Source organism: Furipterus horrens, unplaced genomic scaffold, assembly GCF_987537825.1.
Source record: "Furipterus horrens unplaced genomic scaffold, mFurHor1.1.pri manual_scaffold_6, whole genome shotgun sequence".
Taxonomy (NCBI): Eukaryota; Metazoa; Chordata; class Mammalia; order Chiroptera; family Furipteridae; genus Furipterus; species Furipterus horrens.
The window spans coordinates 106,388,857-106,533,035 of record NW_028327176.1 but is presented as its reverse complement, the minus strand read 5'-3'; the positions used below and the strand labels follow the sequence as shown (position 1 = coordinate 106,533,035).

Below are 144,179 nucleotides of genomic sequence, written 5' to 3'. Positions count from 1 at the left end.
ACTCTACCCATCAGGGCGCTCATTCAAAATGGAAGGTGAAATAAGGAGTTTCCCAGAAAAAAGAAGGCTAAAAGAATACATCTCCACCAAACCAGCATTGCAAAAGATGCTAAAGGATCTGCTTTAAGAAACGGAGAGAGACACAGAGGAACACAGATACAAAGGGGAAAAATGACAATGAATAAGTATCTATCAATAATAACCTTAAATGTAAATGGATTAAATGCACCAATCAAAAGACATAGTGTAGCTGAATGGATTAGAAAACATGACTCACATATATGCTGTCTACAAGAGACCCACCTCAAAACAAAAGATCTACAGTAGTCCCTCTCTTTATTATGGTTCACTTATTGCAGCCTCACTGTATCATGGTATTTTTTAAATATTATATTTAATTATTTATCATGGATTTTTTGATATATCGTGGGATTTTGCAGTACTGTATACATATGTTGTTAAAATTACATAGGTTTAAGAGTGTAGAATAAATTTAAGGTTCCTACTTCACGGGTGGGTCTAGAATGTAATACCTACAATAAGTGAGGGAATATTGCACACAGACTGAAAGTGAAGGGATGAAAAAAACATTACAAGCAAATGGACATTAAAAAAAAAAAAGCTGGGGTAGCAATACTTATATCAGATAAAACAGAATTCACAACAAAGACCTTGAAAAAAAATAAAGAAGGACATTTCATAATACTTAAGGGAAGAATCCATCAAGAAGATATAACCCTTGTAAACATATATGAACCAAACATAGGAGCACTCAAATATATAAGGAAAATAGTGGAGGACTTCAAGAAGGATATTGACAGCTACACAGTCATAGTAGGGGAGTTTAAGACCCTATTGTCAACAATGGATATATCTTCCAAACAAAGAGACATCAAGGATATTGTGGTGCTGAACAACACTCTAGTTCAAATGCACTGAACTGCATACAGAATCTTTCACCCCACAGAAGCAAAATACACATTCTTTTCAAGTGCACGTGAAACATTTTCAAGGATAGACCACATGGTAGGACACAAAACAAGCCTCAACAAATTCAAGAAAAATAAATCATACCAAGCATCTTTTTAAATCACAATGGCTTGAAACTAGAAACAAACCTCAGGAAAAAAGACTCAAAAATATTCAAATTCATAGAGACTGAATAACATGCTATTAAATAATGAATAGGTTAACAATGACAGCAAAGAAGAAATCAAAACATTTCTAGAAACAAATGAAAATGAACACACGACAGGCCAAAAAGTATGGGACACAGATAAGGCACTCCTGAGAGGAAAATTCATAGCAATACAGACCTACCTAAAAAAATAGAAGATTTTCAAATAGACCACTTAACAGTATACCTACAAGAACTAGAGGAACAACAACATACATAGCCCAGAGCGAGTACAAGGAAGGAAACGATTAAGATCAGAGGAGAAGTAAATGACATAGAGACTAAAAGAACAGTTCAAAGTATTGATAAAACCAGAAGCTGTTTCTTTGAAAACATAAACAAAATTCACAAGCCTTTAACCAGATTCACAAAGAAAAAAAAAGAAAGACCCAAATTAAAAAAAAAAAAAAAAGAAAGAAAAACTGAAATGGAAGAGGAAAAAATTACAACTGGTACCAAGAAATACAAAGGATTTTAAGAAATTACTATGAACAACTATATGACAAGAAATTTGTCAACCTGGGGGAAATGGACAAATTTCTGAAAACATGTGATCTTCCAAAACTGAATCCTGAAGAAGGTGAAATCCTGAATAAACTGATAACAACTAGTGAAATTGAAGCAGTAATCAAAACACTTCTGGCACACAAAAGCCCTGGACCAGATGACTCCACAGGAAATTTTACAAAACCTAGGGAAGAGCAAATGCTTATCTTTCTCAAACTATTCCAAAAAATCCAAGAGGAGGGAAGACTCCTAAACTTTTTCTATGAGGCCAGTATTAACCCAATTCCAAAACCAGGTCAAGACACAACAAAGAAAGAAAACCACAGGCCAATATCACTGATAAACATAGATACTAAAATCCTCAAAAGATATTGACAAACAAGATCCAGCAGTGCATTAAAAATATCATACACCATGATCAAGTGGGATTCATCCCAGGGATGCAAGGATGGTATAATATTTACAAATCAATTAACACGATACACCACATTAACAAAATAAATGACAAAAATCACATGATCATATCAATAGATGCTAAAAAAGCATTTGATAGGGTTCAGCACCCATTTATGTTAAAAACACTAAAAAAAGTAAGAATAGAGGGAGCATACCTGAATATACTAAAGGCCATATATGAGAAAGATGCCACCAAGATCATATTCAATGGGCAAAAACTAAAAATTTTTCCCCTAAGATCAGGAACAAGACAAGAATACCCAATCCCTCCACTTCTATTCAACATAGTTTTGGAAGTGCTATCCACAGTGATCAGACAAGAGAAAGAAAGAAAGAAAGAAAAGACATCCACATTGGAAAGTAGAAAGTAAAATTGTCATTATTTACAGATGACATGATAGTGTACACAGAAAATTCTATAGATGCTACAAAAAAACTACTTAACCTAATAAGTAGATTTGGCAAAATAGCAGAGTTCAAAGTCAATATTCAGAAATCAAAGGCATTTCTGCACACCAACAATAAAATATCAGATATAGAAACTAGGAGAAAAATCACATTTACTATATTAACAAGAAAAATAAAGTACCTAGGAATAAACTTAACCAAGGAGGTAAAAGACCTGTATTCAGAAAACTACAGAACACTGAAGAAAGAAATTAAGGAAGATATAAATAAATGAAAGCATATACCATGTTCATGGATGAAAAGAATCAGCATCATTCAAATGTTCATACTACCCAAAGCAGTTTATATATTCAACACAATCCTTATTAAAATACCAACAACATATTTCACATACCTAGAACAAATACTTCAAAAATTTATATGGAACAAAAAATGACACTGAATATCCCCAGCAGTCTTGAGAAAGAAGAATAAAGTAGGAGGAATCACAATACCTGATGTCAAACTATTCTACAAGGCCACTGAGGTCAAAAAAGTCTGGTACTGGCATAAGAACAGACATATAGGTCAGTGGAACAGAATAGAGAGTCCAGAAATAAACCCTGGTCTTTATGGTCAATTAATATGTGAGAAAGGGGGAAGGAGCATAAAATTGAGTGAAAATAGCTTCTTCAACAAATGGTGTTGGGAAAACTGGACAGGGACGTGTAAAAAAAAAAAAAGAAAAAAGAAACTAGAACACCTACTTACACCATACACCAGAATAAACTCAAGATGGATCAAAGACTTAAATGTAAGTTGTGACACCATAAAAGTCATAGAGGAAATCATAGGCAGTAAAGTCTCAGATATCCCATGCAACAATATTTTTGCCAATATATATCCCACAACAAGGGAAAAGAAAGAATAAACAAATGAGATTACATCAAACTAAAACGTTTCTGCTCTTCTAAAGAAAAAATCAGCAAGATGAAAAAGGAACCAACTGTATGGAAAAACATATTTGCCAATGACACCTCAGACAAGGGTCTGATCTCCAAAATATATAAATAACTATACAACTCAACACCAAGAAGACAATCCAATTAAAAATTGGCAAAGACCTGAACAGACACTTCTCCAAGGAGGATATACAGAGGGCCCATAGGCATATGAAATAATGCTCAACATCACTTGCCATTAGAGAGATGCAAATTAAAACCACAATGAGGTACCACCTCACACAAGTCAGAATGGACATCATCAACAAATCAACAAACAACAAGTATCGGCAAGGATGTGGAGAAAAGGGAACCCTAGTGTGCTGTTGGTGGCAATGCAGACTGGTGCAGCCACTGTAGAAAACAGTATGAAATTTTCTCAAAAACCTAAAAATGGAAGTGCCTTTCAATCCTGTGATTCCATTGTTAAGATTATACCCAAAGAATCCTGAAACACCAATTCAGAAGAACCTATGCACCCCTATGTTCATAGCAGTGCTGTTTACAATAGCCAAATGCTGGAAACAGCCTAAGTGCCCATCTGTAGGTGAGTAGATCAAAAGACTGTGATATATTTATGTGATGGAATTATATGCAGCAGAAAGAAAGAAAGAACTCCTGCCTTTTGTGATGACATGGATAGAACTGGAGAGTATTATGCTTAGTGAAATAAGCCAGGTGGCAAAAGTAAAATACCATATGATCTCACCTAATGTAGGAACATAATGAATAAACAAATGAGTAAAATAGAACCAGAGACATGGAAACAAGGACCAGACTGACAGTGACCAGAGGGGTGGGGTGAGGGGGATAAGGAGAGAAAGAAGGGGAAGGGTCTATTCAAGGGACTAATGTAAATGACCCATAGACATGGACAACAGGGTGGGGATTGACTGTGGGAGAGAGGGGAAGTGGGGTGGGGCAGGGAAGAGGAGAGCAATGGGAGAAAGGTGGGACAACTGTAATAGAACAATAAAGAAATGGAAAAATGTTTTTGAACAATCCTGTCTGCTTTCCTCTTTTGAACTTACATAGAAAAACCAAAAGAAAAGGCAGCCATTTTTTCACCTTATGGCTGCATGTTGAAGACAACAGTGAACTCACCCCTTTTGTATACTAATACTTCTAGCAACCTTCTCTTCCTGAGCCACTGAGACAGAAATGCTTGCAGGGGGTGAGAGGAGGGAGGAGCAAAACAATGAAACAAGGAGACAGAACTCTGTGGGAAGTAGATTGGAATTGGCATATTGCTTAATGGGAATCACAGTACCTATAACACAAAGTAGACTTGGCAAAATTAAAATTATTCATATGCTTATTTCTTTTATCCTAGTGTAGCATGTTTCCAGGAAATGAGAATAAGTGAAGAACCCACGTTAACCCAATACAGATGCCAAACATTTTTGGACACTGAGAATTGGCTGAGTCTGCAATTTCCCAAGTACATAGGTTATAAATAACTACCATACATATTAAATATTGCTCAAAAAATAATGAAATAAAATGCAAGATTCTGTGCTCAAGTGACTTAAAAGGTTAATTTTTAAAAGCAGTGTTTTTAACTCAAGATTTCTCAATTTTTATTACACTAAGACCTTTTGTAATGAGAGCCTTGGGGTCAGCAAGTTGCATAGCTTCAGCATTTACAAGCAAGTGTACCATGGATGCTACCCCTTCCCACATTTTGCAGGACTAGAATTTTGCAAAAAGAATAAAATTATTAGAAACTACATATGTCAACCTAGCCTTAATCTGTAAATGAGAGAACCTATGCAAATCAGATTATGTAAAAATAAGGATTTGATGAAATTATGAGTTGAGTGTAACAAGCAAGCCTTGGTAAATGAGGCAGACTGGGAATAAATCACTTGTTTTCATCACCAGCAGTATTTCTTTTGGTAATCTATTCTCTTCTCACTAACTGGCCAACTCTTACCCAGCAGACTTGTCAATACCCTCTATTCCCTGGTACAAAATAAGATGAGCCAGTGTATTTTACTTGCTTAATTTATACATGTTGGACAGAGTTCTTAGGGCTTTGCTAGTTCTCTATTCTCTGGGTGGGGTCACCCTTGGCACAAGGGCCTAGCAAATGTCCAGTTAGATTGCAACTTAGCTTATTATATTTTTCTGACCTAGGGGTTATTGGAAAAGAAAACTGAGTAGGACAAAAACCCTAATGGACAATTTCATAGTTTTGGAATGGAATCACAAAATTAAGGGGGGAGAGAGCAAGTATAATTCTGAACACACAGAGAAGCACATCTCTGAATATGACCTTCTCAAAGAAGCCAAGTATAGAAAAACATTGAGCAACTTCAATAGATTCCAGAAGACATTATTAATTGGCAAAAGCAGAAATCCTTAAGAAGCTAAAATGACAAAACAAGGAAAAAGCAGGATGAGTTAAAGAGAGAAAGTGTCAAGGAATGAAAAAATGCAATAGGAAAATTCAAATACACATAACAAAGAATAAAAAGCATAATTAATGTTATAAAATTTAAATATTTGATGTGGAAGTCAAAAGTACAAAATAATGAATACAGAAAAAGATGATATTTATGTAAGAGAGAAAACACTTTTTCAAGCCCAGGCCCTCTCAAATCTTCCCTCTCTGACCTCTGGGATTCATTATCAGTTACCAGAATCTTCTCTATATGTAACACTTACTGAAATTTTTCCTGAGGGCAACACTTAACTTACAACTCTCTCATGTCAAGCCTGCTTCTTTAAAAGAAAACAAAACAAAAGTGTATTACATTTATTGGGGTGACATTGATTAATAAAATTACTATATAGGAATGATGGCTCCAGAGTAGCTAGAAGCTCTGTCCACTTGCTCCCAGACCCGGACTTGTCTTTCAGCCTGACCACAGAGTAGTCAATTCAAAAATCCAGTGGAGAGAGTGAGAGCATGAGTGAATGAGTGTGTACATGGATGAGAGCACAGGGAGTGTGCAGGAATGCGCAAGAGCCTGCCCACCTGCAGGGCACCCAGGAATGGGCAGCCTAAGCTTTCCAAGTGGAGCAACTGTCACCACTGTGGCCCCAAACAGCACTTTTGGTTGTACAGAATCCAGACGGCTGCAGATCAGCACAGGAGCCATAAGCACTGGTGGTAGAAAGAGACAGCCAGAGAGGTACAGGCTCCAGAAACAGCGCAGTGGCAGCAGGACTGATGGCCCGAGGCTGAAAATCTATGGAGGAAACAGGGACAGCACCATGCCACTGCCCTGTGTCATCTTGGAGAGACCCAGAGAGAAACTTTATCTAAAACTGTCAGAGGCTCTGACAGGCAGTAGACAGTTCTGATCATGAGAGGCTCTGATTTTGGGGGATAGAGACTGCAAGGAGAACAGACCTCCCAGGGCTTGGTGCTCAGTGTGGGTGCCACACAGCACTTTTAACGGGGGATCTGAGGCGAACCCAAGGCTCAGCAGGGACCGGGGGCTTGCATGTGCTTGCACATGGACAGAGGGGTGCTGCTAACAGAATTCAGAGGGATAGAGTCACACTGAAGGGACTGTTGGTCCTGCCCAGCATGGCTGGCAAGCAGGGGATTCTTAAGAGGGGAGAACTCAGGCCCATTCCTCTGGCAAGAGAGCAGCAAGCTGGTGTCTGGAAGGCCAGGTGCTGAATGCCTGAGATTTGATGCATCCAGGCAGGTTCCCTCACAGACAAGTGAGCCAGACCCCCCACCTGTGGGATTACAGGCTCTGAAGATCAGTGAGACCAGGCTCAGGAGCATCCTGCTGGGTCCATTTCTGCAAGGGAAAGAAAAAAAGCTCTGAAAGGGCCCTTTACCAGACACTACCAGCTGCACTGTTCCTCGGGCCCTGACCCAGTAAACCAAGTAGAGCAGAGAGAATACAGACATATGCAACAGGGAGTGTTAGGGCCAAACCCAACCTTGGCGTCTAGACAGAGCTGCTGCCTGCACAAAGCAGGAGAGAGCTGCCCCTTTTATAGGTTGTTCCCCTCTGACAGGAAACAGAAAATTCATCCAAAACCATACATTATTGCAAAGCATCTGGGAAAGACCAAGACTTGTGGTGAGGGGATGGGGAAACATTTCCACCATCTTCCCTGAAAATTGAATAGTGTTCCCTGGAGGTTATATAGGGAGTTTTCTTATCCACCCAATCATGACAGAGGTCCCCTCTGGGGGCAAGTGGAAAAGGTATGAGCAGTCCTCTCAGGTAATTAAAGGAACTGCTGCTGGGTCCAGGACTGATGGATACCAGCAGGGCAGAACAGTAGGATCCAGCCAAATCTGAAGGAGATAGCCACAGGCTGTGGATCACCTGCAGCCTCAAAAAGGCTGCCCAGGGCCAGATTGCGACACCATCTGACATTACCAGAGGTGGATCCAGAAAGAGAAAACAGTGATAAAAACCCTGGATTCTACTGAGATGAATTCTACCACCATCTTCTTCATGATTTGTGTTATTTTCTCTCCCACATGGCTTTTTAACATTCATTCTTTTCCTTCAAGTTTGTGCCTATTATGTCACTAGATTTTACATTGTAGTTTACTTCAAATCTCATATTTTGCTTCTCCCTTCTATTACTCCATTTTACCTTCTTCCCTCCTCTTATTTGTGTTTTAAATTTTATTTTCTCTTTTGCTATGAATTGTTTCCATTTCTCACTCTTACTATTTCTCTCCACTCCAGCCTCTCAAAACCATTTTTCTTGTCCTTAGTCATCTCACATTCTTTTCCTCATTAATAAAATACCTTTATTTTCCCTCCAGTTTTACAAAGTTTGCTTGTTTGTTCTGGATAAGGTGGTTATTGTTGCACTTTTTCAATTTTATTTCTAGATCTTCACTATTTTTGTATTTCTAATATCAAATTTTACCATTCCCCTCTCCTATTCCATTTTGCCTTCTTCTTGCCCTTTATTTTTTAAATTTTTTTCCTCTCTTAGCCTGGTGTTAATTCCTCACTCTTTGTATTTCTTCTCCCTGTACCCTCCCAAAATCACTTCTCTTTCTTCTAGGCATCCCTTAAGCTTTTCTTTATTTCTTTTCCCCCCTCTTATTCCTATCCCACCTATATTAATCTTTGCTCATTTGTTGTTAATATTGCTATGGTGGACCTTACCACCAATTTGGTTAATATTTTTTCCACTATATATTTAAAAAAATTTTTAACAACCTAATATAATATGCTTCCCTTCTTTTACTCTATTCTGCCTCATTCACTCCCTTTTTAATATATGATGAAAAATTTTTTTCTTTCTTTATTCACCTTGTTTCTATTCCGTACTCTTATTATTTCTCATTTATCTACTCTCTCGAAATCATTTTTCTTTCAATTAGTTATCTCTTATTTATTTTTATTTTCTTATAATAATCTTAATGTATTTACACCTTTATTAATATTGGTTTGTTTGCTATTAATAGTGTGGTTGTGGGTGGGGTTATTTTTGTGAGTGTGGATTTGTTTCCTGGGTTGTTTGGTTTTGTTCTGACAGCACCTATACAATAGCATACAAGATGTTGTGGGCGGAGTGACTCTCAATCAGCCAACTGGAGCAAAGGACCTGCCAAAGAACAACAAAACAACAACTAAAACCCAATTACAAGAAGACAGCCCATATAAATGGCATAAAGGGCATCCCATGAACATGAAGCTCAGGAGATCAAGGAGACTGTGCCACTGAGTCCTACAGGTCTCCTACTACAAAAGATCACACCACAAGACAGGGCCTCAAAGCAGAACAATCTAACAAGCAGAAACAAACAAGAAGAGTCACCTAAAATGGGGAGACAAAGAAATAGCCCCAATCAAAATGAAAAGAGGAATCCCTCAAAAGAGTACTAAATGAAATTGAGGCAATCAAACTATCAGACATAGAGTTCAAAATAATGGTTATAAGGATGCTCAAGAAGCTCAGTGAGAACTATAAAGAACTCCAGCGGAGGTACAAGGAACTTATTGCAAATGACACCAGCATGAAAAAGGAGATAGAAACTATCAATAAGAATCAGGTGGAAACAAAGAATATAATATCTGAAATTAAGAACACAGTAGAAAGAATTATAGCAGGCTAGTTGAAGCAGAGGATTGAATTAGTGAACTGGGGGGAAAGGTAGAAAAATATTCCCAGACAGAACAAAACAAAACAAAACACTCAGAAAGAATGAGGAACGGTTAAGGGAGCTGTAGGACAACATAAAATGTAATAATATCTCTATCATAGTCATACCAGAGAAAAGAAGAAGAGGAGCAAGGGACAGAAAAGCTGTTTGAAAAATTATGACAGAAAACTTCCCTAACTGGATGAGAGAAAAAGTCAAACAAGACCAAAAGCACAAATGATTCTAATCAAGATGAAGCCAAAGAGGCTCACTCCAAGACACATTATAATTAAAAGGGTAAAATTGAAAGACAAAAAATCTTAAAGGAAGCAAGGGAGAAATAGCTAGTAACATACAAGGGAGCTCTGATAAGGATATCAACTGATTTAACAACAGAAAACTTACAAGCTAGAAGGGAATGTCAGGAAATATTTCAAGCAATGAAGCAAAGGCCTGCTACCAAGTGTACTCTACCCAGCAAGGCTCTCATTTATAATGGAAAGTGAAATATGGATTTTCCCAGACAAAGGGAAAAAAAAAAGCTAAAAAAAATACATTTCCACTAAACCGGCATTGCAAGAGTTGCTAAAGGTAATGCTTTAAGAAGATAAAGAAAAATATATAGAGAGGAATGGAGGCACAAAAAAGGAAAATGGCAAAGAATAAGAACCTATCAATAATAACCCTAATTACAAACAGATTAAATGCTCTAATCAAAATACATAGGGTAGTTGAATGGATAAGAAAACAAGACCCACATATATACAGTATACAGGATACCCACCTCAGAACAAAAGAACTATACAGACTGAAAGTGAAGGGATAGAATAAATATGAATAAAAGCTGGGGTAGCAGTACTTATATCAAACAAGATAGATAAAGCACATGCCATAAAAAGAGACAAGGAAGGATACTTTATACTACTAAAGGAAATAATTTGTCAAAAATGTATAACCCTTGTAAACATAAATGCACCCAACATAGGAGCACCCAAATATATAAAGAAAACCTTGAAGGACTTCAAGAAGAATATCGATAGCAACATACTCATAGTAGGGGACTTTAACAATCCATTGACAACAATGGATAGATCTTCCAAGCAAAGATTCAACAAGGATATTGTGGAAATGAACAACACTCTAGTTCAAATGGACTTAATTGATATCGCCAGAACCTATCATCCCAAAGAAGCAAAATATACATTCTTTTCAAATGCACATGGAACATTTTCAAAGATAGACCACATGGTAGGACACAATACAAGCCTCAACAAATTCAAAAAAATTAAAACCATATCAACGATCCTCTCAGAGCACAATGGCTTGAAAGTAAAAACCAACCTCAAGGAAAAAAATTAAAAATATTCAAATTTATGGAGACTGAATAACATGCTATTAAATAATGAATAACAATGACATCAAGGAAGGAATCAAAAAGTTTCTGGAAACAAGTGATAATGAACACACAACAACCCAAAACCTACGGGACACAGCTAAGGCAGTCTTGAGAGAGAAGATCATTGAAATACAGGTCTATTTTTAAAAGATAGAAAAATATCAAATAAGCAACCTAATTCTACATTTACAAGGACGAGAACAACAACAACAAAGCCCAGAGTGGTAGAAGAAAGAAAATAATCAAGGTCAGAGCAGAATTACATGACATAGAGACTCAAAGAACATTTCAAAGAAGCAATAAACCCAGAAGCTGGTTCTTTGAAGAGATAAACAAAATCAATAAGCCTTTAACCAGACTCATCAAGAAAAAAGAGAAGATACAAATAAATAAAATTAGAAATGAGAGAGGAGAAATTACAACTGATACCACAGATACAAAGAATTTTAAGGAATTACTACAAACAACCATATGCCAAGAAACTTGGAACCTGGATGAAATGGACAAGTTTCTAGAAACATGTAATCTTCAAAAACCAAACCAAGAAGAAGCAGAAAACCTGAATAGACTGATAACAACTAGTGAAATTGAAGCAGTAATCAAATAACTCCAAGGACACAAAACCCCTGGACCCAACAACTTCACAGGTAAATTTTGCCAAACATTTAGGAAAGAGCTAACTTCTATCCTCCTCAAACTATTACAAAAAATTCAAGAAGAGGGAAGACTCCCAAACTCTTTTTATGAGGTCAGTATTATCCTGATTCCAAAACCATGTAAAGACACAACCAAAAAAGAAAACTACAGGCCAATATTGCTGATGAGCATAGATACTAAAATCCTCAACAAAATATTGGCAAACTGGATCCAGCACTACCTTAAAAAGATCATACTCCACGATCAAGTGGGATTTATCCCAGCAATGCAAGGATGGTATAATATTCACAAATCAAAAATGTAATACACTACATAAACAAAATGAAAGAAAATGTCACATAATCATATCAATTGATGCTGAAAAAGCATTTGATAAAGAACAGCATCCATTTATGATAAAAACACTAAGCGAAGTGGAAATAGAGGGAGCATCCATCAACATAATATAGGCCACTTATGAGAAACCTGCAGCCAACATCATACTCAACAGGCAAAAGCTAAAAGCTTTCCCCCAAGATCAGGAACAAGAAAAGGGTCTCTGCTTTCACCATCTTATTCAACATAGTGTTGGAAGTTCTAGTCACAGGGATCAGACCAAAAATAAAAAAGAAAGAAAGAAAGAAAAGTTTTCCAACTTGGAAAGGAGGATGTAACTGTCATTATTTGCAGATGACATGATAGTATACATAGAATACCCTATAGTCTCCACCAAAAAGTTACTCAATCTAATAAGTGAATTTAACAAAATAGTGGGATACAAAGTCAGTATTCAGAAATCAAAGGCATTTTTCTACACCAACAATAAAATATTAGAAACAGAAACTAGGAAATGATCCCATTTAATATAGCAACAAGAAAAATAAACTACCTAAGAATAAACTACACCAAGTAGGTTTAAGACCTGTACTTGGAAAACTACAGATCACTGAAGAAAGAAATTGAGGAAGATATAAATAAATGGAAACATATACTGTGTTCATGGATAGGAAAATTAACATCATTAAAATGCCCATACTACCCAAATCAATCTATATATTCAACACAATCCTTATTAAAATACCAATGACATATTTCATAGATTTAGAACAAATATTTCAAAAATTTATATGGAACCAAAAACAACCCTGAATATCCCCAACAATCTTGAAAAAGAACAAAGTAGGAAGGATCACAATGTCTGATATCAAGTTATATAACAAGACCACTGTAATCAAAACAGTCTTGTACTGGCAAAAGAACAGACACATAGATCAATGGAACAGAATAGAGTCCAGAAGTAAACCTAGGACTCTATGGTTAATTAATATTTGACAAATGGGGCAGGAGGCATGGCACATTTACATTTATATTTGCCTGGGAATATCCAAGCCAGCAAAAGTAGCAACCATCTCAGATTACTTTATAGCTCAGGCATGGTGGTCCCAGGCAAAACACAGGTGAGAGTTGACCTTGGCCTGCACCATCCAGAAACCCTAGAGGCAGCACACCCAGTAGACAGCTATATCTGAGTTCCACCACCCTGCCCCTGAATAGCTGATCCTCCATGGAGGGCAGAGGTTGGTAGACTGTGGTCACAGCCAGTCCATGCATCTGATTGACCTGGTAAATCCCTCCCACTGAACTGCCAACAGCAAGCAGGTCTCAACTATAAGAGGAGGGTGTGCTCAGCCCACACAGAGGGAACACCTCAAGTACCCAGCTTGGGCAATAGTGGAGGCTGTGCTACTGGACCCTACAGGACACCTACTACATTAGGCCACACTACCAAGATGGGGACTCATAGCAGCTCTACCTAATACATAGAAACAAACATATGGAGGTTGACAAAATGAGGAGACAAAGAAATATGGCCCAAATGAAAGAACAGATCAAAACTCCAGAAAAAGAACAAAACAAAGTGGAAATAAGCAATCTATCAGACACAGAGTTTAAAACACTGGTTCTAAGGATGGTCAAGGAACTTAGTGAGGATCTGAGCAGCACACAAAAAAATTTAGTCAGAAATGAAAGATATACTAATTGAAATAAAGAACAATTTACATGGAAACAAAAGTAGAGTGAATGAAGCTGAGAATCAAATCAATGATTTGGAACACAGGGAAGCAAAAAACAACCAATTAGAACATCAAGAATAAAAAAAGAAAAAACAAGAATAGTTTAAGCAGCCTCTGGGACAACCTCAAGAGTTCCAATATTTGTATCATAAGAGTTCCAGGGGAAGATAAAGAGTAAGAAATTGGAAATTTATTTGAAAAAAAAAAATAATGAAAGAAAACTTCCCTAATTTTGATGAAGGAAACAGACATGCAATTCCAGGAAGCAGAGAGAATTCCAAACAAGATGGATGCAAAGAGGCCCACTCCAAGACACATCATAATTAAAATGCCAAAAGTTAAGGATAAATAAAGAATCTTAAAAGCAGCAAGAGAAAAGCAGTTTGTTTCCTACAAAGGAATGTCCCATAATACTGTCAGCTGATACCTCAAAAGAAACTTTGCAGGCTATAAGGGATTGGCAACAAATATTCAAAGTCATGAAAAGCAAGGACCTACAGCCAAGATTGCTCTACCCACCAAAGTTATTATTTAGAATCAAAGGGCAGATAAAGAGCTTCCCAGACAAGAAAAAGCTAAAAGAATTCATCATCATCAAACTATTATTATATAAAATGTTAAAGGGACTTATTTTAAAAAAAGGTTCTCAGATGGGAGAGAGTTGTGGGAAAATGGGTGAAGAGGTGAGGAGATTAAGAACTACAAATAGGTAGTTACATATGGTGGAGGTGCCTCACACACCCTAGGTTCAGTTGGAAGTTGCTCTGTCCAGCAGAGGCTTCGTGACCACAGTGGAACAAACTTTTACCCAGGACATTTCATTTTGTCTTGGGGAAGGAAGGTGACTGCTCTCTCTAGTGGAGAACAGCAATTAGACCTTCTTCCCTCATGCCTTTTATTGAGGAGGATACACATGAGAGATACAGGGTCAAGAGTCATGAATCATCAATAGTTTAGAGGCATTAGGGTTACAGTTGACAGTAACAGATTACACGTACTAGTACAGAGGGTACAGTGACCAGTCTGCATCAGGGTCTATAAAACATCTTGACGCCACACTGGCATCAGGTGCAAGGTTTCATACATTCCTATCTAGAGACTGTTTATGTTATACTACAGATAAAGAAAGCAGAGCAAGTTCTAAAGCATAAAAGCATAATGAGCATTTTTCAAATCTAATTCCCATGGCAACCCTCTGAGTGGTTTTCAGTCATGTTCCACACACAGTCTTATGCTGAGACTTGAAGACAAACATGACCAGGATGCCGGCAGCAGTCATGCTCAGGCTGGGGCTACAATTCCCTAAACCATGAGGAGTGGTACCCTACAGTTACAGAGTGGCCAGGGGGCTATTAAGTACAGTTATAGGAAACAGAGTAGCCAAAGAACCTATATGCCTCTCCCATTGACATGAACAATGGTGTGGGGATTACCTGAGGGAGTAAGGGGGGTGGTGCTATGTGGAGAGAGCAAAGGGGGAAAATTGGGACAACTGTAATAGCATAATCAATAAAATATAATTTTAAAAAATTTTAAAGTCACTTGGATAATTTCTTTTGGCCTTTTATTTCATTGACCATCCAAGCTCCAGTGATATTGTTTTTTAAAAATCCTACATTGGTCAATTACACAGTCATACACTTGATTTTTTAATAGTGGCAAGTGCCCCAAATTCAAATTCACAATAAGGATGCCTTTTGTTGTTGAACACCTCTAATTCTTTCAGTTCACCCTACCTAGAATCTCCATGCCATCAATCCTTCAAGACCCCTGAGAGTTCTGATCCATTAACCCTATTACATGTTCAATATTAATGTTTCTCATCTCATCTCATCACTCCCTTCCAGACTCTGCCCAGATTCCTGAACTCTTGATTTTTTACCCACCCAAACTTTTCCCTCCTCTGGTCTCCACTATCCATCCTTTTGTACAAATGAAGAAACAAGTAACAAATTTTAATTTATTTTTACTTAAACCCCACGGTTAATCCATCAGTAAGTCATGTTAGTTCTATCTCCAAAATATATACCAGATCCATCTACTGATCTCTCTTTCCTACTGTTACCCGATTCAATTTGACATTACTAATCACCTTGCCTACTGGGTAAAATCCCTAACTAGATTTCCTGCTCTTATTCTTGCCTCTTTGTAATCATTTATGACACAGTAACAAAGTTAAATATTTAGGAAATGTAGACTGAATCACACCTTTCCACTTTGTAAAACTCTTCAATGGCTTTCCATGTCAACTCTTCAGTTCCTGTTAGATTCTTTGTGATCTGGACCATCCTACCTCTCAGACTCAGCCCCAACCATATTACACCACCTTCCTTGTGCTCAAGAACATTTGGATTTCTTTCTTTTTTTTTTTTAACAGTCCACCACCCCCCTCATTCTTCCACCCAAATGTTAACTTTTTAAAAAGAATTTTTCTCATGACTTTAAAATTAGCCACCTTCTCCCTCATCTCTCATCAATATTTTCTATCAACTTACCCTGGTTTTTACCTCCTTTATTGCCCATCTCTTCTTGATGGAATGAATGTAGGATCCACAAACACAAGGATTTTTCTACCGCACACTCTGGCATCTCCAACAGCTAGAACAGTATCTTGTACAGAATGACTAATACTCAATAAGAAGCCAGAAAAATTAGAACACCCATATAAAATTTAAAAATTTTTCAGGGCTGAAAAATGATCTGAATGTTCTGATTTAAAGTGTACAAGTATGTAAAAAAAAATCTTGATACATTCAGAACAAATTTTTGAAAATGTTGCCAATAAAAAAGACATGCTTTCCTCAGACCTTTGACTGCAAGAATAGGAAAGAGTCCAAGGACTGTAGGACTATAGAAAGGGATGGCTGTTATTTCAAGTTTATAACCAGCTTAATTTTCTCTCATATGGAATGCTACTAAAAGACACTCTCAGATATGTTATAGCTTAGGAAGGTTAACATCAACTCTCTTTGGGTTAAAATAAGATAATACTATTAAAAAAGGAGTAAATAAAAATCAGGAATAAAAAATAGGCTTTCTATTTTTTTACTTCATAAGCTCAGTTGAACTGCATGTTGTTAGATGCATTTTATGGACTTACAAAATATGCATGGTTCAGGGTGCTTATATTGTATTTTATCTGTTCCTACAACCTCTTTTGCATACCAGGAATTATGTACCTCATTCCACATGGTTTAGATTCCAAATGAAATATCTTGTCTACCATAATAACCAATTAAAACAGTAATTAGCTTCATTTAGTTTCAAATGCTGAAGTATATTATTGCCATTGTGACTGTGCTGGGAGAGTTGTGAAGTCGAATCAATTTCCCCCCCTCCCTCCTCAGAAGAAGGGTTCAGAGAGCTCTATAATGGTAGTTTTCATTACCTGAAATCTTAAGTAATAATTTTTATTATCATTGAATGACCTCAAACACTGGGTTATTTCAATTTTAACTCAGGGAGACTAATAAATGATTCTGTGCCAGATGTTATCTGTCATCAACTAGCATTTCTTTATGTCACTTGAGAAGTATTTAACTATGACTGTTCCTCCATTAACAATACTGAATGGAAAATAATATCAGCTATGTTAAATATATGCAAAGACAAAAAGACTATAAAGAAATTAGCCAAAATATTAGTGTTACCACTGAATAACAAGATTATGCATGATTTTCCTCTTTACATGTGTCTGAATTTTTATATTCTGTGACTAATGCAGTGTCTGATCAGTTGGGAATCCTTATATATGAAGTAATATTACATATACGTATATAATGTAATCATAATTAGGTAGATTGAGAGAAAACAAACCACAGTGTTAACTGTAGTCATGTCTGGTTAATTTTCTTACACTTTTTTTTAAATGAACACATGTTAATTTTATAATTGGAATGAATAAACCTTGATTTTAAAATTCATGTATGTTTCAAGGGGGGAAATTGGGACAAGTGTAATAGAACAACAATTAAAAAAATAAAAAATAAAATTCATGTGTTTCTTAGAAAAGATAACATATCAAGCTGCAATCAACTGTTTTATATTTCAGTGTGAATAAAGAAAGTGAGCATGGAATTACTAAGGGTGGGTGGGGAAGTAAGGAGAGAAAGGGCATTAAGACATAGGAAGTTTCTGTAAAATAGGGGTGGGGATACAGAAGGAACTATAACAAGTATTTCCCAGAGATACTTTTCTTTACACACTTTTAAACAGTTGAGCTATTTACCTACTTTTCAATTGTGCTTAAGACTGACTTAACTTTGAGTAAGGAAAGAAAACAACAACATAGGCCACAACAATGTCAGATTGATGTTTTTGACATTAGAGGAAGATTTTATAACAATCCATTATTTCATTTATCCTTTCTTCCAATTATGTATTTACAGTCTACTACTCAGCACTGGAGTACAATACTGAACAATATAGATGTGGATTTTAAATAATAATGCAAATGTGTGAGGGATAAATAATAAAATGTAAGCACCTAATTAAGATAATTTTAGATGTTGATAAATGTTATGAAAAAATAGAACAGGTTAATATCATAGACAAAAATAGGAGAAATTTAAATTTGAAATGAATCTAGGGGCCATCCACATAATACTTCAATTAAATATTTAATAAATATTGATTTACTGAGAATTTATGTTCAATACATTGTGTTCAGTGAGATGAGAAATGATAAGAAAAATCACTAGTTTTGGGGGACCCACAATTTAGTGGATTTATAGACTATCTATTTTTTAATGCAGTGGTTCCCCAAATGTGGTCCCCAGACCTGCAGCATCAAGATCACCTGGTATTTGGGACAAACAGAATTCCTCAGACCTACTGAGTAAGAAATTTTAGGGGTGGCCAGACATCTGCATTTTAACAGCCCTCCAGGTGATTCTGAGACATGATGAAGTTCAAGAATCACTGTCTACTTCCTATGTAGCTGAATCTGAAAATCAGAAGCAATTTTCTCAGCTAACTAAAACTTACTAACAATTCAAATATGTAGCCTTTTCTCCCTCCTTACCTAGAACTCTCAGAAAGTCATGGATGCTGCATATTGGCTTACGTAGTCTAAAAAAAGCAGTCTCTTTTCTGAATATATAGGGAAGAGCTCTGACTTCCTTTCACAAATAACTCCACAAAGTGCCCGCTACCAGGAGGCAAGAGAAGCCATGCAGGGCTGGGGAGCAGCCCCACATAATCTCAGCACATTGGTTGCTCAAAGGAAAAAAGGGAGATTTTTCTTTTCTGTTAAAGCCCCTAACCAAGAGGAAAGTTAGCTTCTTTCTGTTCCTAAGAAAACGGATGGTTCTTTCAATTATGTAAATTGATCGCAAGGCAAATAGTTCATTCTCATAGTTTGTTAGTTCTTAATGAATAGCTATAGAAAGGAAAAAATAAACAAGGATGTAATTCTTATAAGCACAAGTGACTATACCAGAAAACTCAGTAAAATGTTAGCACAGCAAACTCTAATATTCAATATTTATTTTATCGAATATATATATTCTACTTTCTCTAAAAAGATTTCTATATGTCTTATATTATAAGGGCAGGAAGAGGTGTGAAGTGCTAGTTTATCTCTTCAACTGCAGAAATTCTCTTTACCACACTTTTAGGTCAATAGTGCTACCACCCATTTTCTATATCATAAATGAAGTTTATGTGGTATGTTTTTCTCCCCAGCAATATGTCTTACTATTTTAAGAGCGCATATGAGATCATCTTCTTAGGTACAAGACATAATAAAACTTACCTCAAAGCAAAATAAAATTCAAATTAAATATACTTTTCAGTGGAAAAAAAATAAAGACCAACCTCAAGTTTTTCTTAATCTAGGTTTCTAGTTCCAAAGAAGACATTTAAACTAAAAGTAAAAGAGTAACAAATAATGCAACTCTAGGAAATTCCATTCATCAGGTATAACCACTGTTGCTGAATTTGCAAACCAATCGTTTGTCCTCCAAAATAATGCTTTAAGATTTATTTACAAATTAAACTCAGCATCATGCTATTTTCTTATCCTATTATTTTCAACATCCATATAATTCTGGACTGTTGTGTTTCGTTCCAGTTTTTAATATTATACCCGCTGTGCTTCCAAGCGTTCTGGAAGAGTACACTTAGCCAAAATTACGGTTGTCTGCCCAGCTGATAGGGTTGTCACGGACTTGTTATTACTCTCGGTGAGCTCTGTTCTTTCATGTCTAAAACGTGTTTGTGATGAAGCCAAACTAATTACACGATTGCAATCCCAAATTGTCCCAGGTTTCTGGTAAATTAGAGTGTAGGGAGTGTGCAAGTTTTATTCATTCACTCATGGATGTAGAATGTACTGCTAATACTACATGAAATCCAGTTTAACAAAATACATAGTGATTCAGTCAAAAAGAATATACAGATAATAAAAACACTTTGATCTTTAAAATATATGTAGTATACAAGATATAGCAATCCATTTGGAAAACATATTTGTAAAACATTGCATCAGTATAGAGAGCAATTCAGGGCAAATTAACAATTATTATAATTTCATATTTTATAACATTGAAGTATCTTGATTCTTTGATAAAGCTATCTAAAAATGGAACATAGTAAAAAAAAACTTAAAATTATAAAAGATGGGATTGCTGTAGTAATACGATAAAGTATATATAAAAAACGACAATGAAGTACACATATATAAGGATTCCAAGAAGAAAATATAATTAAAGTTTGGGTGAGGAAATAATTTAAATAGGTATCTTGAGAAGAAAGCAAATAGAAAACTGTTATCTTACAACAAAGAAAGAGGGATATAGAAGGTCATTATAAAATTGAAAAAAAATTTTGAGCTCATGATTTTTAAAAAACATCTCTTTTGCAGCTCAGTCACTAAATTGCAGGTTTCCCCGCAATCTGAAAGTACAGCATTTTTCTGAAACCTTTCATAAACTGAAAGTGTTAAGCAAAGCATGTTCCCCACTTTCATAAACTTCTAGTTAAGCCCCTTCACTTTTACAAAAGACCTACATTAGCACATGTGTTTGCTAACCAAAGAAACCCAAAGAGGATTTTTGCTTTTAGGAAAAAAAGCTGCAGCAGTCCTAATGAAGGTCTTTTGTAACGGCCAAGTGGAGAAAGGCAAACTTTCAGAACGCGGGGGATACAATGTCAAATTGCCCGTGAATGGTATGATTGACAATCTTATTTGCACCCCAAAGACCACTAAAAAGGAGAGAACAAAGGGGGAGGCTGATTCCATGTTGTGCAGAAGGGAAAACTCAAAGTGGACCAGGACTATCTTGAGGAAAAAAGCAAGAATATTTTCAAAGGTCTCAAAGGTATTGCTGAAAGAGAAAAGGACCCACATTATTCTTTCAGATAGTGACCCTCAATGATAAAAAGTAATTATAATTAAATGTAACGAGTGGAATCTGTGAAGAGCCATAAGTTCAAAGGATACCCTAACAGGGGAATAAAAGTCATGTGTTTCAGAAACTGTTCATTATGCAAAAAATGGCAACTTTTATATAATTATATTAATTTTATTTGAGATGCTCCTCCTGATCCCCAAAATCCATTAAAAAGTATGTGCTTACCTATTAATCCCCTAATCCTAACTTCTCATTTCTAAGGATCTTTTATCTCCTGTCTGATATTGGTTAAACTCTTGGATACAGACAATAGAAACCAACTCTGACTAACTTATTCAGTAAAATAATAACACCAGCACAGAGACCCAACAGAAAAGTTAAGAGAAAAAAGGGTTTAGGAAAGTGTCAGACCCAAGGGAGGTTCAGTGAGAACCACAACCCAGGGCCAACGGCAAGGTTAGTTAAGACTCACCCTCTGGTCCTGCTGCCATGACGCTGCAGGACTTTGCAGCCACAGAAGCAGAGACTTAAAACCACCACTTTAGATATTTGATGTCAGTACTGCTACTGTAAGTAATATCTAAACTTATTGACACCTTTCCTCCAGTTCCAAACTCCCTGTCAAGAGTTTTCTCTGGCTGTACCTAGGTCACCTGCTCATGTCCTTGATGTCAGTATGGAAACAGAGACTCTCATTCCCCCTTTGGCTTCCCTAGTGAGGGGAAGACATTGTGTCCCTCCAATTAGTCAACAAATACAGGGTAGGCAAAAGTGGGTTTGTGAAACAGAATTTATTCTTATAATATTTATTAATTATTGTATTATTTTTATGATAACAAATGTAAATCTACTTTTTTCCACCCTGTATTTATTGAGTATATACTTTGTGCCATTTTAGGTATGTGGGTACAATGCTGAACAAAGCTGCAAAACCCTTGCCCTCATAGACATGTTGGGTAAGAGTTTCAGAATGTTTCTTACATGCCTTTGCCTGAAGCTTTTTTTTTTTCAATCTGTTATGAATTAGTTTTGCAAAGATGCAAACTTGAGACAAATGGTTGACTGATTTTATGAAATGTATGTATTCTTAAGAATTTAGGTCAACTGCAAGGTTAGAGAAACCATCTGAAAGGTTTTCAAGTCTGAAAGGCAGCTAAATCTCCATTTAATTTCTCAGATCTGCACTTTCAACAAACTTAGCCCCCTCAACTCCCTGCTCCATGTCTCCCCTGGTCCCATGCTTCTGTTTCACTTGTATAAATACTTATCTGTGTAGGTTCAAATTTAGCCCTTCCATCAAAGAAACTCCCACTGGCAGCCATCTCTCACTCAATCTCCCAGCTGGAAAAAAATATAGTTGGTATATTAATTAATTTAGAACACCCAGTATTCTATACACAGATATGAGGGTTAGCCATAGGGTTTGACATTCCTCAGTTCCTTGCTGTAAAAAAAGAACTTGACTACCAAATACTTAAAGAGGAAATAAGTGTTTCCCAGGTCTAGAGGTCAAAATGACAGCAGAAGCTCAAACTGCGATTCAACCATGTCGCTAAAGAAAATATCAGTCTCCTAGGAAACCTACATGAACCAGAAATTATGGCACTCTTTCACTGCTGAAGATGTTTGCAAATTGTTACCTTGTGATAAAATATTACTTTGAAAGCCCTAAAAATTAAGATAAAATGTAGAGCTAATTCGCTGATTTGTGCAACAAATAATTATAGAGAGCCAACTATAGGCTAGGAATTCTTCTGCTAGCTGAATGTTTAGCACTGGAACACCTGTCCAAGCCTTTGCTTCTCTAGAGCTGACAATCTAATGAGAGGGCAATTAGTAAAGGAGCAATAAAGTAATAGATTGTAATGTCTGAATGGGGGGAGCAGATTTCAAAGATGAAGAGCGTTGTAGGATGAACATGGAAAGCAACTCAGAGGAAATGAAACTAGACAGAGATTCATGCAGTGAAGGAAGAAGTCAGGGAGCAAGCCAAGTAGTTATTTAAGGGGGCAAGAGGTAGGCCGTGTGAAAGCTACATGCCATAGCATGACCCACATGCCATGTGGGAGTGATGTTGGTAGGTGTTGCAAGCCAGCTGATGTAGCTTTAGCAGAGTGAGAGAGTGAGTGGAAAGGAGGTAGAAGCTTCAGCTGGAGAAATAACAAGGCCAGTAAGGACTTGGATTTTTGTTCTAAGTGAGATGGGAAATGAGTTAGGGGAGTTTCTGTTGAGTAAACAATTTGCCTCTATTTTTAAAAGAACCACACTGATGCCTCTGTTCAGGGATGTGAAAGATCCTTTAGGATGTAAGAACATAACAAATACTGTATGATAATCACTTACATGTGGTATAAAAGCCAAATTCATAGAAACGGAGTAGAATGTAGTTACCAGGGGCTGCTGGTCGTGGTGGTAGTGTCACTGGGGAGATCTAAGTTGAAGGGTACAAAATGGAAGTTTGAAGATGACTAAGTTCTTGAGATCTGATGCACAGTGTGGTGATTATATTCCACAGTACTGTATAATATGCTTTAAAGTTGCTAAGAGATGAGATCCTAAATGTTCTCATCAAAAAAAAAGGGGGGGGGGTAGATAATGATATGATGTGATGGAAGTGTATCTAATGCTATGGTAGTAATCGTATTGAAATACATAAGTATATCAAATCAATACAATATACACCTTAAATGAACACAATGTTATATGTAAATTATATCTCAATAAAAGATGTAAGAATATGCCCATAGGACAATGTCATTTTTTGCAAATGAGTGAATTACCACTTCTGATTATTTAATTTTATTGATCTTCCCTTATATATATTTTTGGCATGAGGGATCCTAAAGCTTATATGATATTCTATTGATGCCAATAATAAAGTGTTTCTTTAAACTGCCATCGATGGGATTATTTTCTATACTCCCCAAATTCTTGCATTTAAACTCTAGCCCTTATCAGATTTTAGTAAGCATTGCAGAAAAAAAAATAACCAAAATTTTCTGTTCTGTGAAAACTTTATCTCTCAATATTCTATACCTCATAAATCTTGATGGCAACAAGAACATTTTTTTTCTTCCATTAAAAAAAAAGGCAACGGGAATATTGATGACTTGTGGTATGAAAGGGTAAAAATTAAGAATCAATAAGAGACGATCTATTATCTAAAATCATCAGCCATCCTCTGATTAGCATACATGGGAGGGGCACATCTATTTTTTGTGTGAGATTCATTCTTCATGAATCAGTTCATCAAGTGTTCTGAATGGGACTCTTCCTAGCTCAGTCCTTGCCATGGACTCATTCTGTGGCCCACAGTGGCCATAATGATTGGTTCAGATGTGGGTAGGTTACCCTAGTCAAACAGTCAGAGCAGATCTCAGGGATTATGGGAAGCTAAGAGAAAGGATGCTCCCTCTTTCCACTAGATGAGAAAGTATGCATTTGTGTGATTAGACTTGTTGCAATAAGCAGAGCCTTTTTGAGAAAGGAACCAACTTAGAAGAAATGGAACTGAAAGTGAGAAACTAGACTTTGATGTTACCACTTGAAACTTTACCTTAAACTACGCCAAAAGCCAGTCTCAATTTGTTCCTCTATGTGAGCCATAAAACTGATTTTCTTTAAGTTAGATTGGGCTGGGTTTTTGGTCACTTAAAACATACATACATATATATATATATATATATATATATATATATATATATAGAGAGAGAGAGAGAGAGAGAGAGAGAGAGAGAGAGAGAGAGAGAAAGAGAGTTCAAATAATCTTGAAATGAATACAAATACTAAATCCAATAATATGACACTAGATATTAGACTATTGTTCTCCTAAATAGTAGACAACACATCTTCTCTCTTCATGAATGGATATTTGTATATTTACATATATGAAATAAAATTAGCTAGCTCTATCCAAACACAGAGAGAAATAGGAACTTAGAGACCTACAGAATATACTTAGGGTGGAGTGCTGAGACCTGAGCTGGACACAGAGGTGGAACGGGCTTGATACGGGCTTCGGGGCACAGAACCAAGGAGGAACCTGAATGTCAAAGCCAAGCACTGTACAGAGTTCATCAGAAGCCTCGTCACAGAGGTGAGTTAGTAAGTCAGAATACAAGCGAGATACAAAAGAATATAAATATCCCCATACCAGTGAAAATTTAAAACTGGTATTAAAGAGGCCAGGATTAAAGGGATGCCTCATGACCTAGGGATTAGCTGCAGTGCTTTTCATAGGTCACCTTTGTAGTCAGCACAGGTGGAATGGGAATTACCAAAGGCACTGAATATAGATGAATACACTTGACAAAATAAAATATTCAGTTATGCATCCAGGTCAAGTAAAATATACAAAACTCAGTAGACCTTCACAAGGCAACATTACTTTGAAAGGAAGAATATCTTCATGTAGAAAAACACTCCCTAATGATGAAATGGTAATTCTCTATGACTTGCAACTGAATCACTGAAAGCAAAGTGCAGGATGCTGGTTGTATTTCTCTGCTTCTTGTCCACCTACCCACTCCCCTCTAACATAGAATGTGTTCGGCATTGATGCTTCACAGTAAAAAAATAAAGACATGACCTATGCTTAATGTAAATGTATGTGAGATGAAGGAAAGAGGCGAATACTTTCAAGGTATAGCTACATTGAGAGAACCTGGAGGGTCCAGCTGCCCCACTGCTACATGTTAAGGCTAGACTCAGATAACAAATACTGGAGAAAAAAAGTTCTTACCTAAATAGTTATCGAAGCACCCCCCAGACCAGCAGCATCAGCGTTGCTTGGGAACTGCTTAGGCTGACCTACTGGATCAGAAACTCCTGGGAATGGGCTCAGCAGGCTGTAGTTTAGTAAACACCCAGGTGATTCTGGTTTACACTCAAGTTTATGACCCTCTGCCTCCTCTCGGCTGGAGTCATCAAAGCGTTCCCTCTGACAAGTCGACCATAACTATTTCTCACCACATATTGATCACAAAAGAGAAGATAGAGACAAAATCTTCTGGCTATTATGGCAAATGTCCTCAAGCACTTACAAATGAAAAAATTATATATATTAGCAGATATAAAAAAAGGGGGAAAAGAAAAAGATGGATGACTCTTACCAAGGGAAGAAAAAAGTTGTTTTTTTTTCTTTGTTTTTTTTTTTCTTTATGAAAAACAAATGTTACTGATAGCCAAACACAAAAACTTTTGTCAATGTGGTTGTTACAGTTTATCTGCCTACACTGTGTAAAACTACAGACATGCATTTAGTAATATTTTTTATTTCTTTTTAATTTTTTGCAAAAGTATATTAAAAACATGCATTGGTGATTGAACTAGAAAGTAAATACTAACTGCACTGAAACACACTATACTGACTATACATTTTTCATATCAGGAAGCATATTAATGCTTGTGAACTCCAGCCTCTTGGCCAATGCAGAAACCTCTTCTCTAGCATCCATAGTAAGTAATCCTCAAGCCTCTGGTTGAATATTTATAGGGAGAAGAGATGAATTGACTGAGACTAATAATCAGAAAAATTATTTTGTTTTTGTTTTTTAACTTTAGCTGATAAAGCCTCCATGATTTATCAGTTTGTCAGCAGTAAGCCCCATTTTATGCACCTCTCAAAGCCAGGTCACAAGTGGAATTTCCTAAAAGATAATATTTAGACAAAGTTCCTATCTACACAGCCCACATTGCTATGATTCACTCAACTTTCATGTAATTTATCCACAGATGCTCACTTGGGTGTGTATGTGGATGCTTGAGAGCTGCTGTTATTTTGAAAGCTCTAATAAATCTCATGACACTACCATTCTTCTTCTTGAAACCATATTTTAGTACAATAGTCATCTGATATCATTAAATATGGGACATTAGTCATATATCAAGTTTCCAGATAAATAAAAAAATTTCCCTATTAGTAATAACACTAAAAAAGGTGTAGTGCAAAGTTACATCCTGAAATGAGCAGGCCTCTTTTAAAAAGCCATTGGCGTGCAGAGCTGATCTTTGCAAAAGAGATAGATTAGGACTTCCAGCCAAGACGGAGGCTTAGACGGACACGCTAGGTCTCCCTCTACAACTAGAGAGGAATACAACTACTTCAAAACAAAGGATAACTAGAAATTCCAGAAAATAAAACTACACGGAAGCCCAACATATGAAGTTATAAACCAGCGGTGCCATTTGGGCAGGTAAGAGTTAAAGAGGGCAGCGCTGTTTGCGGTCAGCGGCGGGGCGGCGAAAAATCCCAGCGGCAGTCAAGCCCCTGGCAGTGCGCGACCCCAGCGCTGGGGAGAGCGGCCACAGCATCGCCTTGAACAGTGAGGCCCAGGGGGGCGGGAGGACGGATCCCGGTCTTCTAGCTGAATAACTGTGTGAATCCATCTTGGACCCCCGCCCCCAAAGAAAGAAAGCACCACAGGGCTGCGAAATAGGTCGCAGACAGGCGCCGGTCGCTGACTTGTGACGCCAAACGGCGCCGGTCACTGGGTCATTACGAGTACACAGGCACTGCCCCCAACAGCCGGCCCAAGAAAACAAAACGCATCTGTCAAAATGAGGCAGACAACTATAGAAATCCCGGTGACACAGCTCACCAGGCATCAGATAGAGAACCTGACAGATGAACAGATAAGAAACCTGTCAGAGGCTCAGTTCTGGGCCATTGTTATCAGGTGGCTTACAGAATTCACAAAAGAGCAGGAAAAAGATAAGAAAGAAGCGAAAAACATTCATAACGAAAGGAACAAAACCGCATACGAGACAGATGGTGAGGGAAAAAAATCCAGAGTTCATTTCAACAAACTGGAATATGGAGAAGGAACAAGCAGTCAACCAATGCAGAGAGAGGAAATGGGAAGCAACAATCAGAGGATCAGAAACCTCTGGGACAGCTATAAAAGGCCCAACATAAGAATCATTGGTTTGCCAGAGAGCGAGGAAGATGAACCAGAACTTGAAAAATTGAGTGAAAATATAATAAAGGAGAACTTCCCAGACTTGGGGAAGGGAATAGACTTGCAGGTCCAGGAAGCAAGGAGAGTTCCCAAGAGACTGGACCCAGGGAGAACCACTCCAAGACACATTATAATCAAAATGTCAAAAATTAAAGATAAAGAGAGAATCTTAAAAGCAGCAAGAGAGAAGAAAAGAATTATGTACAAAGGGGTCCCAATTAGACTATCAGCTGACTTCTCAAGGGAAACCCTACAGGCAAGAAGGGACTGGCAAGAAATATTCAAAGTAATGAAAATCCAAAACCTACAACCACGAATACTCTATCCAGCGAAATTGTCATTCAGAATAGAAGGACAGAGAAAGTGTTTCCAGGACAAAATAAAACTGAAAGAGTTCATTAGATCCAAACCACTGTTATATGAGATGTTAAAGGGACTGGTTTAAAAAACAGAAGCTAGGGAGATGAAACAAAGGCAAACTAAACAGGCAACGAGAGTGGAAAAGGAACTGTGGGTACAGGAAGCATATTGGGGGGAGGTCAACAGGGAGGGGGAGTGGGGAGAGGGAGGGAGATGATATAGGAATTGGGGATCATGGTAGGAGGGAATGGAATAGATGGAGAGAGGTTGGGAGGAACAGTATGCACAACTAATGGACATAATCTAAAAGGGGGGGACAACTGGAGGGAGGGGGGCCACCGGGTGGAGGGGAGCAGAGGGAAGGGAAATTGGCACAAATGTAATATTTTAAGCAATAAAACACATTAAATCTGAAAAAAAAAAGAGATAGATTAATTTGTTTCTGGCATTTTCAAAGATAAAAGTCTGAGAATTTGAGGTATTCTTCATAAGAATCAATATCAATGACAGCTAACTGAGAGAATTTATTCATGCATTCATTTATTCACCCTTCCTTCCATCTACTAAGGATCAAGCACATCTCTAGGTGCTAGGGATATGGAACTAAACAATGTTCCTGGCTGCTCCTGGCCATGTCTACTGGCAGAGAAGGACTCCAAGAATGTACTTGAAGAGCAGAACATCTGCTCTCCCAGGGCCAAAATGCACAGGATGAGAGATGATATTAACACACCAGCCTCCCTAACATTGAGACTGTGATTTATGGAGTAATAACCAAACATGGGAGTAGGAATAATTTTGGTATTCATTGTGGAACATCACTATAATGCTGTGATGGCCCTAGTCCAGCAGGAATATTTCTGCTGCAATGGAGAATTACCATCACACATATTATGGCATCCATCAGCTTCCATGCTGCTTGAAAGGAAGGAATGGATGGCAACAATGAATCGATTATTTTGTTTTCTGCTTAGTAGCTGAAAATAGTACTAACCACTAACCTTCTTTTGAATGGAATAAGCTCCTGAATTTTTTGAACAATGGGAGTTGGTAGGCAGATATTTCAAGAGAGAGAAATAATGGATTTATAGCTAATGAAAAAGCAAATGTTTGAATGGCTAATTGAAAAAAATTAAAGTGTTTGTATACTTATAAAAGCAGGAGAATTGGTAAGGTTGATCATGGAGGGCATTGTTTTTTTGTTTTTGTTTTTATGTTTTATTGATTATTCTGTTACAAATGTCCCAATTTTTTTCCCTTTGCTCCCCTTCACCCAGCACCCCCCTCCATCCAGCAATCCCCCTCTCTTAAGTCCATGTCCATGGGTAGTGCATATAAGTTCTTCTCAACATCCCCTGTCTATCCTCCTGTCTATTCTATACCTTCCTACTATGCTTCTTAATTCCTGCACAATTTCCCTTCCAGATGACCTCCCTCCACATGCTCCCCATACCTATAATTCTGTTCCCACTGTGGTTGTCTGTTTAGTTTGCCTTTGTTTCCATTCCCTAGCTTCTGATATTGATAGTTGTGACACTGTTGTCATTTTAATGTTCATAGTTTTTATCTTTTTTTTCTTAAATCAGTCCCTTTAACATTTTGTATAATAATGGCTTGGTGATGATGAACTCCTTCAGCTTTACCTTGTCTGGGAAGCACTTTCTCTGCCCTTCCATTCTGAACAACAGCTTTGCTGGATAGAGTAATCTTGGTTGTAGATCCTTGCTTTTCATCACTTTGAATATTTCCAGTCAGTCCCTTCTCACCCGCAAAGTTTCTTTTGAGAAATCAGCTGACAGTCTTATAAGTACACCTTTGTAGGTAATTCTTCTCATTTCTCTTGCTGCTTTTAAGATTCTCTCTTTATCCTTAACCTTTGGCATTTTGATTATAATGTGTCTTGGTGTGGTTGTCTCTGGGTCTGGTTTGTTTGGAACTCTCTGTGCTTCCTACACCTATATGTCCATTTTGTTCCCCAAATTAAGGAAGTTTTCCTTCATTACTTTTTCACATAATTTTTCAATTTCTTGCTTTCCCTCTTCACCTTCTGGCAATCTTATGATTCAGTTGTTGAAACATTTAAAGCTCTCCCAGAGGTTTCTAAGCCTCTCCTCATTTGTTAAAATTCTCATTTCCTCCTTCTGTACTGGTTGACCGTTTATTTCTTCCCTATGTTCCATTTTTTTCATTTGGAACCTGGTTTCCTTTTCTTCACCACTACTTTCATATGAATTTTCATTCATTTCACTTAGGATAGTTTTAATTTTTATCCCCATCCTGTTTAACCTTTACTGTCAAGTCTGTGAGCACCTTTGTCACCAATGCCTTAAACTGTGCATCTGTTAGGTTCACTAGCCCTGGCTGGTTTAGCTGACTGGATTGAGCGTCGGCCTGCAAGCTAAGTGTCGCTGGTTCGATCTTCCAGTCAGGGCACATCAGAGAAGGAAAACTCTGATTCCAAAAAACCTCCGCTGCCTTGCGGCATACCTCTTCAGGGGAAAGGCTAAGGGAGTAAACCCCGACAGAAAATCCGGAGCCGGAGTCCCTAAGGCGGTTTGATGTTGTAGTCAACACCGGCAACTCCTGCAGCGCACCTGAAGCCAAGCTGTACCGACTCCATCTTTCCCTTGGAGCCTTCAGCTGCGAAGAGAGGGGGGATCTGCTGCATGGGCAACAGCAGACCCTCCATATTACCCTGCCCAGGCTCTGTAGCTTCAGCGTCATCGCAAGATGTCGATTCAACACGGGAGGAGACAGATACCGTGTCACTCCCGAGTCGGACTGCACAGCCATTCTCGGCGGTGCAGATAGACTCTTAAGAAGCTACACCATCGTCTCTCGAGACGGACGGCTGCCGACGACGACGACGACGACGACGACGATGTTAGGTTCACTACCTACTCATCTGTTAGGTGAGTTATCGCCTCATCACTTAGTTCTGTCCCTGGAAACTTGATCTGCCCTCCCTTTTGGGCCATACTTCTGTGTCTCCTCATCTTGACAGCTTTCTATACTTGCCTCTGTGATTTAGATGGGGCTGTAGCACCTGTTATGTTATAGGGGGCAGAACCTTAGGTATTCACTAGTGCTGGCGGCCTGTTTCACCACATTTTGGTGCTGTATGTGGGGGAGGAGTCTGAGAGGGAACAGTGCTGGTTGCCTCTGCTTTTCCAGGCACTTATCCCTGATCCTATACTAAGCAAGCTGTCTCCTTTTCAAGACTGGTAGGTTCTTCCTCTGCCCTAACCCGCACTGGCTTTCACAGTCAGAAGCAATGTGGCTCTATTTTCCCTGGCGCTGGAACCGCAAGCTACATGATCTGGCCTGGGGCTGCGATCCTTCTGGTTTTGGGCTGGGATCACTTCTCAGTTTTAAACCATGTGACTGTGTTTTTTGCCATGGCTACAGTCGGTGTACTGCTAGCCACACCCACCAGCCACACTCCTGCCAGCTGTGCCACCTTAAGCTGTGCTGTCTGCAAAGCACTGCCCCTGCAGCTGCTGCTCCACTCCTCTTTCTCTTTGTCCTGGCTCTGCCCCTCCTACCTTTCTTACTGATTATTTCTTCTTTATTTCTTTGCTGAACTTCCCTGTAGTTTCAATTTTCTGGATTTTTCTGTGTGTTTTTTGTTGTTGTTGTTTGTTTGTTTTTAGTTTTGAAGTGGTTGTAAATTTCTTCTTAGTTGTGAGGAGATGCAGCACGTGTATTTATGCCTCCATCTTGGCCAGAAGTCTCTGATCATGTAGGTTATTACTACAACAATAATGCCTGCCATTTACACCATTGTACTATGAGCTACATATGAGGTCTGTCCAGAAAGAAGTCCAACCATTGTTAATTCAATGCGAATGGTTTGCATGACATCGATATAACCTGGCAGTCAAGGAGAGTGGATCGGGATGTGCATGTGTGAACAATGCTGACTTTACCATACCAGTCAATGGGGGCAGTAGACCTTGTTGAGAGGATGTGTACTATGTGGGTGTCACATTCAAAATGACTGAGCAAGTAGAGCAATGAATCTGCATCAAATTTTGCATTAAGTTTAAATATTCCTCCACAAAAACTATTTGTATGACTCAGAAGGCCACAGCTATAGGCAACTGGTGATTGGAAACTTCATCATGACAACGCACCTACTCATGCATCATATTTTGAGCAAAGTTTTTGTGGTGAAACATCTAATTACCCAGGTGACTCATCCCTCCTATGTACCAGGTTTGATGCCCCGAGACTTCTGTCTTTTCCCAAAGCTAAAATCACCTTTGAAAGGGAAGAGATTTTATACTATTGATGAGACTCAGAAAAATATGATTGGACACCTGTGTGAGGTCTCAAGGTGCCTACTTTGAAGGAGTTGAAGCATCATTGCCCTATGTACAATGTGTCTTGTATCTTGCATCTTCTTCAATAAATGTCTCTATTTTTCATATTATGTGGCTGGATACTTTCTGGACAGAGCTCATATATAGCCAACCCTCCCAACAATTCTGCATGATAAATAATACTTTATTTAATATCTTCCACAATATGGCATAGCTTTCTCATAGAAACTAAATAATACTGTAAACCGCTGTTTGTACATCTTAAGAGTTCAAGGCCTTCTCTTGTTAAACAAAGAGGTTTATAATTCACATAGTGTAGCCATATTATACAGGAATTACGCCCCCCCCCAAAAAAAAATTAAAGCTTTTTTCAACAATTAGAGTCTTCACTGGGAAAACAATTAATATTATAGAAACATAATATTACCATATGGAGCTCAAACACTCAAAAAGATTTGAAATTATTTATGTTGATGAAAAGAAAATTTAACCCTCTGCACCACCCCAAAATTTCCTTTATTTATGTGTCTTAATTAGGAATCTACAGGAAGCTAAGCGGACCAGGGTGACCCACCATTTGCATAAGGCCTTTCTTGGTTTCCCCACATTCTGCATTTCCACTAATCTACAATGTTTACTGATCTTTGGGTAAGAAATTCAGTTTTTCCCTAATATATTTTTAGAGGGTCCCACAGAGCCACCACCACCTTTTCCCCCCTTTTCCCTCCTTGAACGGAGACTAAGCAATAATGGTCTGCCATGCACCACCCTGTCTAGTACCGGGGTTACTACGATAAATGAAACAGAACTCCTACCTTTTGTGCATAAAATAAACCAATAAACTGATAATTCCAATCCTATACGACAAGGGAATGGATTAGCTTACTGGAACCGCCATAACAAGTTACCACAGGCTTGGATTAAAATAACAGAAATTTATTCTCTGACAGTTCTGGAGGCTAGAAGCGCCAAACCAAGGTGTCATCAGGACTGTGTTCTTTCTGAAGGCTCTTGAGGAGGGTTCTTCCTTGCTTTTCCAACTCCTGGTGTTGCTAGCAATCCTTGGCATTCCTTGGTTTGTAGACACATCACTTCAATCTCTGCCTCTGTTATCACTTAACACTTCTCTCTGAGTGGGTCTGTGTCTACTCTCTTTTTCTTATTAAGATTTATTGGATTTAGAGTTCACCTTACTCCAGATGACCTTATTTAAATTGATTACATCTACAAAGACCCTATTTCCCAGTAAGACCACAGTCACAGGTACCAGAGTTTAGGACTTGGATGTATCTTTTTGGGGTGCGGCGGAAGTGGGAAGAGGGCACTATTCAATTCACCACAGTGCTTGATGTTCTATACAGGTCACAGATTTTACCTTTTTCCCAAGTATTTCAGATGAATGGCTTCTGAGCTTCGAGAAAACACACATGAAATTAAAATATGAAATAGGGAAAGCTTGGAATATTAGACTACCTTCATAATCCACATGACTCCCTGGTACTCTGTAGTCCTGAAAAGTTAGAAAGGAGGCAGGACACCCAAAGATAACATTAGAAGCTTCCCCTATGGCTTTGGGTCCCAGTGATATATTTTGGGACGTGATTATTTATGGTAATGGTAAATAACACAGAAAATTGTTTTATATAGAAAGGGGATCATGTATAAAATTATTTGTGAAAGATTATTTCCTCAAATTCATCTTGAAAAAGAGTAAAGCCTATACTTATGGTAAAGTTGGCCATCATCACAATAACAAGCTCCAAGGGTTAGGACTTGAACATATCTTTGGGGGGTTTGAGGGGAATACAATTTAATCTACCACAGTATAAGTAAAGGACTGCTTGATCTTCTAGTTCACAGAAGGCTTCACCTAAATTTTATTAAAAATTATTTAACAAGTATAATTTAAAATAGAACATTTATGTGCAATGGCACTATATGTATTGGTGGGACAAATATTTAATTCATTCCCTAAGTATTTATTGAAAACCGAGTGTATATCAGACATTGTCTGTTGTTCTGAGGATATAGAATGAATAGGAAAGACAATGTTCTTGATCTCTAGAAATGTACATTCTGGTGGAAAAAAAATATTTAAAAAAACAATTAGTTTTAAAATGTTAGATTGTGATTAGGTGCATGAAGGAAATAAAAATAGATAACAGTATAGACAGGAACTAGACCTGGAGTTAAGAGCCTGTATGAATAAAGTTATCAGGGAAAGCCTCTCTGAGAAAGTATACTGTAGCTCAGCCTTGACTAAATTAAACTTTAAATATTAAACTAGTGTTTTGTGTGAAGAAAGAACATTTTGGTAAAGGAAAGTTCTAGAAAAAACAAAGTATACAAAAGAAAGTTGTAAAACTCAAAGAAAATAAATGTAATTTAAAAGACACATTTGTGCTGTGTAATAGTAAAAATTCAGGGTTTGTTTTTCACAGCAGACTTCATTGTATTGATATATGGTCACTGGATGTGATTGAAACCTCTGGTAAGTTGTTAAAGGAAGATAAGCGCCATGCACATTTAAATGATGGAAAGAAGATAAAAAGCAGAAGTCTTATTAAAAATACCTATCTATATTTTTCGCCAGGATGACAGACATTTTCTGTTCAGATTGCCTCCGTGCAGGAAAAAAGGATTTGTCATGCAGGATTAGAGCACTTGTCTATTACGTGTGCAATGCTGACTCCAGCAATAGTCAAATAGTTCTTGAATCCAAAAGGCAAAAACGTCCAAAACAGGCTGTCATACTCGCTGTGCTTTCAACAGCAGACAATGTCATCTGGAGCTACACTTCACTGGACTCCAATTTTAGATAGAAGTTATTTTATCCAAAAATTTTAATAACACTAAATTGTATATTTGAAAGTTACTAAGAAGATAGGTCTTAAAGGTTCTCATCACAAGAAAAAAAATGTAATTATATATGTATGGTAACAGGTGTTAACTAGATTTATTATGGTGGTCATTTCACGATGTATACAAATATCAAATTATTATATTATATACCTGAAACTAATACTCAACTTAAATAAATAGACAAATCCTTTGGATGATACAAATTTTTAAAACTGACATTGAAATTAATAGAACTTCAGAATATCCCCATGTCACTGAAGAAATTGTACGTTAATTGAAATTTCCTCCAAAGAGAAAACTGCAAGTCCAGATGGCCTCCTTCACTATTAATTCTATTAAAAATCTAATAAAGTTATAACAATCAAAAAAAACTCTGAAAATAGAAAATGAAGAAATATTTGCAAATCTATTTTACAAGTCCAGCATTACCCTAATATTAAAACCAGGCAAAGTCTTTACAAAACAAAATAATCACGAATCAATATAGCCAGTAAGAGGCTGGGTTGAGAGGCTAGAGCTCAGGCAGTCCATATTTTTAATTACAAAACTCTTAGTCCTATAATTAGTTGCCTACATCGTTTAACACAACGTATAATTTCTAATCCCTATGAGATTTCAAAACTAACGTCCTGTGAGAGTACTGTTTCTACAAATATCTGGCCCCCTGATAAACTTTTCTGAATAACTATTTGTTATAGGTGTATCTCCAGGCACCCTGGACTACCAGAAAGACAAACAAGTGGGTCTCAGTGCAGATTAAGCCTGAAACATCACTGGAGGCAAAAACGTCAAAACAGAAACTGTCCTACTTTGGGCATGTCATGAGAAGGCAAGGTTCTGTGGAAAAGACAATAATTCTGAGAAAAATAGAAGGCAGCAGGAAAAGAGGAAGAGCAAATATGAGATGGACTGATTCTACAAAAGAACCATAGGCATAAATCTACAGGAGCTGAGCAGGGCCGTTGAGGCCAAGATATTGTGCACATCACTCATTCATAGGATTGCTAGGAGTGGAAGCTGGCAGAACAGTACTTAACACACACATACAGGAGTGCCTAGGGTTCCCTAAAAGAAGTCTTACTATAAACATATATTTAATTGCATCTATAAATACTAGCATCCCTTATTTTGGTTATTAATTTAAAGGAATTGAAAGATCACAAAGCTTTGCATGAAAAAACATGTATTTTAACAGTACTTGGCAAGAGTAATAAAAACCAGAGTTGGAGAAAAATAGAGAGCTATTATTTTACCCACTCTATTTGATAATACATACAGGCAGTTCTGCCTTAATATTTACAGTAGATACTTTTGTTTCATCACTGTTGATCCTGAAATTTTAATAAAAAATCTCAGTTGCAATAAAAAATTGAAGGTTGTCTGAACTGCTGGATTTATTCCATGTCAACATATGTCTTACCACCTAATTTACACACATAAAAAATGAAAAGAAGAAAATATTATATTTGTAAAACAAATACAATTTAGAACATTTTCTATACCTATTATGTCATTTGATACTCTCTGTAAATTTTCCAGAGTGGTCACAGTTGCTCTATTTTACAGAAAAATAAACAGAGTCTGAGCAACATTAAATAGCTTGCTTGTCCAGGATCACATAACTAAAAGGGAGCAAAAAATATGACAGAAGTCAGTAATTTTAATGTTAAGTTTTTTATTCTGCAATATATGCTTATTGTCTCTTAAATTGATGTAAATATTTCTCAAGTTTTTCCTGTCAAATAATATAATTCAATCTGGGCATGTTTGCAGAGGGCTTACAGTTTATGTTTTAAATTCTGAACATGAAGTAAGACATCAATAGAAGATCACCAAGAAACTGACACTTTTTCCTCAAAATCCATAATGGAATTATAACTATGGCAAATATTTAAGCATCCTGGTATAATGCCTGCTACAGAATGCACTTTTGAATTTTAAGTCTATGTAATGAGCCAGATTTTGAGTTTGAGTTATGAGGAGTATTTTGTATTCTAATTGCCATGACATTAAAGGAACAAATGTATAATTCTGCTGTGCTTGTAAAGACATCAACATAGACTAAGAGCACACGTGGTAACAGAGAATTAACTTTCTCTATGGACAAAGGACTATGAAATGGAAATATGTCTGCTATATCTACATACATTAGGAAGATATTATTAATATATTCTACTTTAATTAATAACTTCTACAAAACTTTCTGCATAGATATAACATAGTCTTTTTAAAAATAATTTAACAAAAGCTGGCTAGCTGAATTCAGTTATGTTGAGACCCAATATGGTGATTTTTTAAATATATTCCTGGAAGTAATCTGGGAGAACCTATCTGGTTGCAGGTGAATTTGTGAGCATACTATCTCAGATATAGCCAGGCAGTTAAAAGAATCTTTCTTTGCAAATCCAACCTATTCAGGACACATGAAGCATTGGCCATTGTTGTAGGTTTCAAATAGCAGTTTAAAAATTATAAAAGTTAATTTAATAACTTGTTTTAACTATTCATTATTTAATTATTGAAAGAAAAATAATCCATTCATTTATGTACTAAGTATTTTTTGAGAACAATTATATAGGAGGCCCTATAAAAGAATCAAAGGTGTATAGGACACTTATCCTGGTCTCAAGAGAGTTTACAAAAAAATAAGAAAAAGTTTAATAGACATCAGTTATTATAACATAAGCTGATACCATTAGAGGTGATGTGTGACAGAGGGAGGGTTCAGTTATCAATAGTGAGTAGGAAGGACTTACTGTGGAAGTGACAGTTATACTGGGTCTCATAGGATAAGCAGGTTCACTGTGCAAAAATAGAAGGGAATCCAGGGAAGGGCATTAAAAAAAAATGGCCTAAAGAAGATGGGAGAGCATAAGGGAGTTTTGAAGAATAGTCAGTATAATATTATCTGAACCATTCTTCATGAAGTAATAAATATACTATATTACATAATACTATTATGCAATAATTTATTAAATGTATGATTTACCTTAAAATATAATGATATTTTTGGCAGGTTTTACTAACTTAAACTGATATCTTGACACAACATTGTTATCAGTGGGGCAATTACATCTGTACAAAAAAAATAAAATTATAATTTTAATTAAAAGTTTTACTAAAATATTATATGGATCACTATTGATGCTGTGTATATAAGCAATCAATGTGTCAGATCACTGTCTTTCTACTACTTCTGCATTCCTGACAAAGAATTTTCAAACTCTGAAAGCTCCAATTTTCATATAAATGAGCTCAAACTAGAAGTATTACAAAGAAAGTACCAATTGTATGAAGGATAAATTAATATGAATCAAGATGCATTCTATCTTCAATATCCACAAAACAAATATTTATCTTGGTTACAAAGGATCAAACTGTTCAGCCATTTTTGTGGTGAAAATACTCATATTACACCTTGACATTATAAGAAAAGATAAAAACATCAGGAACCATTTCTAGGCATACAAGTGAACATAAGCTAGTTTAGGTCTAAAACCTTGTGCCATTCCATTGGTGCCTCCTGACTCTGAAGGGTGCGGGAGGATGCAGCTCTGGATCTCACCCAAGCCCTCTCTCACTCTAGGTCTCTCCTTTACCTCAAGTTCATGAAGCTGGACTCCCTACCTCAGGACTCAACGTTCCCCCATTCCATCCTTTTCCACTTTCTCTATAAAAAGAAAATGGTAATGAGGACTATCATACAGTCTTCACTCCAGAATTACTCAGTCTAAATAAAAATGCCTTTGACCTCAAATTCAACTTTTTATGCAATATTCCCCTTACGCATTCTGATGAAGTCCATGAACTCCTTCCCAGAAAAATGTTTATATATGCACAAAATGGAATTCAGAGTATTACATGGATGCTAGTTATACAGAAATTCTTTTATTAAAATTAAAATATGAGGCCAAGATAGAGCCATAGACAGACATGCTGCATCTCCCTCCACAACTAAGAAGGAATACAACTACCTCAAAATTAGAGACAACCAGAAGTTCCAGAAAATTGAGCTTCATGGAAGTCTAGCAAACAACGATATTAAGAAGAAATACTCATCCAGACAGGTAGAAGGGGCAGAGCCAGGGCTGAGAGGATATGGTGTGGCAGCAGCAAAGGTAGTGGCAGGCCAGCGGAAAGCACAGTTACATGTTTTAAAGTCAGGAGGGTCACCTGGTGTTACGTTCCCAGTTCCTCACCAGACTGAACAGCTCATGGTCCCAGCACCAGGGAAAATCAAGCCTCATTGCTTCTGACTGTGCAAACCAGTGGGAGTTGTGGCAGAAGCAGAAACTTCTGGTCTCTCATCAGAGTTCACTTGTTTGGGGGACCCCTATGGTCTTAGAGCCTCCGCTGACCCACCTACTCTGGGGGCGATGGCCGGGGCAGCAGGTGGAGGGGCGCTGGTTCCATACAGAGGTGAAAGAAGTGCCTGGATGTGGGGGCAAGTGCTGGGCAGGGGGCATTGTTCCCTCTCAGACCCCTCCCCCACATACAGCACCACAACGTGGTGAAACACGTCACCCTGTACTGATGAATCCCTAAGGCTCCGCCCCTTACAATATAACAGGAGCGACAACTCTACCTAAGATGCAGAGCGAAACAAACACAGAAGCCTGTCAAGATGAGGAGACAATTTCCAGCCAAGATGGAGGCTTAGGCTGACATGCTCCATCTCCCTCCAGAACTAAGAAGGAACACAACTACGGCAAAACCAGAAATAACCAGAAGTTCCAGAAAATAAAGCTATATGGAAGTCCATCATATGAAGTTATAAAGCAGTGATGCTCGTCTGCACAGGTAGGAAGGATGAGGCCAGGGCAGAGAGGTCAAACTGTGCTGGCAGTGGCAACTATGGCGACAACTGCGGTGACAGCAGTGGGACAGTGGTAAGCACAGACACTTGTATTTAAGGGGAAGTGAGAAATGCCTGGGGAGCACGCCCGGCTGCAGACCAAACCCATCAGCTCATGATTCCAATGCCAGGGAAGGCAGACCCCCATTGCCTTGGACTGTGAGGGTCAAAGGGCATGGGAATGGAGGAGAAGGATCCCTGTCTCTCAGCAGAGAATGAACAGCAGGAATCCATCTTGGACACCCGACCCCACGCAAAATGCCACAGTGTGGTGAAAAGGGTTGCCTGGTTGTGATGAGTACACAGGGCTCCGCCCCCTATAGTGTAGGAGGTGTGACAGCCCCGCCCAGAAAGCAAAGTTAAACACAAAATGGTCAGGATGGCACAGATCATGATAGAGATCCCAGTGACACAGCTGACCAGACAGCAAATATCTAATCCAATGAAGCAACAGATAGGAAATCTTTCTGAGGCACAGTTCAGAGCTTTGGTTATAAGAATACTTACAGACCTAACAGCAGACCTTAAACAAGACAGGGAAGGAAGGAAGGCCAGTCCTGCTAAAATGAATGAAAACACATACAAAACTAGTGGTGAGGGAAAGAAAACCAGGGATGAAATCAACAAATTGGAACATAGGGAAGGAACAAATAGTCAACCAGTGCAGAAAGAGGAAACAAAAAGTGAGGAAAATGAGGAGAGACTCAGAAACCTATAGGACAGCTCTAAGTGGGCCAATATCTGAATTATAGGGTTGCCAGAAGGTGAAGAAGAACTAGAAACTGAAAAATTATGTGAAAAAAGAATGAAGCACAATTTCCCTAACTTGGGGAAGGAACTAGACTTACAGGTCCAGGAAGCACGGGGAATTTAAAAAAACTGGACCCAGGGAGAACCACACCAAGACACATTATAATCAAAATACCAAAAATTAAGGATAAAGAGAGAATCTTAAAAGCAGCAAAGAGAAGAAGAGAATTACATACAAAAGGGTTTCAATAAGACTATCAGCTGATTTCTCAAAAGAAACTCTGCAGGCAAGAAGGGAATGGCAAGAAATATTCAAAGTAAGGAAAATCAAAAACCTACAACCACGATTACTCTATCCAGTGAAGCTATCATTCAGAATAGAAGGGCAGAGAAAGTGTTTCCAGGACAAAGTAAAACTGAAGGAGTTCATCAGATCCAAACCACTGTTATATGAGATGTTAAAGGGACTTGTTTAGGAGAAAGTGGATCAAAACTATGAACATTAAAATGAAAACTGTATCACAACAACCAATAAAAGAAGCTAGAGAATTGAAACAAAGGCAAACTAAGTAGATAACAATAGTGGAAAAAGAATTATAGGTATGGGGAACATTATGGGGGGAAGAGAGGAAGAGAGGTAGATGGTTCAGGAATTAAGAAGCATAATAGGAAGATGTTGAGAAGAACTATATGCACAACCAATGGGCATGGACTAAGGGTGGGGGGGACAACTGGTGGGAGAAGGGTCACTGGATTGAGGGGAACAAAGAGCAAAGAAATTGGGACAACTGTAACAGCATAATCAATAAAGTATATTAAAAATAAAATAAAATTTCCATAAAAAATTAAAATATCGTATAATAAATTTTCCTTATTAACCTATTTAAAAAATCTAGTGAGGTGTCTTAATAATGCCATATTCTCAAAATAGGGATGAGTATAAATGATATTCTTGTAATACTGCAATAACTTTACCATGCTATTAAAATACCTACACTTCTACTGGTGATAAAGTCATAGGTATGGCTAACTCGACTGTGATTTGTTGTCTATATTCAAAACTAATGAAACTGGTAAATTTGAGTAATATGCTAGTAAAAGTTAAGATGTGTTTTTTTGTTTGTTTGTTTTTTCATGCAAAGCTTAATTGATTATTTAATTAATTATTTGGTAATTTTTTAAAAGTATATTTTACTGATTATTTTGTTACAGTCGTTTCAATTTTTCCCCTTTGCTCCCCTCTGCCCAGTACCTCCCTTCCCTCCAGCAATCCCACCGCCCTTAGTTCATGTCCATGGGTCATGCATATAAGTTCTTTGGCTTCACCCTTTCCTATATTTTTCTTAACTTCCCCCTGTCTATTTTGTACCAACAAATTATTCTTCTAAATCCTTGCACCATATCCTCATTTCTCCTCCACCCTCCCAGCTGATAACCCTGCAAATGATCCCCATACCTATGATTCTGTTTTTATTCTGGTTTGCTTAGTTGGATTTTGTTTTTAATTTTTAGATTCAGTTGTTGATAGTTGTGAGTTTGTTGTCATTTTAATGTTCATAGTGTTGATCTTCTTTTTAAGTAAGTTCCTTTGACATTTCATATAATAATAGCTTGGTGATGATGAACTCCTTTAGCTTCACCTTGTCTGGGAAGCCCTCCATCTGCCCTTCCATTCCAAATGATAGCTTTGCTGGATAGAGTAATCCTGGTTGTAGGTTGCTTTTCATCACATTGAATACTGCTTGCCAGTCCCTTCCTGCCTGCAAAGTGTGGTCTGAGAAATCAGCTGATAGTCCTATAGGCAGCCTCCTGTAGGCAACTTTCTGCCTCTCTCTTGCTGCCCCCGGGACTCTCTCTTTATCTTTCACCTTTGGCATCTCAGTCATGATGTGTCCTGTTGTGGTCCCCTCTGGATCCAGCTTACCCAGGACCTTCCATTCTTTCAGGACCTGTATGTCCATCTCCTTCAGAAAATTTGGGAAGTTTTCCTCATTTTTTTCATTTCTTGCTTCCTCATTCTGCACTGGTTGATTGTTTTTTATTCTTCCTTATGATCCAAATCATTGATCTGAACCCCGGTTTCCTCCCCTTCACCATTGGTATTGAGTGGATTTTCCTTCGTTTCACTTAGCATAGCCTTCACTTATGCGTTTGCCATACTCAAGCATATCTGTCAAGCCTGTGAGCATCTTTATCACCAGTGTTTTGAATTCTTCATCTGTTAGGTTGGCTATCTCCTCTTCGCTTAGTTCTCCCACTGGAACCTTGATCCATTTCCACTTTTGGGCCATACTTTCCTGTCTCCTCATTCTGACAGGCTCCTGTGTTTTTCTGCCTCTACATCCCAGGTAGAGCTGTTGCTTCTGTTATGTTGTAAGGGGCGGAGCCTTAGAGATTTGTCAGTACATGGTGACCTGTTTCACCACGCTGTGGCACTGTATGTGGGGGTGGATTCTGAGAGGGAATAATACCTCCAGCCGAGCACTTGCCCCTTTTCCAGGCACCTCTCCCACTTACACACCGGACTGGTGCCCCTCTATCTGCTTCCCTGGCCATTGTTCCCAGAGCGGGTGGGTCTGTGGACATTCTAGGGCTGTGGGGGCCCTTTAAATAAGCGGACTCTGCTGAGAGACTGGTAGTTTCTGCCTCTGCCCCCAAACCCACTGGTTTGCACAGTCAGAAGCAATGGGGCTTGATTTTCCCCAGTGCTAGCACCGTGAGCTGTGAAATCTGGTAAGGAGCTGGGAAAACTCCCCAGGTGTCCCTCCTGACTTTTTAAAATGTGTGACTGCGCTTTTTGGCTGGCCTGCCACTGCCGCTGCTGTTGGTGCCCCCACATCACATCCTCTCTGCCCCAGCTCCACCCCTCCTACCTGTCTGGATGAGTATTTCTTCTTTATATCTTTCTTTGATGGACTTCAATGCAGTCTGATTTTCTGGAACTTCTGGTTGTCTCTAGTTTTGAGATAGTTGTATTCCTTCTTAGTTGTGGAGGGAGATGCAGCATGTCTGTCTACACCTCCATCTTGACTGGAACTCCAAGATGTGTTTCTTTTAATTCATCTAAATTTCTAAATTCTCAATCCTCCCTATGCACCAGACTAGGTTAACCCCTGCTTTAATGATGTAAAATTAGGACTTAATGTACAATGGCAGCTGAGAAGCAGCAAAGTATCTTATGAAGAACATGAGTTTCACTATTAGTGAGACCCAAATTTCAATCCAGGTTATGCCACTTACTTTGTCCCAAACTCTGAACAAGTTACTTAAATTCCCAGCCCACTTTTCTGTGCAGTGCAAGAAATAATAACTACCCTGTAGTGCTGTTGGGTCAAGGCTGGTCACCTAGTGGTTTTCTATTCATTTCTGGTAAAGCCAACTCCTACACATAAACAAGGTGTCTACCAGGATTTCTCAAACCTCATTACATAGACTGATGTAGATTACAACACAACAAATTTTAGAACTATCCCAGATAAGTCAAAAAACACTACATTTTTTTGTCGTTTTTCTTTCATATGGTACCTTATTTACATTTATTCTTTGATACTTGCCACCTATGACTTGTGTATGTATTTAGAGGTCAACCTGCTCTTTAAAATGTAAATAAAGCTCATATGTTTATCATCCCACATTCAGTGTATGAGCTAATACCCACCATAAAAACTTCTGTGTATTTTCCTAGAACATGTTCTCTCACAGTTATTTCTGCCCAGTTGCTGTTTTTGGTGAACTCTTAGTCCCATGTGCATCTCATCCTCTTTCTCCACTCTCAGTGCTAACCCTAATGGAGAATGAATCACTTTTTCCTAAATGTGTGTGTGTGTGTGTGTGTGTGTGTGTGTGTACTGTGCCCAGGACATATTGTAACCCATTTTGTAAGCAGTCTTGACTGATGTTTTAGGGCAATGGGGGACTCCATACCTGCATGTTGCTTAGCTCCCTCTCCCCGTTCTCCTCACAGCTCTGTTTCTCCAGATCTCAGCACCCTTGGGCTCTGCTACCAAACTTATTCCCTTTCTGTTATTGGGCTGAGTAATTTAGCTCCTCACCACTTAATGTGTGCAGAGCTTACTTTGGAGATCCAAAGACATTAACATCTCCTCTAGCAAAGGAGCCATCTCTTCCTTTAACTGCAGAGAATTGGCAGAGGCATTTCTGTTCTCCTTCTACCAGTCTCTGAATAGGAAAGACAGCAACCGCTGAATTTATTTTCTCCCTGATACAAATTTCTTATAAGTCAGAAAAATGAAGAGTAAGTTCTAGTTTTAAATAATAGATTCCCCTGTTATAATATTGGCTATACTGTACTATTTGCTTTTCTCACTGCAGTCCTAGCTCCTTGAGAAGAGAGTTAGGGGCTTTGCAATATGTAAGTTCTTCACTGTGTAGCAAGATGCTTTTCACACAGTATTTCTTAGGAGGAATTGAATGAATGGGCGAATGGAGAGAGGATTTTGCACCATTATGTAATCTCTGCATGTACTTAAAGTGTTTAATAGTCTGTGTGAGCAGTAGATTGCTGTGTGTGGGGGGGGGGCAGTACAAGTGATTCCTATGCCAGCAATATGGTCTGTATGAGCTCCTCAGTAACATCACCTCTTAAATTATTTAAATGGTAAATACATATACAAAGCTATTAGAAGAAATAATGTAGATATAGAATCATACTACATCCTCATAATACAAAGGATCTAAATAGAGTTGCCTGCTTCCTGATGTAATATAACAAAGTGATTAAGTACATGGGATTTAGAATAAAGCAAGCCCAGGTAAAAATCCTGGACTGTCACTTCCAACCCATGTAATATTGAGAAATTACTTAGCTTCATTTTTCTCACCAGTAAGGTACTTATTAAAAAAGAAGTATTGTGATAATTTTAAAAGAGATAGTATATACAAAGCTCCTGGTTTACTTAACATACTGTTTGCTATATAATCAGGAAATATATAGTAAGATGCTTACAATAATGCCATGTCTGTTACTATTAAAAAGAAGCAACAATACCTAAACCACTTGATGTCAAGGAGTGTACTGGGCACTAATCTAATATTTTATTCAGCTTCAACATACAATATTTGTTAATTCTTCTGGTAATCTTTGAAGTCAAATGAAATTTTGTAATTACCCCCTATTCCAATTATTTTTAGCAGTACAAACTAAGCCATATGAGACATCTGTAATTCGATGAGATTAAAAAGAAAAAAAAAAAAAGCATTCCAGTATGTTATTAGCAAAAAGAAGTTGTCAGAGCAGTCCTAATGTCCTAATGTAACCCAATACATGGCACACTTTTACATATTTTATACTAAATTGCGAGGGGTTGTACATGCAATTCATGATAGCTTTTACTGCCTACCATCAAGAAAATTCAGTATAGACAAGTTATTTCAATCATTCATTCAACTACTTTAAAACTGTATCCAAAAAAACATGAAAACTCTCAAGATTATTCTATTAAAGGGACTGAATTCAGTGAGTGTGAGTGGACTGTGCTTTGATAATGTGCTGTCCAAAAACTATCCCTGCCTTTCAACACTGCTGTGTCACTTTTAAGCGGGAACAGCCATCTTTTCTATTTCAGTGTTTGTGAATGCCAAAGCCATGGTGATTAGTTTTTGTGGGCCTGTATGTGGCTTCTCTGGTCTACAGGTTGCCAGCTGCCTCCACTTTTTCCCTTTGTACTGAAGCCCTTATCAACAACTGTGTGGACATTTTAGCTCCGCATAAACACTGAGTCCTTTGAGAAAGAGAATTTAGTCAAAGGGCAAACAGAATCCCATGCTGTTCTCTTCCCTCACATTTATGGGTAATCAATGTCCATTTAGTTGTGTTCTCTAATGCGTGGTGTTTGCCCTATTAAATAAAATAAAAAATATTCTGTATGCATGTTAATAGCATTTATTGAGCTGTTTCTGGTTTCTAAATGCTAGAAAGACAATTTTTTTAAAAAGTAACTTTTGTGACTGGTTTATTGCCAGAGGTGATGAGCCAAAAGGGCCTAATGCATAAGATGTTGCTTCTTAGCCACCCAAGACATTCTCACTCTTGGGTTCCTTCCTTCTAACACAGGGCACTTACCTGTCTCTGCCCCTTTAGGGCATCCTGCTGCAAAGCCCCATGTTGAGCTCTCTTTCCTTCACCTGGGTACCACTCCTGAGCAGAAGTGACAAACAGAAAGAGAAGATGTCGTCGTCGGCAGCCGTCCATCTCGAGAGACGATGGTGTAGCTTCTTAAGAGTCTATCTGCACCGCCGAGAATGGCTGTGCAGTCCGACTCGGGAGTGACACGGTATCTGTCTCCTCCCGTGTTGAATCGACATCTTGCGATGACGCTGGAGTGTCCTCTCCAGTGAAGCTACAGAGCCTGGGCAGGGTGATATGGAGGGTCTGCTGTTGCCCATGCAGCAGACCCCCACCCTCTTCACAGCTGAAGGGTCCAAGGGAAAGACGGAGTCAATACAGCTTGGGTTCAGGTGCGCCGCAGGAGTTGCCGGTGTTGACTACAACGTCAAACCGCCTTAGGGATTCCGGCTCCAGATTTTCTGTTGGGGTTTACTCCCTTAGCCTTTCCCCTGAAGAGGTATGCCGCAAGGCAGCGGAGGTTTTTTGGAGTCAGAGTTTTCCTTCTCTGATGTGCCCTGACTGGAAGATCGAACCAGCGACACTTAGCTCACAGGCCGACGCTCAATCCACTGAGCCAAACCAGCCAGGGGTAAAGAGAAGATGTATATAATTGCTAATATTATACATATAATTTCTTTCATGTCAGGAACATATAAAAAGCCTATATTCCTAAATACATGCAGTCTTAAGGGTATCAGGTCTCCAGGTTGAGGTGCAGAGGAGAAAAAAGACAGGAAAAGCTCTGCATTTGGAAGGGAGATGAAAACCCCTCTGGTTAGTCAGCTGCTCCTTGTTAACAGTATATCTCTGGGGAGGGACTGCTGTTTTTTTCCTTTATAGGAACCACATTGAATTTGATTCTTTTCTAGCCCAATAGATGTTCCCACATTCAATTCAGAAGTAGAGAGATCCAGAACATGATTTGAGAAATAGACTACAGGGAATGTGCTAAGAAATTAGACCAACTGAAATTAGAATAAATTTATTTTCTGTTGTGGTAGGTGCACAGATGAGAAATAAAAGGGTAAAAAGTAATGTGAGTTCACATATTCCTTCACAGACTCCTCCATTAAGTATTCATGTTTTCATATAAACAAACAAGAGATGACAAGTGGAAAATAGGTGAAGCTGTATGATCACACATTAAAATAGGTATCTCAGTTACCAACAGATTATGTATACACACACACACACACATATACGAAGAAACATATCACATTACCATGGTTTCTCAACAGTTATAGATATTTTCATAAGAACAGCCCAGATCAATTTCACTTGGGGTATAAATACTTGCTAAAATTAAATCTCCTTTGGTTATTGATAGAGTTCCTATCCACCCCATCCACACACTGCTTCTCTAAAAATGATATATTTAAATGAGGTCCTTAGGGGCTAGGAAGTGAGGAGAATTGATGCACTTGGGGAATAGAGTCAGATTTGTTTGAAAGAGGATCAGTTTCAAACATTAATTTTATAGTCACCCCATGAACTTCAGCTGAGTTGGCAAAAAATATAGTCAGTTGAATGAGGCAGAGACACAGAAATAAGCAGAGGTGGGAGTGGGTCGAGGCAAGAATAGGCACATAATTTACCTGTTGTTTCAACTTTTCTCTGTGCCACATTATTTATTTGCCAGTCCTGCTCTATCCTTTTCTAAGTCTAAGGGCACTTACCTGTCTTTTTTTTAATTCCTTTTTTAAATCAATGCTCAGTTCGTATGTTTTCTCCATTATGAATCTGTCCTGAAAAACTGCATCCCACCCTAAAGGAAAATGATTTCTTTTTCTACGAGCATAGAGAATTTTGTTCATGTTTTAAACACTTAATATTTAGATGCAATTATTTGTTTTTATGTACATCTTCACCTTCACTGGGTCCTTGCGTACCTGGTACTTAGCATAGAGTAGTCACTCAATATTTATTACACATAATTAATTAAAAGCAGAAGGACTTGCATCTGAGCGATACTGCTTTCACCCACTCACTATGGTCCTTCTCCATTCCACTCCCACTCAGACCCCTTTTCTTCACTTTTAGTCCTTTCTTCCTCTCCTTCCTTTCTTCTGGTATCTTTCTTTATTTGTTCCTTATCTCTTGTCTTTTATTTCTTTCTCTTTTTTTTTCTGTTTTTCATTACAGTTGTTCATTTCTTATGAGACCTAAAAAAACTGAGTTTTAAATTTACTATTAAAAATGTTTTGCATTAGAAAAATTTTTAATATTTATTTATGTAGGTTCTTTTGAATTAGTGTTTGAGGGTTCTTAGGGTATAATCCCAGCAGTGGTATCACTGGATCAAAAGGCAGTTCAATTTTTAGTTTTTTGAAAAAATTCCATACTGTTTTCCACAGTGGCTGCACCAGTCTGTATTCCCACCAACAGTGCACTAGGGTTCCCTTTTCACCACATCCTCACCAATACTTGTTATTTGTTGATTTATTGATGATAGCCATATACTTTGAAACCCACTTCTCATAACAATGTTTCAATGTGATAGGGAAAAATTGGTTATTTTCCTTATTTTATAGAAGAGACCACTAAATCCAAGGAGGTTTTGTGACTTAACCAAGGATGTAGCAGGGAATGGAATATAGAACTTCATATTTCTTGAACAAGTATTTTATAAAATCTCATTCTCTTTTTATTCTAAAGGCAATATTAAACTTATAGCATTATAATTCAGTTTATTCTCCTCCCAGCATAGTTCTTTTTAATCCATACCTATGATAAACATCAAACAATATCATTTTATACCAGTTCAACAGAAAAAGGCAAAAGATATATGTAATATACATCTTCTTACTAAACAGAAGGTAAGTTCCTTTTATTAGAATGAACTGGAAAACATATGAATCACCTTGACATTCCTGTTGGTATTCATCTTGTCATATCAATACAATGAATTGAAATATATGCCTTTTTTAGAGTACTGGAAAAAGTAAAAATAAATGATTATATTACAATACAGTTAAACATACAACCATCTTTCAGAAAGCTTCTTTGTATGGTTCAGAGTTCTTAGTTTCTGTCAACAGAACCCTCCTTAGCTCATTTAAACAAGAAGGAATTTATGGAGAAACATTGGAAGCTCAAAGAATTAATAGGCTTTGAATTCTATTGCCAGGAACATCTCCTACAACAGAACTGGCCTGAGAAATTTGCTTCAGACACTAATGACACCAGAACAACTTTGTCTCTGCCAAAATTGAGTTTCTTAATTTGATATGTTATCATATATCCACTGCCAGCCCCAGAAACACCATCCTAAACTGGTTTGATTTGGAGTTTGTCACTACTGTTAAATTCAGAATCGAGAGTCTCCAATTCTGCCTAAGCCAGCAAGGTGTATTTTTCACAATGAGCCTGTATCTTCATCTAATTCAATTGCAAAACAAAGTTCAGAAAGGTTTTGTCTCATTGAAGAAACCTAAATCATCTATTTGACTCTAATTGAAAGGGAAGCCGAGGAATACAATTTTATGCATTCTATTTTGGGAAGGCAGTGTTCAATAAAAATATTAAAAGGTAGAAACAGTGTTCAAAATATTTTGGACATCTCTGAATGACAGGGTCATTTACACCTGTGTAAAAATATTACTCTAATTTGCAGAGATATATAGAACAATAAGAAAAAAAAACCCTTACTGTCCAATTTCTTTTTTTTTTTTTCATTCAGATTACCATTGTTCATTGGTTCTAAGGTATGTTTCCTTTGGTATAAGTTCTGAAGTAAGCTTAACGTTAAAATTGTAAAGTTAAACGTGTTCACATATTTCAGTGTGGTTGCTTGAAAAAGTAATTAAAGTAGACTTCTAAAATTATATTCTTCAAAGACAAAGCTTCCCAGGTTAAGAAAAAAAAAAGAAAGACAGAAAGAAAGAAAGAAAAAATACTAAAGGAATATACCTCCACCAAATGAGCATTGCAAGAGATGCTAAAGGCACTGCTTTAAGAATAAGAATTAAAAAGGATCATAGGTAAAAGGGGGGAAATGGCAATGAACAAATACCTATCAATTAAAACCTTAAATATAACTGGACTAAATGCTCCAATCAGAAGACATAGGGTAGCTGAATGGGTAAGAAAACATAGCTGCATATATGCAAACTACAAGAGACCTACCGCAGAACACAAGATTTACACAGGCTGAAAGTGAAGGGATGGAAAAATATATTCCATGCAAATGGACATTTAAAAAAAGCTGGTGTAGCAATACTTGTATTAGATAAAATAGACTTCAAAACAAAATCCATAACAAGAAACAAAGAAGGTCACTACATAATACTTAAGGGTGTAGTCCAACAAGAGGATATAACCCTAGTAAACATATATGTACCTAATATAGGAGCACCTAAATATATAAAGAAAATCTTGGAGGACTTTAAGAAAGAAATTGACAGCAAAATAGTCACTGTAAGAAATTTTAACACCTCACTGTCAAAAATGGGTAGATCTTTCAGACAAAAAAGCTAACAAGGATATAGCAGCATTAAGTGACACTCTAGATCAAATGGACTTAATTGATATTTGCAGAACATTTCACCTCAAAGAAGCAGAATATACATTCTTCTCAAATGCACACAGATCATTTTCAAAGATCACCATATGGTAAGACATAAAACAAGCCTTAACAAATTCAAATGAATTGAAATTATATCAAGCATCTTCTCAGATCATAATGGCTTGAAACTAGAAACCAACCTCATGAAAAAAACTCAAAAATATTCAAATACATGGAGGCTGAATAACACATTATTAAAAAAAATGAATGGGTTAACAATGAGATCAAGGAAAAAATCAAAACATATCTGGAAACAAATGAAAATTAACAAAACCTTTGGGACACAGTGAAAGGAGTTCTGAGAGGGAAGTTCATAGCAATACAGGCATATTTTAAAAAGATAGAAAAACCTCAAATAAAAAAAAAACCTAACCTTATATCTAAATAACTAGAGAAACAACAACAACAAACAATGCCTAGAGTGAACAGAAGGAAGGAAATAATCAAGAGCAGAGCAGAATTAAATAGAGACTAAAAGATCAGTGAATCCAGGAGCTGGTTCTTTGCAAAGATAAAATTGACAAACCTTTAACTAGACTCATCAAGAAAAAAAGACAGAGGACCCAATAAACAAAATCACAAATTAAAGAGAAGAAGTAACAACTGATACCACAGAAATATTAAGGATTGTAAGAAATTACTATCAACAACTATATGCCAAGAAATTAGACAACCTGGGAAAAAATGAATAAATCTCTAGAAACATACAATCTTTCAAAACTGAGTCAGGAAAAAGCATAAAATCCCAAATAGACCAATAACAACTAGCAAACTTGAAGCAGTAATAAAAAAAAAAAAAAACTCCCAGCGCACAAAAGCTCTAGACCAGATGACTTCACAGGTGAATTTTACCAAATATCCAAAAAAAGAACTAACACCTATGCTTCTCAAACTTTTCCAAAAAATCCAAGTAGAGGGAAGCCAGTATTATCCTAATCCAAAAACCAAGTAAAGACACAACAAAGGAAGAAAATCTGGCCAATATTTCTGATAAACATAGTTGCTAAAATCCTCAAAAAAATACTAGCAAACCAGAACAAAAAATACATTAAAAAGATCATCCACCATGATCATTTATTCCAGGGATGCATGGATTGTGCCATATTGGCAAATCAATAAATGTGATATGTTACATAAAGAAAATGAAAGACAATAATTACATGATCATATCAATAGATGCCAAAAAAATCATTTGATAAAATCCAGCACTCATTTATGATAAAAACACTCAGCAAAAATGGGAATAGAGGGAGCATACCTCAACAGAATAAAGGCCATATATGAAAAACCTACTGCCAACATCATACTCCCTGAGCAAAAAATAAAAGTAGTTTCCTTAAGATCAGGAGCAAGACCAGGGTTTTCATTATATTTTTCTACTTTCCTGCCTATAGTCATTCATCTAAGAATTTGAGATAATTAAAGCCAAAACAATGAGTCCCTTCCTGAGATTCATTTTTGCTCTTCTCCAGGGTAATGATTCTCTCAAACTTGAGCATACTCCAGAACCACTGGAAGGATATGTGAAGACACAGGTTGAGGATGGGAAGCCCATGTCCAGAGTTACTGAGTCAGTAGATCTGAGATATGACCCTGGCCTTTTCATCTCCAGCAAGTTTCCAGATGTTGCTGATGCTGCTGTTCCAGGAAAACCACTCTGAGAGCCATGTTTCTGGGGTCACTAAGTTACGATGATGCAAGCCTAGAACCACTAGTGACCAACTTTCACACTTGGTGGATAAAGTCTGCTTGTTTTTTTAATTTTATGTGATGCGACCAAAGTTCAAAGAGGTGGGGATAAAGAAAGCAATGACGATTTAGAGAGGGTGGCATGGGCATCATTGAACTATGGATCCAGTTAGCCCTATTCCTGTCTCCAGCTCTAATTTTCCCAGTTATATTGATCAATAAATGTCTTATCCAGCTTATTCTAATTTGAGATGGTTTTCCATTTTTTAAAAACAAGAAAATGTGTCCACTGAGTTTCAAAAATAAGGAAGCTTTAATAGCATCATTTAGAGATCTAAGCTTTATTTAAGAAAGGTCCCTGAAAGACATATTGTACTGTGGCCATGTTTGATTCAGTAGGAAGAAGATGTTCAGGCATCTTTATATATAACAATATTTAGTACCAAAGCTTTACAAAAAGTTTGACAATTTTTGTGTCATACTTTGGAATATATTAGGAAGTACAGAGGATTGGTGCATTGGTAATTGGTTTCTTAATATATGGATTTACATAACTATTTTAAATTACCATTAAAGATGATATTTAATTTCAGCACAGCTTTTACTCTGCTCATCATTGTCAGTTGGGTTTTGAAATAGTTTATCAACAGAATTTAAATTATACTACTATGGAGGCAACATAATATTATGCTTACTTACAGACATATTTTCAATTGTCTAGCTTGGGAAAAACCCGCAATGAGGGGGCAGTTTGTCATTTTTTACACATTTGCACTCTGTGTTTTACTAATTCTTGAGTGACGCCAACCATAGAAATCTATTCAGAAGTTTAAATTTGTTTCCAAAAATAAAAGTAGAAGGACTTAAGAGAGGGGTGAAGGAAAGGTACAGGAGAAGAATTTTGATGACCCTATTAGGTAATTAACACAATAAGTAATGCTTTCTTTGCATGAGTTGTCTATTCCCTCATAGAGCCAAAATCAAAGTCTTTTCATATTTTTATCTCACTCTCTTTTCCAAGGGTTTTTTAATACTTGCCTAAAAGTCATTCATTTCTAATTAATGCTTTAAGTACAAAGCTAGTTCTGGTGATGATATAATTTTTCCAAGTCCAAAGTGGGTTTCACACAGATAATTACAAAGTCAAAAGGCAGAACTCATGCTGTTGTGCTATTCTACTTAGTGTTTTTATGAAAAAAGAAGCATGGAGTTTCAGAAGTCTGTTTTTTCTTTTCTTTTTTAAATCAAATTTTGTAGTTGACTTAGTATTTGTTAGAACAAAAACAGCAGAAGTGGTCAGTTTTGATTATCCTTATCATTAGAGTTTCTATACTTAACCCAATTTCAAAAAGGTGCATAAGAGTTTCATTCAACAGAGAATCTTTGTATGTGTAGCCAAGGAAAAAGCCATATAAATCTGAGTAAAAGTTTTCTATATATTTGCATCATATGTGGCTCTGTCAAACTTCCTGGTGTGATTAAAACCAATTTCTTGTTTTCTTGATATTTTGATTATCTGAATTATCTCATTCTATAGACATTACTGCTACTAAACTTGGCCAAACACCGAAATGCTCAACAAAATTTTAAAGCAGTTCATTTATATTGTCTGTGTTTTAAAATGCTGGCTTTTCATTAGCAAGCACATATTAAATATTTGTTTGAAACCAACATTATATTAAGCACAACTAAGGATACAAACATTTCCTCTCAAAAATTTTTAATCAGCTGGGAAGATAATATACCGAAATACATGCACTATATTTACATATAGTATTTTTGAGTATTTTTACCATATTCTTTTATACCTATTTTAATTGCTCATCTAATATTATGAGTTAAATAATCTAATATTAGTCAATTCTTGGTAAACATAATCATTTCCATTTCAAAAATAGTTGAATGGGAATTTATCTCTTCCCTGATTGCTTTCTGGGAGGTAGCTAATATCTGGGATATATTTAGCCTTAATTGGAGCATTCTGTGGTTGGAGAGAGAGGAGAAGGGGTATTTGGACCTCATCATTTGCATCTGTTCATATTGGCATATGCTGACATGATGCTCATCCTCCTATCTGGCCTTGGGCGAGATCATCCCTCTGTCTACTGAGATGTCCATCTCAATGTCACTCTCCAGTTCTTTCCCACTTTGTATTATTTATTCACACTCAGAGGCCACTCTTGCTATTTTGCTATTCCTATTACTTTAGGGCCGTGGAAGACTTAGGGTCACATAAACTTAACATGTGAACCCTTGTTTTTATCTCATTATCGGCTTTTCCTTCCACATCTCAGTGAATGACCCATGGTCAACCCAGTTGGTCAAGAGAGAAACCTAAACATCTTCCCTAACTATAGACCTATGTCCTCTTTTGTCCTACTTCTCCTTATCTCCCAGTCCTCAGTTACTGCCCTGATCTGAGCTTCTACTACCTCTCACCTGAATTACTACAATAACTTGCTTAATGGTTCCCTTTCCTAATCTTCAATTTTCTCCAAACCACTTTCCATACAGCATGTAAGGGACAATAGTCACTCAGTGGCTTTCCATTGCATCAAAAATAAAATTCAATCTTCTTACTGTGGCCTGCACATGAATCTGTGCTCTGCTACTTCTCCAAAAATACCTTGGTCCATCCCACCCCAGCCCACCCCACATTGCTCTGGACAGTTTATTCTTCTTTCAGCTACTTTATCAAGAATATTCCTGCCTCCCTATTACATAGGATACTTCCTTTTCCTAAAATTGTCTTCCTTCTTTTATTCACTTGGCTGACTTCTTAATAATTTTAATGTAACTTTCCCCAAAAACGTCTTCTATTTATGCCCACACTACCTGGGTGGATCACCCTTCCTCCATTTCCATTACGTTTTTTAAAAAAATTCTAAACTGTTTTCTTTACAGTCCTAAATTGTTGAATATATTTGTTTATTTGTTTATCTTTTCAGTAGGCTTACAATAGAAATTATGTCCATTTTCTCCCTTATATGACTAAAAGTTTTCTAAATACTCTGCAGTAGACTAAGCACTCAAGGGTATCTCTTGAATTAAATACCAAGTAACTAGTGCTGAAAAATTACACCCAGAAAGTTGATGTTCTCCCTCAAAGCAGTATTTCAAATATAAATCCATGATATTCTGGAGATTTACTCTGAAAATTATAGAGCTCTGTTTTTAGTTACCCAAAAGCCTGAAGTCATTCTGGAATCCCCTCTCTCGCTCACTCATCACCTTTAGTCCTAAACCAAGTCCTAATAATCTTACAATCTAAACATTTTACAAACTTGGACATTTCTCTTCTCTAGTTCTCTAGTCCAAACCACTGCCATCTCTCACCTCAAGCTTTCCAACAGAATTCTAACAAGTATTCTTGTCTCCAGTCTTGCCCACCTCAAATTTACTCTCCAACTGGCAACCAGGGTGGCTTTTCTCATCCTTTATTAGCTCCCATTGCTTTGAGGATAAAGGCAAACTTCCTTAACAGTTTGCATAGTCATTTATTCTCTGTTGCCTCTATTTCTTCATCTCAATCCCTCCCACTTACAAAAGAACATCTACCTGACTTCTTTGAGATAATGTCTCCTTCTAGGCCTCCACAAAGCATTATTATTGGCCACCTAGGCCTTCATTTCTCTGGCCTACTCCTACTTTTCCTTCAGGTATCAATCTAAAAATCCCTCGTGAAGAGGTTTCACCAATACTCTAAATTATACCAATTCCTCCTGCTACAACTTTTACTCATGTAAAAATTTACATCAATATATCCCTCATAATTTATTGTAATTATTTGTCTATTTATCATGACAGACTAAAAATTATATGAAAGTAGGGCCTAAATCTGACCTTTTGCCCCAAATATCTTTGGTACCTAGCAGTGTCTGACACAAAGCAAGCATACCAAATAAATTTCTATTTAAATAACCTCCTAAGTGAGACACATGAGACTCCTACCTCCACAGTTCCAAAAAGACTGCATGTACACCTGTGTATATGTGTCTGCACAAGTGTGTGTATGCATGTGTGTTCTCACCACATAAGCCATCAGATTATTAAAACCACTGCAACAAATGAATGGTGAGGGCCTGCTCCCCACGGCAACAAGCTCTGAGAATCCTGAAAGAAGGAGACTTCAATTTCCACCTCCTAAAATGAAATTTTAAATAATTACTTTCAGATTTTATCTGCCAGTTGAGATCTCTCCTTTTTCTCCTTCTGCCCCTTGCAGTCCTTAGAGAAGAAATTGAAAACCAGAAAACTGATTTAATTAGAGACCTTTATGCACACTGTACCCATGGGAACCTAGAGAAGTCATAATATTGAATAGAAAGTCTCACTACCCCCTTAAATATACTTGCAGAATTCCAGCCAGGCAGCCTGAAGGTTGGCTCAGAAAATATGGATACTAGTCTGACAGAGAAGTACTCTGAGAGGAAGCTGCTTACTCTGAGCCACTTGTAGAACTGGATCATTGGGAGAGAGAACAGCTAAGACTTGTTTCAAGATCTGTTTTCTGTTCCTTCTGCCTTCACTACGCCTGGCACCACATCAGGATGGGGAGAAAGGTAGTCTGTCATTAAAGTAGCTATATTGCTATCCCCTTAAATTATACTCATACCTTCTTCAGCTGCATGTACTAGTTCATTCATTAAGAGCCTGCATAAACAGGACGTATTATATCACTCCATACTTAGCAAAAGCTCATTAAATGTTAGTATGATTAATATGTTAATTTAGTTGAATATGAACAAATAAAACCATAGAGGTTTAGTATCTTCCCATAGGTATTGAAGCCACTTTACCTCATAATTTAATATTCATAAAAAGGACTGAGACCTAGTTTTACTGTATTTCATAGGTTTCCTTCAACACTATACCTGTATTAAAATAGGAAAAATGAAATTATTATTTCAACTATGTCATCATCTTAATCATTCTGTAATCCTTTTAAGCCCCGTTCATATGCATGCTAATATGTAAAATATTCTCGCCTAATCAAAATGGGTTTTTTTTTCCATTATGGAGTAGTTTTGATTTTAAATTCATATTTATTTCTAAGGAAAGATAATCATGCCATATTAATCATGAATCAAAAGCATACATTAGTCAGAGCTGATTAAATACTACAGAGATTGTAAATGGCAATTACTAATGGTAACCGTAATGATAAGAATAAAATGTACTGCCTTTGAACAAATCTCTTTTCTTTACTGGGAATGTAGCTAGAATTCAACATACCAAATACTAAAATACCTTAAAGAGAAATATATAGCAAACTACAAAATCTGAAAGATTTTTAAATGCCAAAATCATTTATATCTTGGTTGAAATTTTTGTTATTTTATTTTCTTTGTCTCTGTAGAAAATTAGAGGGCTAAAACAGGAATAACCTATACCTTGCAGTTCTTGAAAAAGAGACTGTTATTACCTGAATTTAAGAACTAACACTTAACTGCCTGGCCACAAAGAGCAGCTCTCCCTGGAAACATAACTTTCATGAGTAAATGCATCTGTGAACTAGCCTATTATGAATTTTCCAATTTCAAATAAGAACTAGAGACCTAAGTGACTAAAACATGTTTCCTGCATCAGCACAGCTAGTTAACAAATTCTATAGTTGGCATATTATGCTACTCTATTATTTCTACACTGTACTTATAAACTTACTGAATAGATGTGATCTAAAAAAGTATGGTAAGCACCACTCCCCCCTCGATTTCAGTTACTCAGTCAATCACAATCTGAAAATAGTATATGGAAAATTCCTGAAATAAACAATTCATGGGTTTTAAATTCCACACCACTCTGAGCAGCATGATAAATCTCATGCCATCCTGCTCCATCCTGCCAAAGACATAAATTGTCCCTTCGTATAGAGCTTCACACTACATGTGCTACTCCCCTGTTAGTCATTTAGTAGCCATCCCAGTTATTAGATCAACTGTCTTGGTATCACCGGGCTCGTGACCAAGTAACTCTTATATTACTTAGTAATGACCCAAAGGTAAGAGTAGTGATGGTGGCAATTTGGATATTTCAATAGCTTGATAACATGTGAAATGAGCAAATGTGTTGTATTGATATATATACATGCTACAAATCTTTTCTCCTATTTGCCCTATCAATTCATTTTTCTTATTGTGTCTTTTCATGAGCAATATTCTAAATTTCATGTAGTAAAACTTAGTAAACATTTGTTTCATGGATAATGCTTTCTGTGTCTTTGTATTTCTTCTTGGGTCACTTTATGTATATAATTTGTATATAATTACATATATTTATGTATCATGTAATTAATATAATTATACAATATATATCATATTATATAAATAACATATTTACATATTATATACTATGAATATATTAATGTGAATGTAAATATGAAAATATAGTATATACAATACATAAAGATACAATAAGAAAAGTGAACAAAACCAATAATTCAATAAACTGTGTTCATAAGCTACTAAATTCCAATAATTTCAAAGAACTTCTCTCTTTTTAATGACTTAAGCAAACCATTTGTGTATATTAAAAGAAAGCTATGTACTTCCTAATGAGAAAAGTTTCAATGTATTTTTTAATTTTTAAAAAACCTGCCTCAAAATTTGTCCGTAGAAATTTTTTATTCCAGACATTGTGCTGGAACTCATCATTTCTTGCCCATGTTCTCGGCCCTGCAAGAGATAGCACTGTAGTGGGGGAAATAGGGCAGGCAGGAAGTGGTAATGACGGTGTGGGATGAGAAGTTAAAGCAGTTTTGTTCTGAAATGATGTATTCAATATACATCTATTTGATAATTATTTACCAAATATTTATTCTGCATAAACTGTGTTTGCTACTGGGGGTAGAAATACTAAGGAACAAGACATAGTCTTCACCTTAGAACAGCTTATGGTTTACTATATACATTTTGCCAAGCCCTAATGATTCTCAACAGGAAATATAAAATTAAAACTGAAAGATTTAACATTTGTGGTTTTGTAGGTCAATGACTTGTCCCATTTTAATATCTCTGATGCTGGGATTTAAATACTACAGACTATGAGCCTGCTGTGAGAGTAACTATCACTTATATATTAAAGGAAAGCCACTGATTGATGCTGACCTACAAAATGGGTGATTGAGAGGGGGATCTAGCTTTGTGAGGTATAATTGCCTTAAAGAAAAAGTGAACAGTCTAGAAAGATGACAGATCTTAGCCATTAATCAAAAGTTGTCTATAACTTCCCCAGCCAAGGACTAGAATTATCGGTAGCTTAGATGCATGACAAGAATTTTTCCAACATAATGATCATGAAAACAATAATGATACTGGTGATGATAATAGCTGTCATCTATTTATAGTTTACTCTTACTAATAATCATGTAGAAATGTTGCATACTCTTTCTCAATTACTACTCATGCAAGTAAGAGTTATAAGTATTTATAACTCTAGTTTACAGATTCAGAAACTGAATCTCAATTATTATAATTCGTTGACATGAAACTTCTAGTAGCCATCTTCTTGGCACAAACAGAAAATGTACCTGGAAAGAGGCCACATGGAGTCAAAAAGAGCTGAGACCTTGAAAAAAAAAAAAGCATTGAACTGATGGGATCATTTAAACCCTTGAGCCAGCTCTGCTTATAGCTAAATCCCCTTCTTGATCACTCTGATTTTATAAGTCAATGTCATTTCTTTCTGGCTTAAGCTAATTTGTGTTGGGGTTCTGTACTATATTATGAATTGTTGGACACTCACAAAATTCTTGGAATGTATCCCTCACAGATGATAATACTTGTCTTTCACAGAATAAGTTTAGAATGTCTTTGAAATAAGGATCACTGAAAACTTGAGCTCTCCTTAAAACACACTTCCCTGGAGCACGGTTCCTTCACATACTTTAAGGGCACTCATATATAGCAGTCTCTGACTTTGTACCCCAGGGCACTATCAAAGGCATTTCAGACTAAATCCAGAGACACCCAGCCCATGACTGCATTCTGAGAGTGACACCGAAGTTGATGTGGAGATAAAAATAAATGCTCCTTACAATATCAAAAGTCAGAGGTAAGGTTATGGCAACTTCTCCCTAAGAGCTCATTACAGGACTTATTTTTCAAAACTATATCTAGGCCAGTATCTGCCAAAGTGTGTTCTACAAAAGAATAATTTTTGAGATAAGACAAGGCAGGCGCTGTCTCTCCTCTGGGTTCCTTGCTATTTATCTAGTACCTAGCACAGGAGTTAAGTGCACATGGGAAGCAAGTAACAAATATTGAATAGATAATATGTGATTTAATGGCAATTTTTAGGAGAAAAGGGTCTTTGCCCATATGTGGAACCACTGTACATAATTGTACCTGTTGATCACTGCAGAATAGTATCTGCTCAAGATGAGTGAGGACTGAAATCCAGGAAGTGCTTTGCCAAACTTTATTGCAGGACTTCTCAGCAGCCTGTGAATTATGAATATTTAAAATGGTAGATGTAATACCAGATATATCTTGAATTCTGTATAACTAGATATATAAAATTCCCTTATAATCTCAGAAGAAAACAGAATTAAGCAGCTTGTCTCACAGTGGGTAGAGATGACAGTCCTTTGCCAATTCTTTTTCTAATTAATGAGGTTCTTACTGATGGTGTCTCTGGGGAGAAATCCCACTTTATTGAATATACCTGTCAATAATTTTTTAAGCATTCCTATCAGATATGGTAGCAAAATGATGTACAGTAGTGTTAGTGACTGAAGATGGAACAGCTTATTCTCTTCATTCAATCACTCCATTCTTGATAGTATTAGACTTTTCTCTCCTATATTGACTTCTCTGAAGGAATAGCTGTGAATTCTTTGGAAGAGTCCTTTCAGACACAATATTATCTGAAGAATTGATGCTTTTTCTCTCTTAAAGCATTTCATAAAACAGTTGTTTGTAACATACTACTCTCTTTTTCATCCTTTTTTCTTTCCAAAATGGAATCAACTTTTCCCAAAGAAAAATAGAAGTCTTGAGATCAGATCATCACAATCCTTTTGATAGACAATGGCGGTAAACACCAGTCTCTAGAAACTACTGTGAAACTACTTTTCATTATAGAGTATAATACATTCTCTAGAGGTCAAAAGATTTTAACCTGGCCACACACACACACACACACACACACACACACACACACACACACACACAAAAGAAAAGAAAAGAAAGAAAGAAAGAAAGAAAGAAAGAAAGAAAGAAAGAAAGAAAGAAAGAAAGAAAGAAAGAAAAAGAAAAACATGTAATAGCAAACATTGCAGTCCTTAAGACATATGCATTAATCAGGGACTGAGCTCATGAGCTAATCAATCATTGAGAAACTATTCATTTACATAAGCTTAATTTTCAATATCCATATGGGATGAATTAAAATTTTATTTTCTATGTTTACCCTCTTATTTATTCCTTGTCCTTATCCTATTCTCCTTTGTAGCAGATAAAAGTGAAGGCTGACTCCGACAGCTCAATTTCATAACCTTCCGAAACAGTCACTTTTCAGCAGATCAGCCAATGAGAGGCATTGATGAGAGCTAGCAAGGCATAAGAAAAGGGGAAGCCTCAATGTATCTTCTCCTTCCTCTCTGACTCAGTTGGCAAATTTGGTGGCACCATGTCTTTTTATGACTCTGTCTTCTACCTGACAGGCCAGTCATGCTTCCAGGAACAACAGGAAAATACCAGCTTCTATATTCCAATAGCCTGCCTTTTCACCTCATCCCTTCAGATGATGGCAGCTTCCTGTGACTGACCATCCCTAAAAGGATTCACCACCCTCTTTGGCCTTCTCTGTTCCTCCACCACCTAAGTAACCACTTCTTTTCACTACAGTCCTTCTGTTGGAAACACTTAAGATGTCTTCTTTTTTCTGACTGAATACCAACTGACTTCATTCTATTGTATGCACTTTTAAGAGAATTTGTGAATATGCATTGTAAAAATACAGGAAGGCTTTTCATTGTTTAGAATATAAAGAGAAAAGACAAACATTGTGAAGTAGAAAGGGCATGAGCCCCATCTTTAAGTTCTTTTCTACTTCTTCCTTATGCATATTCCCTAATGACAACTGAAGAAAGAAGCATTATTCAACTGAAGGGAGTGTCAAGTTTTGCTTCAATGGGCTATATTGGACTATTATCTCTTTCCCCGGAAAAATTACATACAATAACCAGTTTAAACTGGAACTCATCAAAAGCACATAAATGGCACAAATTTATGATTGAAACAGAAGAAAATAAGATCTTAGTGTTTACAGTATTATCTGATTTGAGACACATTGTCCTGGCTGAGTTAAATGATTTTTGCAGACAATTTTTTTCTTATATATTTTTAACACAAACTATAAAACCCCACACATGCAAACAGAGAGATAGGAACTCTAAAGACATATACACCATATGTCTGGTCCTTTCCATTGCTCAGTCTCTCTGACGTGAGTAGGGAACATCACAAGCAGGAAAGGCCACAACAGGAAGAGACCATCTAGTCATCAGTCAAATCAGTTCTACAAATATTTACTCGGTCCCTAGAGTGGGCAAAAAAATGTCAATTAGTGTTTTCTAAAGGTTGATAACTCAGGGGCTTTGGATAATAAATAGAACCAAATATGCTCTTAAAGCTATAAAAATAAAAAGCAACATTATTTAAAGGAAGACATTGCCTCAACAAGCCAAAAGCCTAATAATATTTTTCTTATTCTTTTATAGTTCTCTGCCAGCTAGTCTGTGTCTCTCCTTTAGCTCTGCGTGTATTTGCTGAACTGACATATCTTGTGCCTTCCCATGGCACTTACTATTGTTATATTCTATTTTTTTTTTCCTTCAAATTGTTGGGATCGGTTTCCTCGCCAGTTGGTATGGTTAGAAGAGTAGGAAATTTTAAAACAGTGGAATTTTGGCCTATAATCTAGAACCACACACCACAATGAAAAAATTAATTCCACAATTTTTGTCCATTTATTGAAATATATAACAAGGATAGGTTGGATCAAACTAATCCCATTAACTGTTTTTAAAAGCAATGTTAGCCACCTTACATTTTAGCACCTTATTATTTATTATTTCATCAGTCTTCAGCACCTACGTGATGTTCTGAAAGTATTTTAATACCTTTAGCAGAGACACTGTTGGTGCTCTGCCTGTACCCCCTCATCTGCATCATTTCAGTGGACATCAACCTGACATCTGACATCCAACCACCAAAACTTGCATTTCTTTGCCTGTGTATCTTTTTCTTGACACTGGAGCCAGCTTTTCCCACACTTATGCCAGATCAGAACAGCCAGAGAATTCATGGACCCCAGGAGCAGCTCTCAACCAATGAACTTTTTTCTTGGGGGTGGGCGGGCACATGTCTGAGGATTTATCAACAGTCCCCAGTGGGATAAGAACCAGTCCCCTGTGGTGCTGCTTTGCTTGTTAGTGCGTCTTCACTGTCCACCTTCAATACCTTGTGTCACTGCCCCCCCTCCTCAATGTTCCCTTCACCCCATTTGCATTCAAAAATTTATCTCTGGGGCTGCATCTAAAGAAACCCAAACTGAAACCAAACCAAATCATTTCTCGACTCTCTGGGGAAACACTAGCCAGTTTCAACAAAGTGATTCTGACTCATGTATATTTTCCAAGGAGAAACCATATGAATAAAGCTGCAGTGAAAAATGGAGAAAACAGTAGTTGCACTTCACCTTTCTGTGCTCTGCTTCCTCCCATGTTCAGCATGTCTGGCTTATTTAATCAGGGCACCTTTGGGCACAATGACATAGAAAAGCTCCACACTGAGAATTAAGATGAAAAAGTGCCCAGAAACAAAGGCCATGGATATTCCACCATTGTAGTTACAATTGGCGATGCTCACTTACTGATCAGCTTTGCTTCTTCATTTATTAGTTTACCTATTAAAGTGCCAGTGAATTGTGAAAAAAATTATATTCTTTTCCAGACCATTATGATGATGGATTTTTATTTTTCTGACCATAGAAAACTAAAAATTAGATTCAAATTAGTACCAGTTTAGCTGACTTTCTAGTGGATTTGTTCATCTGGCTCAGGGCATACTGCTGTTTGGGGGTAAATATGTTATCTTTCCATATACATTTTTGCAGCTGATTTTAATAGACTTTATGCAAAGTGTACTGGCTTCCAAAAGTAAGGTGTCTATGTGCCAAGACTATACTTCTATTGTTAGCCTCTAAGCTGTTCAACACTTAGCATCTTCTCCACTTTACCTGCCATTCCATTCCACAGTACCATTAAGAGTAGTTATTTGCTGTGGAGAGTTACTTTCCTTTTGTGTTCGATTGTAAATTCAAATGAAAAGAAACAAAACATAGCTTATTGAAAGAAACAATTAACAATCTATTTTCATTGCTTTTGGGAAAATATAAACAAGTTCTGAATTAAGGAGGCATTATTTGGTTGAAAAAAGTCATAAAGAATGTAAATTGGTGCTTCCATTGTTTTTGTAGTTGAAAGCCCTCATTGGTCAAAGGGAGAAACCAAATCATTTACAAATGAATGCTATGGATCTTTAAGACAAGTGCCATCACTGTCTGTGAACTATCAAAGTCAAAAGCACATTGTCATGAGAGAAAAGACAAGAGGGAACCTTAAAGGCATGTATCTAGCCACTCTGCTGTTCTCTCTCAGTGTTTTCATATACTCAGTAACGTACAGAAAGTAAGAGCATAAAACCTGGGATAAAACAAGAAAACAAGCAGATTTATAATAACAAGGTGAAGAAGCAAATAATTCACAGTCACAGAGAACCTCACATTGCTTAATTCCAATTTAAGAAGTTACTTAAATGCATGGTTTAGGAAATCTGATGATGTGTTATGGCTCATCTGAACTTAGATGGCCCCAAGCTGCGATAATCAATTTTTCAATGTCAGACTCATTTACTCCTCGAAGAATCCTGAAATAGCCATTCTCTCCCCATGACTTTCCCCAGGAATTGGCAGCAATCTGCAAAAAAAAAAAAAAAAAAAAATGTTGAATATTATACTTTGATATTTTAAAATTCTGCCTGTAAAAACAAGGTGGACTCATATGTAGCTTTAAATACCTGTAGGCTTATTATAAATTATATATTTTCTAAATAAGAATAAAAGTTATATTATTCATCAGTTAGATTAATATACATGTGCATTTATGTTGGCAATAGCCAGGATTGGTGTAACACCTCTGAGCACCTCAGAGACAACAGTAGCACATGCATGAGAGCTTGAAATGAAACATCAGAAGACACACAAGGTCCTGCTATAGTGTCTACTATGTGAGTGGCCCAGTGCTAGGCACTCGAGAAACAAAGATAAATAATATACAGTAGTCCCTCTCTATATCACTGTTCACTTATCGTGGCCTCACTGTATCGCGGGATTTTTAAGAATATTATATTTATTTATCGCGGATTTTTTGCTATATTGCAGGATTTTGTGGTACTGTATATGTATGTTGTTAAAGTTACATAGGTTTAAGAGTGTAGAATAAATATAAGGTTCCTACTTCATGGTGGCGGGGGGGGTCTGGAACATAATACCCGTGATACGTGAGGGAATACTGTATTATCCTCTGTTCAGGGAGCTTATACTCTAATGAAATGCAACCAGCATAAGGCAAGTGCTAAGGCAGAAATATGCAGAGGGTGCTCTTAACATCAGCAGAGGGCCATCTCCCTTATTTGGATGGTTCAGGAAACTCATCAAGGGGAAAAATGCCACATGAGATGCTTGTTAACCAGATTTTAAAAAGGAGCAGGGAAGATTTGGGTAAAAGGAAAAACAGCATAAACACCAAAGCATGAAGCAGAATGAAGCAGGGAAATGAAGCAATGATATTGTTATAAAATTAGATCATAAAATACAAGCAGGAAATAGGTTATGAGGCTGGAATGTGAGGTAAGGAAATCCATATTGAAAAAATAACAATGAAAATAATATCAAGTTTTAGAGTTGCTTTTCATATGAGAGCAAGTTAGACCAAAAAAAAAAAAGTTATTTGATTGCATTATTTTGTATAAAATGAGATGGATGGATTTAATAATTTCAACACAAGAGGAAGCAAAACTAGCCATAATGAAGTTGGAAGGCTTAACAGGGTCAGAGAAAACAGGGAGAGTAATACGCATGTTGAGTAAGTAAAATCAATGGGAATTAGAAATTTTCTTTCATTTTTTATTTTTACTTTTTAAATATGAGGGTGTTTAGCAAGAAAGTTGGGATAGGTCCAGAATGTCTCCTAGGTTTAGAGCTTGAGGGACTAACTGTACAGGAAAGCAAAAGCATCAAAGTAGTATATAAAAAAAACATGAAAGCCAAAAGGGCACACAGAAGGGAGTGTGCTTTTTCTGACCACAACTAAATTCATCAGAAAAGCCCAATAAGATAATAACAAATTATTCACAGGATTTGGTAAATTAGGGACTTCACAACAACAACTTCTATGCTGGCCTCACACTCATCCTACTCTGGGCCCAAGATGGAACATTTTCTTGGATGTGGTCTACACTGATATTCTCAAGGCATATAATGTTGCAGTGAGCTTTCAGTGTTTTCTACCACATAAGAGAAGGCAGATTCATTCGGCAACAAAAATGTCAGCTTTAATAAAAAACTGGCCCTTGCTGGTGTGGCTCAGTTGGGTGGAGCATTGTCTCATACACTAAAAGGTTGCGGGTTCGATTCCTGGTCAGGATGCATACCTAGGTTGTGGGTTTGGTCTGAGTAGGGGCATGTATGGGAGGCAACCAATCGATGTTTCTCTCTCAGTCCCCACCCCCTCTCTAAAAGCAATTAAAAAATATCCTCGAATAAGAATAAAAAGGAAAAAGCATGTTCTCATTTCTTTTAAGATTTGACTTTTTTTCCTTTTTTCCCCTAGTTTTACTGAGATACTATTAAAACATAAAACATGTAAGTTTAAAGTATACGCTATGACTAGATACACAGATCTATTGCAAAATGATTACCACAATAATGTTAGTAAACAGCTCTGTTTTTTTCATGTATGTGATTTTTGTGTATATGTGGTGGTAACACTTAAGATCTACTCTCTGAGCAACTTCCAAATATATGAAGGGGGAACCCCCCCCCCAAAAATGAAATATCTTCTGGAGGGAAGGCCTCTTGTAGTACAGAATTCCTCCGCTAGGGGAGCATTCTAGGAACCCATCTATATCAATGTACCTGCTGGCGCCCTTGTGAGAGACTGTGTTTGGCTTCAGTGAATTCTTTTTGAAGATGACACATTTGCTCATTTCATGATGGGTATTTACAAGCACACCTGCTCATGCCATGCTGGGTGTCCAGCAGTTTTTGACCAAAAAATGGCATGTCCCCTATGCCCCACCTTCCCTATTCACCTGATCTCATCCTGAGAGACATTTTGTTTCCCCTATGAAAAAAGTCCTCAAAGGGAAATGTTTTGCTGATGTGGAAGAGGTGAAACAAAAAACAGCAGAAGCACTAAAAGGCATCAAATTCAATGAGTTCAAAAACCGTTTTGAGCAGTGGAAAAAAATGTCTTGATAGGTGTACTGCTTGATATGGAGAGTACTTTAGAGGTGACTGAAGCTTAAACATGTAAGAATAAATACACAATTGTTTATAAATAAATTCCACTTATTGGGAGTCCCCCCTTGTACAATAAAGTATTGATGATTATAGTTGCCATGTTGTACATTAGATCCTGAGATCTTATTTACCTGGTAGTTGGGAGTTTGTACCTTTTGACCAGCATCTCCCCATCTCCCCTAACCCCAAAACCCTGGCAATATTCTCTTCTCTGTTTCTATGAGTTCAGTTTTTAAAAATTCTGTATGTGAGAAAATACAATATTTTTCTCATCTGTCTGACATTTTACTTAGTATAATGTCCTCAAGGCTCGTCCAAGTTGTCACAAAAGGCAGAATTTTCTTCTTTAAGGCTAAATACTATTTTATTGTGTAATGCACAGGGTGGGGCAAAAGTAGGTTAACAGTTGTTTTTGTATGAAAAATAATACAAAATAAATAAGTAATAATATAAGAATAAACTCTGTGTTTCACATACTCACACTATAAACCTACTTTTGCCCACCTTGTATATACCACATCTTCTTAATTCACTTACCTGAGGATGGACAGTGAGGGTGTTTCCATGTCTTGGCTATTGCAAATAATGCTGTAATGAGCAGGGGAGTACAGATATGTCTTCAATATTCTTTTTTCATTTTCTTTGAATATATACTAATAAGTGAGATTTTGCATCACCATATGGTAGTTTTATTTTTAATTTATTGAGGAGCCTCCATACTGTTTTTCATGGTGGCTACACCAATTTACTATGCACAAGGGTTCCCCTTTCCCACATCCTCATTAGTGCATGTTTCTTGTCTTTTTGATAGTAGCTATCCTGACAGATGTGAGGCTAGGTATCTCAGTATGATTTTGCGTTCCATTTCCCTGACTGTTAGTGAAGCTGAGCACCTTTTCACATATCTGTTGACCATTTTTATATCTTCTTTGGAAAAATGTCTTCAAATCCTTTGCTGATTTCTTAATCAGATTGTTTGGCTTTTTGTAATCGAGTTGTATGAGTTCCTTGAAGATTTTGAATATTATCCTTTAACAGATATACAGTTTGCAAATATTTTTTCCCTTTCGATAGGCTGCCTTTTTATTTTGCTGATTGTTTAGTTGTGCAGAAGCTTTTTAGTTTGATGTTGAATTTTGCATTTGTTGCTTGTGCTTTTGGTATCTTATACAAAATATCTTTGCCAAGACCAATGGCAAGGAGATTTTTGTTCCCTATGTTTTCTTCTAAAAGTCTTAGAGTTCTGGGCTTACAATTAAGTCTTTAACCCATTTCAAGTTAATGTTTGTGAGTAGTATAAGAGAGAGGTCCGAATTTATTCTTCTGCATGTGGTTATCCAGTTTTCCCAAAACCACTTACTGAGGAGATTGTATTTTCCCCATATATCTTCTAGGCTTTCTCGTCAAATATTTCTTGGTCACATGTCAGTGGGTTTACTTCTGGGTTTTCATTCTCTGTCACTGGTCTATGCATATATTTTTATGCTCGCATCACTCTGTTTTCATTACTACAGCTTTATAATCAGAAAGTATGCTGCCTGAAGCTCAGGTTCCCTTTCTCAGGATTGCTTTGGCTATTCAGGGTCTTTTGTGGTTTTTTAATGAATTTTAGGATTGTTTTATCTACTTCTGTGGAAGCTGTCATTGAAATTCTGACAGGGATGCATTGAATCTATACATGGATTTGGGTTATATGAACATTTTAACAGTATGAATTCTTCCAATTCATAAACATGGGGTAGCCTTTCATGTATTTGCTGCTTCTTTAATTTCTTATAATTTTTAGTATAACTCCTTGGTTAAATTTCATCCTGAATATCTATTTATACTATTGTAAGTAGGATTTTTTTTATTATTTATTTTTTAGATAGCTTGTTGTTAATATGTAGAAATGTAACTGAGTTTTGCATGTTTATTTTGTATCCTGCAACTTTACTGAACTCATTTATTAGTTCTAATAGTTTTTGATGAAATTTTCAAGGTTTTTCTATATATGAGAATATATCATTTTCAAACAGAGACAGCTTCGCTTCTTCCTTTCCAATTTGGATGTTTTTCATTTCTTTTTGTTGCCTGATTGCTCCAGTTAGTACTTCAAGTCTACATTGATTAAGAGAAGTAAGAGTAGGCATACTTGTTTTGGTCTTGATCTTGGCAGAAAAGCTTTCAACCTTTCATTATTGAGTATAATGTTTACTGTGGATTTGCCACATATGGCATTTATTATGTTAAGGAATGTTTTCTCTATACTCAATTTTCTGAGTATTTATATCATAAAATCATGTTGAATTTTGTCAAATGCTTTTTTTATCAATTGAAGTGATTATATAAATTTTATCTTTAATTTTATTAGTATGGTGTATCACATATTTATTTGCATATATTGAACTATCTTTGCATCCCAGAGATAAATCTAACTTGGTCATGGTATATGACCTTTCAATGTATTGTTGAAGTCAGTGTGCTAGTATTTTGTTGATAATTTTTGCATGTATGTTCATCAGGGATATTTGGTCTATAGTTTCTATTTTTTCATTGTCCTTATCTGGCCTTGTATCTGGTTAATTCTGATCTCATAAAATAAGTTTGGGAGTACACCTTCTCTTCAATTTTTTTGGATTAGTTTGAGAAGAATTGGCATTAATTCTTTGTTTAATGTTTAGTAGAGTACACCAGTGAAACCACCTTGTCCTGTTTCTTTATTAGGAAGTTTTTGAATGCTGATTTAATCTTCTTACTCACTGTTCTATTAATATGTTCTATTTCTTCATGATTTAGTCTTGGTATATTTCGTGTTTTTAGGACCTTATCTATTTAATCTAGGTTATCTATTTTGTTGGGTTAATGTTAGTCAAAGGATACAAACTTCTAGTTACAAGATGAGTAAGTTATGAGGAGTTAATATACAGCATGGGGATTATAGTTAACAATAATGTATTGCAATCTTGAAAGATAGTAAGAGAATATATCTTAAATGTTCTCACCATACACACCAAAAATGATAACTATATGAGGTAATGGATGTGTTAACAGACCTTATTTTGGTAAGCACTTTGCAATACTTAATGTATATAAAGTCACCACTTTATACACATTAAACTTAAACTTCCTTCAAACTTAGTCTCCTAACACAAAAATTCTGTATATAAAATAAAAATGGGGAATGTTTTCTTTCATTTCTCCCAGAAACACTTTATCTTCACACACTGTGAGAATTATATCTGTAGCCATTTGTATAGTTAATTGATCTGATCCCAAAAGATGATGAAATTCTTTTTGTCTTCCTATACATAAATAATTGACACAAATATTACAAAAGCATCATCTATAGCATAAATACTGTAAGAACACAAAACTAATTGACATATATGCAAGAAGTCTAACAATTACTTTAAGTTTAATATAGATGACAATAGAAAAATATTGTTTTTTTTTACAATTTGAAATTAGAATAGTTGAGAAAAACTATTAATATACATTAGTATATATTAATGATTACAATGAGTTTTTGGTTGCAGAATATGCCAATGTTACAAACAACAGTACAGTGAGTTAGGATGTGACTAGATAATACAAAGCAGGAAGCAGAGACACAGACGATTCTGAAACATTCACTTTACAGTAGAAATTCAAGTAGGGTTACATACCCAAAATTTTTCTTTCCGCCCCCGGGCTCCTCTCAATGTGCCCCATCTATAAATAATAATAATAATAATAATAAATATTGGTATGATTAAAAATGACTTGCATCTAGATAAAATGGATAAAGAAAACATGGTACATATATACAATGAAATGTTATTCAACTGTAAAAAAGAATAAAAACTTGCCATTTTTGAGAACATGGTTATACCTAGACAGTATTATGCTAAAGAAATAAGTAATAGAGAGAGAGGCAAATGCTTTATGACTTCACAGAGGTTTTAAAGTACTTAAATTCCTCTTTTATTTATATCTAGCCCTCTGAAACTCTACATAATGGTATAAATTACAAGTCACCAAGACTAATGATAATAAAAAACAATATCAATATAGATCATTGTTGTAGATAAGAGAATTTTTGTTATAATGGTCATATGTATATATTATTTTATAAAATGGCTATGCACCTAATGTGGAGTTTCTATATACATGTGTATATATGGAAATAAAATTCTATATTCCCAGTACTGGCTCATTTTCAGTGTAGCATGTAACAGTTCATAAATAACTCAAACCTACAATATCTCATTTTTTTCTCCTAACTAAACCCAGTGAGGTAGGTGTTACTAACACATTCTATTTACTAATGAAATAACATAGAGTGGGAAATATTGAACCAGGACTCCAAATCCCACACTCTTTTTAATATGTTCTATTACTTCTCTTACAAGTAATAGAGTTCCCAATGACACTGTGTTCTGAACAGTATCACTTTTATGTTGAAAAAGCATATTGAAGACCACGTTCAGGGGATTTAATGGATTGTGAGGACATAGTTCTGCCCAGATGTCACCCTATCAATCCACCCCTAATTTTCCAAATCCCAACATCAGAGTTCACATCAAGTTATGATGTGCCATAGCATAACAAACATTCCTGGAAGAGACACAGCTTTGTTGTTCAAATATTTTTAACAAGTCAGTTTATAGAAGGTTATTTTCTTTTGGGTACAGAATAGGATAATGGTACCACATGGCATGGAGGTCTTGCCTAAAGATGACGGTTTTATGGTAGAGATCTTGAGGCATTCATAAAAATATATTAATATATTTGGATCATTTGGCATGAGAGTGAGGCATAAAAGGTGATTTGGGTGTGGGAAAACACTAAATAACAATTTTTATTTTCTCTTGTTCCTGCTAGAGGCTAGAAGTGGTTATTACACTGATTGCCATGTCTCTTTTAGTTCGCTGCTACATACAGGGCAGACAAGAACATGTTAAGTTTTCAAATATCTGGGTAGTATAATGGGTAAGTTTAAATTGATTCAATTTCCAAAACCATTTTTGTAGTTTTGTAATTGCATTTACATCTTTTTAACTTTCCTGAAAATCCATCACCACTGAAAAAATCTTACCAGTCATATATGTGCCTACAAATCTTTAAAAACCATAATATACTTCAAGTAGATCATATCTGAAACCTCAAGTCACTCATTTCTTCTCACTTATCATGGCTATCAATACAATTTTAAAAGCATTTAACACTCAATCAAGCTTTCTTTCGATGGCCTGGCTACTGGTTACTTAACATAAAATACAAAACTAAATCAGAAAAATCTAAGCAAATAGTTAACTCCAAAATTATACAGACAACTAAGGAACCCCATATCTGAGATCCTACCAGATTTGGAAAGAAGTTGGGGGCAGACTTGGTTAAGGCACTAAGGAGCCTCCAGAAAAGATACTCCAATCAAGAAATAGATATTCAGCCCTGGCTTGTGTGGCTCAGTGGATTGAGCACTGGCCTGCAAACCAAAGGGTTGCTGATTCGATTCCCAATCAGGGTACATGCCTGGGTTGCAGGCCAGGTCCCCAGCTGGGGACACACAAGAGGCAAACACATATTGATATTTCTCTTCTTCCCTTCCCCTCTCTCTAAAAATAAATAAATAAAATCTTAAAAATAAAAAAGAAGTTTGTATCAGCCATGGCAAGCTTGATCCAATAATTAAGCCTTAATCAAAAGAGAGAAGAGGCAACTGAGAGTATCATTTGTTCCCTGTTACTCTGGACTCAGGAAAGTTCAGAGTTGGGGAAGGTGGAAATCAGACTTGTTAATAAAACCCAAAAGAACTACTTTGTAAAAAACTTTGTATATTCTATTAAACTTTAATAACACTCAAATAGAAGGCAGCACTAAAAGTATATAGAAGTTTCTTTGTAAGATCTTTCAACCTTCTTGGGCTCCAATGCATTGAGGATGGTGCATGCAGAATAAAACATTCAACGGGGGGCGGGGGGGGGGGGACAGAAAAGACATACAAGGAAAAAACACCATGAAACAAATATTGCATTTATTAATAAGACCATTTTAGATACCCCTAGTGACTCTCATAAATATTGAGACACTTTTGGGGAACATGAAGATCTAAAATGGCACATGAAGTTAAGATTTAGCAAAATAATTACTATATATCATTCTATTACCAACAGATTTGAGACTAACTAATTCGAAGAAAACAGAACATTTCCTCACAAAGGAAAAGAGACACTTTAGTATTGTTGTAGAGTCTTTCTAATATCAGCAAATAATTATAAATAAAATAAACTACCTTACTTTGGAGACATCTAAGTAATGTAAAATATCATTTTTACTTTTTTTGTTCAATTGCTTGTATTTTTCTTATATTACTGTAAATTTTGTTGTGATTATCTAAATAAAATTTTGAATGATGTAATAGACAGCAATGATTCTAATGTTGCAAATCTATCAACTCTTTGGAGTGCTGTAGTTTTTTCTTTTAAGAAGCATCACTCTCTAATACACCAAAAATGAGCTCTCAGGAACAAAAGACTAAGAAAACAATCTAATTTATCATTGTGACAAAAAAATAAGGTATCTAGGAGAAAAGCTAACCAAGGAGGTAAAAGACCTGTACTCAGAAAATGATAGACATTCATGAAAGAAATAGAGGAACAACAAACAACTGGAAGAATATACCGTGTTATTAAATTGGAAGAATTAACATAATTAAAATGTCCAAACTACTCAAAGTAATCTATAGATTCACTGCAATTCCTATTAAAATACCAGTGGCATATTTCACAGATCTAGAACACTTATTCCAAAAACTTATATGGAACCAAAAAAGACCCTGAATGTCTTAGCAATCTTGAGAAAGAAGAACAAAGCTGGAAGGATCACAATACTAAATGTCAAACTATACTACAAGGCCATTATAATCAAAACAGCCTGGCACAGGCATCAGAATGGGCATATAAGTCAATGGAGTAGAACAGAGCTCAGAAATCAACCCATGTCTTTATGGTCAATCAATATTTGACAAAGGAGCAAGAGCATACAATGCAATAAAAACAGTCTCTTCAATAAATGGTGTTGGAAGAATTGTACTGGTACATGCGAAAAAAAGAAAAAAGAAAGTAGACCATCTTCTTACACCACACACAATAAACTAAAAATGAATTAAAGACTTAAATGTAAGTTGCAAAACCATAGAATTCCTAGAAGAAAATACATGCAGTGAAATCTCAGACATTTTGTGTAGAAATATTTTTGCTAATATATCTCGTAGGGCAAGGGAAACAAAAGAAAAGGAAAAAAATGGGACTACATCAAACTAAAATGCTCCTGCAAGGCAAAAGAAACCATCAACAAAGTGAGAAGGGAACCCACTGTATGGGAGAACATATTCACCAATGATACATCTGATAAAAGGTTAATATCTAAAATATATAAAGAACTTATACAATTCAACACCAATAAAATAAACAATCCAATTTAAAAATGGGCAGAAGACCTGAGTAGACAGGTCTCCAAAGAGGATATACAAATAGAGAATAGACATGAAAAAATACTTAGCATCACTAATCATCAGTAAGATGCCAATTAAAACTCCAATGAGGTGTCACCCCAAACATGCCAGAATCGCTACCATCAATAGATAAAAAAACAAAAAGTGCTGGCAAGGATGTTGAAAAAAGGGAGCCCCAGTGCACTGTTGGTGGAAATGCAGACTGGTGCAGCCACTGTGGAAAACTGTATGGTGTTTCATCAAAATATTAAAAACTGAATTGCCATTTGACTCAGTGATCCCACTTCTGGGAATATATCCTAAGAATCCCATAACACAAATCAGAAAGAATATATGCACCCCTACATTCATAGCAGTGTCATTTACAATAGCCAAGATCTGGAAATAGCCCAAGTACCCATCAATAGATGAGTAGATAAAAAAAAGTTGTGGTACATTTACACAATGGAATACTACATGGCTGTATAAAAGAAGGAATGCTAACCCTTCATGACAACAGACAGACCTGGAGATTAATATGCTAAGCAAAAGAAGCCCATCAGAGAAAGACAAATACCATATGACCTTGCTCATATGTGGAATCTAATGAGCAAAACAAACTGATGAACAAAATAGGACCAGAGGCATGGATACATGGAACAGACTGACAGATCTCAGAGGAGAGGGATGTTGGGGGAACTGGAAGAGATTAGCCAAATAACATATATGCAGGGCCCATTGAACACAGACAACATGGTGAAAGTTGGGAGTGGAGGGCAAGGGGTGGGAAAATGAGGAACATCTGTAATAGTGTCAACAATAAAAAAAAAGATTGCCGTTTATTATAATTTTAAGATGCATTATTTAAAATGCCAGTTATTTTTTAACCCAGAGAGAATACCAGCATTCACATTATTATAAAACATCTCAAAATGGAGATAAAAATAAATTAAGTCTTCAAATAAGGTGAGAGAGAAAAAGTAAAGAAAGGTTGCTGAATTTGATATCGTTTCAGAGATTAGGATGCTTGTGAAAGAAAATTATAAACAAAGGATGTTAACTTTTATGCAAAATTCAGATGGAAAGAAAATATCACACCTCACCATAGAAGCTATTATGCACTTCCCCTATGTTACACCATCTGTGTCAAATGACAAGCGAGGTGCCAGGATCTAACCTGGCACTATGAACTTCAGTTAACTTTTCTCTCCACTCTCTTCTCTAGAAAGTTCCTAAGATAATAATAATATATACCATAAAGTCGCAATGGGGTGTTGTAAAACAGACCTGTGAGTTATTTTCTCAGTACCCCATGCTCTGAAAGACTAAGAAAAATCACTTTGCCCTAGGTAATTTTCCATTGGTATCATAGCAAATTCATGTAATAAAAACTTTGTAAGGGTCTAGAATGAGTCACTCCAAAATATGCCTCTGTGGCATATAGATTCTTTTGAGTTGAAGGCAACTTTACCCACATGCTCAAGAGAAACTTCTGCCTCCCATGCTAACTACCTAGAAGAATTTGAATTAAAGACCTTGCCCGTAAGAGATTACCAGAGATAACTCCCTTTGATCTGTCTATCGTCGTCGTCGTCGGCAGCTGTCCGTCTCGAGAGACGATGGTGTAGCTTCTTAAGAGTCTATCTGCACCGCCGAGAATGGCTGTGCAGTCCGACTCGGGAGTGACACGGTATCTGTCTCCTCCCGTGTTGAATCGACATCTTGCGATGACGCTGGAGTGTCCTCTCCAGTGAAGCTGAAGCTACAGAGCCTGGGCAGGGTGATATGGAGGGTCTGCTGTTGCCCATGCAGCAGACCCCCCTCTCTTCGCAGCTGAAGGGTCCAAGGGAAAGACGGAGTCAATACAGCTTGGCTTCAGGTGCGCCGCAGGAGTTGCCGGTGTTGACTACAACGTCAAACCGCCTTAGGGACTCCGGCTCCGGATTTTCTGTCGGGGTTTACTCCCTTAGCCTTTCCCCTGAAGAGGTATGCCGCAAGGCAGCGGAGGTTTTTTGGAGTCAGAGTTTTCCTTCTCTGATGTGCCCTGACTGGAAGATCGAACCAGCGACACTTAGCTCGCAGGCCGACGCTCAATCCACTGAGCCAAACCAGCCAGGGGTGATCTGTCTATAGAGCAGGGCAAACTTCTATGTACTAAAGCTCTGCTCTTTTTAACATTCTGCAATGACCTTTTGAAGCCTCCAAGGCACCTTTCCTCATCCCTAGCTCAGGATATCTTATACATTCATGTTCACTTTCTGTCTCTGAATCTCTCCTGCATATGGGGTCTCTGATGCCCTCATGTATGTGGAATTCCTGTACATATGTATGTATTAAATTTGGTTATTTTCTCTTATTAAACTATCTCATGTCTTTTTGATTATTAGACCAGCCAGAAGAACCTCTAGGGCAGAAGAAAGTTTGTTCCTCTTCCACAACTTTATGCAAACAGAAATGAAAATTATCTAATATAGCAATACAATGTAAAACTACTTATATTAGTCATTTATAGGAGAAGGCCTCCCTTATTGACCTCTGAAAGTCATAATTTCCTAAATATACTTATGTTCCAGAATTGTGGCATTGAACTTTTCTTGCCATTATAACAATAGGCTAAAATTTCTATAAATATGTATATATTTTCATAAATGTCCTCTTTCAAGTCAATAGCTCTTTTTGAGAACATGGGAATCTTCATTACATTCGTATTTGCTCTAAATATAGGAATTTACATTCTTCTTTCCTTCACTTATATCTCTTCATTATAAGAACTATTCACAAGCATTTTAGACTAACCAGAACTTAACCTTACTCTAGATTGTTTCCTTAAACATGCTACTCTAAAACAAGTTGCACAATAGGTTCACAAGCCTGAGAGGTCTTAATAGTGGCTTTTTTTTTTTTTTGCCTCAAGGGACAGTATTTAATATAAAGTTTATATTGTCATTTTCAATTTTTTTCTACCTCATTAAATTAAATTCTCAATTATTTGCAAAGATATATTGAGGTACATTTTCTCTCAAAATTTAACAACATCTGGGGAAATGTTGATATTTAAAAAAAAATCTGGACAAGTCTTAGCCCAGGTGCCACATTCCCCTTGGGGTGGCTGAGAAATGGTGGTGCCCAACATTGAGTTTACTCTAACCTCAAGCACATGATCATTTCCTCTCTTCCTTCTGGATTCATCTTATCTGCTCACTTTTAGATAGTTCTGGAAACACTATTTTTTTTTTTTTTTTTTTTGGAATCATGTTTAAAGTCTTAGTGGAGAAACCATAAATTCTGTAAAGCATGAAAACCCATTAAAGAATAATGTAACACTTAGTATTGCTAAGATTATGAATATCTTTTTATGGTTAATGACATTGGTTAATAAAGTTAAATAGGTTTCAGGTAAAATTCTATAATATATTGTCTGTAGATCGTGTTGTGTGCTCACCACCCCAAGTCTCCTTCCATCACCATTTATCGCTCCTTTACCCTCTTCTACCTCCTGCTCTGATAATTACCAAACAGGTTCTGAATATCTTTATGCATGCTGCCTTTAAAAAGAATCTTGTTCTTTCAGATAACAATGCTAAACAATACCAGATTTCTTAAAACCCTGCTTTAATCTTTGTCCAGATAGTCAAATTATTGGAACCAAATAACTACTTTTTATAAGATTTTAAGTGATAACATTTTTTCTCCCTGTGTTTCGGTTTTGCCATTGAGGTATATATATATATATCCAGTGATTATCATACTTGATATGGTAACGAGAGTCTTAAAGTAAAACTTTCTTTAAGTAATATTTATATTCCCATGAATATCCTTTTTTAAGGGAAAGCATGGAATCTCTTGTGTACTCCGTGTATTTCTGCTTTTATTCAGCAAACTACTATTTAGTACAAAGATATATCTCGCCTTCTTCAAGAGGCTGGCAGTCTAACAGGAGTGATGCTGTGAAATGAAAAACAAAATATAAAATAATTTGAATTCTTTACTTGCTACTTTTATAAAAGCATGTTTTAATTTTTTCCTGTGGGTTACAGATGAAGAAATTAACGGTGGGAGGCAAAGACCACTCCCTTCACAGAACTGAGTTGAAATCCTTCAGGCAGAAATAAAAGTATAAAGTTTTAGACACAATAAATAAGTGTAAAGTCACAAAGAGCCATGAAAAGCTTATCCCTGCCTAGTCTAAGATCAGTCCCTCGTTCCACGTGACCAGGGAAAAGCACTGGGAGACAGGAAATGAAGTAGGAGAAACAGATTTGGCTCAGGCTCTCAAGAGTACTCATGATTACCAAACTTGGCATTTACAAAGCTTGTGATAGTAATCTGAATACAGGATGTGACGTAATCCTGATGGTCTTTCAGAGGGACAACTATGGTGTTAGTGTGAAGGACAAATTCCAGGGGGAGGAGGCAGAAATCATGAGATGAATGCTATAGTTAAAGCAACAAATAATGAAATCCTGAATAAGAATGTAAAAGTCATAAAGCAAATATCATTTATTCTTTTAACAGCTGTATCTCCAAAATCTAAAATAGAGTCTACTATATAGTCAACCCTAATGAGATATTTGTTGAGCAAGTGCATTGAAGACCAATGTCAATGTGAATGAACAAGAGGGCACAGATCTGAGATCTACTTTGTAGATAAAAGTGATGGGATTTCTGGGCCAATTTAATTGACAGAAAGGGAGAAGAAAGAGTGAAGGTTAACTCCAGTATTTCAATATTGAATGAGTAGGTACATCAAACGTGGCATTACTTGAGGTACACTTCACATTACCCAGAGATGTGTTCCTGATGATCAGGTTAATTCATCATTGTTGAAGACTGTAATTACAGAGTGGCTTTATCTTCTTTGCGTTCTCTCTACTGATAGTGAGTCTGCATATTAACTTTTAAATTCATGACTTTTCAGGGTTTTTGACAGTTAAAACATCGTAAAAACCAAGGAAAGTTGATTATTAAAAGTAATTGTTGAAGAGTCTTTCTGCACAGTGAGGAATTTTTCTGTTATGAGAATAATTATTTCCTAGTTAACATGTCAAGATTACATTTGGTTAAGAATCAAATTCTTTAAAGCAGGTCTCACATCCATTTAAGAATCTGGAGTTAGAAGAACAAAAAATTTTTAGTTTTCATTGATAGTAGGTTCATTACACTGGAGCAAAACCAGCTAGCCTAAAATGTTGCAGTGCTTCTGATGATTTGCTGCCTCTGGGGTCCCAGCATGTGCCCAGTAGATTTGACCATAGGAATTCAAACTCCTGTTTTCTGGGCAGACCAATTCTCTATTAGTGCATATAGATTTAGACAGATAAAAACAAGTTCTTAAACAGTAGACACATAAAAAAAAAAAAAAAAAACCTATGTAGTACAGCTTACTAGAACAGGAAATTTTGGAGGAAAACAAAGAACAAATACATAAGAAAGTCTGATACAGAACTCCAAACTTTTTTATTAAGGAAATGAAATTCAGATAAAATACACATATAAAGAAATAACCAGATAAGCCTCCAGTCAATAACAATGATATAACTACTCTGGATATAGGATTTTGTTTTTAAAGGTGAGACTGCTGATAGAGTCTTAGCTCTCTTTACACAAAGATTTGGAAAATAACTGCATTAACAGTGAGGCAAAGACATGTGGGCTTTTGTTGCCTTTTGAATGCTCTACCAAAGACACCAGCCAGGGCCCTTAATGTAATTACTAATGTAGTTACTTAGAATTTTGCCCTGGCTGGTTTAGCTCAGTGGATCGAGCGTCGGCCTGCGAGCTAAGTGTCGCTGGTTCGATCTTCCAGTCAGGGCACATCAGAGAAGGAAAACTCTGACTCCAAAAAACCTCCGCTGCCTTGCGGCATACCTCTTCAGGGGAAAGGCTAAGGGAGTAAACCCCGACAGAAAAATCCGGAGCCGGAGTCCCTAAGGCGGTTCGACGTTGTGGTCAACACCGGCAACTCCTGCAGCGCACCTGAACCCAAGCTGTATCGACTCCGTCTTTCCCTTGGACCCTTCAGCTGCGAAGAGAGGGGGGGTCTGCTGCGTGGGCAACAGCAGACCCTCCGTATCACCCTGCCCAGGCTCTGTAGCTTCAGCTTCACGGGAGAGGACACTCCAGCGTCATCGCAAGATGTCGATTCAACACGGGAGGAGACAGATACCGTGTCACTCCCGAGTCGGACTGCACAGCCATTCTCGGCGGTGCAGATAGACTCTTAAGAAGCTACACCATCGTCTCTCGAGACGGACGGCTGCCGACGACGACGACGATGAATTACATTAAATATTAAATAGTGAAGCTCTGGCTGATGTGTTTCAGCAGATTGAGCATGGGACTGCAAACCAAAAGGATGTCAGCTGGATTACCCTTCAGGGCACATACCCTGAAAGAGGGAGAGAAACATCAATGTGTGAGAGAAACATTGGTTGCCTCTCACATGCCCCCAAGTGGGGACCCGGCCCACAACTGAGGTATGTGCCCTGAAGGGGAATCCAATCAATGGCAATTAATGAGGTAATATCTTACAAAGATATTATTCTTTGAGGAAAAACTTCAGCCCTTTGATGTTAGGAATAGAAAGGGCTTTGCCCTAGCCACTGTGGCTCAGTTGTGGAGTGGCATCCTGTAGATTGAAGGTCACAGGTTCGATTTATGTTCAGGGCACATGCCTAGGTTTTGGGTTTGGTCCCCAGGTGGGGGCGCATATGAAAGGCAACTGATCTATGTTTTTCTCCTTCTCTCTCTCCTTCACTTCCCCTCTCTAAGCATAACCTCAGGTGAGGATAAAAAAAAAATAGCGATGGCTTTTTTATTGTCACATACAATCTTAGCACTGGAAAGAGAGACTCAGAGATTGTAGTATACTCCAGAGGTTGGCCAACTATAACTCACAGGCTAAATCTGGCCCACTGACAGATTTACATATTACCTATGTCTGCTAATAGCAGAGCTGAGTAGTCAAGACCATATCGCCCCCTAAATTAATCTAACTGTAATCAATTTCTTTTCTTCATAAATAAGAAAACTGAGGCCCAAGGAGGTTAAGTAATATTTCAAATTTATATGGTAAGTAGCTAAATTGTCACTAGTGTCTAAGGATCAATTAATAACAAAAACGATAAAAAGTAGGACTAGGAGAAGGCAGAAATGGGTGCAATCATTTGCAACAATGGTGAGAGAAAGCATGACAAGCCTTGAATGATTTGCAGAAGATGGCAAGAGGAAATGAGGACATACCTGAGAGAACAGCATGAAATAATGCCAGGAGCTACATTGTGTACATTCACAGAGAAATCATGAACAGTTTGGAAGGAGGATTATAGGCAGCCATAGAAGAATAAATCAGGTAATGACTAACAAGATCAACTAAAATGGAAAAGGGTGGGATTGAAGTCAGGAAGAACAGTTTGGTCATTTTAACAATATTTTAATCAGAGTTGAATTCATCACATTCAACCATCTCATTTGTATGTAAATGAACATAATTATTACAAAGATAGAATTAACAAGAATAATATTTAGTGCATTTATTTTTGAGGATCAAACTAAATCAAAGCTGCCACTTAATATCACAACCAGCACTCATTCATCATTTGCAAAATTCATTTTTCTGCAACCTTTCCCTTTTTATTGTAACATAGACTTGATCTGACCTTTTCTGTGGTCTTATTAAAGTCATCAGTAATATTCTACATGTTTCTGCTTAGAGATGATATTATAAATTGCCATAGCAACATACACTTTTTAACAAAATCTCCCTGTTCATTCATTGATCAGAATTGTCATATATATCATATTTTTAGAGTATAGGATAAAACCTTGATATTAGATTATGAAATGGTAAGCTTGCATTTTATGCTTTTTAAAAATGCACAGTGATTATCCTGAAGTATGCTCACTTCTAAGGGACAGCTAATCCACAGCTTGACAGAATAAAGTCAGAAGCCAATTTGATTCCTACTCCCAATATCCCCTCTCCCAAGCTCATATCCCTGGGAATTCACATACATACACTTTACCCAATCTCCTTGTCAATTCAATCATATTTGTAATTTTAAGGACAACACCAGCCACAGAAGGTATTAGATTATAAAGCAAAACCTCCAAATTTATTAAACTAATTTAAATGGTTGCACTGTACCAGGAGATAATAAAATTTCATCACCCAGGCCCTCCAAATCTAAAGTATCTACAGACATTGAAATGTATCTCAGCAAGAGGTAAAGTATATTTTCCCAATAATTGAAAGCAATTCTCAGTCTTAGTGTAAACCATTACTCTCTGTTATCTATAAATCTAAGGGATTTGCCTGCATTCATCTTCCTTAATTGGACCATTTGTTCATGTACTACATCTTTCCTTGATATTTACCAACTAGGAAATTATTTCCAACACAAATGATTTAACACAATCCAGTCGAGTAGAAGTGTATGTGGGGGAATAAGTAAGGGAAGGGTTTAGTCAAAGAACCTGTATAAAAGACTCACGGACATGGACAACGGGGAGGGATATGATTGCGGGAGAGGGGGTGGGCTGGGTGGGGGAGAGAAATTAGGGGAAAAGGGGACAACTGTAATTGAAAAAACAAACAAACAAAAAAAAAGTGTATGTGACCAAACTGCTACTACTTATGTAGCTTTCTTGTTACAAATAGAATCATATTATCTAAGGTCATGAAAATTTTTATCACATTTACCAAAGAAATTAATCATTTCTTACTACAGTCATATTTCTCCTTTCCTTCTCATCCTTATTCATCTACTTGTATTCTCAGAATAAAACAGATGAAAAAATTTTTTAAATAATAAATCAAAATAAGTAAAGTACTCATTAAGGCCATAATTAAAATCAGCTTCAAATTATACTGTTTTGAAAATAATTCAGAAAGCAGGTTCAGAGTAATAAAGTTAAAAGTGTGAATATTCAGGACTTCCAGCCATGATGGAGGCTTAGGCAGAAACACTACTTCTCCCTCCACAACTAAAAAGGAATACAACTACCTCAAAACTAAAGACAACCAGGAGTTCCAGAAAATCAAGCTGCATGGAAGTTCAACAAAGACATAAAGAAGAAATACTCATCTAGACAAGTAGGAGGGGCAGAACCAGGGTGGAAAAGATGTGGTGTGGTGGTGGCAGGAGCGGTGGAGGTGCCAGGATGGCAGAAAGTGCAGTCACATGTTTTAAAAAGTCGGGAGGGACACCTGGGGAGTATTCTCAGCACCAGACCAGACCACGCAGCTCATGGTCCTAGCGCCAGGAAAAATGAAGCCTCATTGCTTCTGACTGTGCAATCCAGTGGAAGATGGGGTAGAGGAAGAAACTGCCAGTCTCTCAGTACAGTCCACTTGTTTAAAGGACCCCCACAGTCCTAGCATGTCCTCAGACCCACCCACTCTGGGAACGATGGCCAAGGCAACAGCTAGAGAGGTGCCAGTCCCATATGGAAGTGGAAGAAGTGCCTAGAAAAGGGGCAACTGCTGAGTAAGTGGCACTATTCCCTCTCAGACCCCTCCCCCCCACACAACGTGGTGAAGGGGGTTGCCCTCTACTGACAAATACCTAAGGCTCTGCCCCTTATAACATAACAGGTGCTACAGCTCTACCTAAGACACAGAGGCAAACAAACACAGGAGCCTGTCAAGATGAGGAGACAGACAAGTATGACCCAAAAGAGGGAATGGATCAAGGTTCCAGTGGGAGAACAAAGCAACAAGGAGATAGCCAACCTAACAGACATAGAGATCAAAACACTGGTGATAAAGATGCTCACAGTCTTTACAGATATGTTTAAGGGAAGAAGCAAAGGCTATGCTAAATAAAATGAAGGAAAACCTACACAAAACCAAAGGTAAAGAGAAGGAAACTGGGGTTCAAATCAATGATAAAGAAGAAATAAACAGTCAACCAGTACAGAATGAGGAAACAAGAATTTATAAAAATTAGGAGAGGCTCAGGAACTTCTGGGACAATTTTAAATATGCCAACATCTGAATCATAGGGGTGCCAGAAGGAGAAGAAGAGGAGTAAGAAATCAAAAGCTTATGTGAAAAAATAATCAAGGAAAACTGGCCAAATTTGGTCCAGGAAGCACAGAGAGTCCCAAACAAACTAGATCCAAAAAGGACCCCACCAAGACACATCATAATTAAAATGCCAAAGGTTAAACATAAAGAGAGAATCTTAAAAGCAGCAAGAGAAAAGCAGAGTTACTTACAAAGGGGAGCCTATAAGGCTATCAGCTGATTTCTCAAAAGAAACTTTGCAGACAAGAAGGGGCTGACAAGAAATACTGAAGGTGATGAAAAGCAAGGACTTACAACTAAGATTACTCTATCCAGCAAAGCTATCATTTAGAACAGAAGGGCAGATGAAGGGCTTCCCAGACAAGGTAAAGCTAAAGGAGCTCATCATCACCAAGCTATTATTACATGAGATATCAAAAGGACTTACTTAAGAAAAAGAAGATCAAAACTATGAACATTAAAATGACAACAAAGGCACAACTATCAAAAACTGAATCTAAAAATTAAAAACAAAATCCAACTAAGAAAACCAGAATAGGAACAGAATCATAGGTATGGAGATCATTTGGAGGGTTATCAGCTGGGAGGGGGAAGGCAGAGAAATAGGGAAATGGTGCAGGGATTAAGAAATATAATTGGTTGGTACAAAATAGACAGGAGGAAGTTAAGAATAATATAGGAAAGAGTGAAGCCAAAGAATTTATATGCACAACCCATGTACATGAACTAAGGGGGGTGGGATTGCTGGAGGAAAGGGGAGTACTGGGTGGAGGGGAGCAAAGCAAAACAAATTGGGACTACTGTAACAATATAATCAATAAAGTATACTTAAGAAATAAAATAAAAAATAAAAAGACATAACTTGAAAAAAATGTGTAAATTTTTTAAAAATTAAAGGAAGTCTAAAGCAAGTAGCCTACTAGGTGGCAGATACAGTGTCTCTTTTAATCGTCACAACAAGAGAGTTAGGAAACTATTTATTACCCCGATGTAATAGATGAGAACACTGAGATATAGAGAAAGCAGTCTTTCTGAGATCACCCAGGGAGAAAGACAGAACTAGCATTTGAAACTAAGGTTGACTCTAAAACCCGTGTTCTGTATGTTCCATAGCAGTATATCTACAATCAAGATGAGCCCTGCACTGTCCTGAAGCAAAATCATCGTAGCCCTTTGTGAGTGTACCCATATGTATATGTGTTATATATGTTATTTGCATGTTTATAAGCCACATTTTTATGAATGTTTAGAAAGCTTGCTAAGAATTATTTTAAAACTACACTCCTACCATGTCTTTACCTAAAGAAAAATAAAGCTTTTCCCTTTTGCTACCGTTGTTTTGTTTAGTAAAAGGCCAGTTTGTAGTAACAGCAATTAGAGTAGAATGGACTTGGTCAGTGTTTGAGATGACAGATCAATGAAAAACCAATGTCAAACAAGAGAAAACAAATGGATCACAAACTGTTCTGTCAATGTGATTCAGTACTGACAGAGAAGGCAACACAATTCAACCAGCACTGAAAATACAAGAAAAATAAAACCCATTTATCAGTTTCACTGTTCTTAAGTCCCTCCCCACCTCCACTCTTCTGTCAACAAGTTCAGCTCAAAGGATCCCAAAAGTCTGAGGAACATCCCTGGGGCTTCTCTTTCCATAGCTGTATCAAACCAGTGGGTCTTATTTTATTTTATTTATAAAGGCTCTCCATGTTATTTATCTTAGTATCTCTAGCACCTAGAAAGGTGCCTAGTACCTGATCATTCCTTAATAAATTTATTGAAAGTTTGAGTTGAGAATAAATTTGGGGAATATTTATATCAACTAAATAACAACATTTTTCACTTTCTACTTAAGGTTCAAATATTTTTAGAAGTCATTCACTATAATAGCCAAAGGAATCTCTTAAACTTTGTATAAACTTAACTAGTTTTTAAATATGTTTCAACAAGTTTAATACACAAAATATGAAAATATATGAATGCCAAGTAAACTCACATAAGAGAAATAAAATTTGGCAGGATTTAAGATGGAGACAAAAGAATATTCTAATGTAATTTGCATCTACAATTATAACAACAGATATAAATACAAAGATTTAGCAAGAAGAAACAACTGCCATTTATTGTTTGTTTGTTTGTTTTTTCTACAGTCTTTGAAATCTGTTTTATGTGACCTCTAAGCAACGTTTCACACTGATCATTTCTGCCTTCTGGGAGCCGTCTATTTTCCAGGGTTGTGTAAAACCAAACCTGATTCTCCCTCTCTCACCACTGTTTCTGTTTCCTTTAGTATCCCCTCCTCTATATTTGACCTGTAAATGTTAGAGTTCTTCAGGTTTTGGTCCATAATCCTCCATTCCACCCCCATGGTTTTAGCTACCACCTAAGTGCTGATCATTTTCAATGGTTTCTCTTTGGACTTATAAAAGTCTATCATTTCACTCATATATATAATCACACACACACATACACACACACACACACACACACTATAAAAATCTATCATTTCACTCATATATATATTTTATATATATATACATATAATCATACACACACATACACACACACACACACACAGATGCTTATTTGATGTTTCCATAGGGATGTGTCCTGAAATCTCAGATTCAATCTATCTAAATTAAACTCTTGATTCTCTTTCTATCTCCATTGACAATTATTCCATTGTTTTCCACCCGTACAACATGTTGCTCAGAAAAGATTCTCACAATCCACCCTTGACAACTTCCTCTCCAATTACTATCCCTTCCAACAAGTTAACCAAGTGCTGTTAATTCTACCAAAAACCTCACATTTATTCCTATTCAAAACTGCCTAACTAGTTGCAGATTCTATTATTTCTTGATCAGGGTTTCACACATTACTGTCCTAATTGTTCTCATTGCACCTTAAACCCCAAAATTTCATTTTTTAAGGATCACATAAAGTGATCATTTTAAATATGCAAAACAGATCATTTTTCTGCTGAAATTCCTTGAAAACAACTTCTCTATAGTTTGGGATGAGGTTCAAAATACTAACTGTAACTAACAAGTCAGGGCAAGCTTTGTCCTATGCCTACTACATTTCTTGGTTTTAAACTACATCACCCACACTTCTATTTTTCGTAATACCTTTCTAATACTCCCAGAAAACACCAAAACAGTACTTAAAAGCAAATAGTGAAGCATAATATTTGGGCAACATAATCGTTATAAGTGTAATAATTGACTGTGAAACGGGAATATTAGTCCAGTAGTGACAAATGCTGACTGGCACTTAGCATCACGACCCATCACAGTGCAACAGAGCTTGAGTAGAACAGTCAATATATTACCGCAATATAGCTAGGAGCTGTATGCATCAACATGAACTTGAATTCAGAATGTAGACTGGGGACTGTAACTGAGACCAAAGAGATAGTGAGTGAGGCTTAGAGCAATCTACAATGCTGTTTTTTGGCAGCCACAGAGTATAGACAGATTTCTTTTTGTTCATGAAGGAGGTAAAAAAGGGAACCACTTTTTAATTTGGTTTGTGGTTTCTCTAGTAAGCCACTAATAGTTGATTTTCCTTTTTAATCTATTATGAAACACTTTATCATTTTAAGAGAGCTTCTGGAAAATAAGAATATTTATGTATCAGAAAACCAATAGATCTGTTATTCCAATGATAGTGAATATGCCAACTATTTTAATATTATCTAATTTAATATTATCAGTCAAAGAAGTAACACAAAAAATACTAGTATTTTCCAATATAAAAATGAGCAATTTTACATATTGTGTTTTTATCCCCTCTGCACTCCTACACACAATTTTGTAAAAAATAGCACACACATACATATAGTAATCTCCATATGTACAGTATACGATTAAATATGAATGTAAAATAGATACATGCAATCCATGGTTTTTGAGCTAAAACATCAGAATCCTATTATTAAAATGCTTTTTAAAATCTATGCAATTTTAAAGACTTTTTAATTGTGTCAGGAATATGAATATGGTGTTGAGATCATGTACATGAAGCCCTTAAAATAGGGCCAAGTAATTTAAATATCATACAGAGGAGTTAACAACAACTGCTACTACTTCTATCATCATCACATTATTATCACAATGAACTCATCAGCTTTGATGAGTTCATTTTCTGGAAAAATATCAACTTAAGTGTGGTTGAAAGCCAATGTAAATGAATACAAAGTAAGCAAGTAAAGATAAAATAATTATTATTCCTAAGTAGCTTTAGGGTCAGATAGTTAAGTGGGAGGGGTTTTTTGTTTGTTTTTTTTTGTTTGTTTGTTTTTTAAGAAAAAAAGTACCTTATAAGAAGCTTCAGAAGTTAAAAATTACCAAAAATTATAGAATTTTTAATAAAATTATCAATCTATTAGCAAAATCTGAAAAGGAAATAATATCAAAATAACTTTATACTAATTTCTTCTATAAGTAAAGTTGTTAAACTTTAAAATGCTAGCAAATCATATGCATCAGTGTATAGAGTCTTCAAAATACAATAGAGTTAACTATAGAAATACAATGTTTATTGTTAGCAAATCCACTGATACATATATAACACTAGTAAATTTATTTAAAAAGCATTCACTCATTTCAACATATATTAAAAACTTCATATAAAATTTTAAAACTCAAGAGAGTGATGCTTTTTATTTTTTCTTCTTATCTGATTTCTGCAGCCAGGACTTCTACTACTCTGTTGAATAAGAGAGGTGAAAGCAGACATTCCTGTCTTGTTTTCAATCTTTAGGGAAACACTTTTAGTTTTTGTTTATTGAATATGATGTAGGCTGTGGGTTTGTCATATATGGCCTTTGTTATGTTAAGGTATGTTCCCTCTAGTCCCACTTTGTTGAGAGCTTTTACCATAACTGGATACTGGATTTTATATAATGCTTTTCCTGCATCTATTGATATGATCATGCTATTTTTATCCTTCATTTTGTTTATGTGGTGCATCACATTTATTAATTTGTGTGTATTGTACCAATTTTGCATACCAAGAGTAAATCCCACTTAAATAGTTTTAACTTTGAAAGTTGCAGTATAGAAATATATAAAGATCTTATGGTATATAAAGGGAAAAAAATTATTACAGAAACAAAATTTTTGAAAAATAAATGCAAGTACTAAATTATAGTTTTAAAATGGTAAAAAATAGTTATTTTATCTTTTTTATAAATAAAAAATACATGTTACAATTTAAGTTTTTCTGACCTTTTTTTCCTATTATCATTAGGAAAATAAATTTAAAATAAGTAGATAAATATTGAAAAAAATGAGAACAATGAAGCAATGCAAACACCATCTGGTATTAAAATAAAGTGGTGGAAATTGAATAATAGATAGTATTTTGAACAGGACACCCCAGAATCAAACCATATTAAATTTTTATAAAAATTTGATAAGCAACAAAAAAATGCATTATAAAGAGTAAGGAAGGGGTGGATAATTCATAATGTGACTCTGTTGCTTTTAAGCTTAGAATTTGGAAGAAAAATTAGATTTTCACACATTAGTCACCTAAATCTCTTTCAGGTTAATTGTTGACTTAACTATTTTAAAAATAGAATATTAAAAATCTCAATTAAAAATTAAAGTGCTGTCCAGGTCAAATCATTAAAAATAAATGTATAAAAGCCAACAATACACTGGGATTTAGTCAATGTTATAAAAGCATTAATGCTTCCAGTGCCTTATGAGCTCATACACATCAAAAGTTTTTAAATCTAATACTATCAGAAAAATGAATAAAGAAAGAGACTGAAGAGTTCACAGTAGAGAAAATGCAAAGAAATAATTAATATAGTCACCTTTATTCTAGGGTCATTTTCTACTCTACTCCTCCTTTGTACCATCTCTAATGCACCTGTACACTCTTAGGTGAGGTTCCCCTCATCTCTGTTTCCATACAGTTTCACCCCATCCATTTAAAAATCAGTGATTTACATTATATTTTTATGAGACTGTCTCTACTACTAGATTTTAACCATTTCAAGTTCAGGCAAGTGTTTGTATGCATTTCCCAGAGCTCAGATCTGTCAGTGTGTCAGAAAAGAAAGATTCTTTTTCCATTTTGAAAATAATTTAGTTTCTGCTACTTGTAGCAGAAACTGAATTTCGGTTTATTGAAATTCCATTTATTTTCTTTGGTGACAGTTTCTGATCTCAGATATGTCTCATCTAAAAGTAGAATGATTTAGAACTAGAATGCTGAACTGAACTGCTTGCAAATGTGAAAGGTTTGATTTATTCTCTTTATTGGGAACATCACTTCACAGGATAAGGGATAGGGGAGTGTCACATGGACACTTCCTGGAACTCTCACTGTAAAGTAAATAATGTTGTGGCAAAGACATATAAGTTAATATAGAGATAATAGAGTGATGTGAATCTACCTGAGACAAGAAGGAGTCAGAGTCAGGCTAGGCTCCAGGATAAGTAACATCATTTAATAGAATGCCTCTCTGTCTTGGCCACTTCTTGGTCTCATTTTTCACTAGTTCCCTTCTTGCTCTACACTCAACCCATGTTAAGTTCCTTCCAATCCCTTAAGTTTGTCATACTGTCTCTCACTATGAGATTTTGCATTTGCTGCACCTTTTTCTGGGAACATACCTTGTCTTTCCATAGACCTTGTGTAATTTCTATTTGCTTGATTAAACACCACAGCAGGAGCCACCTCTTCCCAACGTCTTCTCTAGCCCCAGAATTGGGATTATGTGTCTTCCTATATGATGTACATCCTCGTTACTCAGTATAAATTCCTATCCCATTTCCATCTTCGCACTTGACATTGTGCATTAGCATTAATTAGATTATTCCTTTCTTTCTCTCACCCCTCTCCTTGTTTGAGGGCAGTAGTATCTTATTCGTGTTTGCATCCTTAATTCCTAGTAAAATACTTGATACATATTATATACTTAAAGTTTCTTTTTGAAAAATTAAACAAAAGTCTTTAAGTACATATTAAAGATGTGTGGTCAAAGCAACTGAGAATACCACTTTAGTTACGGTAAAAGAATATATTTATTTTTATACTAAGGAAATTTTTTTTAAAGAGAAAATACAGCAATTGCTTCAGAAGACCTGTGTAGTAAACAGACATAGGGTGGATCTTTAATCTGAACCTTCTTTGTTCACATATATGTAAATCTAGTATTGGGAGAATATTAATTGTGAAGTCAGAAGGACATAAAAAGTTTGCTAAAACACTCTCAGTTTCTTATTTTTGGTAAAATGAAATAATAATTTCCAGTTTCTAAGAATTTTAAATATAAGGATTGTGTGATATGTTATCTCAGTGACTACCGATGTAGCTATTACTAAATGCATTTAATCTTAAACAGGAGTGATTTTCAAAATTTCTCTAAAAGCAGAACACATAATCACCAAAAACCTAAGAGGTGTCGAGGAAGACAGCTCTCTACAACCTCAAAATTTGAGTCTCTGGTTTTTCTTTCCTTTAAAATATATGTAAATTTGAAATTATACCCCAATATTTAGCTCTGGCTGTCTTGATATTAAAATATTTGTGTCAAACCCTGGTTGGGTGGCTCAGTTGGTTGGAGCATCATCCTGTACACCAAAAGGTTGTGGGTTCAATTCCTGATCAAGGCACATACTTAGGTTGTGGGTTTGATCCCCTGTCAGGATGCATTCAGGAGGCAACTGATCGATGTTACTCTCTCACATCAATGTTTCTCTCTCTCCCTCTCTCTCTAAAATCAATAAAAAATATCCTCAGGTGAGGATTTAAAATATAATAAATAAAATGTTCCTGCCAAATCTTTTACATTTCCCTGCCACCTTTTCAACTGGGCCAGAGCCATGTGAATGAGTTCTAGCCAAAAAAGAGAAAAGAAAAAACGTGAATGTAGTGATAAGAGCCATTTTGGAGTCAAGACTTTAAAAGAAGTGAATGTAAGAAATCCTCCTCAGGCTCTTTTTCATTTTTGATAGGCTGAATAAGATCTCAACATGTAATCCTAAGAGGTGGCAGAGCAACAAAGTAGAAAGAACTTGTCATCCCTGGACCCATATGAAGAACTACACCAGACCTAGAATCACCTACCTTGAACCATTATATGAGTTACAAATAAACTTCTTTACTATAGTTGAAATAGTAATTATTTTGAATCTATCTGTTACAACAGCTACTGTTATTCAAACCAGGGAACACCCCTATACCCCCAAATAGAAAGCTAAGCATTTTGCCATTGAAACGTACCCTAACACTCAAATTAAATATTTTTGTATTGTCTATAATAATTATCACAAATTTATTTTTATTTTATAAATAAATGTAATTGAAATGTTTATTCAACTGTCTTAGAACTTGCCATGCATTCAAACCTCTAATTAAAACATCTGCTCAGAATTTATCAATTTGTCAGGGGTTAAACATAACACAGCACGAAAATTCAGGCTTAACATTCAGTGGTTACCCAGAAAGAAAGAGGGAAAAAGAATGAATGGGGAAATAAAAGTGCTGGCCCCCATAATGCTATGTGAAATAATTTGTAATGGTACTAAATAATGATTTATGCTCCTGGAATCCTTGCTATTTATGGTACGTATGGAAAATATAGAAAAAATTTATTAGAAAGTTAACTCTGAAGCATTATTTTTATATTCTAGAGAGGAAGTTATTGTAACTAGATAATTATAGATTATAGGTAGATGATAGAGATCAAAGGTTTATGACTATAAAGTAGAAAATCAGTTTTCAACATAAGTATGCCTTAATATAGAAACTTATGGCTTTTAGTCACTCTGTAACATCTTATTCATAATCTTAAAATGTTGTTTCATCATTACACGATCACTTTTTCTCATAATGATAAAAAACAGAATCATAAAATTACTAAGATTAGAATTATCAGTTTCTAGCCCAATGATTATTTTCTCCAAATCCATCAATCCGTCCTTTTCACCAGTTTTATTAAGCTTTCTGCCATTGAGCAACACTTAGATTAATATTCATATTCTAAACTTTTTGTTTTTCTCATTCTTCACTGCACACATCTGGAAAACTCAATTGGATAAATTCAACTAACCATTGCTCTTTGTGTACACTCAAGCAGCTGACTACATCAGCAAAAAGCACACACAAGAGGACAGAATGGTACCATTAGCGATGTATGACAATCTCGAGGTTCCTCTGGGCAGCTCTCTCTTCTAAACATCGGGAGAACCATTGAAAAATCATCTCTATTCTCCTCAAAGTTCTGATAATACATCCCTCCTACCACATTTTCCCTCTCCTTCTACTTTCTGGAGATACAATATAAAATGAAGGTATCTGATAGAACTTTTCCTTACCTCGCGAGTACCTTTAATGTTAAAACAGTTTCATCAAAACCTTGTCCTCTCTGCTTTCTATCCCATTATAATAGTTATCACTCAGTCTCTAAGACCGATCTCTTCACATACTCTGAATGCCAATCCTTCCAGCTTCTAGCTTTCAACTTTCTCAAAAATCTTACAATAGCAACTTTTTCATAAAACCTTCCTGGCCTCTCCTTTTCTTTCTTTTTTTTTTTTTTCTTTTTTTGAAGATTCCTCATTTTCTAACCAAAGATTAATTACTGGATTTTTTTTTTTTTCATGGCTTAGTCTCAATCAATCTTTCCTTTTTTCTTACTCTGTTCAGTCCTATCTATCTTCAACACATATTGCCCATGACCTTGAGATCAGTGTATCTGTCTTCTCTGACAACTATCTGCATTTTTATGTCCCAAAGACACCTTAAAATCATCATACACAATATTAAACTCCTCCATTTCACTGCCCATGCTCTGTTCCAAATCCACATCATATCTGCCAGCTTTTCTCCTTAAATACTTTGATCTATTCATGTCTTCCCAACTCTTCCACCAACCTTCCAGGTCAAGACTGTTATCTTTTACTTAGATTACTATAATTTGCCTTTTTATATCACATTTTCATAGTAAAACAATCTTTTAAAATAATACAAAGAAAGATCATTCTACCATCCTATTTAAAAAACTTCATGACTTCCCTTTGTTCTTAAGATCCTTAACCAAATGCTTAACACACTTGACGAAGTTCTGTAAAATGGCCTAAGAATCCTTGCTGTCTGAGATTCAGCAATCATAGCACTGTGTTCATACAATGTTTTGTAACCTCCTGACCTTAGATCCTTTATACAAGCTGTTCTCTTTGCCCGTTACTAAACACCCCATAAATCTCAGCTCAGACTTTGTTCCTCAGGGACATTTCTCAGATACCAAGGTCTAGATCAAGTATAATAGGCCCTCTTACCACTTTTATAAAGCATCATAACTTTACATTTTTATGTGTTTTTGTTTAATATCTAGTTGCACTGTAAGGTCAAGGACTATTGTTTCATTTTTCTCATTCTGTCTATTATCACAGTACCAGAAACACCATGGGTTCCCTTTAATATTTGTTGATTATACAGAAAAAAATTTATAAGTCGTTCTATTTGTGCCCAATTTTAAGTCATGTCATTGATTTATATCAAAGTTTAGATAAATCTCTGACTTGATTTTTAGATGATTCATTCAAACCAGATGTCTTCACAGTCACTTATTGGAAATATGTTTAATTTCTATCACTTTGCAGCATTTTAAAATGTATTTGGGGGTGTTCAACTTAATTTTAAGATTGGCAAGTAACATTCATAATCTACTTGAAAAAACATTTTGTTATTATTTAACTGGTTCTTCTTGGACTATTTTCATGATTGCTTTCCTTTCAACTTCTGTTTCACAATGGTTTTTTCTCTTCTCTGAGTCACTACACAATATTTATATGTAAAAAACCTGATATTGTTGACATCAGACACACACACAAAGTTTAGCACTCAAACTCTGCTCCTTATAAAACACAGTTTGAGTTATCCAACAGCTATGCATCAGTTAGTAGAATATAAGTTTGATGAGCATCAGGATCTGTATCTATTTTGTTCAGTGATGTATCTCTAGCACCTAAAACAGCACCTGGCATGTATATGTACTCAATAAAAACTTGTTAAATAAACTTTCACATAAAAATATGATCAAACAATGGCAAAAATTTGTTCTAAAATTATTTTATTATTCTCATTTTTGTAATATATAGACTATATCCTCAATAAAATTTTGTTTCACAAGGACGGCTAACAATATTAAGGAAATTCAATATTTATCCTGATTATTTCTCTTAATTTTCTAAAATGTATAATTGATTGATTTTTAAAATTCACATTCTAGTGATGATTCCTGAAAAGTAAATGGTATTAATGCACTACATTATCAACTTCTGAATTGAGGATAAAAAAAAATCTCAGAATCTTTTCTGGACAGGGACACTGACGAACTGTGATACATATGGAGAGATATCAATGGAACAGAACCATGGTGGAAAGAACACTGGCCAGGATAAATATCTCAAATACCATATTGTATTTTATTATAAGTCGTACTTTTTTTCTGCCTATTTTAATATCTATAACATTGAGAATCATCTAAAAATCAATGGAGTTTCTTAGTTTAATTGGTAATATTTTCTTATTATTGGTATATAAAATAATGCCAGTCTCAAAATATGACATTTTTTATTCAATCAAATGCTTTTATAACTATAGTATCCATAATGGAGATAAACAGAGGTTTTGAAAAGAGAAGAGAGAGGAGTAAACTAAGATTATTAGGAGCAAAGAAAAACATTATACGTTTTTATCTACCAACCACAATATATTTTATTACCTTATGTTGGAGTCAGTTTGAAGGTGTCTGCCTCATTCCCTAAACTCCTTAAGAGCAGGATTATGTAGTAATCCGCCTTCTATTCCCCAGTGCTGCACACTTGATAGAAGTTTAAATTCATTTATTCAAGTAAGTTAAATCTAATAGCTTTGTCTTGTCCAGAAAAGGCAGCAAACAGAATGTATTGCAATAAATTTACAAGAATATTAATCTCCCTGATAAGGAACATTAACTTACTTGGATTATTTGATTACTCTCCAATTCACTGATAGGTTAATTTTGTGCATGCAGTAATTACCAAATCAGGAATTGCTAATGGAAAATCTACTGCTCCAGGGCACCTAACAATGCTCAAGTGACCTAAAATATTTCTGAAAAATAAAAATATGCTCCTAAAGTATATTTGTCAGAAATAGCCAAGTTAATTGTCACACGTGATATAAATTTATAAAGGTCTCGATTTTCTAGGAGTTTATAAAAGTGAACACACTTCTGCAACTGACACACTGAATATGGAAAATAAGCCAACAGTGTCAGGGTGATCAAGTATAAATACATTCATATCTTGTACAACCCCAGCATGAACAAATTTAGGAGCAGACTGAAGATAACAACCAGTGTGGCTGAATAAGTGATAGAGATGACAAATGATCAGTTCTAATAAATCAAGGAAGAGTCCACATCAATGTTGGCATTTTTAGTGTTCTCTGAATGATAGCAAAAACTATTTCAATCTCCAAGAATATAGCAGGAAGTTTTCCATTCAAAGATTTTATCAGAAAAAACAAAAATTGAAAATGAAACATGCATAAGAAGGAAAGGTTTAGAAGGAATTAGACTTTTAAACTGAAGGAAAATGAAATAGAGCTGAATCTCCAGTTACAGTGACAGTATAAAGGCATTTTTGTTCCATTTATCTTCCTGAAAAGTCATTAAACAAGAATTTAAAAAATAAAAATAAAACAAATTTTAAAACCTCAATACTTTCTATCTTTAGTGAACCAAGCAAATAACTATAATTCTAAATAATTTGGAGGGATAACAGGAAATCACATTTTGTCTCCACCAAAGCAGGAGTTGATGCTGAAAAACAACACTCACTTCAGCCCTCCACCTCCACCTTCTACTTGAATAGGAAAATTGTGCCCATAAAAGTATGTAAGACAGTCCAGAAATATCCTTTCAAGATCTCTATAATGAGGGCCATGAACAGGCCATGTTAATTGGACTCTGTCCATCTGTTTCCAGACCACCCATGGGGGGCTCTCCTGAAGAAGAAATCACACTGGAAGCCCATCGGGCTGCCAAAGTCCTGGCCAGCCCTACAGGACCAATGGTTAAAGGATAAAGCATGCTGAAGCAGAGAAAAAAACACAAAGAAAAGCATATAACAGCAAAGATAGCCGCAAGGGATGTACAGTGAATCCCACCAAATGCTCCAGGCTATGCCCTCAGGGCAGAGTTGATTGAGTGAGAAGGAGTCCTCGAATTACATACTTCAGTCAAATCTGAGGAGAGCCTCATCTCTCTCATTCAACTTCTCCTTACTTTACTTTTCAACAGAAAGCTGGCTCATTTAAAGATGAGTACCAAATGAGAACTAGCATAGACTATATATATATATGTTTAAAAACATCATTATTTCACTAAAAGGAAGCATTTAATATTTTATAGATAAGCATTGTATTAAGCAGTTTGGCTACATCAGTGAATAATACAAACACCTGTTCTCAGGGAGCTTCATTCTAGTGGGGGGGGGGGGTACAGAAAATATACAATGAATATACAAAACTGATTAAGTTAAACAAATGTTAGAAAGTGATAGTTGTCATAAAAATTAATAGATCTTATAAGAGGGATCAGAAACACTGGAGGAGAAGGCAGGTAGCAGTATTAAATAAGACAGTCAGGGAAGCTACACTGAACAGATGAGACCTGAGCAAATATTCAGTGAAGGCACAGAAACTAAGAAATCAGATGACTGATAAAAAGAGCATTTTAGGCAGAGAGAAAGACCCAGAGGTGTGGATTCCTGAAACATCAAAGGACTACTAGAGCAGGAAAAACACAGCACAGATGAGCAGAAACTGAGCTCAGAAAGTTGATGAGGGTGCAGACCAATGGGGGTGGGGGTCCTCCAATCATGCAGGACTTTGTGGGCCATTGTAAGAACCTTGTGTTTTACCCCCAGGGAAATGGGAAAGCTGGGTAAGATTCTGAACAAAGGAGTAACAGAATCTGATTAGTGTTATAGAAGGAACACCCTTGTTTCTCTGTAGAGAATAGACTTTTGAGGGCAGACATAAATGTAGGAGAAAACCTGTTAGAAGCTACTTAAGTAACCCATGTACAAAATATTGGGTAATAGTGGTGATTCAAGCAAAAGTGGTAGTGGTTCTGGTAGTAAAGAGTGGTTAGACTTTGGATACAAGTTGAAACAGCAGTTTCTGACACACTGAAAGTGGGTTGCAGGGAAAGAAATTTCAAGAATAATTTCAAGGTTTCCAGCCAGAACACATGGAATGTGGTCATCAGCTAAGATCGATAAAGTTGATGTTGTTCAACAGGTATAAATATAGAAATCAAGAGTTCGGTTTGAAAGTGCTCAATGAGCCATCTGTTAGGTATTCAAGTGGGGGTGTCAAGTAGGTCATGGAATGTATGAGTCTGAGTTCAGGAGAGACATCTGGGCTGGAGTTATAAATTCAGTTGGTGCCTGGTTAGATGGTTCTCAAAGCCAGGATGAGGTCAGACACTGATGAGTTCATCAGAGAATAGGTGAGAATAGAAGGGAGAGAAGGACCAAGAACTGAGTCTGACGCATGCCAACATTAAGAAGTATAGAAGTACAGGAAAATAAAAATAAAATAAAAACTTGCAAAGAACACTGAAACGTCATAGCCAGAAAAGAAAAACCAGCTGAGAAAGATGGGTAGGTCTGCATTCTGAATGATTAATATAGCAACATGGAAGTCATTAATAACCTTGAAATGAATATTTTTACAAAGAGGACCAAGGAAATAAAAATGATTAGAGAGGTTTAAGAAAAAATAGGTAGAGAAGCATTGAAGAAAGTAAGGACAGAGAGACAAATCCTGTAAGGAGTTTACTGCGAGAAAAGATCATGAATAGAATATGGAGGAAGTGGAGGCAAGTGAAAGTTTTTCTTTTTACAATGACTGAGAAATAATGGCATGCCTGTATGTTGGTAGAAATAAGTTTGACTACAAAGACAAAAACAAAAATCGCTTCTGCCTGTTCTTAGATAGTGGAGAGGATTGGTGTCTACACTACAGCAAGAAAGATTTAGGTAGGAGCATGGATGCTTTATTTATGTAAGAAATGGAAAGAAGTAGGAGAGGACATATGCTGAGAGACGGCATGTGTGATACTGGGAGTTATTTCTGATCACTTTAATGTTTGTGTGTGTGTGTGCATGTGTGTGTGTGGTAAAACAGAACTCAAGGTTATCAACTAATTGCATTAGGGTAGAGGTAGTGGGAATTTGAGGCAAAAATGAAAGGTTTTGAGATAATCACCAGGAATGGAACAGTAAGCAGAATAAAAATCCAGAATACAATTGCCTGGTAGTATTAAATAATTTGTGGTTATAATAAAAATTGAAACCAGTAAAGTTATGAAGTTTTTCCGGCTTTTTTCAGATGCACAACTGTAGGTACAAAATAGGGTGATTTGCATTTAACCCACTTAAGATTTTGCTAAGCCAGTATGATGAACCAAGAAAGGGCAGAGGAGTCCATGTGTGTGTGTGATTATAATGAATCACCATGGAATTTTATTAAATAACAAAGGGAGTATGGGAATCAAGGAGAAGAGGTACAGTTATATGGGGCTCAGATTGAATGGAATAATTCACTGAAAGTATGTATGGAGCTGAGGGACAGCTGGGGCCGGGGTAGTAGAGGGAATAAACTGGAAAGAGGAAGTGATCGAGGATGAAATGCATAGATTAGAGATTAAATTGTTTAAAAAGTCAGGCAAAAGACACATGAAGGCTATACAGCATAAAAGGAACTATTCAGGAAAACTGAGGAAGTCAGACATAGATGCAAATAAATTATAGACATGAAGTCTCTAAATACAGGTCAAAAAAGATCTTAAAAGGGAACCAAAATAAAGGGAAGAGAAAAAATTACAAAACATTTCAGAGGCAAACATGCTTTGGAGAATGAACAGCAAATACTCCAATAAATATTCAGGGATAGATGGGACAGAGTGAAGAAAATCACATACAATAAAATAATAAAGAATTATAATAAAATATTGTAAAAATATAAAAGGAGATATAGAAGATCCAGCTATGTATAATATACACTTTTAAAGTGTATATAGCTAATTCAAGGATAAAAGAAAGATTAATCCGAGTATTTGAGTAGAAAAGGCCACATCCCTTATAAGGAGTCGAAAACATCTGGCTGGCCAGAGATTCTTCAGCAGAAAAACTCAGTGCCAGAAACCCTGGAGCACTATCTACAAAGTTTTAAAGGTTCTATAGTCCTAGGATGTTATACTTATTAAAGTTATTCCTGAATAGAAAGGAAACAAATACTGTCTCAAATTTGTAAGAAATTAGAGACCACAAGCACTAAGAAAGAGCCCCTCTTGATTTAAAAATAAAATTCACCCAATAAAATAATTAATAACAATTAAACTCAAGGACAAAAATGCAAGTTTCAGAAGATATTTGCTTATCATTGGCTCCAATAATATATAAGAAATTATAAACTATACATAGTGATTTCAGAGAAGAATGCAAGTTTCATAATTTCTTAATGTATAAAAATAATATTACTAATATATATAAGATATGAGAGAAAGTAATGTGGGAAGAAGTATTAGAATGATGAATTTCCTCACTTCCGACCAAGATGGAGGCTTAGACGGACACGCTAGGTCTCCCTCTACAACTAGAGAGGAATACAACTACTTCAAAACAAAGGATAACTAGAAATTCCAGAAAATAAAACTACACGGAAGCCCAACATATGAAGTTATAAACCAGCGGTGCCATTTGGGCAGGTAAGAGTTAAAGAGGGCAGCGCTGTTTGCGGTCGCACCTGGGACAGCGGCGGGCGGCGAGGAATCCCGGCTGCAGTCAAGCCCCTGGCAGTGCGGGACCCCAGCGCTGGGGAGAGCAGCCACCGCATCGCCTTGAACAGTGAGGCCCAGGGGGGCGGGAGGACGGATCCCGGTCTCCTAGCTGAATAACTGTGTGAATCCATCTTGGACCCCCGCCCCCAAAGAAAGCACCACAGGGCTGCGAAATAGGTCGCGGACAGGCACCGGTCGCTGAATTGTGACGCGTACACAGGCACTGCCCCTTACAGCCGGCCCAAGAAAACAAAACGCATCTGTCAAAATGAGGCAGACAACTATAGAAATCCCGGTGACACAGCTCACCAGGCAACAGATAGAGAACCTGACAGATGAACAGATAAGAAACCTGTCAGAGGCTCAGTTCTGGGCCATTGTTATCAGGTGGCTTACAGAATTCACAAAAGAGCAGGAAAAAGATAAGAAAGAAGCGAAAAACATTCATAACGAAAGGAACAAAACCGCATACGAGATAGATGGTGAGAAAAAAAAATCCAGAGTTCATTTCAACAAACTGGAATATGGAGAAGGAACAAGCAGTCAACCAATGCAGCGAGAGGAAATGGGAAGCAACAATGAGAGGATCAGAAACCTCTGGGACAGCTATAAAAGGCCCAACATAAGAATCATTGGTTTGCCAGAGAGTGAGGAAGATGAACTAGAACTTGAAAAATTGAGTGAAAATATAATAAAGGAGAACTTCCCAGACTTGGGGAAGGGAATAGACTTGCAGGTCCAGGAAGCAAGGAGAGTTCCCAAGAGACTGGACCCAGGGAGAACCACTCCAAGACACATTATAATCAAAATGTCAAAAATTAAAGATAAAGAGAGAATCTTAAAAGCAGCAAGAGAGAAGAAAAGAATTATGTACAAAGGGGTCCCAATTAGACTATCAGCTGACTTCTCAAGGGAGACCCTGCAGGCAAGAAGGGACTGGCAAGAAATATTCAAAGTAATGAAAATCCAAAACCTACAACCACGAATACTCTATCCAGCGAAATTGTCATTCAGAATAGAAGGACAGAGAAAGTGTTTCCAGGACAAAATAAAACTGAAAGAGTTCATTAGATCCAAACCACTGTTATATGAGATGTTAAAGGGACTGGTTTAAAAAACAGAAGCTAGGGAGATGAAACAAAGGCAAACTAAACAGGCAATGAGAGTGGAAAAGGAACTGTGGGTACGGGAAGCATATTGGGGGGAGGTCAACAGAGAGGGGGAGTGGGGAGAGGGAGGGAGATGATATAGGAATTGGGGATCATGGTAGGAGGGAATGGAATAGACGGAGAGAGGTTGGGAGGAACTGTATGCACAACTAATGGACATAATCTAAAAGGGGGGGGACAACTGGAGGGAGGGGGGCCACCGGGTGGAGGGGAGCAGAGGGAAGGGAAATTGGCACAAATGTAATATTTTAATCAATAAAACACATTAAATCTGAAAAAAAAAAAGAATGATGAATTTCCTCATCTTGTCTGTTAACAAAACAATATAATCTGAAATTGAAATATGAAGCTAAAAATGAATTATTACCCCAGTCACTAATTCTTTTAACATATTTTTATTAAGTATAAAGCATTCTTTTAGAAATTAGTATCTCTTATGTTGAAGACTCAAAAATATCCTATTTCACATAATTTCACTATATTTCATTGAATTCAAGTAAAAGTAACCTGAATGATAGCATTTTAAAATGTCATTATCCTATATTATCTTTATATTTTTATCTCTAACTTTTCATCAACAGAGAGACTTATATGACATGCTTTTCACCAAATGTTAATAATGATTTTGGAAATTCAGTATAACTAAATGAAAAGTAAACACCCAGTGGTTAAAGGAGTATTGAAAAATTGGCATTCTTACACACTGCTAAAAAAAATATTCGCAAAATTTTTCTTGTCATAAAATTTTAAGCACTTTAGTACCAATTTTTCTATAAAATATATCTAGTTATCTAGCCATCTTTCTCTATATATATTTAGGAGATATATAAACTATTCCAAACTCTCAAAGAGGTTATCACGAATAGTGAAATTATCTCTGCTTTTTCCCCCTCATCTGTAGTTGTTTTAATATCCTACATTAACTTGAAATATATTTCAATTCTAAGATGCACATATTTTCACATCTTTGAAATCAAGAAAAGACAAAAAATCAGTAGCATCCTAGATTCAATAAAATGGGAGTTAAATGGAAATATGAGAGTATTTCACGTAAAGGACGTATGATGATTAAGGAGACATTCAGATGATAACTGGTCTATGTCCCTTAGAAGTGACTCAGAGCCCTGGCTGGTGTGGTTCAGTGGATTGAGTGCCGAGCTGTGATCTGAAAGATCACTGGTTCGATTCCCAGTCAGAGCACATGCCTGGGTTGCAAGCCAGGTCCTGAGTTGGGGGTGCATGAGAGGCAACCACACATTGATGGTTCTTTCCCTCTCTCCCTCCCTTCCCCTATCTCTAAAAATAAAATAAATAAAATCTTTAAAAAAAAGAATTGACTCAGTTTCAAAGATTAGTAAGCAGAAGCTAACAATTTGGTTGTAGTAGAGGTTGCTTTTTTGCAGGTTCAATCAAATTTAAACAGGAAGGACATATTCAACAGGAATGCAGGTATTTACCATAATAAGCAAGATGAGAAAAGTGAGGGTTTGGAATGAAAACAAGACAAAAAAAAACAAGACAAAAAAAAAAAAAAATCCCAAAAATCTTTCCTGTAACATTTCATTTGAATTGTAGTGTGCCATTAGGAGAAAAAACTTGCACACTGGACAGTCAGAATGACCCTGAGAAGGCACTAGAGAAAGTGGTCTCAGCTGGCCACAGCCTTTCTGAGTGGGGCCTATTTATGAAATTACTTATTATGGAAATGTAGCCACATTTTGAACCTGATTCTTGTCCTTGCAGGGCTGAGTGTATTTTACTTACAAATTTGATAAATGTTAATTTCACATTCTCACATAAATATAAAAAATAATCTTATATTGACTTAAAGGTGACCCTACCCCCTCTTCCTGCTTAATCTTTACCATTTGTGATTTTATTCAAACCTTTTCACCAAATTTTAACACATTTTGGATTTTTACTCTTGCCTCATTTATGCATATGTAAAATATATTATTAAGATAATATATTTCCCTTGCCCTTGGAACAGATTCTTAGAAAACATTTGCAATAAGTGAGAGACAGGAAATGGTCATTTCCCCAAAAATTTTAAGGTACCCTTTCACTGAACTGAACTTTAAAATAATGACTAAGGATTGTTAAGGCTTAGATAATTTTAAATTTGTATCAGACTCTCTCAATATAAAGGGGAATTTTTGTACCTAAATGCACTTCCTACACTCTTTTTACTTTCATTTTCCAAAAGCATTACATGAAGATTTTTTAAGAATTGCCTTACCCAGTGAGTTTGACTGCATGTGTCCGAAGCTTTCGATATTTTTCTGATTCTTCAGTTGTGCTGGTGACATGTCTATATATCCCTGACTTATAATGGAAGAAATCCTCATGGACTTGCATTAGGGCTAAAACAAAACCCAAGGTAAAATGATATGGTTAAAAACATTGTATTTTAAAAATCTCTAGAAATTCCCATGAAAGAATAAGTGGGAAAATTGCCAGGAGTAGAATTTAAGAAAGAATTTTATGATACAGCATAATTTTGATTTCTGCTTAATTTAATTTGCTACAATATTTTCTTTTTTAATTGAATTTATTGTAGTGACACTGGTTAATTATTCCAGGTGTACAATCCTACAATACATCATCTGTATATTGTACTGTGTGTTCACCAACCCAAGTCAAGTCTCCTTTTGTCATCACGTATCCCCCATTTACTCCCTTCTACCTCCCCCACCTCCCCTTTCCCTCTGGTAATCACCACACTGTTGTCTGTGTCCATGAGTTTCAGGGTTTTGCTTATCCTTTTGCCCTTTTCACCCAGCACCCCGAACCCTTCTCCCCTGACAGCTGTCAATCTGTTCTCTGCATCTATGAGTCTGTTTCTATCTTGTTTGTTAGTTTATTTGGAGAGTATTATACCAAGTGAAATAAGCCAGTCAGAGAAAACAAGTACCCTGTGATATCACTTATATGCGGCTGCAAATTTTCTTACTCTCTTATGAGAAAAATTTTAGTTGTTTGAGTAGTACTTAAGTATACATTATCCCTTTGAAACACCATATATTCTTAATTTATAAAGGCATAATTACCAGGAACTGAGTCTCTTACAGTGAGGAACCACTATACTTGGCTAGTGCTTTGCGATTTCTCCATTAACCTTGCTTCACCACAAGCTTCTTAAAACTTCAATTAAGCTAGCAGTGAAGGGTAAGAGGTAAGAATGGCAAACTGGGCTTAAAGTAATTGTCCTTAATCCTTAGAAATAAATACAAATCTTTTCTTGGTGAGATAATTATAAAAAGCAAACCCTTGGCAAAAGAATTTCATCCTCCCAGCTCTGGAGAGCTAAGCCAATGTTGTATTCTTTAGAAAGTAAAAGCTTATACTTTATAAAGCTCTTCTTCATCCCCTCACCTAAATTACTTCTTTTCTGCATTGTGTGCTTTGTTGAGGGGCTTGGGCAATTCAGGGTGAAGACTTTAAACTTCTCTTCTAGATGTGAATGGCAAGATAAATATACCTTCATAACTATGTACAATGCTTGCCCACCTCATTACTGTGTAAAATGCTTGACTGTCTTAGTTTGACATGCATTTTAAATAAAATAGGAACGAAAGTCACTGGCTAAAATGAAGCTTCTGTTTCAAAGTCAAATGTAACTTTTTAATGTTCTATGCCTTTTCTGATGCTGTTCAAATATTCTCAAAAGAGATTTAATTTTTTATCAACTTTAAAACACATTCCCATAGGTTTTAAGAATTTATATAACTGTGCTCTATGTAGATCTTTGCTTTTGTTCTCTTTCTGTAACCTAAACTTATTTTTAATTCTACATATTTTAGAAGAATGCCAGTGTTATTTATTCAGCATTCTGTTGCCTTTTACATTCTTTTGTATTTAGACTGGGGAAATATGCAATATTAGCCAGGCAACAATGGGCAAACAATCACATTGCATCTACAGGAGGATGAGTCAATCAGTATTTACAAAAATGGAAAAATTTCCTCTTCTACAGAACCACAGGCTTCTTTAGCTTTTCCCAACTCTCTCTTAACCACCATGAATACACTCTTCATCGCTGAAAAACACTGCCAACTAAAGAAAAATGGGTGAGAAGCGATCGCAATAAACTTGAAGGCAGCTTCTTCCTTCAGTTTCTGACACCAAAACAGACTTAATGAACCCACAAACATCTTACTATATCAAGTACTGCAGCGCAATTTTATTTTTGGAAAACTGCAGCAAACTTATACAGAATTAGCATGGAAGGATGAAGCCTGCCTCATTGCCGCTGTCTTTTGCTCCCGGCTCAGGCTGGTGGGAGATAGGTTCTCAACAAATATTTGTTTAATGAATGTTGAATACTTTGCATTTCAACTTTATTGTTTTGAAATTGTATCTATTTATTCCTTTACTCGTTAGGTAAAATTAGCAAACATTTAAGTATATCACCATAAAAAAAACCTAAAGTGTTTTCAGTTTTATATGATAATGATCCAAATATCTTTTGCCTGAAGGGAGAGACAGAGAGAGAGAGAGAAAGAGAGAATGTATAAAAGTAATATAATGATCTGAAGATTCAAAGAGGTAAATAACTTGCCTGAAGTCATTTAAGTAGCAAATATCAAAGTTGGATTTTTGAATTCATCCTTACTACACTAACTGAAGTATATATTTAAATTACACGTGAATTGCCCTTCTCTTATGACAGCCAACAAAAACGACATCAATGTAAGGAGGAAAAAATATTTCTATTTATTTGTTCCAGGTTCTGTGTAATGGCCCAGATTTTTTAAAAATTTAACATGTTTCAGGATAAGTTTAGTGTAAGCTTCAGTTTTTCAATAAATGTTAAGTAATGGTAACAATAAATGCTAATTATTCCAACACAAAAATCCATTTTTCCTGCTAGATGTTGAATCAATACTAATTAAGTCAGCATTCAGCATTTCAAAAAACAAACCTGACCAATAATTGCTTAGATATACATAAAATATTTTAAGTTTATGTTTTGGTTTACTTAAAGTTTTTGCTTAATTTAAATGTTTTTGGTTTATCCTACTACATCTATAAACTATTTTGGGCCTTTCAATGTTCACAACCTGAATTTCCATTTTATGCCTTCTAGATTTATTTTTCCATGCTTTTCAAGGCAATGTTTGGTACAGAGAATATATGGTGTTAGTGTATCTTTAGCTATGCCATGTGCAAAGTATAATTAAGTAATTAAGCAGAGGAACTACTTATCAGGGGTGATATATTAAAAATCAGTCAATGTACAGTAAGTAGATTATTTTTTTATTTACTGTTTGTTTACTATCCATCACACGTTTTACAAAATTGATCAAAATACAATTTTATAAAACACAAAATCTTTTTTAAAAACTAATTTATTTATTTATTTGTTTGTTTGTCTATTTATTTTAAGAGAGAGGGATAAGGAGAAAGAGAGGGAGAGAAACATCACTGTGTGGTTGCCTCTCACTTGCGCCCCCAACTGGGGACCTGACATGCAACCTAGTCATGTGCCCTGACTGGGAATCGAACCAGCGACCCTTGGCTCGCAGGCTGATGCTCAATCCACTGAGCCACAGCAGCCAGGGTCACAAAATCTTTTTATAGAAAAAGAAAAGTACTTTATTTCTACAATAAAAACCTTGATTTTTTCAATCCATTACCTGATCCATTTGAACTAAAGGTGAGAAAATTTCTAATATTATGTATGATTTTTAAATAAGACTGAACAATCAAATGGGCTCCATTGCTTAGTATTTTATGTTTGACTGTCTGCTTGGTTCATGATCACTTTGGAAAGATTTAGCAGACTTTCATCAAATGTTTCATTAATATTTAAGAATTCAATTTATGGATGAATCTATTTTCTTAAAATAAAATGACACCTACTGAAGTTATTAGGTTAGCGTATTTCCCATGATTACACTGACCTTAGTACTTTTGAACCCTTATGAATACTCTAAAAGGAAAAAATTTTCTTTCATATATTAAGTTCCTTTTACATGACCTAAAATGTAATGTTGTTTATTAAAGGAACAAATAACACACAACCATTTTTCATACAAGCTTACCTTGAACTGGTCCATTATGCATGATTTCTTTCATTATTTCAGTTTCCTAGAAGGAAGAATATAATTGAGCATGATTATTATCAGAGAATACTAAATCCACTGTCTGGTGTATGTTAGATGTTGTACAATAAATTTAGGAGTTACACAACCGAATGTGCCTGGACCACTTGCCTTTAATCATGCTTTGAAATACTCACATGTGAAATGCCCCATTGATGAAGTTGCTAAAAACAAGATCCACCCATTTATTTCATTGACTTTAACACTGATAACAATTTTGGAATGAAGAGAAAATATAATCACTTTTTTGGTCACAAAAAATAATGACGTTAAAACCATATTTAATCATTGGTGATTAGTGACATCTCCATTCTTTTGATTACAGGAGCAATTCCAGATACATGTTTAGTGAAATTCCTCAGTGCAGATTTAGCTTACAAATGCTGATACCCAATATGTAATGCAGCCTTTAGTAAAGAACCAGGTTATTAATTAATTCATTCATCTATGCACATGTATCAGAGAGTATGTATCACCAGAAACCCGGACAGAAACAAATATTGACCCTGAACCTATCCTCAATGTACTTACATTTTGGTGAAATAGAGAGTAACACAACTAATTGCATTACAAAATTCTAAGTTCTTTTACTGAGACACACTCAAAGTGCCATAGATGCAAAAAAGAAAGGGAATTTAATCTTACCTAAGAATCAAGAAAACCTCACAGAGAAGATCAAGTTTTGACCTGGACCTTGACATATATGTGGGATTTCACCAAATGGAAATAGGTGAGATAATCATTGGATAAGAAGAATCATCACTTGGTTAAGTAGAGAAGCGTGAAGGAACATGGTATGTCTAGGAAGCTGACAGTAGTCCTTAAATTAGATGCATTATGGGTAGGTGGAGGGGTAGATACTGGCTGGATCAAAGTGTCTATGAGCAATAGGTCAGGACCAAATTATAAAAGCCTGTATGTCATGGGGAGAATACTGGACGTATCCTACAGGTAACTACAGGTAACTGGAAGACAGTGAAGGTTCAGATATTCTGAAAGTGAGAAGCTATGGGTAAGATTGATATGATGGAGTAAAATTTGCCACTGCTCTTAACATGACAAAATGGAATCCAAGGGTATCATCTTCTTACAGCTATGGCTACTTTAATCATTTTGCGGAGTAAGGCAAAAAATGATAAAAGCTACTACAACAAATAAAATGTCAATAAAAAAGGATTTGATTTAGCTTCTACTTGTCAAGTATATTAATTAATTAAAACATAATTTTAAGAACTTTATTTCCATGGATTTTTTCAATGTAAGGCAATCATTTATACTTCTAATACTACAAAGATCAGAAATCATACACAAATTGGAAGTCTTCAATGAGCACTTTGTCAAAAATTACATCTCAAAACAGAGCATTGTCTTAGAATGTAATAATTTTAAATAGTTCTTAAGTAGTTTTAATAATAGCAGAGCTATATATTTTGATCAAGTTAACCACTGCTAATTCTTTCCATTTAGACTTACATTAGAAGAGACTCTGTATGGAGGAGAACATTGGTAGATCCGATTAGATTTCTCAATGTTGTTGGGACATGGCTTTGTGGCATGCCGTTTTCCCCGCCCATCAGACCTACTTGCCATGGCACAGACATTACTGGTAGCATTCTGGTCCTTGAAAAGTGGGTAGCATGCATGGGATACCAGTCTATGAGGAATAAGTAAAAAAGTAAAAGTAATGCTTAGGAAAATGCCATAATATCCTATCTATCTGCAATTTTACTGAGTTAAACATTCTGTTTCCTTACATTTGTAATTTTCAAAATGTTGACTGATTCTAAAAAAGCAGTTCACTGATGTTATAGTCTCCTCTGCCCCCTCTTATTTCTTCATTATAATTTTTAAAATCTTTCTTTAATCCACTTTAATAAGTAATTCTATCTCCATTATAGAATTTCATGGAGATGAAAAGTGACTGCCAATAAAATCTGTGGTAATATTAATAGAGGAAGTACTTCTTCATTATGCATCTATAATTACAATGTAGAAGAGTCAAGTTAAATGTAAAAAAGATAATAAATTTTATTATATTTAGATGGGGTATTTGATAAATTATATGTTTCAGAATTAAGGGTATTGTTTACCTTTTTATTAAGTTATATATACCCTCTCCTAAGACTTCAACTATGTCTGTAGTTCATAATATTTTGGAGAAATAGAACGTGTTAATATAATATTTAAAGTTAATAAAGCAGAAAATTTTCAGATATTACAGAAAATATAAAGAAAATAATTTTAATCTCAAATAGAAGAGTACAAATTATTTGGCTCATTGAACAGAGAAGCAGAAGGTAAAAAAAATAAAACTGGTTTTATGGATATTCAATGTTGAATTGGTGACAGAAGTATAAAATAGGATTGGGTCAAGAAAATTCAGAAGTGTTCAAGAAAGTGAGAAAATCTGGGCAAAGACCATAATTAAAGCAAAGCCATTTTGAAACACACTGCTTCAAAAAACATCTTGCCTTAAATGGGATAATGAGTGCTGTCCATTAAATTGTGTCACCCCAAATTCACATGGTAAAGCCCAAACCCCCAGTGTGATGGTATCTGAAGATGGGCTCTTTAGGAGATGATGAGCTTTAAATGAGGTAATGAGGTTGACACTCATAATGGGACTACTGTCCTTATATGAACAGGAGAACTCTTTCTGCCTACTGTGAAAACTTAGTGAGAAGGTAAGCCAGAAAGAGGGCTCTCATCAGGAACGAAATTGGCCACACCTTGATCTTGGGCTTCTCAGGGTCCAGAACTGTGAGATGCTAATGCCTATTGTTTAAGACATCCAGCCTATGTTATTTTATGTTAACCTAAGCAAACTAATACAATGAGATTTAGTTGGGTCTCAATGACCATTTTTAATTTTAACCTACTACAGGGCTTTAGTTTTTATTGTAGTACAAAACAGGAGCTAAACAAGCAGTAGTACACCAGGAAGGTATAACCCAAGTTGTCTATTCTAAGCAAAACATCTGAGAGGAAAAAATTCTTTTAACTTTGTTGCCACTCACCATCTGACCCAACTGTTCAATAGCATATATCTGTTCTATAGCAGGTCCAGAGCAGTCAGTGCATGAGGAAATATAAGGTGAGCCGTACATATGTATACTACTAGTTATCACCTGCAGTTTACTTAGCCAAATAACTCAGCTCTTAAGTACATGAGCTCTCAAAGTAGACAGGAGGTTGTTCTGAGGATTATCAGAGTGTATGAGAGTAAAGAAATGCAACCTCATCAAATGGGATGGGGTCAATTAATGATATTGATAAACTGAGGCAACTGTAAATTCCTTTTTACTTTATTCATCTGATTCTTAATCTAATTTATCTGATATTATCTACTCCTATACCTGGGTAACTGAAAGGTTCAACAGAAGTATCAGTGGTATCAATTACTGTATTCACTCCTTTTGTTGCTCAGAGCAACAAAAGAGCAATGCTTACTTGAATCTTTCTATTAATTTAGCTAGGAAGTAGACATTCTTTAAATAATCATTTTCCAAGAGCTTATAAACTCAGTAGGTACAAAATATAGCATATATTTATATAGATTTAGCACATATATATATATATTTGGACATTTTTTGTAAAAATTTAGAATGTACATATATATATATATATATATTTTTTTTTTTCCCCTTATTCTAACCCTAAGCAACCCTCCTAAGAATCCTAGAAATACATGTTGGGCAGCTATTTACCCACGTTTTCTCAGGTACCACCAAGCCCTATCGACGCTTCCACTGTTGCATCCATGGCGGTTCTTGGCACAACAAGAAATCAAATTCTGAGGAGACAGATTGGCTGTGTATCGCCCCTTAGACTGAATTGCTATTCGGTCAGCAGCCACACCTATTTCAAATAAAATATTGATTAACATTCAAATGGTACATGATATTTCTAATAATTTGCACACTCCTTTCTATTTGAACCCTAAACTAGTCTTCTAAATTTCATGTAATTTAAAATTAAGGCAAAATATGATTAATATATTTATATATTCCAGTAATTTAACTGTACTATAATTTGTCATAATTTCTGTCTGATTTTGATATTGTTCCATTTTCTTATCAACTTCAAAGACTTTTCTACTTCCTTATTTCTTTCATGTTCTATATACTTCTGAATTCTTCATTAAGAAATCAGTCAAGTGAAACTCCTTTAGGATCAGGGCCATATGCTACTTATATTTGCCTCTCATACACCTAGAATAGTATCTTAAATACAGTCATGAGTAAATTTTTTAAAATAATTTATTTATTTATTTGTTTATTTATTTTTTGTAGAGAGAGGGGAAAGGAGAAAGACAGGGAGAGAAACATCACTGTGTGGTTGCCTCTCGCTCGCGCCCCCAATTGGGGATCTGACTGGGAATCGAACCAGCGACACTTGGCTCGCAGGCCGAAGCTCAATCCACTGAGCCACAGCAGCCAGGGCCTAGTAAATATTTTTTAATGAATGTAACTAAACTAAGGAAATAAGAAAAACTGATTGTAGAAATAGTATTTGAAAATTAATCTATGTTAATCTGATATATTAGAATAAATTGAATTTTTGGTATTTAAACTGATATGTAGTTTAACTGCCCAAGAGATCATTCTTAAGTTATCCAGATAGTAAGAATCTGCATTATACAATATCTGAAAGCTACATAGCATACATATATATGCTTTTTATGATTGAACTTTATATTCTCTGTTTAAATACTTTCCTAGCATGGTTGTTGTTAATCAATTCAGCTATTTCATCAACACATATTTATTAACCACCTACTAGATGATAGCTGTGCTAAGCACTAGAAATTATAATGATGAATAAGAAACAAGATAGTTATAATTAATCAATAGCAGAAAACTACATATGTTTTCATTTTGATCATGATGCCATGATTAATATGAGTAATGAGATCATGAAAAAAAATTGGGTAGGTGCCTTTTTGGTATAGATTGTTTGTTGTCATCTGGTATAGTCTCAGTCTTGATGTTTAATCTCTTACTTTTAATTAAAGGCAACAAAGTCAGCATTTCTTCTATGCAACCAATTTTCTTATAAAAAGTTTTTTGTTTTGTTTTTTTGTGCATCAGAATTGTTTGGGTACTAAAATCCCTCAAAGTACTTATTTAAAATCATTGTAAAATAATTTATTTTACAGTTATTTATTTACATATATATTTCTGCATATACATGGTTTTTATGTAACTATAGCATATGCACAATTTCATAGTACAAATGCTGGCACATTTCAGATGTTCAATATATTTTGACTCTATAACCTCCTCCTTCCTTCTCAATTCCCAACTATTATTGTTCTAGGACATACCTTATTTCATAGGAGCAAATGACATCATACCTCTGCTATTCTCAATAAAACAATTCCCTTCTTCATGAAAGAAAACTGAAATCATTTGATGCTTTGACTTTCAATACAAAAGTTCAGAATCAAATATAAATTTTTGTAATGTTCTTATAACTATCCTTTGGCTCAGAATATACTTTACAATGTAGGGAAAACAATATTCAAGAAATCAGAAACCTAGCTTCCAGGATCATTTCTGATACTGCTCAGTTTTTGGCTCTGGGTAGGTCACTTTACCTATATGTGCCTCTTTTACAAAACCAGACTTGAAAAAGATGACCTGGAAGATCCCTCCCAGTGCCATGAATCTGGAGGTTTCGACTAAAGGATAAATATTTTAAATTCTGATTTGTACAGACATTTCTGAACCTCATTGAAGGTTTAACCCAAATTCACTAGAAATACTTAGAAACGGTCAGAAGATTATAGAATGACTCAGCTTAGCAAACTTTTTCACTCTCTTTGTGAAAACTTTTATTGGGCTTCACCTCTGAGACACACTCTATTATTTTCTCTGCTTATTTCACTCTATCTCTACATTTACTCCATGGCTCGTATCACTCCCACCATTTCCAACTTCTTCGCCTCTTCAGCTTCTCACATCTTGCTTGAATTTTATGTGAGTGAATAACTGTTCGTTTATCAATGTATATGTTTTAATGTCTTATTCTATTTTATAGCTTTTAGCTTCTTTAAAAGGCAATTGTTGTTATTTTAACTACTACTTTCTGATAAAATTTTCTAGATCTTTACAATAACCTAGTTTCTTCTTTTCTTTGCTTAATACTTTCAAAAAAATAATACATCAGCCTTATTTTCCATGCTGGATACACAGGATATAAAAATGTGTCCTCAGAAGCCACAAATGTGTTGAAACCCCTCTCTGTTGTTTTGGTGAATTAGGTATGGGGATAAGTGCAGACTTAGCCCTGTGCTGAGGCCTACTGTGGGTTTGTGAATCCAAAACACACTGTCCAACTCAGCCTACAAGTTCACTCTCAGCATTTCACAACCACCACCTTTGCTAAGACATCTTCAGAAATACTGGTCTAACCTAAAGGTAAAGCAAAATTCTTACATATCACCTAAGAGGTGTAATACAGTAACTACATGAATATAGAGTGACAAAAAAAATCTGATTAAATCTCTCCCCACCCATCTGGATCAGGGCTCCAAGAGGTCCCCCGCTAACACAGTGAGGACAAACATCAGATAGTCAGGGAGTGTTCATCCCGGGGGAGTGGGCAGTAGCATAGACTTAACAGAGGGAGCTACTCCAGAGGTGACCTTGGCTAATGGCATGATTTCTAGAACAAGCCAGCTGATATTATGAAGCAATAATATTTACACAAAGATAGCAGCACTTTTCTGTCCCAAGGAATGCCACTCTTCAGAGCTGGCTCTTCTAAGAGCATATGTACTCATTTCACAATGCTTTCGGTGCTGAGACTGTTTTTGGAGTGCCCTTTTGGAATTACCTTTAAAGCTTAGAGCATAGCTTTATGAAGATCTTTGATAGCAGCCAATAAATATTATGTTAGTGTCAATTTAATTGCTGAAATGCATATTCCTTTGAGGATAATTTGGAAACCAAATCTTGGCATTAACTTGAGTACTGATTTACTGGACTTGTGAGCTTATGCAATAATAGCTATAAGAGATATACTGTTACACTTGTGAATGGTCAGCAACATTAATTTAAAAGTTACTCATTAAAAAAAAAACAATTATATTACTTTAGACTCAGAACCTATATATTTGATTTTACCTAAAGTGAGATTAAACCCATTTAATCCTTTATCAGTTAATTCTGGTCTTACTTTAAATCAAATTAATTTACCAATTTAATATATTTTTGAAAATATTTTTAAAAGAAAAAAGTTAAGAATTATATGGGTGTGTGCATATTAGTATTATATTATGGATAAAAAGGAACATTATGCTCCTCTAAAATCTGGCCTTAACTCTCAGGAGACAAACAAATTTGGCAACTTTCTTTGTTGCTCTTCTGACTTACTCTCTATTTAAGATTAGACCCTACAGACAAATTGTCAGAGGAAGATTGATTTTTATATAATCTTCAGGTTGCTTTCTCTGGTAAAAATTAAATTTTATTTTAACTAACCAGATGTTAATGTTTAAATATTCTAAATTTTCAAACCTTTTAATTACTGTCCCGGAATCTAGAGTCAAGGGGAAAGTGTCTGAGGAAGTAATTAAAGTGACTTTATTACTTGCAGTGGAAAATGCCCAAGATGCAGCACAATTCTTTTGATCCAATGGGTCATGAGTCCATCCAGGCCATTTATAAGAAGCAACAAAAAACTCTGGAAGATCAGTTATTGCAGGTAAAGGAGCCTAAAGAAGAAGAGGCATATGTGTCAGATTTTTTCAAATGCATCCCAGTAACCATTATAAGAAAATTTCATGCCCTTTTATAATGTTTATTATTGTTTTTTATTTTGTATGTTTGTTTTCTGAATGATAACCCCAAAAGTGTTAGTTATGTATTATTTCTATTTCATATATATTTTAAAATGATAATTCAATATGGGGAGCACTATATAGTACAAAATCATGACAACAATACATAGAATGGGTTACTACACAGTATAATAATTTTGGACAATGCTGTCATCATAAATCAATATTTTGGTCATCCTTGTGAAAGACCACAAGGTGTTATTTAAACTTGGCCTCATAAATAATGTTTACTTTTAGAAAACATTAGCAAGATGAAAAGGGAACCAACCATATGGAAAAATATATTTGCCAATGATACCTCAGACAAGGGATTGACCTCTAAAATATATAAAGAACTTACACATCTCAACACCAAGAGGACAAACAGCCCAATTAAAAAATGGGCAAAGGACCTGAACAAACACTTCTCCAAGGAGGATACACAGGGGGTCCATAGACACATGAAAGAATGCTCAACATCACTAGCCATCAGAGAGATGCAAATAAAAACCACAATGAGATACCGTTTTACACCAGTCAGAATGGCCATCATCAACAAATCAGCAAACAAGTGCTGGCGAGGATGTGGAGAAACCGGAACCGTACTGCACTGTTGGTGGGAATGCAAACTGGTGCTGCCACTATGGAAAACAGTATGGAATTTCCTCAAAAAACTAAAAACGGAACTGCCTTTTGAACCAGCGATTCCACTGCTAGGACTATACCCGAAGAATCCTGAAACCCCAATTCAAAAGAACCTATGCACCCCTATGTTCATAGCAGCACTGTTTACAATAGCTAAGTGCTGGAAACAGCCTAAATGCCCATCTGTAGATGAATGGATCAAAAAACTGTGGTACATTTACACAATGGAATACTATGTAGCAGAAAGAAAGAAGGAACTCTTGTCATTTGTGACAACATGGATGGAACTAGAGAGAATTATGCTTAGTGAAATAAGCCAGGCAAAGAAAGAAAAATACCATATGATATCAGCTAATATGGGAGACTAATGAACAATACAAACAAATGAACAAAACTGAACAAGGAACAGAAAAACAGTTATCGGGGTGGGGGGAGGAGAAAAAGGGTAAATAGGGGAAGGGTCTAGTAAAGGAACTAGTACAAATAACCCATGGGCATGGACAACAGGGTGGGGAATGACTGTGGGAGAAGGGGTGGGCTGGGTGGGTGAGAGAAATGGGGGAAAAAAATGGGACAACAGTAATAGAAATGCAATTAAATTAAATTTAATTTAAAAAATAAAGAATAAAACAAATAATAATAATGTTTACTTTTATGTCTCTTCTATGTTGAAGAATGTGTGTGATTCTATGTGAAATTAATTTTGAAACAATGCATTTGTGGCAATTATGCATTAGCACACACTTGGAGCTCCAAGGAACATCAATTTTGCACTGGTTATTGGGAAACAGAACCGGAAAAATTGGTTGACGTTTACAAAATCTTTGAAGATTAAAAAAGACTTCAGAAAGTGTGTAATGCCAAATATACAATGCCACTGTGTCTTAAGAGCCCATGTTAAAGTCCTAACAGAGTCAATTTTAGCTGTTCACTTTCCAAGAAAGTAAATTAAATGTTATAGACATTATTATGTTCATGACACTCAAAGAAAATCTAAAACACAATGCTCCATCTTTCCCAAACTTTTCTAAAGAGTGATAATTTTCATTTCCATAAACAATTAGAACTCAAACCAAATAAGGATATATTATTTTTATCACTTATGCATAAATATATTCACACATACACATCTTTTTTTGAGATTACTTTAAAGTTTTTACATATTTTAATACTCAGTATTTTATTTTGTCTTCTCAATAGCTCTAATATAATCGGGGCAAAGATTATTCACTCTATTTTATGAATAAGGAAACAAACTTCTAAAAGTTAAATGACATGCTAAGGCCTTTCAGTTAAATAAGAAGTAACCTTGAAACTAGACCCAGGTTTTAGAATTCTTAACACTATACTCCAATTAACATTTCCATACTTTATCAGGAATATACAGATACTTTGCAACAGGAGTAAAATTTTGGTGAAAGCTAAAATTTTACCTACTTATAAGTTTTATAAATGTACATTGAGCAAATCATACTACTGATCCAATATATTGAAAACAAAATTACTCCTGACAAGTATATAATACTTATAAGATTAAAGTAAAATTGAGAATTTATGTATCTGCTTGAAATTATATTCATCTAAAATATTTATAAATTTGAAGTTTAATGAGAACGTTCAATTTTGATTTAAAGAATTATTATCACCTAATAAGAACGTTATTAAATCCTGATTTCCATTACTAAAGACACTGCTGTTTAGGCGATGGAAGAAAAGTACAGAAAACATTAGACAGATCACAGTAGGAGGCCTGCATCATAATTTGAAGAGCAATAACATAGTGACCACATTGCAAACACTTATAGTTGGAACAGAATAAATTTACTGCTCTGAATAGTTCCAGAGATAGAGAATCACTCTTCTAAGGAGTCCTTCTAACTGGGACAGAAATACAGTAGTCCCTCCTTAGCAGTGGTTTTGCTTTCTGTAGTTTCAGTTACCCAAGTTCAATCATGGTCCGAAAATACTACATGAAAAATTCCAGAAATAAACAACTCACAAGTTTAAATTGCATGCTGTTCTGAGTAGTATCAGAACAGCCCTACTCCATTTTTCCTGGGATGTGCATTATGCCTTTGCCTAGTGTATCCATGCTCCATATGCTCCCCTTCCATTGCTCACTTTGTAGTCGTCTTGATTATCAGATCAGTTACCAGAGATAGAGATCCATTCACAAAACTTTTATTGCAGTATATTGTTATAACTTGTTCTATTTTATTTATTTTTGTTAATCTCTTACTGCGCCTAATTTATAAATTAAATTTCATCATTGGTATCTATGTATAGAAAAAACATAGCCTATAAAAGGTTTGGTACTATTCATGGTTTCAGGCATCCCCTGGGGGTCTTAGAACATATTCCCCATGGATAAGGGGCAGGGGGTCTCCTGTACACACTTCTCATGCAGTCCTCATACCTTCCAATTTTATTATTGGCTTATGAATGTGTTTTAAAGCACTTACAATCCTAAGTTGCCTCAAGTTTCCAAAAAAAATAGGTGTTCGTTTTTATTTTAATTTATCATTTCATAATTCCTAATTCATACCATAGCTAGGATATTTCCCTTGTCTATTGAAGCGATGAAGATATAACCATTACTTCAAACCCACTTCAGCAGAGTTGAGTTATTTAGAATCTGACTTCCTTCAAAGCCTACCACAGAGTTCTATACATGGAAGGTACTCAATAAATATCTGGTAATAATAAGAAGATACCTATCTATCTGGTAGATTTCATCTTTTTGAAAAAACAGTTTTTCCCCTGTGGACAAAGTAAGTTAAATTATATCAGTATGCATTTTTGTTTGTATCATTTATATTGTGCAAAAATTAAAAAGTATAGATGACTAATCCTTCCCAATAAGGTAAGGCAATAGAGAAACAAGTAAATTAACATTTTTGTTCAAACATTTTTACCAGCCCACTAAACTAGATCAGTTCATGAAGCTCACCTATTGGGTCATTCAAGATTTTTAACCACTTATTTAACATTATTTTTCTTAAATATAAGCCTGCTGTGGATATATTACTTTATAATTTTATTTGCCTTATTATACCAGATAATCTGATGTAATAAAAACAGGAAATATTGTATCTCATTATTAAGTAAGTAATTACTATTTTTACATTAAATTATTACATAATTTCCCTGTAAAGTAATTGATTAAGAACTTATAAATTAAGATAAATTCACAGAATAACAGCTTTCAGGACCTGGTATTTGAATTCTAGCTTCAATAAATGATTCTGTTTTGTTTGTTTGTTTTTGGCCAAAAGATAGCTTAATAAAGCAAAAGAATCAGGAGGATCAGCTGAGAGTGACAGAAATTCCAAAATGACAATGGCAAAAATAGGTAGAAATTTACATTTTAAATAGATAATTTAGTCATAATCTAATTATATTTCCAAATGAACAGTAGTCAAATTTGAGGTTAAACTTGAACAGTCTCCTTACTTCAATATTTCCATTTAGAAATTAGTGATTAAAGATACTGTGAACAAATATAAAAGTTAAATACAGTGGTTAACATTAGAAAATTTTTTACAGTCATTCCTGCATTTAATTCAATCAAAACTTCTGAAAGAGTAATTGAAACAATAGCAAAACAGCTTGAGAAAAAACGAATCAAATTCTGGACATTCTGGACATTCTTACTACAAGTCCATGTCTGCACAATATCCACTATGTGAATCACTTACTATATTTCTAGTTGCAATTTCCCCCATTGAAATTTCGATAATCAGAGGGACCTGAGAATCAAAGGCGGCAACAGAGAATATCACTTTGTTCTGACCTTGACAATCCAAGGCCATGTATACCAAAAAATTTCTTCTAAACTATTTGATATTGGAGAGGAAAGAACTAATTTTCTGGCTGCTACTGGCAAAATGAATTTTTCATCTTTAACAATAGTTGTCATCATGCCTTAACTCTGTAAGAGTTGTGCTTTCATAGTTCTCTAATTCCTATTTATAGAGTAATTTTTTTAATGATCTACTTTTTGTAAATATCAATATTCAGGAAAAACACCAGAGCAGGTAGTGCTAGTTTTCCAGGCTTTTCCCCTTCATAGGCTTTCCCTTTATTAACGGCAATAACAATCTTAGTGCAGTACATGCAAGTTTAGAAAAACGACTACATTCCCTAGCCCTCCTTGGCTACTAGGTGTGGGATATAAGACAATGCATCATTGAAAGAACCTGGGAACTTTCCCTAAGAGACATCTGGAACTTTGCTTTTACTACTTTTTATTGATTTATTTTCTTTTACTGCTGTTAAGAACTTGAGTATAATAGATAAACATAGAGAAGCCTTCTTGAACCATTATATGGCCTTGGATATAAAGGCTCTGGAAAATGGAGTAAGAAGAAAGAAGCCTGGGAAGCAAACACCAAGAAATGCAATTCTAGTGGAGGAACACCCACCCCAGAATTGCTGGTAAGAGATCAATTTCTATGTTATTTAAGCCACTATCATTTTGGACATCTGTATCCCTCAGCTGAGCCTAGTCATCACTAAAACAGCACACAAAACTGACATGGAAGCTGCTAGGGCAAAACCACATTTCAGCGAACCCGGGGCATCATCAAATGTAAGGCACATTCCCATTTCAGAGGGTAAAAAACATGAAGAAAATGCATCTAGAAATTGATGAACTATGATATTTCCTAAAATGAGTTTCTAAGAACACTAGTTTTGAAGTATTATAGTGAATAATTACAAAAGAAAGAGTTAATTGACCAAACAGTTCTGAAAAACACTGGTTTTGAAAATTAAATAGATTTTTGTTCTCCTCACTGCAATATATTTTATAAACTACCTAAGAGTTGTGAGTCTGGAATAAATAAAAATAATGTCCATGATTGTAAATGCTTATGACCCACAGTGAAGCATTTTATTCCACATTATTTTTATTGTGAAGCAGATCAAAGGACTATTGTTTCATAGAATAAACTTTGAGAAGAACCACAATATGAACGAGAAAGATCAAGGTTTGGGGAGGCCAGAGAGTATGTACCTGTAATAATAACACAACAAAACGCTTCAGAAATCTACTTTTTAAAAGTCCCAAGTATTTATTGTTAGAGAGGGACAAAATTAATTTTTTTTATTTTTATTTTTTGGAAAATTTGTCTTGCAGTGATCAATTCTGCCCCACAGTGTTTTATTAACATCATGTTAATATATATCACACTGTTATGCACCAAACTGTGACTAGTGTAGAAAAATGAAACTGAAAACTCAGGAACTGACTAAGGAGTGAGGCTGGGTGTATATTTTCCAAAATGTACTGAAGGGTTTGGGGTTTCATTCTGCCAAATAGGGAAAGAAAGAGAAGACAGAGACTTGAGAAGACCTAAGTAACCCTTTGATGCTCTTTGAATTTTAAAACTCTTAGTTGCTCACTCTTTGACCACACAGATGAGATGATGCTGAGATGAGCTAAGGGAAATACACACCTGGCAAGGCTTCTCTATGACACCTGGTCATGGCCTTGTCCTGCAGCATCGATGGGCACCTACTATACTTTATAAATTACTGTAAGAAACCTGATGTCATTTGCCTTATGTATGTGGAACTAAACATCATTTTATGGGAAAAATAGTCCGTTTATTCAATATTACATAAAGAACATAACTATATTAATATGTTTTTCACTTTTCTAGTCAGTGTTCTAGTTTCTACCCAGCCTTTTGTTTATACAGGTGACAAACATTATTAGAATCAAGTGGGAAATGTTTGCTCAGGCAGGGTTATTACTAATCAAATTGAAAATTTCAATGACCTATAAAGGGTCAAAACTAAACTTGCCAAAAACTTCACTTTGACTTTTTCCAAAGGTACTTCTCTCCTTCATTTTTTGCTACCATTGAAATGTACTTCAGAGAGGAAGAAAACAGATTCCTCCTATTATAACTAATGACTAGAGAAATAAATTCAGTCAAATACTATGTGTTATCTAGACAATGATAAAATATCCATTTTATTAAATAAGTTTTTATTTCTAACCTCAATGATGGCTTTAAAAGTTATTATATAATACATAAAATAGGATTTTGACTTCCAATAGACCATAGGAAAAAAAAACATTATTTTTCTTTTGTTCGTAATGCCAACTAAGACACACTAAAGTCATTTATATTGGATGAGTGAGAAAAGATGTACTAGTAAGCTATGAGGTTGACAAAAAATATTTAGAACATTTTTACATACATCAGACTCATATCATATAATATAGTACAGCTACTGGTTTTAAATATTATACCAGTTTAATAGTGTTTTAATAGTGTCCAAATAGCTTCACCTTAGATGTGATGCTTATCTGTAATAGCTTTTCTTAAATGATTTTTATTGTTCTCCCTGGAGAATCAGAAATAAAAAAAAACTATTTTAAAATTTATTTTCAGCTGAGCTGAGTATAGAAATAAACTCTTAATTTCTCCATTTCTGTTTGAAAATAGTATCTTTATTCAAAATATTTATAATATTCATAATAGGATATAACACGGTGAAGCTTTATGAAGTTATTTCCCAGATTCAAAAGCACTTGAATATTATGTCTGGAAAAACAATCAGTTACAGAATTGATTTGATTATATTTGCTTTGATATGATTTTATTTGATTTAGGAGCATAGCAGAAAAAGTTTTAGATTCACCAGGAATATGTAAACTCCATCAGGGCCAAAAAATCCAGAGCTACACCTTTCTTTATGAAGTAAAGTCCTCCAAATGGGGCTTTGCATCATTTAGTCCTTACAGAATTGACCTATTTCAGAACCCTGATATTCTCCTAAAGTAAATCCAAGAGAGAAAGAACAACTTATATAATAATATTTCCTTAGTGTTTTACCTTCTAAGTACTGTACTGTGCTAAACACTTCTCATTTAGTGTTTCATGGACTTTTTACTACCCTAAGAGCTAGGTACCACTGCTATCACCATTTCACAGAGGAGGAAACTGAGGCAAGAAGTGGAGGAGCTAGATTGAGACCCAAGCACACTGGCAGTATAATGTATATAAAGGTGACACATAGGTAAATGCACTGGTCTACCCATGCCTATTAACAGACTTCAACTATGATATGTCTGATCGTTCCAAAGGACTTCAGTCAATGCCAGTTTTGCATGCAGTCACAATAATTAGTTGGCTCAATGTTTTTCTTTCTGAGACACTGAGAATTTTCTGCTTGATATGAATATACTTCTACTTCCTTCAGCACTCTTAATATTTCAGCTTAAATTAGCATTTCCTAAAGTGTGCTCTGTGGAGCCTAAATCTTGGGAAATATTAATAATAATTATAAACAAACAAAAACAAAAAGGTTCTCTGAGCTCATGAATTTAGGAAACACTGGGTAAAAAAAGTATTGGAATAAAGGTTCTCAGTGTGCTCAATATACTAATGAATAGTATGAATCTTCATAAGGAAGATATGATGTTAAACCATGTTGTAACCTGTTTTGTACAAGGAGACAAAAGACTCCATGAGCAGAATTTAAAACTCTTGTGGGGAGCTCTGGTTCTTCTGAAGAAGCCCTGCTCCTAATCAGTTCCTTTGTGAGTCTGTTCATACAACTTAAGTTTCAAGGGACTGACACAGAAGGTTGATTATTTCAATTGTTCTTAACATTTAGAGAGTAGAACAATTTAGAACAGAACTGTACAATCGAGACATGACTTTGAACAATCTCAAGATAACACTTTCAGAAAAATTTAAGTGTGAATTGATCAGCCAGCACTTGATGACCTGATACTAGACATAATCCTAAAGTGGGTGAAATAGCCTTTGTGCTCAGCAAGAAGCTATGTAATCTAAGAAGTGACCCTCTCAGGCTTCCTTCTTTCCTTTTTAACTTTCTTTTATCTGCTCTGCTCATACCCAGAGAAAACATTAAGTTTATCTTTCCTTTTGTCTGCCCTTATTTAGGATTGCCATCCAGGAAAGGCTTTCCAAAATCCTTAAATTACCTGTTTCCAAAATGCTATAATCAGCATATTTCCATTCCTCATTACCACTCACACTCTACACACACAAAAATAATTTCCACTAAATTAATTCATATAGCTTAAACAGCCTTTTCATATGTATATGATTATAGAACTCTGTGTACAGCCCCTATTGATATTCCTCTAACTAACTCATCTTCAGCTGACACATTCGAAATAGTGACATAAGCCAAGGAATGAACCCAGGAAACCAGGCAGGGAAGAGAGGAGCTTCCATGGGAACCAGGAATGACTCATGGCTTTCCTTCCCACCCAGGGTAAAGAATTTCATGAAACCCAACTTGCATCTACGTAATCGGTCAAGGAAAGGAAGATGTTCTGCAGTTCCCAGCAAAACCATTACCAGTGTTGTCAACGGCCTGAGTTAGCTGTACATACAGAACACCCTATGTTGAAAATGGTATAAAAAACTGGGGGAACATACAGAAATAATTCATTTTCAATTTACTCAGAGGCAATTTGATATATTGTGGAGATTTTCTATGTAGTCACCAGGCTAAGAATTAACCTATTTTTTTAGTTCTTCTAGTTACCAGTCTACCTTAGTTCATATTAACTTCATGTTCTTCCTCAGAAGTACTTATTATATTTCTGATTTTCTTATATCTGACCAGACATTAAGACAATATCAACACTTAGAAACTTTTGAAAGGCTCTCAGTCTTCAAGTTACTGTGCCCTAGAAATAAGAAGCTAGTTGTTGGCCTTACATCATAAGTGAGAAATGCAACTCTTACAGATCAGCCAAATTTTCCTTATTACTTTCCTGGAATTACTAGTCCACTGTATTACATTAATTTATAGCATTAGGTAATTTAACGTTTCTGAAACTACTAATCATTAAGATTTTTAATTTAAATATTGCCCCAGTGACTTCGACACAAACAAATCCCAACCCCCAATAATGATTTAGAATTAAATTTTCTTTACTATGCAATGGTGAATGGCAATCTGGGAAAGACATGTATGTTGTTTTTTCTAGAATATAAAATATTCCAAGTTGCAAAAATTAAAACTGAAAAAGGAATTGTTAGAAATAATATAGAGAAAATGTATATCTACACCCAGTATGTGGCTGACTGGGGCCTTCCATAAAAGCAAGGGAAAGAGCAATCCTTATAAAGGTATGAATTTATTCTTTTCTTAAATGATTCTGCCTTTTTTTTTTTTTTTACCATATGGGGTCAAAAATGAAAAAAGAAAACAGCCAGGAAAAGAATGATTCTTAGAATTGATGACACAGTTAGGTCACTAAACCTCATGAATCTGAGCCACACCTGTAAAAATTTTATAGCTTACTGATTATAGGAAAGATCCAAAAATACATCTGAGCTGGTCATTTCATAAAGTGGGCTCTGGATTGAAAACTGAACAAGGCTTTTTGCTATTTTGCACTTCAACGGGCCAAAGCTAACTGATTCTGCTGGAACTCTGGGGACTATTTGTGGGGCAGATCTTTTAATATGTCTTGGCCCTGTAAATTAAGTAATTCTGTGGTGCCTTTTCATGTCTCTCTGTCTTGGTGTGACTTAACCACTCACAATCTCAATTTTCTTTTCTTTAAGATGCAGATAATTATAGTACCCTCTACATCAAGCTGCTGTGGGAATTAGCTGAGATGATGTATGAAAGTGCTCATAAGAGTGCTTCACACACAGCTACTCAATAAATGGCAGTTATTACTAGCTTTTCTAATACTAGTTATAATTTAGAAGGCCTTACTAGTGGAATTTGAAATTGGAATAATAACTCAGGGAATTACATCTCTCAAAAGCAAATAACATTAAACGTTTAATGAGAAACCTGTGGATTTACAATTTATCCAACAGCACCCCTGTTTTCTCTGAGATGCTGAGAGCTTCCAGACAGCCAGGACCTGGTGTCTTTACTTCAGAGTGAGAAGGCTGCACTGCAGCATTCTGGGGGCCCAGCTCTGCCCTGGACACTTGTTAAAGGGCCTTGAATACAATTGACATCTCAACTGCAAAATGTATGTGCCCGAGAGACACCACACATCTCAAGGTCGTAAAACATAGCAGTGGGAATTAGAAGCCTATGATAATTATACAGGCAGAAGCCTATTTATACAAGATACCAATTATCAGATGATAACACCTCTTAAAATTGAAAAGGAAAACCAATACAATAGTACAAAGCATAAGTGTCAGGAAATGCAGAAATCTCCTGAAGGAGTTTGTCATGCCATCAGGCAAAATTTGAAGATGTTCTTTCAATAAAAATGTTGAGAATTAACAAATTTTTTAAAATTAATCACCCAAGGATATATTTATTAATTTTTAGAGAAAGGGGAAGGAAAAGAGAGAGAGAAAAACATTGATGTGAGAGAGAAACATCAATTGGTTGCCTCCTATCGGCACCACAACTAGGGATCTAACCTTCAACCTAAGTATGCGCCCTGACTGGAATCAAACCTTCAACCTTTTGGTGTACAGGACGATACTCCAACCAAGACAACTAGCCAAGGCGAAATGTTGAGGATTTTTTAGGATAAAACTTTATTAATCATCATAGCATACATGTCTATAATTACTGGCTTTATTTTATCCTTTTGTGATAATGGATAGTTCATGAGACTAATTTACAAAAATAACTATGTTTATTAAAAAAACAAGGACAACTAATGTCTTTCTTAAGCACTGGGTCACTGAACAACCAATAATCAGAAACACAAATTTCTATTAAATCATTAGCAATGTAAATGAACACACAATTGTTCTTGAAGATAGGAGGGTATATCTAATTGATATTAGTAAAGTTTAAGCCTCTAAATGAAGTTTTGAGGGATATAACCATTTTGGGGAAGGTTTTTTATTTATACGACAGAATTACAACTCTGAAAGCTCAAAACTCTTTTTTTTTACTTAAAATTTCTTTAAATGGACATATGAATGCACCTACACACACACACATTTACAAAAGTCAGAGAGAGAAAACACTTACTGTCATTTCATTCATCCTCAGAAGCATGGAGCTGGGTGGCAAGGTGCCAAGACGATATTTGAAACCTTCTTCTAAAGTCATTCCCCAGAATTGACTGTAGTTCTGGGCTGTCCATCTGCCTTACAAACGAAGGACAAAAATAGGTACAGATTATGTAATAACACTTTTATAAATACATGTTCATTTACATTTTTGAAATTATACCACAGCAAATCTCACAAAATTGGAACCATTACTGCAAGCTAGAAATTTTTTACATAAGTGATGCATTATTGATTACTCTAGTAGTGAAGCACATGAGGTCTATTTTAATTACTTTCATGACTCATATGAGAAAACTAAGGCTATATCAATATAGAATAAATTTAAGAATATAAAATCTTTACAAATTATAAAGCGATTAAGTGGCCATATGACCAATATATGCAATTTCTTTTAAGTGTTCTTAAATGTATTTTAGATAGAAGCATCAATGTGTAGAAATGTACATATAGATTAAATAAGATAATCTGTTTTATTTATAATTTAGTTTTGAGAAGAAGTTGACCACATAAAAAGAAGTATCCATAAAAAATTGAGAATAAAACAGGTATTCTTTAAAAGATTACATCAGTGCTAATTAATTTTATTGAAATATTTTACTCAAATATTGAAATATTCTATCATGTTAAGGGAGGTAATTTGTGTCAACTGTTCAATGACATTAGTTATTAATAATAGTCACAGTAATATAAATTCAATTGGTGTGAAAATAGATAAAAAGCATGTGTATTTTTCTAAAGACATATTATTTGCCCTTACATAGAAAAAGGTTTGCTTTCAAATTATAATACTGAAATTTGAAGACAACAAAAATTCCTTAATGTTAAGATGTGAAAAATGAGAAAAATGAAAGTATTTTAATCATTACTTGTTTGAATTGGCTACAAATAGAGGGCAATATGTATTCAGTACTTAAATATAAACTTTATTCTATTGTGTTTATTAATAAATTGTTTATAATAATCATAGGCTAGTATGAATGATTGAAGATAAAACTCAATTTTCAATAACACTCTTAGTAAATTAATGCTTTTTTAAATAAGACCTGTTAGTTCATAAAAATCTTAAGCAACTTCAAGCCATAGATTTAAAGTGCAATCTCTACCACCCAAGGAATTTCAAAAGAAATCCTCTGACTCTATTAGGTATTGTAGCATTATTTAAAAGACTAACAGGACCAGCCTTTTGGAAAAAATCATAACATCAGTAAAGTATGTTTTAGGTGCCCCACACTAGTAGTTTCTAAACATTCAGGTTTGTTGGTCAATTAATCAATCACTGAATTTAGTGAGCAAGGGTCAGTATTTTAAAAAACAAAATAGAATATAGGAGAAAAATAGGAAGTATTAGAGCTTACTGCACACAGTAAAGGTAAGTACTGTTTATAAATATCTAGGGGTGTATGTATGTGTACTGGTGCATTTGCATGTGAATGTGTATGTATGTAGAAGGTCACAACACTAAATGTATGTTTTAATATGACATGCTCAGAATAAGTGTGAAAGTCCTACACCATCCTTTTTGACCTAGACTCATCCTTTCTTTCTAATCCATTTTATCATTTACTGAGCATTTTTAATTTATTTCTTAGATTCTCTCATAAACACTGGGAACATTGAAATAAGTTTATTTACCCTTAAGGATCTTATACCTAAATAGACAACAAGGATAGAAATGACTTTAGTATGTGTCATTTATTAGCAGTAGGTGAAAGTATGATCAGAGTAGAGGATATAACATAACTCTGCCTGAAGGACGTTGGTACAGCTTTTCACGGAAAGTGACTTTAGTGCTCAGTCTGGAAAGATGAGAATTTGTTTTGTGGCCAGTTGTGAAAGGAGAGAGCATTCATTCTAAAGGCAACCCTGGAGCAAAGCATACAAGTTTGAAATTGGGTAGAACATTTAGGGAACAGCAGATAAATCAAATGCTTAAAGTATGAGAAGGACTAGAGAGACAGAGGCTGGGAAAAGTGCATAAGCAACGGAGCGCCAGTGAGCATTTTTAAGATCACAGGTGGCAAACATTTGTTTTAGAAGGATAACCATGAAAGTATAAAGGATTGGTTGGAATTTGATCAGTCTGGAAACAGAGATATGTCAGCTCATTTCACACAAAGTTTCATAAAGAAATGCACTGGAATATAGCAAAGAAATAAAGAAAATATTTAAAAGAAATGTGAGAATTATAAGAGCCTAGTGAGTGAGAGGAAGAAAGAAAAATCAAACTAACTTCAACTTTTCTGGGTTGGCTGACAACGTGGAGAGGGATACAATAACTAAGGAGAGATCAGAGGTTAATCCATTCAGTTGAGGGTATGCTGATTTTGAAAAACCAATGGAAAAATCAAGGTCAATTTATCCAACAGACTGGATTTTGAGTTCATAAGAAAAATCAAGTTTAGAGATATGATACACTTAACATGGCCACAAAATTTCTGCAGCCCTTTCCATCAAGAAGAGGAGCCTATTTCCCTACCTTTGACTGTGGGCTGGTCCAGTGACTTGTCCAGTAGAAAGCAGAATTGATTCTTTGCAAATACCAAGCTTAACAAGAGAGGCCCTTTGCAGCCCCACTCGTATCTTATTAGAAGACTGCCACGTGAAGAAGCTAAGACCAGCCTGCTGCAGACACGTGGGCCCAGCACCAACCGCCAAACATGAGAGTGAGGCCATCTTAGATAAGCTAGCCCTAGTTAAGGTTCCACATGTCTGGAGATACATGAGTTACTCCAGGAGAAATCAGCAAAGAGCCTCAGCTAAGTCCACCCAAATTGCTGAAGTGAACAAATAAAAGGCTTGTGGTTTTAAGCTGTTAAATTCTGGAATGTTTTTTGTTCGTTTGTTTGTTTGCTTGCTTACTTGTTTTTTGAGTGTCAGACAACTGGAACAGTTACCTATATCCCTTTATTTCACTAACATGCTGATTAATACTTGAGCCCCTAATTTATCACTTATTCAATATATACTGCCTTATCATTATAAATCCTTCTACAAAGTATGACATGCTGTCAATTCCTTTAAGATAAAATTTATTTATTTGTATTCTTAGCAGTGTCACAAAAGAAGTACATTTTGTTATTATTAATTGATTGAATTAAAATAATATAGGGAATAAATAATTCCTGAAGTAGGTTATGCAGACTGAATAAATGACTGGCATCTAATACACTACCAAGACACAATAAATAAATTTTTTAAAACATAGGTTGTATATATTTGTATGTAGGCTATTTTTAAAAGCATTTAATAAATAATAAGTGATTTATAATTCTGTTTTTACACATGAAAACAATTTGAGCATAAGGAACAGAAAATATCTGAGACTTATAACTTCCTTTTAAGTTCAAGCACTTCCTCTCCCCATTTTCCCCCAGTAATTAATTTGAGTTTCACTCCTTTTCTTAATAGCTTATGTCTTTTACTAAACTTTTCTTCCTTTGGCCCATGTATATTTCCTTTTGCTTCAATTACACTTCACTTTTTATTCTTTTAAAGTCATTTAAGTTTGCTACTCAAAGGCAAAGTCCATGGCACTTAAATAGTCCCAGAGTACTCTGTCAATACACAAATGATGAAAAGAAAATTCTTCCTTCCAAAGAAGGTAGTGTTCCCAACAGCTTTTGTACTGTTAATGTACTCCTTGCAACATTGCTTTATACTGTGGTTTCTCATGAGTCTGTTAAAAGGTGGGCTGCTTATGATGGCTTCTTGGAAGTGTATGCTTGTGAGAACCTGATTCAGACCGTGTCTTATGATGAAACATATTCTTATGTTCTTTTAATGGTTTAACTATCACTTAGCCATGGAAAATTATAATGAGTCTTCCCTAAAAATATTTAAATTATCACCTTATGTACTAATGTACACACATACATAAACAGAGGAATTGAGAATAGTTTAAAATTATTAATGTCAACAAATATGACTTTTCATGTTTTGTGTCTCCTACGAAAGTATTTTGGGTACACTGAAATAATGTCTCCATTGAGCTGGGAAACATATGTCTAAAGTGTGGAAGGAACTGATATTTCTAATTTTTAAAAATACATTTCAACCCTGGCTAGGTAGCTCAGTTACAGCATTATCCTAGTCAGGGCACACATAAGAAGCAACCAATGAAAGCATAAATAAGTAGAAACAAATTGATGTCTCTTTCTCTCTCTTCTTCTTCTTCTTCTTCTCTTTCTAAAAATCAATGAATAAAAATTGAAAAATAAAAATACAAATACATTTCAGGGTCACTTCACTTTTAGGGTTGCTTGACAATAAGTTATCTTGTGTGAATTTTTTTCTAAAATGTGTAAAATGTTATCAAGAATAAATAGAGTTTTGATCAATGGCAGTGGAGAAATTCTGAAACAGACACCAACCAGCCTATCTTTCTTTCATTTCAATAAAAACACCAGTGTTAGTACCTATATCTTAATTTCCTCTTTGTAAGTGGAGAAGCTACCTAATTTATTAATCTTTCAAAAAACATCAAACAGTTATTTCCTATGTTTAAGTGTCAATCAGCCCTATCTTTAGTTATTAGCAAAAGAAAATTGCTCAACCAGTCTTTTGACTCTATAGGTGAAATTGACTAGATATCAGCATGTCATTGAAATGGTCAGAATAGGTTGGTTATTTGGGGCATCATCAAGATATAACACTGCCCTCATAAGGCTAGACTGCACGCAAGAGAGATGAGCATGTGATTGGTACGAATAAATCAATTTTGTCTACTTTTTGATTTTGCCTGAATACTTATCCAAACCAAAACTTCCCCTACACTCCTCATTCACACCATGACACTGCTCCTTTCTAGCCGATTTAAGACCATGCCCTATATTTCTTCTTTGTGCATTTTAATTACTTAATATATTCACCTCTGTGCATCCCACATTTACAAGCCTTTCTACCGCCCTTCCCATTTATTTCCCACTCTTTCTTTTGATATAATGACTATTTTTAGAAGTAAATGATAGGAAATACATTATTTGAAACCTGAGGAGTAACAGAGGACTGCCAAAAAGCCTGCAAAGCAAGATTTCACTCACCCATAGTCTCCTTTATTGATATGTCCAATTAATTCTGGTTTGACAAGACATGCATGCTGGGAACATTTCCACTGCTGTCCTGAGCATGTGCTGCAAAAAAAATTAAAAATTACAAAAGTGGCCTGGCATTAATGGAGTACATTTACAAAATTAGGAACCAGCGTTGCACATTGTTAAGGCTTAAAATGTATTTTGATTAAAGTTAGCCATAGGCCTATTTGATTTTTGGCAAAAAATAAATAAATATATAACACATGCATTAGCTACCACTCAATATGGTCTTATCTTATACTACAGGAAATTGATACATAAAATGATCACACATTCACTGAAGTCTAAAAAACACATATCAATTTAGATGTAGATTCAATGTATTTATAATTGGAAACTTCCTACAGGATAATCTGTTAAAGCAGCCTGTTATTATATATAGTTACTGTGTTCAAAGACACGTGATTTATCTGTAGTGTATCAGAATGTTTATAATTAAGAGATATAGTTAATACAGGCCTACTGTGTGATGAAGGATCACAGTCATGAACATCAAATTCAAGCAATAAAAAATATATTCATGAGCCCTGGTCAGGTGGCTCAGTCAGTTGCAGAGCTGTTGGTTGGGGCACATATAGGAGATAACATTTCTCTCTCGTCTCTTTCTCTCTCTCTCTTTCTCTCCCCTTCCTCTCTGAAATCAATTACACTGGGGAACACAATTTCCATTGAGTTAGATCTGACACTTGTTTTTTACTAACCTTTGGTATCTGATTCCAAAATAGCTGCAGTTTATCTCTATCATGTCAGCTTTTTACGTTACAGGACACCCTCCCTTTGTCCCAAAAGTCATACAAATTGTACATACAAAGGAAAAAAAATTATCTGAATATACTGTTTATGTAGAGTTATTTTATTCATATAAAGGCTATATATTGTTACTATAAGTCAAATTGTGTACAAGTAGTAAAGTTCTGCTACCAAACATACATATTAAGGTATTTTATCTTTTCAAAGGACAGGCTAGGAAATGCCAAAATGAGATACTTGAAACAGTCTCCTTCAGTTGGCAAAGCTTTCACAAATTGCTTCATGAGACCCAGTTTTGTGTGCAGAGGTGGGAATATAATGTTCTTTCTGCCAACAAGTGGCTCATGTAGAATGTTTGGATCACCAGGTTTGAGGTCAGATCTTGAAGGTCAATTTGATGCCACCCAATGCTTCTCACAAGCTCCGCTGCCCCACATACACAGAACACAGGGATACTTGGTGTATCCGTGTTGCTGACCAAGAAGGAAGCAGACCATGTGAAGGTCAACACAGATGGTCCAATTGTGCTTGTGATATTGCAACAGATCAATGACTCTCTTTATGTCTTCATATTCATCAAGAAAACAAACTGAATGGCCAGTTGGGACTGCACCAAATAAACTGCTATTGTGTAGTAGGATACACTTCAAGCTCTGCTTTGAGCTATCGATGAACAGTCGCCATTAATTTGCATTCTAGATTGGAATTCCCAATTCCTCCATTAAACCATGTATGTTATGGCAATACACAAAGCCACCGTCACTTCAAAAATACTGCAGAAATGCACTTTCTCTTGCTTGAAGGTAGGATATCTTCATTCCTTTTACAAGCAAGTTTTTCTCATGCAGTCTTGATGCTAGGAGTTCTGAAGCCTTTTTGGATAGTCCCAAATCTCATGCCAAATCATTCAACTCATGCTGATCAAATCCCTTAGGAACTGAGTCATCTTCAATTTCAAAATCTTCATTGTTGCTGTCACTTAGTTCTTCACCATCCTCCTGCTTTTCAAAAGAGGATAGTTCAATGAAAACTGGCAATGGGCATATAGCTGATGGTAGACTAGGACACTTTATTTTATATTTATTTTCCTTGTTATATCCTGGCATTTTCACTATACAAAAGGAAGAGTCACTTGAATGATCCCTGGGCTCTCGCCAAACCATAGGAACACCAAATGGCAATTTATCACATGTTCCCTTGGTCAACATCTCTAAACTCTCGACACACTGCTTGCACACCCTATGAGGGGCCCAAGACTTATCTTGGTCACCGAGTTGTACTTTAAAATATGCAAAATAGGCTTGCCTGACAAATGCACTGATGTTTGTCCTTTGACTGGGAATGGTGAAACTGCACAAATATAACAAAGTGAATCTGGGTTGTTTAGGTACTTACGATGAGAAATAGCAGAGGCAGACATGCTCTGAAGGAAAGGAAATAAGTACGTATGTAAATAAAAGAATAAATTCTGCTAACTCCTTGGATATAGACAAGAACTCAGACTACACTTCAGAATACGATTCACTATATAGAGTGGCACACAACCTCTCATCACACTGTCTCATGTGTAACTGAATAGCCTAGACAAGTATGAACCTGTTGCTGGTCTCCAAGGTCATCCCACACCCCTCCCCACTCAAGGGAGGTTTGCTCTCAGCCAACAGGAGAGCACTAGCACTTCCCTCAATTCAGGCTCAATCTAGCCTAGAGTGGTTGCATTAAGATAAGCTGTACTGAAAAAAACTTGACGTGATAGAAGAAAACTAACTGCAGTTTTGAAATCAGCATGCCTATTTAAGTCTAAAAAAGCTGAAAAAATCGAACTCAACAGAAATTATGTTAAAAATTGTTCCCCTGTGTTATATTTGTATTCATGATTAGCTTTTAAATTTCAGTAAAATTAAATGTGCCTATACAAACTATAGATATATGATACATTATGACTTATGATTACATCTGTATTTAAATATATGCTTTGTTTCACACATGTTCCTTTTATTTGAAGAAAGCACACAAGAGCAGTAAGATTTAGTTCAGTACTACTTAAATTCATTACCAGGAGTTGCAGTTTTCTTTAATTACTGATCCTTCTTCATAATGTTGACCATCTCTGAGGCAACCTGCCAATATAGCATGTAAACAAGTGAAAATTCTAAATTGAGCAATAAGGTGCATTAACACAACAAGTAATCTAAAATTGTTTAGTTTTTCAATTATGCAAAAATATGTGGTGCCAATCTGATGGAAATTCACATCTGGTTTGTGTCAAGGTTTACATATCAAATTTTTCTGGGCTTATTTCATAAGCTTTTATCTTTAAACTGCATATTATATTCCAACAGAGAGGATCTGTGAAGCATGAAAAACTAGATTACCACGGAATTAACCACTAACCATGCTCAAAAAATAACTGTTTTAATAGTTAAGCAATAAAAGTTTAAATAAACTTACATCATTTCTCATTTTTAAAAATCTAATCAAGTCTCAAAAGTGAATGTGATTAATTGCATATGACTACACAAAATATGAAACTATTTCATTGAATTCTATTTTTTCTTCAGGATTTAGATCAGGAGAAAAAAAAATCATGAAATTAATAATATCGCTTCTATTTGTGTTCCAAATCCAATTTTTTCATCTATTAACTAGTTATCAACTAGCTTTCCAGATTATATAAACTACTCAAAGAGATCAATGGTGAATTATCACCATATAAAAATCATCTGTAAGATATTGTGAAAATAGTGCCCTGGTTACATATTAAATTTTTGAGAAAACAATTTATCAAATTTTAAAATCATGTTTAATTATGAAAGTAGTAAAATCTACTACTTTGTCATGTGAAAAGTTTTTTGACAGAAACATGTAATTGATAGATCACATCAACAAACCCTAATTAAACAAAAGGAATTCTAACTTTTTAGTCATTCAATCTTAGGAGAAAATTGACACGTTTAGAAAACAGTCTAAGGGATGTGGTCTAACTGCCAGCCACAATATCACAAAAGCCACTTATGGAATTACCCATCCTCTGATTTTTCAAAAAATTGTTTTGTAAGAAACATGTTACAACTGTCCCTCTTCAGTATGTATTATGTATTCACAGCTCAATATTTTGCTTAGTGAATGAATCTAAAATCCCCGTGCAGTTGCATCTATTCACCTCTTTCCTACGGATTTTTGACATTTCATAATCATGAAAAAAGGGAAGGAAACCACTTCTCTCCTGGACCACAGATTCCTTGACACGGCAAAGAGGAAGGGAAAGATTCAGCTTTAAGTCAAGTTCAAAGCTTTAATTGTTACCCAGGATTACACACTTTTAATAAATGAATGTAGACTATGTTTGTAACTTCAAGAGACCCTAAAACTTTATTATCTAGGAACAATAGAAAATTCATGCAATGATTTATATTAACTCAAAGTCAAGGGAATTATAAATACTTCTCTGATTAGTTTTAAAGGGAGAGTGAGTGGTAAAATCAAAGCTGATTTTTAATCATCCCCCATGAATATTGCTTGTACATCATATCAGAAACATAGATAGAGGGAACAGGACCAAATATTTTACAGTGACTTAGAAGGCCTTACCCAGAATGCCTCTGCCCATAATACTCCTGTTGTGCTGGCTGGGGTAGCGTTCCCAGAAACTGAAGGATTTGCACGATAGTAGGATGGAGAGAACTAAATGGGCTTAATTTAGGGGCAAAGCCAATGGGTCATGGATCGAGTATGGAAAATGAAGAAATAAAGGAATCAAAGATGTCTCACTAGGATTTTGACTTCAGCAATACAGGGACAGTGAATCTGTTACTGAAAAAAGGAGCAGGCTTGGGGCAAGAAATCAAGAGTTCTGCTTTACCTATTTTAGATTAGGATTAAATCTAGATTAGACATGTCAGAAATGGGCTCCCATTGATAAAACTAGTGGCTTTTTAATCAGCATATTGGATATAAATAATCCTCTCTTTTTGGTTAAATTAACAGTATTCACTTTATGTGTATTAGACAAAATAAAGTTACATTTCACTCTTATACCTCTTAACTTAAATGTATTTCTTAAGGTCAAAAACCTTTACTCTTACACCTGGTGCCCTAGAATTGATCTCTAAAAGGTCCCATGGCCAACCACTGTAGGAGGATTTCTCATCCCCTGACACCACCTATAACAATGACAAAGTCTTATCTCTGTCATATTTTCACATGTCCCTCCTACAAATTTTTCACCCAATGTAGATGTATGAAACTTACAGAAGTTGTATAAATTGGCTTATGTCTCCTTCCAAGATATGTTTTTTGTAACTATCAGTATGTATGGCAGAGTTTAAATGTGACTTATCTTTATTATAATGTGGTTAAGAAAGTTGCGAAGGAGTCAGTAACCCTCATCCAATGCAAATGTTTCAGTGGCTTACATACTTTTTTTACTGACATGAACATGAGTTGTGCATAATCCAGTTAATTTCAGTCTGTTCGCAATAGATGGTATACGAGACTCTTTTCTTAAGATCTGCTACACCAAAAGATTCTGCCTGGAAAATCCACTCTGGTTCCATTTCAAACTCTATCACTTGTTTTCTTACTTGACACTTGAAATCCTCCAATTACTGTAAGTTATCATCAGAGATGAGTTAGAAAACACAGAAGGAGGATATTTACCAACATGCCCTACTTCCAGTTTATACAAAAGGGATGTGATGTTTTTAATCCTCAGGACAATGTACATAGTTTTAAGTCACTGTTTTAAAAGAGCTCCTAGGATACTTGCAGTACAAAGCACTAGACAATACTATGTATTTGATAACTGAAAAAGAATATTGAATAGATCAGCAAATTAACAATTCACATCTCAGAGGAAAGTAACTATATATATGTATATATGCAAAAAAATAGCACAAATAATACACTGTTGTTTTTTATGTTAGCTAATTTTGCACAAAGGTGTATTTTCTTTCAACCAGCTATTTCTATAAGCGAGATAAAAATGAGAAAAAATTACCTTCATGAGAGCAATTATAGTCTAATGTGAACTTTTTTCCTAGTAAATAAAAAATGATTAATTGCTTCCCTACATAATGAATGGAATAAAAACTACACCAACATAAATTCTACCTAAAACATGATCTTAAAGTCTTAGCCAAATTCTATCTCTCAAGCAAAAAAGAACATTGAAGAAGTAGTAATTACTTTTCTAAAGAGGTTATATGTCTCAAATAAGAAAAGCTCAAATATATTTAGCCCATCCAAAGCACTGCAGCTTATACATAATATTTAGGCTCATTACCCATGAAGCCAACCCTATTCCCACTTAACATCTTTCTATGAGTTTTAACAGAATTCTTAAATCCTTAATATGACCTATAAATCCTGTCATAATCTGACCTCTACTCACTTCTCAAATCTAATCTCATGGCACCCCCAACCCTCCAGTAATCATTACAATCCAGAAAGGGTGGCCTCCTTTTAGTTCCTGGCCCAAGCTCCTCAGTCCCAGATCTGAAATAGCCCTTGGATCTTTGGGTCAGATCCCTTCTCCTCACTCCCCAGGCTAAATGGATATATCATTTTAGACATTAATGTTATATTCTGATATACTTTCTCATGGCACCTTAAATGCTTCCTTCAGGGAAGTTATCACTATTTGAAATTGTACAGTAAATTTGTTAAATATCTGAAACGCACATCCACCACCTTGACTGTCACTTCAATGAGAATAAGATCTTTCCTTTTTTTCTTACCCTTAGTTGCCCCAGAGCTAAGTGTTATACTGGGCACAGTGGAGACATTCAATGAATAATTTTTGATGTACATGTAAATCTCCCATTCCTAGTAGAGTATCTGCCACTTTTTAGTATTAAATAAATGTTTTCTGGGCTGTTTATTGATAAATGCAAAGGACTGAGATAAATGACAATTCTCAGGAAAATTTAACATTAATACATATGGGTTTTAAGAAGCATTTCCTCAATTTTTAGAAATTAGATGACATTGAGAATGAAGGCAAGAGCATCTGGGTTTTCCAACAAGATCTTGATTTTGAAGGATACCAAATTCTAGTTTATATTAAATTTTCTCCTAACTGTAATTTCTAATCACCATACCCATTTACCATGGTATGACAAAGCTCTGATTAAACCAGCATTCCTGCCGAGGAGATTTGATATCATGGATGACACAGAAATAAGGCCTCATATAAGTGTAACAATAGAGTTTTATGCTTTTTGCAAATCTTGAATATAATGATTGTTCAAAATCTATGGTCATTCTCATAATTAGAACACTATGGTAAATACCATCATTCTTATTATGAATGATTTGTATTTACCCATTCAATCTTATATTTTACAATTACCCTCTATGAAGCTCTCCTTTGTTTTTAATAGTTTTAAAATCTCAGATTGGTGAAGCAAAACAAAACAAAAAAACAAATGGGGAATCTATTTGGTATTAGGCAGTGTGGGTTGCTGACTATATTTTGCTTTCGTACTAGTGTTAATGGCATTGCAAAACCACAGATTCTAATGCTAGGAGGTCCATTGATCCTATGAGATAGTAAGTAAAATATTGCATGAATCTTCAGATGATCATGTGACTTTCATCAGATTCTCTAAGAGGTTACACTCAAGAAAACTTGAGAGTCCTGTCATCAATGCATTTTACAAAGAAAGAAAAAAAGTTTCCAGTAATTTATAAAAGCTGAGTGTGTGTTCAAAACAGGATCAAGACCAGCATTCATGACCGTCACACCAGAACTTTACAGATGGTGCTAGTGTCATTCACACACCCTGCATCTAAACCCAGAGAAATGTATTGTGGTGATCCCAATATTCATGTTTTTTCTTAAAGAAGGACAGAAGGGAGGAAAGGAGGCAGGAAGGAAGAGGAGAAAGAGAAAGTTTGTCAGATCTTGTTATGAACTAGTACAACACAATCCTTCAAGACCTTCCCAAAGCCTACCTTCTGGATACCAAGGCTCTGTGTGAGGAGGCCATTCCTTCTCTTCTTGGCAAAAGAACTTGTAATCAGGACAGCAATCTGAATTTTCCCTTTCACAGAATTTATCACAGTAACACAGTGCATTCGCCTCGTAGAAATGAGTGACACAGTCATCATCTCTGTCTTCACAGCACCCAAAACTTCCACAGTATTGCCCTTTGAAAATGGCTCTTTTGAATCGAGTACCTTCCAAAATGGTGTGATTGCTAGTGAAACCGGCTCCTGGGTCCACTTTTCTTTGAGATGCATACTGTTTCTTCATCCAAATTTCTGTAATAAAATAAGAGAAGATGAAGATCTTATATCCAGTCCACATTCTCTACAGGTCAGGTATGGCTCCCACTTTCTATTATATCCAGTATATAAATCCTTGAGGTTTCTCTTTGGAGCCTGAATTCTAATTATCGAGATAACTCCGCTGGAATCCTGAGACTGATCCTTTACTTGAACTGAGTATACTTATAGTTAAACATTAATCAAGAATTTAAATGTTTGCTCAAGATGATGGAAGAGTTAGTAACAGACTGTTGTAATTCCTCTGAAGTTAAAAACTTATATTTCATAACATGTAAAAAGTGTTCATCACCATAAAAAATGAATACATAGATGATACCTTGAATATTGTTTATTTTCCCCAAAATCTAGATCCTTAAACCAGAAACCTCTCTAGAATATACATGGCCCAGTTATGGCTGTAATAACTACTGTCAAGATATAGGAAATTCAGAAAGTCAGAAACACAATTATTCATTTCACCTACTCGCATTGCAACTGAAATCCAGGCTCTCATGAGGCTGCCTGCTAGGATCTGTCATATCAATAACAGTTGCTCTAAATCATGCCCAGTCACACGCTGGTTTGATTTCCCATCTGTACTCTGTTTATCTATCAGAAAGCATTTTCAAGGTTTAGTGGAACCTAATTCAGCCAGAAATTCCCTGAGGGTGGCAGTTCTATCCACCTGAGTCCCTGTTTGGCATCAGCATAGGAACCTGCAGTATCTGGAAGGCAGTTTATAGTTAAGGAAAGTGAATATTCTGTACTGAAGAACTTCAGTGGGAGGGAATTGTGAAGGAAA

At 35.8% G+C, this 144,179-nt stretch overlaps 1 protein-coding gene across 3 annotated transcripts; it reads right to left on the bottom strand.

Moving 5' to 3' along the window:
• Window positions 1-64,518: 64,518 nt before the first annotated feature.
• On the bottom strand, window positions 64,519-143,923 carry TINAG (tubulointerstitial nephritis antigen). 3 transcript variants are annotated; one of them, XM_090282606.1, is made up of 12 exons: window positions 143,862-143,923; window positions 143,063-143,371; window positions 138,162-138,225; window positions 135,305-135,394; window positions 130,222-130,336; window positions 118,380-118,503; window positions 114,491-114,641; window positions 112,257-112,437; window positions 110,724-110,769; window positions 106,916-107,039; window positions 72,805-72,850; window positions 64,519-66,551 (listed from the first exon to the last, which is right to left on the bottom strand). In XM_090282606.1, the coding sequence occupies exons 1-12, from the start codon at window positions 143,914-143,916 to the stop codon at window positions 66,420-66,422; spliced, it is 1,437 nt and encodes a 478-aa protein (XP_090138732.1). In that variant the 5' UTR covers window positions 143,917-143,923; the 3' UTR covers window positions 64,519-66,419. The 3 variants fall into 3 exon arrangements, with proteins under 3 accessions (XP_090138732.1, XP_090138733.1, XP_090138734.1); XM_090282607.1 differs by lacking the exon at window positions 143,862-143,923 and having other exon boundaries at window positions 143,063-143,520; XM_090282608.1 differs by lacking the exon at window positions 106,916-107,039 and having other exon boundaries at window positions 66,488-66,551.
• Between the last annotated feature and the right edge of the window lie 256 nt (window positions 143,924-144,179).

What these genes read in the sequence shown, in the direction of transcription:
- TINAG (XM_090282606.1), bottom strand. Translation starts at nt 143,916, where the DNA reads ATGACAGATCCTAGCAGGCAGCCTCATGAGAGCCTGGATTTCAGTTGC. An exon ending in AGAGCCTTGGTATCCAGAAG is followed by an intron (nt 138,226 to 143,062) that starts GTAGGCTTTGGG and finishes CTATATTGGCAG; the next exon opens with GTTGCCTCAGAGATGGTCAA. An exon ending in CATGCAGTCAAACTCACTGG is followed by an intron (nt 72,851 to 106,915) that starts GTAAGGCAATTC and finishes TATTATTTATAG; the next exon opens with ATGGGGCACATTGAGAGGAG.